The following is a 144179-nucleotide window of genomic DNA, read 5'->3' on the forward strand; positions in this document are numbered from 1 at the left end:
ACCCTTCTTCATATTTGTCTACTTTGAAAATACAAGACAGTCAATACAAATTATAGATTCCAGGTATGTCGCTGCACACACACAAAAACATATTAAAAACTGGTAACTAGTAGTTTTCTTATGCCTTAGTAACACACAATTAAAATTTTGGAAAAAATATACCATTCCCAATAGAAAAAAAGTAGTAAGGTACTCCAGCATAAACTAAAAATCAAAGAATAATTTTCAAAGATAGTAAAGAGTACCAATATATTTAACAATTTAAAAAATACCAAAAATAAAGGGTTATACAATGTTCATTCACTGGAAGACTATACAATGTTCATTCACTGGACTTTTTGATGCCAATCAAAATCCCAGAATAATAGCAAATAAATCTGCAAACAATACTAGGTAATATTAATAGAAAGGTAAGTATTTAGTTAAAATATAAGAACATGAAAAAATAAAAAAAAAAACACTGAATTCATATAATAGTCACGACTACGGTAGGAAAGAATAGGATCAGAGTGGGTACACAGGCTACTTTGTTTCCACAATATCTCTTCCCCTAAAAAAAGAAAATAAAGTACTTGAAAGCAAATATGACCATGTTAAGATTTGATATAGCTTGCTGGCAAGTTCAGGGATGACCTTTTCATCATGATCTAATCTGGCTGGCATGTTTGGAACGCTTCCCAATAAAAAAATTAGATAAAAAAGATCATGATCAGGGGTGTCTGGTGGATCAGTTCATTAAGGGTAGGTCTTTGGCTCAGGTCATAATCCCAGAGTCCTGGGATTAAGTCCCACATTGGGCTCCCTGCTTGGTGGGGAGTCTGCTTCTCCCTTCTGCCATTGCCAGCTCCACGTCCGCACCACCTCCTCCTCCTGCCCATGCTTGTGCTCTCTGGTTCTCTTTTCCCTGGCAAACAAACAAAATTAAAAAAAAAAAAAATCATATAATTCTAAGACTTTACAGGCTTTATTTTGAAAGAAGCTATGTTTCTATGAATCTGAGAATAGCTTTAGGCTATTTTATTTTAGGGTCTGGCAATTAATACAGAAAAAGATGGTTAGTAGTCTACTTATTCTTGGTGTAGCTTAAATTTTAAAGAGTTTTGGAGTGCTTACTATACTCAAGATAGTTTGCAGGATACGAAGGAAAGATATAAAATTACCAGTAGCGGGGCGCCTGGGTGGCTCAGTGGGTTAAGCCTCTGCCTTTGGCTCAGGTCATGATCCCAGGGTCCTGGAATGGAGCCCTGTGTCGGGTTCTCTGCTCAGCAGGGAGCCTGCTTCCTCCTCTCTGCCTGTGTTCTCTGTCAAATAAATAAATAAAGTCTTTAAAAAAAATTTTTTTTTAGCATCAAGTAGCATCAAGTATAGAGGGAAAGTGTTCCTGACTCTAATTCTCACACAAAAGTTTCTTTTTGGTAGAGAAAATGAGAGTGCATTTCAGTGACATTCACTAAGTATTAGAACTAGTTAAAAATCAAACAAAATTCTACAATATTTTTAAATCTATGTGAAATAAACTATTAACCCAAGCTTTCAGTTTTAAGAATTCTATCCTCTTATATCCATTTGAACTTATAGCTTGATATGAATACATATTATGACTGTATCAGCTTTCACTTGTTTTTAGGCATTTAGATAAACTAGTTGTGTACTTTTTCTTTTCCCAAATTATAAATGCCAAAAACCAGTTACAAAATCAGACTGCAATGAAGTTATACAAAGACAATGATGACTAGCTTTAAAATTTTATTGAAATTCAAGTTAGAATTTACAATTTAATATAGCATTACATTGAATATCTTCTAACCAGTATTCCCACCTGCTTTACATGATTTCTGGGCACAAATCTAAAGAACTGATACTTTCTGCCTAACTTTCCATGATATGCCAATTACACATTTATTAAAATCTCAGATACTTCCCTAAAATTGTCCTCATTTCAATGTCAGAATTTAAAAAAATAAGCTCAAATATTCAAGATTTAAGACATTAATATCATAGCCACTATAATATAGAAAAGAAAAAAACCTTACACAATCTGAACTTTTTAAAATTGTTAACATTTATTGTAGTAATACAATATGAATTTTTAACATAACCATATGAATTTTTAATTAAAATGTTCAACCATTTCCTACTGAAGCATGTCCAAAGTTATAAAAATTTTCTCTTTTAAAGTAACCTATAGTGAATTAATCCGAAGTAATTGTGGCACTTTGTTTAAGACATTTACTCCACTGCATATTTCAAGCAGCTACTTAAAATCAGGGATAGCCTGATCAATAGCAGGTTACTGGAAAGAATAAAAAAAGCACGGCTTTCTTTAAGGAGTGAGTCGTTTGGGATCACGGGGGAACATTGAAGTCTGACGAACATTGTGCAGTCCCAAAAAAAGCATCGTCACTCGTTCCAACCCTGGGGGAAACAAAATAATCATTAATTCCTTTTCTGAAAACCTTTCAGGGTCTTACTTATTGAAATTACCAACAAAGTATCACTGATCAATAAAATACTTTCATTATTTTGAGTTTATTTAAGACGAACTGTTTTGGAACACCTCAGTGGCTTAGTTGGTTGAGCATCAGATTCTTGATTTCTGCTCAGGTCATGATCTCAGGGTTGTAGGATCCAACTCTGCATCGGGCTCTGGGCTATGCATGGAGCCTGCTTAGGATTTTTCTCCCTCTCCTTTTGCTCCCCCATCCCACCCTTGTACACCTATGTAGACTCCTCCTATAAGATAAGACAACATAAATAAAATAAAATAAAATAGACTGTTTTGGATCTGATTCAGAAACAAAAATAGAAATGATGCTGTATGTGGAAAGGACTAAGTGAGGTATCCTTAGGTTGTCTGGATTCTCTGAACTACAAAAATCTTGTAAATGTCCCAAACTTATGATTTAAACAAACACAAAAAAACCATTTTATAAGTCTATATGTGGGATGGGGCGCTTGGGTGGCTCAGTGGGTTAAAACCTCTGTCTTTGGCTCAGGTCATGATCCCAGAGTCCTGGGATCAAGCCCTGCATCAGGCTCTCTGCTCAGCAGGGAGTCTGCCTCCCTCTCTCTCTCTGCCTGCCTCTGCCCACTTATGATCTCTGTCAAATAAATAAATAAGACCTTAAAAAAAATTCATAAGCTACATGTGGGGTATCTGGGTGGCTCAGTAGGTTAAGTGTCCAACTTTTGATGTCGGCTCGGATTGTGATCTCAGCGTTGTGCAATCAAGCCTCACATCTGGCTTAGGTGCTGGGCATGGAGCCTGCTTAAGATTCTCTCTCTTCCTCTCTCCCTCCCCTCAAGCTCTCTCTCAAGGCGGCGGGGGGGGGGGGATTAATAAATAAATAAATACATATACCTATATGTCTTTGAATAGGGCCAGAATCTTAATTATGTAGTCTAGGCCATTAATATGAGAACCATAAACCTGTTCAAGGTAGTTTACTAATAGAAATAACAGAAATTTACTATAATTCAATAGATATGTAACATGGTGGTTCCTAGTATAAAAGACTCTAGGACACATTATTGTAAATGTTCTAAGTGGAAAAGAGACTGATTTTGACATGTGACTTAAATATTGTATTACTGGTAAGAATTAAGACCAAGTGTCACCTAAGAAACAGAGCAGAACTAGCAAATGAAACTTTGTGTGTTCAATTTATCTCTTTTACCCAAGTTGTATAAGACATGTGTTACAGAAAAAAGGTCAAAGAATATTTTTATATAGCAATGACTGAATTTTAAAGGAATGTATTTAACTTCTAAAACAAAAATATAAATAAGAGGATTAACATTTTATTGCTATTCCTTACCAAAAAACATGCACATATTTGAACCTTGTATTACAGTAATCTAATACTAATCTTAAAATAAAAAGACCATATCCCATCTTCTCTTCAATCATTAATTACCAAAACACGAGTGGTATTTGATAACTATTCAAATGTATTTGAACCTTGTATTACAGTAATCTAATACTAATCTTAAAATAAAAAGACCATATCCCATCTTCTCTTCAATCATTAATTACCAAAACACGAGTGGTATTTGATAACTATTCAAATGTCTTCACAAAAATTTACAAAATATATAAAATGTACATTACGAATACTTTAAGAGAAAAATACTTTAAGAAAAATACTTTAATGAGACTCTCCCATTAAAAATTATAAACTATATATCCAAAGTAGCACTGTTTATAATAACAAAACAATCCACATGTCCATCAGTAAGCTGGTTAACAAGATTATGGTACACCAGTTCAATGGATGGATTCTATATAGTGTTAAAAAAACCAAACAAACTGAAAGTCTTTAATAATTGATAAGGAACAAGATAAAAAATATAGTAAGTGACAAATGCAAGGTGCTGAATGATTTATATAGTAGAGTATGCTATAATTTGTGTAAAAATATATTTTAAAAGTGTGTATTTTTGCATATGCAAAGATTATTTTTGCAAAGGTTAAAAAAAATCTAGAAACAATAGTTTCCTAAAGAGAGGTAAATACATATTCTTCCATACTTTTAATTTGATAAATTTTAAAGTTTATTAACTATTCACCAACTTCCCCCTCAAACAACAGACAAATATTTTAAAACTATAAATGCAGAATTTTTTATTTTATTTTATTTTTTAAAAAAAATATTTTACTTGACAGAGGTTACAAGTAGGCAGAGTGGCAGGCAGAGAAGAGAGGGGGAAGCAGGCTCCCTGCTGAGCAGAAAGCACGATGCGGGGCTCGATCCCAGGACCCTGAGATCATGAACTGAACCAAAGGCAGAGGCTTAACCCAATGAGCCACCCAGGCGCCTCCAGAATTCTTTTAAGAGACTCTGATAGAAACTGAACTAAACATTTACCCTTTTATTTATTTATTTTTTTTTAAGATTTATTTTTTAAAGTAATCTCTATACCTATTATGGGACTTGAACTCAACCTGAGGTCAAGAGCTGCATGCTGCACTGACTGAGCCAGCAAGGCACTCTTTACCCTTTTTCAATCACAGGGTGGTATCTTATATATATATTCTAGAAGTAGTCCTAAAAGTCAATAAAATGTTACATTGCAACAAAAAATTTAGCAGCAATCTGAGCTAACCGGAGGGAGAACTTTAATTTGGGCTAATCAGAATGAACTCATGGATGCAGAGAGAAAACAGGATAGTTAATTTGTAAGATATTTTGCTTCTAAACTCTTTAGGGGAAAAAATGGCTAGAAATGTATTACAATGTTTTAGAACACACAAATCAGCTCTTCGTTTTGGTCCTTTGAAATCAAATTTTCATTTAGCTACAACTCACTAAAAATTTGTTATAATTCAAATTTGTACTATACTTAGCATGGACTTATTTCTAAGCAGTAACAATATACAAAACTTAGTTTTTGGAATCTAATGAAGAAATTTAGTTAGAACTGAATGAACACTTTGCCAAATGAAATCTGGGTTGGAAATATATTGTCATAATATTAAAATAATATTACCAATGCCTCCGCCAGCATGGGGAGGGGCTCCAAAGCGGAAGGAATCAATGTATGCCTTAATTTTCTCCAAATCTAGAAAAAACAAAAACAAACTCAAAAACCAAATACAATGTATCATTTTACTCAGTAATTTATAAAGATTAAAACAAATGATGTTTCTGAGAAGTCTTTAAAAGGTTTAAAATTGCTTTCACAATACATATTACTTTCCCAAATGTTTTTATTTGTTTTCACAACATACATTACTCTCCCAAAAGTGTTTTTATTTACCAATTCCATGATGTAAGGCTCGTTCTGTTAGCAGCTGAGGATCATGTATTCTTTGAGCTCCTGATAGTATTTCTTCTCCTCTCATGAACATATCGTAAGAATTGGACTGTTTCTTCAAGAAAAACCAAACACACAAGAAAAGGCCACTCTTGAAGTGACTGTCATTCTATTTCCATTACTCATATGAGAAAAAAAAAAACAAACTCTTCTGCACAAAGAACAAGTCCATTTTTTCCTTCAATTAATGATGCAATCTGCTCCAATGAACACAACTGTTTCTCTAAAACAAGCTTAAACTAATGAGAGCTCAATAATAACTTCTTCCCTCTATCATATTTTATGCTCTCCTTCTCCTATATCTTCTGATAACAAATCAGAATACCGTATCTAAACTTGCAAGAAGTAGTGCTGATTCTCATTTCACTTTATCATCTGAAATGTTTTTAGGTGTGATATGATTTTGGGTCATTTTTGGAACCTCAAATTATCAACAGGTGTTAGGTCTTTTTAATTAAAAAATTTTTCTTAAACAAAAGTAAATAGAACATAAATTTACCATAGCTTAACCTACTCTCATATAAGATTTTAAGTTATTTTCCCTGTCTTCGGATAAACCAATGGTTCTCGAAGTATGACTCCTGGATCAGTAGCCTCAGTGTTACTCAGAACTTATTAGAAATATAAATTATCAAGCTCCCCCAAGACCAGCTAATCAGAATGTCTGGTAATGGGGCCCGGTCATCTGTGTGTTTTTTTTTTTAAAGATTTTATTTATTTATTTGACAGGGAGAGATCACAAGTAGGCATAAAGGCAGGCAGAGAGAGAGAGAGAAGGAAGCAGGTTCCCTGCTGAGCAGAGAGCCTGACTTGGGACTTGATCCCAGGACCCTGAGATCATGACCCGAGCCAAAGGCAGCGGCTCAACCCACTGAGCCACCCAGGTGCCCTTTTTTCTTTTTCATCTGTGTTTTAAAAAGCCTCCCAAGTGATTCTGATGCACACTGAAGTTTGGGAACCACTGTAATGGAAAAACAGTAAAAGGCCACAAAACACAAATCAGATGAACTCCCAGGACATAATGTTGTTTCTTAGTTCAAAGTCAATAATATGATGTGTTAAAGTCTGTATTTATTACTTATATGGCATTTCTTCTTCATAAATCTTCAAAAAATGACCCTTGAAAATGATTTTTAATGTAGGTTTTGACACTAGTTTTTTTTAGAACACTCACATTTCACAGTATCATTTTTATCTGAATTGACAGAAACTAGTAGTAATACGTACAATGATGTCCCATTAAAATCACAAGTTACTGATGAAAACCATTCCCATGGTACAATCTAACATAGTCACAATAAAGTTTTCCTTCTTCCCCAAAACAAAATATTTAAAATAAATTTACTTACAGGATTTCTTGGGTCAGGCATGGTATAGAAAGGTCTTACAGCCAATGGATATTTATCAAGAATATAGAAGTCTGTATCATACTATAAAAAAAGATTAAATTTTTAAAAATTTTTACAGAAGTTAAAAGAAAGCTAACATTTTGACAATTAACTGTTTTTTCAAAAATAAGTTTTGTTCTTCAAAATTACTATAATTACATGGTATATACAATAAGTACTCTGCTTCTTTCAAGTAACATCTGTATCCTATAGTATTTTGCCATCACGTTATAAATTTCTCTAATACTTAAACTGTGGGAGCTACTGACAATTCAATCATACTTCAAATATTTGTTTTCTTCTTTTTATTCTGGACACGTAATCTCTTTCCAATTTCTTCCCAACTGACAACTATGCTGCAATAAACTTTGAATTTTGTTTTTATTCTTTGCTAATCTAATTCATTTACTCTTTCAGATGCAATTTGTTAACTTTCTGTTAAATTATCCTAAATCTCCTTGGGTTTCACAAAAACCACATTAGATCTATAAATTATTTTAGGAAAAACTGACACCTTTTCCAATATTCATCTTTCCCAAAACCTTGATTATTTTCCCAGTAACTTAAATTTTCATGCAGGCACCTAAAAGAAATTTGGTAGTTTTCTTCATATGAGAACTGTACCTGAGATAAATAACATTTACATGAAATTATGACATTTTTTTTTTACAAAGAATAGTTACTATATGATGCTGATTTAATTACAAAGAAACCAATCAAATTTCAACTGTTTTGATGTTAAACATTTTTGCTAAAACTCAAGCATAGAAGGAATGTCAACAGAGATGACAAACTGGACTCTGCTCTGCTGAAACAGCATTTTAAAGGTATAAACTCCACACTGCAGTTTCAGAAATACATTAGCTCCCCAGTCAATTTTAAGTGCAGCCAGCAGGAGGAGCTCAAGGACTGTTTTCATTTACACATCTCTTTAATTTCCTGGAAGACCACATTAAATTCAACTTTTATATTCTTTGGAGTTTTAGAAAATGAGACAGGAAAACAGCTTTCAAAAAAGAGGGCAAAAAGAAACCCATTCACTTTCAAGTCCCATGAGTTATCAGGGGGTACCCAGGGAAGGCCATTTCTAAATAATTTCAAATCATCTTGAGATTGTTTCTGACTAATCTGACAGTCTGATACAGATACCACTTTCATTTTTTATTTACTTATGTTTTTAAAAGATTTTATTTATTTTTGATAGAGAGGCAGCGAAAGAGGGAACACAAGCAAGTGGAGTGGGAGAGCAGGGAGCCCGATGTCGGGCTGGATCCCAGGACCCTGGGAAGATGACCAGAGCCAAAGGCAGACACCTAAGGACTGAGCCACCCAGGCGCCGCCAGGTATCACTTCTAGAGGGACTTCAGTACAACTCAGTGCAAAAAAAAGATACTGAGCTAATCAAACTGACGGAGCAAAACTGGTCTGAATATTTTTTATTTTTCCAAAAATTAAAAAAAAAGTCTTCCCTGCGTTTTTTTATTCAGTAAGACTGTTCCTACTGTAACTGTTTAGTATCAGAATATGTTTCAGATTTAGAAAAAGAAATCCAGCATGCACAAGAGTCCTACCTTTTCCTTTACCAAACGACCCAACAGTTTTTCATTTGGTGTACTGAAAAATAAAAATAAAAACCCTCATGAAATTCGGTGTTTGAAGATCAAATAGCAACTTAAGAAGTTTTAAGTGAATAAGGCCCCTCTCATTTGAGGTTCTCAAAGGATAAAAATTTGGCCAATACATTGTTGTCTATCCTCCTTTTATAAAAGGCAAGTACAGTGACATTTAGTAGGTGCTGCTCAAAAACACTTAAATAAAATAATAAACAGATGTAGCAATTAATAGATTCAGAAATAACACAGATGATATAATTTCCTACAATTATATATAAAGTTCACTATAGCAAATAGGCTATTTTTGCCATTAAGCAGCTCTACTTCAAGATGGTCTCTCCTTTTGTTACTACTTATCAAAGGTTTATAAAATAAAAATCAGTATTTCCAAGTCTTTAAAATGTAATAGTGTTTTTAGAGCTGAGATGCTGTTACTTTAGCTTTTATCTTAGGTAAGAACAACTGCCAAAATGCTTAAGAAAATACTGCTCAGCTTAAAATAATTATAGAATGTATAGTTTGCCTTAAAAATGTAATCTAACAATGAAGGAGATGCTTAAAACCATAAATGTATGTTTCTGTTAAACAAAAATAAGGGTTTTGAACAAAATATGCTTAAAAAGAGCCTTAAGAAAGACAATAACCACTCCTTTCAATCCTATTTCCATATAAATTATTGCAAGTACTTAAATATTTTAAAATGTTAAATATTTTAAGAACCTTGGAGAAAAATATAAGTACCGTAGATAGTAGTTTATTAAACCACATAGTTTATTCAAAATTATAAGTTATTTTTATGATCTGAATTTAGATAACATAATACTATATAACAAATAAAGAACAGATATTTTTATAACTTTGGAGACATCAATTTTATGCCCCAATCCTGTGTGGGAATGGATTAAAACTGCTTTCCACCCTCTCAAACACCACTGATTTAGAAAGAGAGGTAACATATTAGATGATAAAAATCACAGGCCAAAGTCCCTATATATTCTTTAGAGTGTTACAAATATGGGGGTGTGATAGGGTAAAAAATGGTGTTTATAGACAAAATTATCAAAGCTCAGGCAAACCACATTGAACATAGTATTTTATTTCAGACCACACATTAAACAAAACAGCATCATACACCAAAGTTAATGAAACTGAAGCTTATCATCTGGGTGGAAAAAAATCATCATTCATTATATACTCATTCATTCATACCTTAAACCCAATTACTAAAGTTTAAAAAATCACAAAGTCAAACCTCAGATCTTCTTCATCTCCCATTTCGATTCCAGCTTCCCTAAGCATAGCCAATGCTTCACAGTACTCGAGTCTTAAAGTTGGTTCCAAAAATTTGAATGGTTCACATGGGAATTGTTTATTCACTGTCTGAATTTCAGTTTGAAACCTATTTGTACAATGATAGAGTTAAAAAAAAAAAAAGTGTCGTGTTTTCCCCACAAGAGGTCACTGTGGCAATACATAAACAATTTTTAAGAAAAATTTTACTAATACAAGTGAAGTAATGAGCAGATAGCTTTATTCTTCTACAAGTTGATATCCTTTTTTTTTCAAACAAAGAAATAACAATTTTAACATTTCATAGGAATCACTATATTCCTGTGCAGTGATGAGGAAAGGGCAATCTGAGTAGCTTCAGGAGTGGCAGCAGCTCCATGATCAACCAAGTGCCTTTTTCAGCTGAGCCCCACAGACCCTCCTAGGTGTCTGGGGAACCCATTCTCTAAGAGTGGAGTCTACATTCTATTAGTTCTATGTGTTCTCCTGATAACAATTTTGAAATTCAGAAGTAACTCAAAAGGAAATGCTTTTATTTTATTTAATATTTATTTAAGTTTTTAGAAGGAGGAGGAGCAGAGGGAAAGAGAGAAGGAGGATCTCAAGCAAGCTCGTGCTCACTGCCGAGCCTGATGCAGGGCTCAACCTCACAACCCTGAGATCATGACCAGACCCAAAATCAAAAGCTGGATGCTTAACCAACTGAGCAACCCAGGTGCCCTTTAGGAAATGCTTTTAGAGAGAGTTGTTTTGTGTAAAATCAGCCTCAATTCAAAAATCCCCTTAGAGACTTTCAGGCTCTTCCGTAGTAGTAGAAACAGCTAAGAAAAAATATCTGGTAGTTATTGAGTACCTATCCATGTCACATAAAATCATTCTTTGAATCAGTGTATGCACTAAGAAAAAGTGTTATCAAGAAATTATTTACATTAGAAATGAAATTTAAATGCTCAAAGTATTTAACACATTTCTTAGTCTCCTCTTGTTTTGTCACCACAGTGTCATTAAAGTATTAAAAACTTTGTAACTCCTATCAGCTAACACTGTTAGTAATATAAAATACCCATTTGAAGAAGTATTAAAAAGAACTTTTTAGTCCTTTAACACTTGTTATCCTCAATGTAGACCAAATTAATGAATATGTTTTCTTTTCCCCCATTCCCATTATATTCTTTTTTAAAATTTTTAATTTTTATTTATTTATTTGACAGAGAGAGAGATCACAAGTGGACAGAGAGGCAGGCAGAGAGAAGGGAGAAGCAGGCCCCCTGCCGAGCAGAGAGCCTGATGTGGGGCTCGATCCCAGGACCCTGAGATCATGACCTGAGCTGAAGGCAGAGGCTTAACCCACTGAGCCATCCAGGCGCCTCTCCCATTATATTCTAAGTCTGTGAGTGCCAATCTCCCATTTTAATAACCACTATAGTACAGTGTCTAGCCTTCAAACAGCAGGCACATGACACATGTTTACTGTATTGAATTGTGGAAGATTATTTTTTTAGTAATATTTAAAAATAATTATTTTTGCCATTTATGGATGAAATGATAGCTGGGATCTGCTTCAAAATAACAGGGGGTGGCAGAAATGGGTAAACAAAATTGGCCATGAGTTAACAATGGTTCAAAGTGGGTGAGGAGTACCTGGGGTTCATTAGGCTAGTCTCTTTTTTTAAGTGTCTTGAAATTTTACTTAATAGAATTGAAAAGGTATGTTTATATTCCATGAAAACAGTAGAAATTAAAACATTATCATTTCCTGATTAGTCTTAAGCACCTTCATGGGAGCAATAAAGCTTAGCCATTGGTTTATTCAAATCTTGATGTAAGAAGCATTAAGAAGATCCCAATAACTGATTTCTAAATTGCCTTTCTTTGCTTTGGATATTAATCTAATCATGTCTGTCAATATTTTAAAATACACTTGTCTATTACTCTTCTATGAGGGATAAGTACTAAGGATAAACTTCAGAGGTATCATGACACACGCCAGATGAACCCAGCTGACAACTGAGAGAAACTTAAAATTCCTAAATGACTTACAGAATATAAAAAGAAGGTTTTTGAGGCACCTGGGTGGCACAGTAGGTTAAGCCTCTGCCTTCAGCTCAGGTCATGATCTCAGGGTCCTGGGATCCAGCCCCACATCAGGCTCTCTGCTTGGCAAGGAGTCTGCTTCCCACCCCCCATCCTGCCTCTCTGCGTACTTGTGATCTCTTTGTCAAATAAATAAAATCTTAAAAAAAAAAAAAAGAAGGCTTTTATTTCTAGGTTGCCACCTTAAATCTACTTGAAAAAGTCCAGTGATGATGGTGTTTGAATCTCTAATTTGTAAACAAAGATTTGATTAATCCCAAGGGTCCAATTAATGCTTGATCTGTTATTACAAAAACCGAATTAGAAATTTCATATCCCAATATTATAGAGAGAAGATATCAACACGCAAAATAAATGGGCTTCAGAAACTTTTCTGAATTATAAATATGAAAAGAAAATGAGAAAAGCTCTGCTCCTTCACTGTAGTTTCAAAAGGTATTTGATTTTATAAGGAAACATTAGTTGTTCTATAGACTATCTGAATGAAAATTGCTTAAAATAAATGGTACTGAAATGTTTCAGAGAACAAAAGTTTTAAAAAAAAAAGGCTGTCTACAATTAGCTAGTCATCAATGTACCAATGCAATGCAGAGAATGCTTGGAAAATATCAGTCCTTATGCTATAAGATCTTTGTAAGATGAAAGATTAATTTCTGTGTCCTTGAAATTACTCATTAGACTTGCAATGCAGTAAATAAGATTCACAGTATTTCTGAACTCTTTTTAAGTATCAATGAAGCATATCCAAATACATCAACAATTTAAGAGTTAAATCAGTGGTCTTTAAATAAAAATTTCAAATATAGCCCTCTGTCAGTTATCAAAGTGCTAGATAAATCTACTACAGCTTATTTAATATTTAAGTACTGTCTCAAGTAAGGAGAAAGGAAAAAAAGACTCTCTTGATCCTACTTAACTTATCTTCCATTTTCTTTTCCTATTTTCTCTGTGTTAAGCATCATCACAAGTAAACAACTTTCAATGACCTTTAAGGGAGAAACTATTTGCCAGTTTAGAGGTTGTACCTAACGTGAACATTTTACATAATTCAATTTTCTGAACATCCTGAACATGTCTAATAATTTTCTGAAAAATTTTTATCACCACATTATTACCATTACCAGTTTAATAATAAACTGCTATAAAAGTAACATAGGCTCTATTTCTTTCAGACATTCAGGATATAACATAAAGGAAAAAAATATAGTTAGGTTGGTTCACAATCTGGTAAACCTCCCCACCAAAATAAGGTTAACTAGCTGAAGTCCCAACTGATTTGGATCCAGAAGTACTATTTTTGGTGTTCATTTTTTCACTAATTAACTATTGATCATCTAAGTGGAAAGTCCTCTATCCCATACATATATGTATGTTCAATAGAAACTTAGTTTTACATGTTTCAATTCAAGAATTATTTTGAAGAACCCAAACTGATTAGACATTAAGTCCATCTAGGGATATAGATTATTTGTTTTTACCTTTTTTGGAGTCCTTTGAATATTTGTACTAAGGTGTCAGCAATTTCTTCCACAACTTCATGGTAATGGTAATTAAAAGCCATTTCAATGTCCAAACCAACAAATTCAGTTAGATGTCTGTGGGTATTTGAGTCTTCAGCTCTGAATACTGTAACATTATTAAAAGAAATAAATATTAAATGGTGTTTTAAAGTTTTGGAAAAATTGGGACTTAAGCACAAAATTTTATTTACTAGTACTCAAATGGTATTATTTTCTTTATTATAGGGTTCTTGAAAGAGTTGATAAGCCATATATTTCAGCATTTTCTTGGACAGCAAGCTCGTTGCCAACTCCTACAGTCACGCAGTTAAAGCTGTAACAAATGTGTATTAATAAGTAAGGCTTTGAAGAATCCCACGGGAATGCAAGATCCTGAAGTGTCTTCTCAGTAATTAAAAATAGGTTCAATATAGTGAGTTCTTCTCAATTTTATTAAAACTTAAGCTAAATGAAATCTGTACCAGTGAAGTAACATTATATATATTCCAGCCATTACCTCTGTCCAGCTCTTACTGTGCTTACTGCACTTTCTACTTTTTCCAGTCTTCCTGACTCTAGCTCTGCTCCATCTTTCACATCACTTTAAGATCAAGATTCCTACAACACATCCTTGCTCAGTAATTAACTAATTAACTACTGATCATCAGTGGTTCCCAAATGGCACTGCAACAGAATATAAAATGACAAAAAATCTAAAGCCTTTATGCTTTCATATTTAATCTTACCCTTTATTTTCCATTTCTTCTTAACACTATGTAGTCTCACTTTTATTTTCTCACATGATCTTCACTTATTCTGCTTCTGCGGACTAGAGTGCCATTTTTTTTGTAGTCTGTATCTCCTACTCTGTTCTTAAACCCACTTCAGTTTGCGTTTATGGTAACTCTAGCAAATTCCATCTTCTCCCTCTTTTTACACTATCTATACTACATAATTAACACCAATCTGCTGATTGAATAACACAATCTGATTATTTGCTGTGACAATTGGTTGATTATTTCTTGTAACTGCTATATATATGCATGTCTTATTCTGTCTTGGGAGAAGGGACAATGTTTATTACCTTGTCACTCAAAACATGGTCTACAAATTGGCAGCATCAGCAGTACCTGGGAGCTTGTGAGAAATGCAGAATCTCAAGCCTCCCTTCAGACCTACTGATCAGAATCTGCATTTCAACAAGATCCTCAAGTGACTCATGCACACATTAACATTTGAGAAGTGCTGGCTGATTTTTCTTTTATGTACATGTTATCTAGCACAGGCTATGTATGCAGTAGGCATTCAACAAATTAGTTAATAAATTCAGAGAATTAACACAATTAATGCTCTCGCCAGTTTCTCTAACAGCAGGCATTTAATTCTTTTTCAGCTACAAAAAGCTTACATATATAAAATAACTTGGTAAGTTTTACAGAATGAAGCAAAGCTAGTTTTTGCCTATATTCAGCTTCATTAAAGAATTTACCACATGATTATGTGTCCATGCTTAACTTTTAATTTCTAATGGACTTTCGCATATTCTCAATACTAAGAACAGTACAAACAGTAATAGTAAAACAAAGCAGCTTCAAAATAAAATTAGAAGCAAAGTACACAGAGGTACATTTGTAAACTTATAAGAGTAGTAAGGGACTATCAAGGACAACAAAATACATCATTTGTAAGATTGCAACTACTTGTTCTTTCCTGTTCATGGAGAGTTAAAAAGGCAAGTCCAAGAAGCTAAGTCTGTTCTTTTTTTAAAAAAGATTTTATTATTTGACAGACAGATCACAAGTAGGCAGAAAGTTGGGTGGTGGTGGGGGCGGGGCGGATGCAGGTTCCCCGCTGAGCAGAGAGCCCTATGCACGGCTGGATCCCAGAACCCTGAGCTGAAGGCAGAGGCTTTAACCCACTGAGCCACCCAGGTGCCCCAGCTAATTCTGTTCTAATTATACTGAAATAATAATAAATAATATACTCAGATATATTTCAGAGGGTATACATATTCTCAAAGCATGCATTTTTAAAAAATGAGTTATTCCCAAGGTAAACATTTTCTTCAGCAATCTTCTGTAGGAATATAAAATGTTTATGAATCTATCCACATAAATGATATTCAACTACTTCTTAACTACTGAGCATACATTTTTAAAATTTTTATTTTAGAAAATGTCTACCCAACCACATTTGTCATTTTTACCTAAAAGTGTTTATTTAGCCACCATATGAAAGGATTTAAGCTTCCAGAATGTGTGAATGTAAAATGTGTTCTTAAAACCATAACTATGGGGACGCCTGGGTGGCTCAGTTGGTTAAGCAGCTGCCTTCGGCTCAGGTCATGGTCCCAGCGTCCTGGGATCGAGTCCCACATCGGGCTCTTTGCTCGGCAGGGAGCCTGCTTCTCTCTCTGCCTCTGCCTGCCATTCTGTCTGCCTGTGCTCGCTCTCTCTTCCACTCTCTCTCTGACAAATAAATAAAATCTTTAAAACAAAAACAAAAACAAAAACCAAACCATAACTATGGTACAATCAATAAAATTTCGAGAAAATCATAACCACCAAAACCTTACCTGGTCCAATACAGAAAACCTTCTCAAAATCAGCACAAATACACATTTGCTTGTATAGCTGTGGGGACTGGGCCAGATATGCATTGTTTTTAAAATATGACACAGTAAATACATTGGCTCCTCCTTCACTGGCAGCTGAAATGTAAACATTTATGCTATTATAACCAACTGCAAGATTATCAATGCAAATTTCTAATAAAAACAGTTCATACTTTTAAGTATTTCATGTAAAAAATTTTTTTTTCAGAGAAACGACACTGATTTTAAACTGTTTATATTTAGGACAGATTTACTTCTTTGGCTGTACCTTCACTTTACATCATCAGATATATACACACCTCTTCTGCATCAATTTCGAATCTATTAAAGCTACTTTGGAGTTGTAAACATTTTTTTCAAAAAGGAAATGATATTATTGATCTTTCTAAGTATCAAGAATGCAATGTTCAATTCTTGATTTATAATTAAATGCCATTTGTAACACATTTTTTAAGTGTTATTTAAGCAACTCCAAAAAGGATAAAATGATTAAAATAAGGTTCTCATATAAGAATGAGAATTAATGAGATTTTCCCACTTGTAGTAGTTAGTAATATTACAATGCAGTATATACAAAACAAAATTGCAATACTAATTTAGAAAGAAACCTATATAATGAAAGTAGTTTCTGGTGCAACTTACATAATAATAATCTTGCTTCATGTGTTACTGCCTTATTTTATAATCACTAGCACATAATGACTTCTGAAACAAGGAGATGCTGTATTATTGATGTCAGTGATATGTGCTGCACAGTCTTCAAAATAAAAAGTCTCATGGATTAACCTTAAGGGACAGTTGGGATTCTCAAATTAAAAAAAAAATTAATGAGGAAATTGAGAGGCAGTGCAGGGGGCTGTTGGGGGTAGGGAAAGAAAAAATGAAACAAGATGGGAACGGGAGGGAGACAAACCATAAGAGACTCTTAATCTCACAAAACAGAGGGTTGCTGGGGGGTTGGGGGTAAGATAGGGTGGCTGGGATAAACCAGGGGACTGGGGAGGGTATGTGCTATGGTGAGTGCTGTGAAATGTGTAAGCCTAAAGATTCACAGACCTGTACCCCTGGGGCAAATAATACATTATATGTTAATTAAAAAATATTAAACAATTTGGGAGAAAGCGAATTTATTTTTAAAAATTAAGAGAAATGTCTTAAAGCATACCTGAGATAATTTTAGGAGTTTGGATTTCCACAAAACCCTTGTTAATTAAAGTTTCACGGAAAAGATGGCAGATGCCAGACTGGAGACGGAAGACTGCCTGACTTGTTGATGTCTAAAAGACAATAATAAAATCTAATGAAATCAATTTGACACATTAACTGAGATGGAGTATTTTCTAATCAGGCCACCTGCCTGGAAGGTTCACAAAGAAAACAGTTCATTATATGAGAGAAAAGTTAGGTTATATGACAATTAGTATAAGGATATATCTTAGAATTTTTCCCATTATAGGAGAATGGCAATTTTACTCTTTAAAATCTCTGACATCTCCAACTTGACTCTGCTGAGCCTATAAAAGATTAGAGAGTAGTTTAGATATAAACTAAGATGCTTAAAAGATTTTAAGAACACAATAGTTTCCAAAATGTACAAAGCAGGGGTTAAAAATGTGAATGCTTAGAGGTACCTGAGGGGCTCAGCCTATTAAGTGTCAGACTATTGATTTCCACTGGTCATGATCTCAGCATCATGAGATCAAGGCTTGCTTCATGCTCCCAGCTCAGTGCTTGGCAGGGAGTCTGCTTGACATTCTCTACCTCTCCTTTTGTCACCCCCTCCTCCAGCTTGTGTGTATGTGTGTGCATGTGAGCTCTCTCCCTCTCTCTCAATAAATAAATATAAAAAAAAAATGTGAATGCTTACAAGGACCAGACAAATAACATAAATGGAATGATACTTGCTGAATGGTGCAGGGAGGGCATAGCAGAGGACATAATGGTCCATCTAGAGTGCTAGCTAATGTTGCCATGCCAGAGTATTGCCAATTCACCTCCAACTTTTTAAGAAAAGCCATCTAGATTCAATGGATAAATCCCCACTTTTCAGCAGTGGCAATGAATTTAAATTAAAAAAAAAAAAAAAAAAAAAGAGATGCCAAAGAAAAATACATCGGTACCAAACTGTACAGGCACAACCAATAACTTGTGTGAATAAACAGCACAGGCAAACAGAGTATGGTGTCTATCTACTGTGGCCCAAATTATGAAAACTCTGAGGTTTCTAGGCAGTATCAAGAGGACTTTTGATTATTGTTATAGCTCTTCCTATAGACTATAGATTAAAACAGAAAAGGAAAAGGGACAAAAATGCAAAAAATCAGGGGTGACATATGAGTGTATAAAAAAGGTAGACCCATACTATTGCAGAAAAGTTGAAAAGAACTTCTAAGGTGACAAAGGATTTAAGCTTTAGGTAGAGTATTTAAGGAGGAAGATGTGGTCAAACATTAAGAAAGAAAGATGACATTGGTTTTACTACAATGATGAAACCACTGAACTCTTTCACTTGCAACCAAATCAGAAAGGGAAATAGAAGACCTATGAGATTACTAAATAAATCACCAGGGCCAACTACCTCTTTATTATTAATTTTGTGCTCAGATCAAATTCAAAGGATTAAGGCATTAATTACTAATATCCACCTAGTCTGCATTCTAAAATGTGCATATAGCATCTTTCATAATTTTATAGTGATATTAATGGTTGTGTTTTTAATTACTAATTTGTCTAAAATAGGTATCACCTGGCAGTAAGCCCACTTATTAGCTTCATGTTCCTTTGTTTTAAAATAAAGCAGGTCAATATCCTGTAAATTATTACTTGACTATCCTTATTGTCTGCAATTATATTTAGGGGAAAGGTCAGTCAGAAAGGTAAATTGTTTCTTGTATTGTCATATGTACAGGCAAATGTCAATTAGTTCTCTAAGTCTGAGAGAGGTGTGGTATTACTCCTACCCCCCTTGATTTCGCCAAAGTCATGTCATTTAATAAATAAATGAGGCATACCCTAAGATCAATGACTCTGTTGTCTAATCTTGTATCCTGATTAACAGTAGCTCTTCCTTCCTAAAAAGAGAGGAAAAAACAGATTTTACTAATTTTAAGAACACACAGTTTTAAGAAGCCATGTTTACTTTTAAGTGAGAAGAGGTGTGCTTATGTGGTTAATATTATACCCCCAAATTAGGAATCCAAGAAATAAGTAGTAGGGCTACAGAGAAACTATTGTTAAAAGAGAGATAGAAAAAAGAGAAATGCAAATAAACAGAAGTTAATGCTTTGTTTCCCTCTCCCACCCCACCAAAGCTTTGCCTCATTACTGGAACATCAGAAGAATTTAACCACTTGTACCTTCATTGATTCCTCGATTTTACCTGCTAGTTAGACTGAAGGAACAGATAAAAGTTGACAGAGCAGTGATTCTCAAAGTATGTTCTGGGCACCACTGAAGGTCCCAAAGACACTTTCAGGGAGTCCATGAAATAACAGTCCAAACCTATTTTTCACAATGACAGATTTCATTCGGTACTGAGTATTTCCAAGGCTTCGTGATGTGTGCTATCACAACAGAATAAATGCAGAGGCAGATGCAAGGCCTAATTGTTGTCTACTAAGGCAGACATTACAAAGATCTGTAGATATGTAAGACAATATCACTCTTGACACTAAACTATTTTTTGTTTTGAAAATATTTTTCATAAAAAATATTTTCAAAAATTTGATTTTTATCATTCATATATGATTAATATATTAAAACACATATATATTACTGTTACTGTATTAATATATACTAAAATTTTCCTATTTTAATTTCTAATATTATAAATATTGATAAAGATATATAAAAACATAAGTTTATGGGGAAGTTATTTTTAAGAGTGTAAAGGCATCCTAAGAACAAGAAATTTGAAAATTGTTGATAGAAGAGTAAATTTAGATAAAAAATGAAGCTCAAATCTCTTCACAGGTATGCTTCATACAAAAGTAAGACATCAAGTTTTCAATGATCTATAAATTAAACATACAGAGGAAGCAAAATATTTCAAAAATGTAATTTTAACCTCTTCTCCTTCCACCTCAGGCCGAACAGCATCATCCAGCTGCAGGGGCAGGCGGGGTTCAGCCAAACTGATCACATAAATCTGAAAGTGAGAGATTACCAAAAATATCATGAAGCACACAAAACCTGTTATCTTTTACTTAAAAAAAATCTAAAGCTGACATAAATATGAAGCTATGTTTGCATTTATCTTAACTGAAACTACCTACTAAAATCAAACAAAGATGGGGCGCCTGGGTGGCTCAGTGGGTTAAGCCGCTGCCTTCGGCTCAGGTCATGATCTCAGGGTCCTGGGATCGAGTCCCGCATCGGGCTCCCTGCTCGGTGGGGAGCCTGCTTCCTCCTTCTCTCTGCCTGCCTCTCTGCCTACTTGTAATCTCTCTCTGTCAAATAAATAAATAAATCTTTAAGAAAAAAAAAAAAAAAAAAAAAATCAAACAAAGATGTACACGTTTTTTCACTTATAAAATGGGAATCATAGTATTTTTTGCCAACCTTCCTAGGTTGTTGGAAGTCAAATGAGAGAACATATATACAAATACTTTGTAAACTCTAATGTGCATACCAGTGTGACAAATAAGTACTAACTGGGGCCAAGAGGTCTGAGCTTAAAGCCTTGCTTTGTTATGTAAAAGCTGTTGTTAGGCGAATCACTTAACCTCAGCGTTTCACTATTCTGTTCTGTAAAAGAAGGTCTGAGGTAAGAATCTAATGGAGGAAAGAATATGAAAACACTGCTCTTTTGAAGGGGCCACTAAACAAATGTGTTATTATCACTGTTCACAGCACTTGGCCATTTCTACTGCTAGGACCGAAGTCAGCCCAACTCTGCTGTCTGTCAACTTCTTTTCCTCATTCTTTTTCCAAATATCCTGTCCTTTCCACCTTTCATCAAACATGTTATATCTCATTTCCTGCTGCTCTCCTGATTTGGAGCTACCATAGATTGTATTCCTCTATGCTGTTAAAATACCTTTATATTTGTTAAATTCACTCATATTAATTGCACATTTTAGAGCTAAAACACAGGTCATAAAAAATGAGCTAGGGTTTTTGGCTACTCTTAAAAACAGGTTACCTAATTAGTTACTCCCAACTATGCCTGGAAAACCTGTTAAAGCATGAAAGGGAAACAGACCCAATTTAGTTAATTCAGGAAAGGAAATGATATTCTTCCAGTTGGTAGACCACATTTAGCATTCAGCTCAGACTCTTTAAGAAAGTGTCAGAAGGATACTCCCATCCTCCTTATAATAAAATAGTTTGTCACCATTTTCTATTCTTAAGTATAGTGTTTCCTTTTGATGAGTTAACAGAAACTTGATTTCCAATGCAAAATTGTAGACTGGAACAGCTATCTCTGCTATTTTTATAACTAGCAGACATTTACTTCATTAGGTTGTAAGCACCCTAACTTCATGCAGTGCTGGCTCAAAGTATGTACTCAGTAACTGCTGGCTGAATAAACAAGTAACTGATAAGTGCCAGTGCTTACTGTAAGACTCTTTTTAAGATATACTACTTCATACTTTGTGAGATACTTTATAGTTATTTCCATTAAGGCAAAATTTATAAGTTCTTTAGGCTTTATATTTATCATCTGCATTTATTAAGTTTGTATTAAATGCTAGATAATTAGAATATTTCAGAAGTATGCTTACTTGCTCTACTCACTAAAATTTTATTTATTTAAGTATTGAAAAAGATGTTACTTGGTAGATAAGGGGTTATTTTACTTGGTCAGCATACCCTTATGTTGGTTTGCCTTTACTAGGTTACACACTTCTTGATGTTGGTTTGAAATGAAGCTTACACAAATAAAAAAAAGTAACTTGGCAAGTCAGGTCAGTAAAACACACAAGATTTTCTAAGTCTTGAAGAGTTCCCATGACAATTCCAGTTAAATACAACCTTACTCTCAGATGACTGTGTATGAGACTAACTTTCTGCATCTGTTAATCTGCTTGACTGCTCTATCTTATATATGCTCACACACAAGCAAATATACATACAGGGATGAGGGCAGGAAGTGAGTACTCCTTAAAAGAAATTTTATGATGCATCTGTAGACACAAACTAGGCCGGATCTGAGAACTGCAGGCTCAAAACTGCAGGGTTATTTCAAAAGTACTAAATATGTGTAAGTTCACTTACAGTGTTTTAGAAGTCAATGTTAAGGAGCACTTAAAGTTTTTATGCCTGAGAAGAAAATAGATGTGGGATAAATCTTATATGAAAGGAAGTTATTGGGGCGCCTGGGTGGCTCAGTGGGTTAAGCCGCTGCCTTCGGCTCAGGTCATGATTTCAGGGTCCTGGGATCGAGTCCCGCGTCGGGCTCTCTGCTCAGCAGGGAGCCTGCTTCCCTATCTCTCTCTCTCTCTGCCTGCCTCTCCATCTACTTGTAATTTCTCTCTGTCAAATTAATAAATAAAATCTTTAAAAAAAAAAAAAAAAGAAAAGAAAGGAAGTTATTGCTGGAATGTAAGACCCAACTGAGTTTTGTCTCTTGATTTCTCTATAAAGTATCAGAAATATAAGGAAATATAATTTCCTTATAATCCCAAGGAAATATAATCATTAAGAATTAGTATAATTAATCAGTCTTTAGAGATATATTGTCAGAGAAAGTTCATAGCAAAATATATTCATAACAGTGAATAGAGCTTTTTAGATGTGTTTTATATTTTTCCCTATGTGAATATGGTAGATTGCTGGCAAAAAATGGCGCTAATAATTCCTCATTCTCCTGTATACATGTTTTTTTTCCAATGATCTTGCTTCTCTTTGCATCAAGAGGTGGAATCTTTTTCTCCATCCCTTAAATCTAAGTTATTTCATGTGACTTGCTTTGACAAATGACATATTTAGCAATCATGACTCAAAGAGAAGCTTGAAAGGTGCTCGCCCGCTAGGGCTTCCCTCTCTTGCTGCTGGGAACCCTTCTGGTACAGTCAACAAGCCTGGGCTAGCCCACTGGATGAACAGAGGCCACAGGGAGAAATGTCCCAGAACCAGCAGGTCCAGTTGATGTCATGCAGAGTAGATGAGCCATCCCAGACAACCTGCCTCTAACTGCCCCATGCACAGAATCATGAGCAAATAAATGTTTTAAGTATTAGGGTAGTTTGTTATAGAACAAAAGCTAATTGATTCAGTAATCAATTTCTAAATCTCAATATTTTACATCAATTCTAAGAACACATAGGTTTGATATGAATGGTTATAAGAACCATTCAAATCTATTTCTGTACCCAATTTTATATTTTGAAAAAAGTTACCTTTTGAACATGTAACTCCACATCTTGCTGTGTACAGCTTCCAATTTTCTGATTCACTTTTCTCACTACACCTTCTACATCTACGATGCTCTCTTTGTTAATGCTGTCAAAAGAAAAAATTCCCAATTTTAATCATCTCATCAGAGGTGTCAGAATTCATTTGGTGTTTCAACAGTAAAGCCGAAATATTAAACTCTTTTTTAATACAGTAAGCCACTTGAGATAAAGCCAGTCTATTTAACCTATTTACAATAAGCTACTATGCAGTACACCTTGTGAGATTTTTTGAAGAGATGATTTTCTAGATGCCATAATTTAGTTACCATTCATAAAATACTCTGAGCCTAAATGGCAAGGACCAGCACTGAACTGTGAAAAGTAGAAAATTCTTTCAATTATTTATTAAAGAACATTTTCCTTCCTATAGTTGAAACTTACAAAGATCAGCATTTCCTGTAAGGAGAAGCATGGGCTTTAATAAATGCAATTACTGGTATGTAATGGAATTGAATAATAGAAGAAGGTCAACTGAAAAGATTTCAAGGTAATAAAAGGGCATTAGCTTGCTGTAATTAAGCCCTCCATGCCTGTAGTTTCTGAGTATACATTGTCATTGGATTTATGGCAAACAGCCTATAGGATTGTGCGACTCCATTTAAGAATGTCTACATGAAGCTCAATATACATTAAATCGGTCACCTGGGCAGTTGAATTCTATAACAAACTTGAATTTTGAACATAGGATATTCAAATTCTGAAATATAAAATTATGAAGCTTATTAAGCTCACCAATTGATTATTTTTTGATCTCTCGTACATAGCCAAGGGATAAAGGGTATAATCCAAAATGGTGGTTCTCATACAAAATGTACCAGTTTTACTTTTGTATTATTGTACAGCCAGAATGTATCGTAATGTATTTGTGGAAAAGCTTAAGATTAAACTTTCAGTTCTTGGGCAGTGATGTCAGCATCACAGCAGCTCAACTGGCCCAAACTATCAATGTAAAACTACCAATTAAAAATCTCAGGTGGTAACTGGAGCTGCAGAAGTGAGGTGTGGTGAAAAGAGAAGAAGGAACTAAAATGCAAAAGTGGTAACTGGGAGAGTGGAGTTCCTGACACAGCTGGCACAACAGAAAGGGCAAACATGCATCAAGAAAATCTGTTCTGGGGGAGCCTGGGTAGCTCAGTGGGTTAAAGCCTCTGCCTTTGGCTCAGGTCATGATCTCAGGGTCCTGGGATGGAGCCCCACATCAGGCTCTCTGCGCAGCATGGAACCTGCTTCTCTTCCTCTCTCTGCCTGCCTCTCTGCCTACTTGTGATCTGTCAAATAAATAAATAAAATTTTAAAAAAGAAAAAAAAAAGAAAATCTGTTCTGGACTCCCTGTTTATCTGCTATGTCATATGTCACTTAACTTTTATATTAGCCTTTCATAGCTTAAGTGCCAACCCAGAATCCTGCAAAATGAATGACAAGAATCTAAACAAAATGAAACAAAAGCAAAAAAGCAAAGCAAAACAAAACAAAACAAAAAGGAAAGAAAAAGAAAATTTAATTTTCATAGGAAAAGTTCTATTTATTCTGATAAGGAATTGGGTCTTTAGTAGTTGCAGTGCCACTTGACGAGATTTCAGAAATCCAACAATGCTTATTTTACCCAAGAGAATACCACTGTCCATTTCCTTTCTTTCTTTCTTTCTTTTTTTTAAAAAGATTTTATTTATTTATTTATTTATTTGACAGAGAGAGATCACAAGCAGGAAGAGAGGCAGGTGAGAGAGAGAGGGGGGGGGGGAGCAGGCTTCCTGCTGAGCCGAGAGCCCCATGGGGGGCTCGATCCCAAGACCCTGAGATCATGATCTGAGGCAAAGGCAGAGGCTTAACCCACTGAGCCACGCAGGTGCCCCCACAGTCCATTTCAATTAACATTTGCTCAGGTTTGGAAAAGGATCAAAATGAGGTTAAGAGGGTAAAAAGTGGTGAAGAAAGGAAGAAAAAATTTCATTTCACTTTACTACACTGTCTAGAACTCTGTATGGCTGATACTAACTTAAAAAAAAACCCAACATTGTACATATTTCTTACAAGTTTTATGAGTCTCCTGTGCACTGAAGAATCTCAGAATTTATTGTGGCATATATATATATATATATATATATATATATATATTAAAGATTTTATTTATTTATTTGACAGAGAGAGATCACAAGTAGGCAGAGAGGCAGGCAGAGAGAGAGGAAGAAGCAGGCTCCCTGCTGAGCAGAAAGCCTGATGCGGGACTCGATCCCAGGACCCTGAGATCATGACCTGAGCCGAAGGCAGCGGCTTAACCCACTGAGCAACCCAGGCGCCCTATTGTGGTATATTTTTAAATGGCTTTCTAACACTGGCTATCTAGTGTTAGAATGCAGTCATTGAATCTCTCTTCAGTATGATTTCCATTTACCAGTTGCTTCTTTTGATTGAATGAGAACACTTGATACCTGAGTATATGATTTAGGCTACGTGAGGATACTGTTGCTTAGTTTACACATTTCTCTTAGGAAGGCCTTCTCTTCCTTACTGATCAGTGTGCGTCATCGATAACCTTGCTTCATCGATAACCTGTTCTGACCCAACCAGACCTCCACTCTGCTACATTCCTGCTATGACCCTGGCCTTCAAGGGTCATCCCCTTAGTAAGAGGCCTTCCATTATCAGAAAGTCTTCTTCAAGCCAACTCAAGTTATCTGCTCTCAAAGACTGAGCATTAAGCTGATATCCTTCTAGAAAAATTTGGGATGTGATCTGACACTCTGTCCTAAAGGGCCAATTAAAGAAAATAATAGTTTCATTTTTCCTCAAAAGTACCAGATCACTTCTTTTATCTAGGACCTGAAACTTGTAACTAGGTCTATGTTTAGTACTTTTATTTAATTAGGTAATATTATGGAATAAAATACTTGAGCAGCTAAACAAAAATAACCACTATTTTAAACATTGTTTCTAGCACCAAACAAGTCATAAAAGGAAGTTCCGAAAACCCAACCTGTTTTTTAAACTGGGCCACAGATAGACTTCTATCACAGATTAGTCTACTGAATCAATTAGAAAGAAGGTAAAATTAACCAGATACAGAGCATGCTTAAAATTAATTTTTTTGCCCTTCCAATCTCAGTATTATCTCCTCACTATACCTAGAAGCTATATGCTGTTAACAGAATAGTCTCTTCAGATATAAGTAACCCCATTCCATGATTTTTTTAAACTCTGAATAATTTAGCTCTAATATCTCTATAACTCCATCCACATCTATATCTAGTTATTATTATTTATCTGTAGACTTGAATGAATTCAGTAGAAATAGTATTATAATCAAAGAGATCTGTAAAAAAGGGTCACACTAGAACTTACTAGTTAGCTTTAGTAAAGCATTAATGAGGGTTTTATCTATGTGTGTATATAATTAGAGTCAATGCAAGAGAGGGATAGGAATACTTGAATAAGCTACTGCTAGTAGAAGGATGAAATTCTACTTTTTAGAAAAAGCCTAATTAATATGATTTTAACTGATATTGCATGTTAAGATGGCTTAAAACTTTGAAGCATGTATACGATAGTTTGCTGTCATAAAGAGATTCTGTTAAAGTTTCAGGTTTATATTTTGAAACTAATACGGCTCTATACCCCTATTTTCAAGGAGGGTTATGTTCAAACAGACAACTAAAAAGCCTTGGGTTTTTCGAGGATACCGCAGGAAAAAAATCCACAGCAGAAAGCAGAGAACTTCTGGGAACTATCTGACTGTAAAAGAAATGGGTGAAGTAAATTAGACACATCCTTCCGACAGCTAAGTCGGCTTTCTTTATTATTACCACCACCTCCCAAAACACACTACTACTTCATTGTTTCACGCCTCTTCCACTTTCCAACCACCCTTCTCACCTGCAGAAAACTAATCACTCTACAAATAAATTAGTTATAGCCTTGATTTAAAAAAATACCTTAATAGGCTATCCTATTCATGTCATCCACTAGGAACTGTCAACAATCAGTCTAATAGTTTACTTCCAACTTATGCTGTCCCTAGAAAATAAAATTGCTGGGCGCCTGTGTGGCTCAGTCAGTTATGGCATCCAACTCTTGATTTCAGCTCAGGTCATGATCTCAGGGTTGGAAGATCTGGCCCCACAGTGGGCTCTGCACTCAGTCTGCTTGAGAGTCTTTTTCTCCGTCTCCCTTTGCCCCTCCCCTCATTCATGCTTGCTCTCTTGCTCTCTAAAATAAATAAATAAAATATTAAAAAAGATAAAATGGTAAAAACCATCCTTTTTTAAAGTATTTTATAAAAATATTTTGAGTTCGCTATCAAGTTTTTTTTTTTTTTTTTTTTTTAAAGAAATGCTATAGGGGCGCCTGGGTGGCTCAGTGGATTAAGCCGCTGCCTTCGGCTCAGGTCATGATCTCAGGGTCCTGGGATCGAGTCCCGCATCGGGCTCTCTGCTCAGCAGGGAGCCTGCTTCCCTCTCTCTCTCTCTGCCTGCTTCTCTGTCTACTGTGATCTCTCTCTGTCAAATAAATAAATAAAATCTTTTAAAAAAAAAAGAAATGCTATAATATATGAATAATTCAATTATAAAACATGCAACTTGGGAGAAAAACAAACAGTACTCCATTATCTGAAGGAATAAAATCCCATCCTTCCAACCTGAATGCCATATAGTTCACTACTCAGGGCCTCACCAATTACCTCAGGGACACTTTCAACATCTGTAGTTTTATCTATCTTGATTATAAATTTTCGTACCTACATACATAACCTAAGAAGCAACAAATTAAAAAAGAAGTCTAACAGAACTATTAGAAGTAGGCACAAGTATTGTATATAGCTGACTGCTGAAGAATATATATTAAAAAATAAACAGGAAAGTAACAAAGAACCACTTCGCATAGTCATAGATGGTCATTATAATGGTCCTCTGTCGTTAAAAAAAAAAAAAACTTTTAAAAAAGGAGGAACGTACAAAATAGACTTCAAACCATTCTGTTAAAATCGTCAGAATAGTTTCAGTACTTAAAGGAGGTAACGTTCATAGCATCAAATTATGTACTAATGAATAATGCCTTATTCTTCAATGTTGCCAAAAATTAAAAAAATTCTTAGTTTATCTCTGTGGTGTCCTGAATTCTTGCTCTCAAGTCTTTGCTCCCCTATGCTAGTAGTATTCATCCACACCTTTGCTATAGATTCCAGGTGGACAGAAGGTAATTTTTTGCCTCTTGGTTTTGGGTTTGGCCATATGACTTGCTTTATCAATGACATATCAGTGGATATGATGCCAACAAAGGCTTGAAATGTGCTTGTGCAGTGGAACTTGCCTTTCAGCATTCCTGCTTTTCTACATAAGATGATATCTCAAGTAGCTGTTGGTCCAAGGAAGCTCAGAAGCAGAAGGGGCAGACCAGGACACAAACCATAGCTCCAAAATGAGCCTAGATGAGCTGAAATCTTGCGCACCCACAGATGTGTGAGCAAGAGTTCAAGGTTTATTATTATACGCTGCTGAATTTTTACTATTGGTCAAATATACAATACATACAACTTCACCATTTTGACCACTGTTAGGTGTATAATTCAGTGGCATTCACAACGTTGTGCAGCTACCACCACTACCCTTTTCTGGAACTTTTTCATTATCCCAGAAACAATGTACTAATTAAACAATTAACTCTCCACTAATTCCAACTACCACCCACGCCAACCTCACCTCCTCGTAACTTCTATTCTACTGTCTCTATGAACTTAGTTACTCTAGGTACCTCAGGTATGTGAAACAATAATATTTGTCCTTTTGTGTCTGACTTACTTCACATGACATAAAGTTTTCAAGGTTCGTTTGTATTATTGCTTGTATCAGAACTTCATTCCTTTTTAAGTCTGAATAATATTTTGCTATATGTACATAATATATTTTGTTTATCCATTCATCTGTTGCTGGACATTTGGGCTGTTTTCTATTTAGGTTATTGTGGATCATGCTGCTATGAACAACAGCATAAAAGTATCTTTTTTTTAAAAAAAGATTTTATTTATTTGACAGAGAGAGACACAGAGAGGGAACACAAGCAGGGGAAGTAGGAGAGGGAGAAGCAGGATTCCCAAGCAGAGAGCCTGATGCAGGGCTTGATTCCAGGACCCTGGGATCATGACCCGAGCTGAAGGCAGATGCTCGATGACTGAGCCACTTGCATGTCCCAGCATATAAGTATCTGTTTGAGTCCCCACTTTCAATTTTTTTGGGTATCTATCTAGAAGTGGAATTGCTGGATCATATGATAATTTTATGTTTAACTTTCTGAGGAGCAGGTATATTGTCTTCCACAGCAACAGTACCATCTTACATTCCCATCAGCAATGCACAAGGGTTCCAATTTCTCTACATTACTAACACTCATTATTTTTCCTTTTGTGGGGGGTAGGGTAACAGTTGTCCTAATGGATATGAAGTGATATCTCATTGTAGTTTTGGTTTGCATTTCCCAGATGACTAGTGATGTTGAGTATCTTTTCATGTGCTTATTGGCTATCTGTGTATCTTCTTTGGATAAAGTCTTTTGTTTAAGTCTTTTGCCCCATTCTGGAATTGGGTTGTTGTTCTTATAAGTTTTCAGAGTTTTTATATATTCTGGATATTAATCCTTTATCAGGTATTTGACTTGCAAATATTTTCTCCCATTCTGTGGGCTGTGTTTTCACTCTCTTGATAGTGCCCTTTGATGCATAAAATGTTGTAGTTTCAATGAAGTCAAATTAATCTCGATTTGTTATGTTACTTCTACTTTTGGTGTTACACCTAAGAAATCACTGCTAAATCCAATGTCATAAAGTTTCTGGCCTATGTTTTCTTCTTAGAGTTTTATAGTTTCAGCTCTTATATTTAGGTATATTTAGGTAATTAATCTTTTTTTTTTTTTTAAAGATTTTATTTATTTATTTGACAGAGAAATCACAAGTAGATGGAGAGGCAGGCAGAGAGAGAGGGAAGCAGGCTTCCCGCTGAGCAGAGAGCCCGATGTGGGACTCGATCCCAGGACCCTGAGATCATGACCTGAGCCGAAGGCAGCGGCTTAACCCACTGAGCCACCCAGGCGCCCCTCTTTTTTTTTTTTTTTTAAAGATTTTATTTATTTTTTTGAGCGAGAGAGAAAGAATGAAAAAGAAAGGGAGAGCATGAGAAGGGGGAGGGTCAGAGGGAGAAGCAGACTCCCTGTAGAGCAGGGATACCGATGCTGAGCTCGATCCCAGGACTTCAGGATCATGACCTGGGCTGAAGGCAGTCGCTTAACCAACTAAGCTACCCTGACGCCCCTTGATCCTTTTTTTTTTTTTCCTCCCCCTTGATCCTTTTTTAAAAAAAAGATTTTATTTATTTATTTGCCAGAGAAAGAGAGCACAAGCAGGGGGAGGGAGAGGCAGGCTCCCTGCTGAGCAAAGAGCCTGATGCAGGACTCAATCCCAGGACCTGAGCTGAAAGCAGATGCTTAACCAACTGAGCCACCCAGGTGTCCTGGTAATTGATCCATTTTCAGTTAATTTTTATATATGGAGTATGGTAAGGTCTTTGGTATATGGATACCTAGTTTTCCTAGCACCATTTGTTGAAAAGACCATCCTTTCCCTATTAAAAGGTCTTGGTACCCTTGTCAAAATCCCGTTGGCCATTTAAGCCAGGGTTTGTTTATGGGCTCTTTCTTCTATTCCATTGGTTTATATGTCTATCCTTATGTTAGTACCACACACTTCTGATTACTGTAGTTTTGTAGAAGTTCTGAAATCAGGGAGTGCAAATCCTCCAAATTTGTTCTTTTTTTTTTTTTCAAAACTGTTTTGGCTGTTCTGGGCCCCTTGAGAGTACACATGAATTTTAACATGGTTTTTTCCTATTTCTGCAAAAAATGCCACAGGGATTTTTGAAAGGGATTGCACTGAATCTGAGATCATGACCTGAGCGAATGGAAGCTGCTTAACTGAGCCACCCAGGTACCCCTATTTTATTTATTTTGAAATTATATATATGTAATCCTAAACATAAGTATTATCCTTAGATAAACATAAACTCAGGGTAAGGTTTATAATTAGCAACAGTGAATGCAGATTCATACTTTACAGTTTTCCTGGTAATTCCTTATTTGGGAACAATTCATCTTGTCCAATCTCATTAGATTCTCCTCTCCCCCACTCTTTCTCTCTCTCTCTCTCTCTTTCTCTCTCACACACACACACACACACACACACACAGCAGTGCAGAATGTGGTTGAAACAAAGATCTATAAGAGTAGAAGTGTCAGCATTAACATTTTCTCATATGTGCTTATATTTTAAATTTTATCTTCCATCTGTGATCTCTTGGTAGAAAGTTAAAAAGCCACTAGTCCCTTTTCAGTTTATTATTTTAATATGTATAAATAAATATAATCTCCCAAAAGCAAAGTGAAGCAAAATAAACTGCAATTAGTTACAATATGCCAAAGGGAATTGGTTAGGGTACAAGTATTAACTCCTTTTTATTACTGGAATCTTGCAGTCTTGCTTAGAGACCTTGCACACTATACGTGACATGTGGCCTTCTGAGATACAATCCAAGTAACAGTCCCAGTGTTCATCTATAAATGAACTAGTAAAAAACTCAAATTTTTTCCTACTTTTTATTTTTTAATTATTTTTTTTTCTTTCCTACTTTTTAAGTAACAGAACGAAGTAAGGAAGGGAAATAAATAGCAGATTAATTATCTTCTTTCCCTTAATGGTCAATCTTGAGCAAAATGCACTGTGAAGATGACTGGGATAGAGAACAAGAATCATAAGCACCGAGAAAAGGTTGTTGGAATAGGTGATTTATAGGGCACCAGTTTCATTTCTATATAGCACAGAAGTGAAAAAATATTTAACAGCATATAACCCTAGTCAAAGAGATCACCATCCTGCATATAAATGGTAGAGAAATGGATCTGGGAAAGAAGTACTTCATCCACCTCTTGTTGCTGGGTCCCAGTGTGAGGTGCTGACTCTGGCAAGTTCTCCTGGAGAACAAGGAAGAATTACCTCCAATTTATACTCATGAACTTCCCCTCATTGGTGAGGGATGGGAAATGGCAGGGTTTGTGTCTATATTTCAAAGATTTTATTTATTTGTCAGAGAGAGAGAAAGAGTTAAAAAAAAAAGAGAGCGTGAGCGAGCGAGCGAGCGAGCACATGCACGAGAGTGGCAGGCAGCCAGAGAAGCAGGGAGCCTGAAGCAGGCCTTGATCCTAGGACCCCGGGATCATGACCTGAGCTGGAGGCAGATGCTTAACTGACTGAGCCACCCAGGTGTCCCTGCTCTTATGTTTTAAAGTTATTTTTGAAAAACTGTTTTTTATATATTGTCTCAAGAACTTATTATTATAAAAGAATAAACTTATTTATTATTATAAATTCTAATGTTAAATAATCATTTAAATTTAAAAGTTTAATTCTCCCATCATATACCCAATCTCATCTTCCTTTAATCATGGTTTACTATTTGGTCTATACTCCTCCAAATTTTTTCTCCTTTGCAAAAAATATGGAATGCTTCATAAATTTTGTGTTGTTCTTCTACAGTAGTTTTGCTCATTCTCCTATTTTTTTTAATGTTAAAGAAGTAGGAGTTTTATTTTTTACAGAACAAAACTGATCTTTATATATATATGTATATATATATATATAAATGCCTAAAATATAAATATATATAAACATATATAAATGCCTTTAGATATATAAATGCTATAAATTTATATATTATATATATATATATATATATATATATATATATATATAATATGCCTGTATTTATTCTTGTATCGCTTACCAATTTTCTTTTATGTTCCAGTTCCTGTGTAAGGTGCTTTACACATACACTACTTCACTTAAGCTTCTCAAAGGCCTATGAGATAAATATGACCACCATTTTATAGCTGAGAAAACTGAGACTCTACAAGAGGTCAAGTAAGTAGGCTAAGATCATACAGTAGTAAGATCATGTACTGGCTGCTACACTAGATGGTTCTGTTCTGTTACAGACTCAAGATATAGCACTGCATTTTAAATACTCCAGAATGCATCATGAGCTCACTTTGAAATAATACATTCTCATTCTTAGGTGCTCACAACCTGCCACATTCCTTTATAATTTATGAGAAAGCAATTGGAAGTAACAAGCCCTTCACAAATGGTTTTCAAAATGCTCAAGAATCATACTATCTTAACACTGATGCATCTTGATGTCCTCTTATTGCCAGCTTCTACAGAAGTTCATTAAATCTTTGTATAAAGCAATATGATGTTATTAACGTTATATAACTTAGCAGTTAATCCCAGGGTGCCTGGGTAGCTCAGCTGGTTAAGCATCTGATTCTTGATTTCAGCTCAGGTCATGATCTCAGGGTCATGAGATCAAACCCGGCATTGGCCTCTGTGCTCAGTGGGGAGTCTGCTTGAGACTGTCCCTTTCCCTCCCCCCATCCCACATACTCTTCTCCCTCTCTCTCTAATAATAAAAAAGTAAATCTTAAAAGAAAAAAAAAAAAAAGAAATCCCATAAATTGAGAATTTCTGACAGCAGATTTTAGATCTACCTTTGAAAGCACATCTTTATCAAAGTTTTCAATACAAATATTGAACTCGACAGGACCAAATATAAAAGTTCAATCAGTAAGTATCTCACTCCAACAAAGAGGTATATACCATCTATGTACAGTTTTTCAAAGAGCTACAATCCACAGCAGTATAATGACCTAGCCTATATTCACCAATTTATTATCCACATGATGCTCAAGGAATACCCACATGCCCATTCCCTCTGGGCCTCGAGTGTATATGATATACACATACACTTCCACCACAGCCCCTGTAGCTTGTCTTTGCATGTGGCTGTTAATCTATTTTGCCTTCTTCTCAAATTAAGTTCCTTATGTCATACATGTGTCATGGTATTCCCAAGCCCAGCAGAGTGCCTGGACCAGAGGAGGTGCTAAACAAGTTTTCTAAATCTGTGAGATTTCTTCAGAGCATTATTTTGATATTCTACAATTCTAAAAGTTAATGCAGCAAACTGAAATTTCAACGTTCCAACTAAGTAAAATACCTATTTTTAGATGAAAGATCTAGAAAGGAAAGAAAACGTACAAACCTGTATGCAGCTAGGTGACTCACAGAATGAAAAATACACTTGTGACTCACCAGCTACCAATAAATCACTTAACCACAATGACTAATATGAAGAAAAAGAAAACAAAACACGTGTGTACACAACTAACAGTCCAAAAAAGCCTCCCCCCCCACCGCCCCCCAAATCCAAACATTTCTATGCTGGGTGGGAAGAAGGGTGCTACAAAAGTACAAACAGCAAAAATATAATTTTTAACTTTAACAAGTGGTATTCAAATTAACTGTACCCCTTTATAGTAGTCACAACAACTTTGGCTTGAAACGTTTTTCTCCCCCAAATTTTTAAATTAGAAAAAATGGAACTAAGACCATTGAAGGAAATATTACAGATCACTTAGCCAGTTGGACCTTAAACTTGCTGTTCCTTTTTTTTCTTTTAGCTAGAAACTTTAAGCACTGTATTTACATTCACTGTGTTGCTTAATAGCAGTCAATACAAAAAGGCTTGTAGAGTTGCCTCTAAAAAAAAATTTTATCTTTACAAAACTCAACCATAACTAACATAACACTACTGTCTTCATTACAGTAAAATGTCCCTAAATAAAAAATAATTTTAAAAAGAAATAAAGAATGACTTCTCATCTCAACTCAAACACAAGCTATTAACTATTGGAAAATTAATGTCAACATAAGATGGAGATCCAGAAACACAGGCCTGGATAGGTATCCTATCTTCCTGCTTCCAGACAAATTTCATTTAAGGACCACAAAGCATTTTGGATACACAATCAAGAACCTCTTCTTAAAGATCTCTAGGGAATGAGATGTGCCAACCTTCCTATGTAACTCATTTAGTTGTTTCATTTTTATATGCATTCAACCATGAGAAAATTGATCTTTCCAACAAATTGATTAAAATAATGTGCTGAAGAGTGCTCTGGCACTTAAAGCCAATTAGTGAGTCAACTTTTCAGATTAGTATATTGATGAATTGGATATTCCTAGGAAAGATAAGCGGGGAAAACAACTGACCCCATATTAAGTGCTAATGTTGCTCTTAAGGAATACATTCAAAAGCTAGAAACTGCTAGTGGTACAATCTAGTTAGTAAGGCAAAGATAAGCACCTCAGATTTAATATCTAAAGTAAATGCTAAGATAGTCCTCCACTTAAGATATTAAAAGTGACCTCATATTTTGCCTTCTAAATGATTGGGAAACCCCAGCTGGAACTATCTGATTTGATATTTTTAATAGTGGAGTCTTTGCTTTTTTCCACCTGGTATATGACCAGAGGGAATAGAGTTAAATGTTGGGCCTAATGGAATTAACATATAAATACCATTATTTCTGTTGTGTAGGAGTTCACATGTTTTAAATGTCCAGTCTCTTAGGGTAGCCCTATTCAAAATGGAAACACCTTGAGAATAAACAAACAGTCCTTAGCACTCCTCTGAAGACAATCGCAAGCATTTCACAGATAAGAACCAAGACAAAATGAGTATTAACTGAATATTAGAAATGGCCTTTTTCTCATGGACATATTTTTAAGCACGCTATTTTCCAAATTGAAGACTCTAGCAGAAAGGGTGGTTAGCAGATTCACTAACTAAGCTGCTATGTTTCCAATGTGAATGTATTAGTAAATATTCATTTGAATTACCTCATGCTTTGTTGGTCCTCAAATTTCTAAAGCTAAAAACATCTAAAAGTAAGGAGTTTTGCTTCATTTAAATAAGTAACAGAATCCACCAGAATTTTTATGTTGTTGTTCATGTGCTGTTTTTAATCATAATACAAGGCTGATGATATATTAAGCAACAGAAGTCATAGCGTTTTCCAAACTTTTCTTTTCTAATTATAATTTTAGTTAGAAACCAAGGGATCAAGAGGAATGAGATACTGAGAGTTCAGTGAAACAATAAAAACAGGGGCAGCCTATAAACCTCTATTTTCATTATAAAGGAGGACACATTCCACTAGGCCTGGCTTAGGAATAAAAATCAACTGTTGTGTCACAAATACACAATATACTCCTTAATGTCGATGTTATATTATGGGATCAGGAGTCCATGGGGCTGGGTAGTTTGTAGAGCATTCATAGGGTGAAAGAAAGGTAGGCAGGTAAGGATGCAGTGGGTGTAGTTCTGGGAATGGGACTGGGTTGCACGAGGTCAGAAGAGGGTAGAAATAGTAGGACAAAAGGAGGAGACTGGTAAAAAGACCAGAAGTCTTGATGAGGTCCAAAAGAAGATTAGTAGGCATGGGATAGGTACAAAATTGGAAATTATGGTTAGAGAGAATTGCCATTGAGTTTAAAATTAAGTTCTAAGGAACAAAATCCAAGTGGTGGCCACAGGAGTGAGTTATTAAAATGAATAGTGAAGGGGTGCCTGGGTGACTCAGTCGTTAAGTGTCTGCCTTCAGCTCAGGTCATGACCTCCAGGATCCCAGAGCCTTGCATTGGACTCCCTGCTCGGTGGGGAGCCTGCTTCTCCCGCTCCCATTCTCTCTGCTTGTATTCCCTTTCTCGCAGTGTCTCTATCAAATAAATAAATAAAATCTTTTTTAAGAACTAAAATGAATAGTGAAGCTAGTGGAGAAGTAAGGAATTTTAAGTCCACACTATTTATTCCAAATGAATACCTAAAGACATTTACAATGAGATGACTTGAAATGAGAGGAATATACTACTACCAGCCAGGAATATAAAATGGCTTTGAGTAAAATATCCTATTTCATTCAGTCTTTGGAACTCCATGAACTCAAAAGGCTAGAACTTCTCTCCAGTTTACTCAGCATAGATAAACTTAGGTAATACTGCTAGCTGTCTATTCAAACCCACTCCCCTTGTCTTCACGGCTAACAGAGTCCCATTCCCATTCAGTATCCACTTCTATTGGTAAAGCATTCTAAGAGAAGGGGAACCCATCACAGGTCCAGGGTAGGTTGTGTTTAGCCCCAGTCCATCCGGGGAATTTAGTCCAGACTGAGGGTGACATTTTCCATTTTCCACACAGTATTTCACACTGGAAACTCTGAAGTAATTTTCCATTTCTTTCTTTTCCTCACCCCCACACATCAGCAGTCAGTAAACAGATAAGACTCATGTTTTTACCCACTCACTGGGCAAACAAGGTTCTCTCTTTTAAGAGTACTATCAGTTTTGCTATTAATACTTGTTTTGAAAATGTTAAATCCAACACAATCGATATAATCGGTATTAGTTTGAGCATAAGTTTGAGCCTTCCTTTGCCAGATTTCATCAGTGAGAAACACAGTAGAGACAACTGTACTCAGGTGAACTTAAAACACACACCTCAAACATCTACGTTACATGCCACACCTGTCCACATCTGGCAGTACAATTTGCTTTCAGGTTTCAAACAGCCTTCCTTCTACCACTTCACAACAGTTTACAAGCCGCAACTCTCTGCCACCCATTTACACAAGGATACAGCATTTTTTCTTAAAGCCTTTTATTTATTTGAGAGAGACAGAGTGAGAGCATGAGCGGGGGGCGGGGGACGGGCAGAATTGGTGGACTTATTTTTCACATCGGTTGCAAACACTATATGGTTGCTTTGTTGACTGACTCTTACTTCTCACAAGAGTGCTAATGTGTAAGATGCACTGTGTGGCAGTGCTGATGATAAGAAAAAAAGACAAAAGGTGAAGCAAAAGTAGATGCATCTACTGAATCTGCCTAGTGAATTTTAGGTTTCATGTTTATAATTACAGCTATCAGATATTTTTCATATTGAAATTATTTAAGAAAAATAACTATCTTTGCAAACAAACTCTTTAGTTTCTAACCCCCCAACCCTTCCCCACCCCAAACTGTCTCTGTTTTAACAGCATGCTTTTTAAAAATGGGATGACTTCTCAGGAAGGCAGCTACTGCTTCATGGTAGAGACAAGTACACTAGTATTAATGATGGCTAGTAAAAAAAATTAATTTCTCCTTTGGAACTGTTTTTAGCATTAACTTATGACTCAACATAAAATATTTTTTATTACTTTATAATCAGTTATACTTTTAAAACAAAAATTATTATAGTATTATTTTTCACAAGTTTTGGTTCTCAACTCAGGCAGTACCTAAAAGTCATTATCACCATGAGAAATCAAAATAGGTATCTACTAAAAAAAAAAAAAAAAAAAAAAAAAAGGTACCTACTTATCTATCTATCTATCTATCTATCTATCATCAATCAACTATATATCAGAAAAAACTAGACACTGTATAAAAAGATACTGTTGAGGTAAAAACCATTACTTTGAGACCTAAAGCATTTCCCAGGCATTAATATATTTCAATGACAGTAAGGTTGTATTCTAAGTAAGCTATATTAAGGAGGGCTCTGAACCACTATTATTAGACTATCTCAGAGAAGCAGGATGACCTAGGAGGAATGTGAGCCCTAGAATCAGAGACCTTACACTTAGCATTTAAATTTCAATTTCTTCAGCTATAAAAAGACATTTAAAAAAGTGTCTATACCTCATAGTGCTGCTGTGAGGATCAAGGGCAAAGTGCAAGTATGGCATTTTGCAGCTTCATACTTAGTATATAGGAATATTTAATTATTACTGCTGCTATTGTTATAAGCAATAATATTAATAATATTGTTGTAATTTGCCTGTACATCAGACTCTGATGCACTGGATCCCAGTATGTATAAAATTCATGTTAGGCACTGGAAAGGCTTGGCAAGATAAAGGAAGGGCAGTCACTATAATGAATTTTAATTATAGATTATTTCTTAAACATTTTTTCTTAAAAATTAAAAATGATATTTCATGGGGAGGAGCCAAGATGGCAGAGGAGTAGGAGACTTCAATTTCATCTGGTCCCAGGAATTCAGCTAGATAGTTATCAAACCATTCTGAACACCTACAAACTCAACTGGAGAATGAAAAAAAAATAGCAGCAACTTAATGAACAGAAAAGCAACCACGTTCTAGAAGGCAGGAGGTGTGGAGAAGTGAATCTGAGGCAACATATGGGAACGACAGACTGGGAGGAGGGGAAGGGGCCTCTCTGTCAGCCAGCTCCCAGCAAGTGAGAGAGCAGAGGAGCACAAAATCAACTTTCAGAAGTCTGCTCCACAGAGGGACATCGCTTCAGTGGCTAAGATGGGAATGGAACCCTTGCTGGGATGGTGTGGTCTCAGGATCGTTGGGATCACAGGAAGACTGGGGGTGCCTGAGTGTGACAGAGCACCCAGGTATCACAAGGAAGCCAGCTGTCAACAGTGTGTCCAGGAGTGGGATCTCAGCTCAGGGTTGCCATAAACCATGATCTGCAGCACAGTTGGTCTGCTGCTCTTTAAGCCAGGGCCCAACAAGCAGCAGAACCGAGGAGATTCCCCTTCCTTCCTTGGGAAGAGCAGCACGGGAGTGCACCCCAGGAATCTGCTGGGCTTGGAGATTCTGAACAGGACCATGTGCCAGAGACAGAAATGGATGGTCATAGGCTGGATGGGCACAGAGTACGGACACAGACCAGGGAGACAGGAGTGATGGACTGGTTTTCTCTGAGAGTGCAATGAGAAGTGGGGCCCTGAGCTCTTGGCTCCTCTGGGGCCAGAGACTGGGAGGCCACCATTTTCATTCATATCCTCTAAAGCTGTGCTAAAACCTTCAAGGAACAAAAGCTACAGAGAGAAAACTGGAGCAGATAACTTAGCCTTGCCCCTAGCAAGGGTGGTGCAACTCTGCCCAGGGCAAAGACATTTGAGAATCACTGCAACAGGCTCCTCCCACAGAAGATCAGCAAGAACATTCAGCCAAGACCAAGTTTAACAATAAATGAGAACTGCATAATTCCAGAGCTAGGGGAATACAGCTCATAAAATTCATGGCTTTATTCTCATGATTCTTTAGTCTCTCAAATTTAATTTAAAAAATTTTCTTCCTTTTCTCTTTCTCTTTTTTTTTGAATTATTCTTCTTTCCTTTCCAACCAACTTCTTATCAATTCCTTTTTAAAAATCTTTTTAAATTTTCACAGTTATGGTCATAGTCTATCCGTTCATTATATTTAACCTTATTTTTGCATATATATACATATTCTTCTTTCCTTAAAATTTTGGGATACAGTTTCTTTGAACAGACCAAAATACACCCAAAATCCAGTGTATTGCTCTGTTCTATTCACCAGCCTGATCATATATATATATTTTTTCTTTTTTCTTTCTTTTCCTCTCAGTTTTAGGTCCGGTTTGTTTAGTGTACACTTCTCTGGGGTTGTTATTACACTTCAGCATTTTCTTCTCTCTCTCTCTCTTTTTTTTTAAGATTATTTATTTATTTATTTGACAGACAGAGATCACAAGTAGGCAGAGAGGCAGCCAGAGAGAGAAAGGAGGAAGCAGGCTCCCTGCTGAGCAGAGAGCCCAATGTGGAGCTTGATTCCAGGACCCTGAGATCATGATCTGAGCCGAAGGCAGAGGCTTTAACCCACTGAGCCACCCAGGCGCCCCCAGCATTTTCTTCTCTTGTTCATCTATTCTCTCAACAAAAGGACAAAACAGAAAAACCCACCTCAAAAAAGAGAATGAGAGGCAGTACTGACTGCCAGAGACCTAATCAATGTGGACATTAGTAAGACATGGTGGGGGGGTGCTGGGTGGCTCAGTGGGTTAAAGCCTCTGCCTTCAGCCCAGGTCATGATCCCAGGGTCCTGGGACTGAGCCCTGCATTAGGCTCTCTGCTTGGCAGGGAGCCTGCTTCCTCTTCTCTCACTCTGCCTGCTTCTCTGCCTACTTGTGATCTCTGTCAAATTAAAAAAAAAAAAGAAACTTATGGGGTGCCTGGGTGGCTCAGTGGGTTAAAGGCTCTGCCTTCGGCTCAGGTTATGATCCCAGAGTCCTGGGATCGAGCCCCTTGTTGGGCTCTCTGCTCAGCAGGGAGCCTGCTTCTTCCTCTCTCTCTGCTTGCTTCTGTGCCTATTAGTGATCTCTGTCAAATAAATAAATAAAATCTTTAAAAAATATAAGACATCAGAACAAGAGTTCAGAATAACAATTATAAAGATACTAGCTGGGTTTGAAAAAAGCAAAGAAGACACTAAAGAATCCCTTTCTGGAGAAACAAAATCTAACCAAGTCAAAATCAAAAAGGCAATTAATGGGGCGCCTGGGTGGCTCAGTGGGTTAAGCCGCTGCCTTCGGCTCAGGTCATGATCTCAGGGTCCTGGGATCGAGTCCCACATCGGGCTCTCTGCTCAGCAGGGAGCCTGCTTCCCTTCCTCTCTCTCTGCCTGCCTCTCTGCCTACTTGTGATCTCTCTCTCTGTCAAATAAATAAATAAATCTTAAAAAAAAAAAAGGCAATTAATGAGGTACAATAAAAAAATTTTAAAAAGCAAATAAATGAGGTACAATAAAAAATGGAGGCTCTAGCTGCTAGGATAACTGAGGCAGAAGAGAGAATTAGTAATAGAGAAGACCAAATGATGGGAGAATTAAGAAGCTGAGAAAAAGAGAGATAAACAACTACTGGATCTTGATGGGAGAATTTGAGAGGTAAGTGATACCCTAAAGTGAAACAATATTAGAATAATTCGGATCCCAGAAGAAGAAAGAGAGAGAGGGGCAGAAGGTATATTAGAAGAAATTATAGCAGAGAACTTCCCTAATTTGGGGAAGAAAGAGGCATCAAAATCCAGGAGGCACAGAAAACCCCCCTCAAAATCAATAAAAGTAGGTCAACACTTGGATATCTAATAGAAAAACTTACAAATCTCAGAGACAGAGAAAATCCTGGCAGCAGCTTGGAACAATAGGTCTGTAACCTACAACAGTAGAAACATTAGATAGGCAGCAGACCTATCCACAGAGACCTGGTATGATATATTCAGGGTACTAAATGAGAATATGCAGCCAATAATACTTTATCCAGCTAGACTGTCATTGAAAATAGAAGGAGAGATAAAAAACCTCTAGGACATACAAAACTAAAAGAAACTGCAATCACCAAACTAGACGTATAAAAAAATATTGAAAGGGGTCCTGTCCTCTAAGCAAAGAGTCCAAAGTAACATAGACCAGAAAGGAGCAGAGACTATATACACAGTAACAGTCACCTTACAGATAATACAATGGCACAAAATTCATATCTTTCAATAATTAGCGTGAATGTAAATGGGCTAAGTACCCCAATCAAAAGACACAAGTGTCAGGTTGGATAAAAAAGCAAGACCCATCAATACGCTGTCTGCAAGAGACTCATTTTTAACCCAAAGACACCTCCAGATTTAAAGTGAGCAGATGGAAAATGATTTATTATGCTAATGGACATCAAAAGAAAGCCAGGTGGCAATCCTTTGATCATACAAATTTGATTTTAAACCAAAGACTATAATAAGAGATGAGGAAGAATACTACATCATACTTAGAGTCTATCTAACAACAAATCTAACAGTTGTAAAGATTTATGCCCCTAACATGGGAGCAGCCAATTATATAAGCCAATTAATCACAAAATCAAAGAAACACATCAATAATAATAAAATAACAGTCAGGGACTTTAAATGGATAGATTTAGCAAAAGATCTACAAGGAAATATGGGCTATAAATGACATACTGGACCAGGTGGACTTCACATATCTCCTCAGAACTTTCCATCCCAAAGAAACAGAATAAACATTCTTCTCTATTGCTATGGAACATTCTCCAGAATAGATCACATCCTGGGTCACAAATCAGGTCTCAACCAGCACCAAAAGACTGGATCATTCCCTGCATATTTTCAGACCATGATGCTTTGAAACTTGAACTCAATCACAAGAGGGAAGTTGGAAAGATCTCAAATACATGAAGGCTAAAGAGCATCCTACTAAAAAATGAATGGGCCAATGAGGAAATTAAAGAAGAATTTTAAAAAAATTCATGGAAACAAATGAAAATTAAAACACAACTGTTCAAAATCCTCGGGGTACAGCAAAGGTGGTCCTAAGAGGGAGGTATATAGCAAGACAAGCCTTTCTCAAGAAACAAGGAAGGTCTCAAGTATACAACCTAACTTTATACCTTACAGAGCTGGAAAAAGAACAGCAAATAAAGCCTAAACCCAGCAAGAGAAGAGAAATAATAAAGATCAGAGTAGAAATCAATGAAATAGAAACCAGAAGAACAGAGGAACAGATCAACGAAACTAAGAGCTGGTTCTTTGAAAGAATTAGTAAGACTAATAACCCTCTGGCCAGATTTATTTCAAAAAGAAAAGAGAAAGGACCCAAATAAATAAAATCATGAATGAAAGAGGCGACATCAAACCAACAGCAAAGAAATACAAATAATTGTAAGAACATATTATGAGTAACTATATGCCAACAAATTAGACAATCTGAAAGAAATGGATGCATTCCTAGAGATGTATAAACTATCACAACTGAACCAGGAAGAAATAGGAAAGTTAAACAGACCTATAATGAACAAAGAAATTAAAGCAGTAATCAAAAATCGCCCAACAAACAAGTGCCCAGGGCCAGATGGCTTCCCAGGGTAATTCTACTAAACATTTAAGAAGAATTAATACCTATTCTTCTGAAACTGTTCTAAAAAATAGAAATGGAAGGAAAACTTCCAAACTCATTTGATGAGGCCAGCATTACCTTGATCCCCAAACCAGAGAAAGACCCCCTCAAAAAGGAGGATTATAGACCAATATCCCTGATGAACATGGATGCAAAAATTCTTACCAAAATACTAGTCAATAGGATCCAACAGTACATTACAAGGATTATTAACCATGACCAAGTGGGATTTGCTCCTGGGTTGTAAGGTTGGTTCAACATCTGCAAATCAATCAATGTGATAGCTACATCAATAAAAGAAAAGGACAAGAACCATATGATACTCTTAACAGAAGCAGAAAAAGTATGTGACAAAGTACAGAATCCTTTCTTGATTAAAACTCTTCACAGTGTAGGGATGGAGGGTACATACCTCAATATCATTAAAGCCATCTATGAAAAACCCACAGTGAATATCATTCCCAATGGGGAAAAACTGACAGCTCTTCCCCTAAGGTTAGGAACATGGCAGGGATGTCCGCTATCACCACTGCTGTTCAACACAGTACTAGAAGTCCTAGCGTTAGCAATCCAGACAACAAAAAGAAATAAAAGGCATCTGAATCGGCAAAGTCGTCAAACTATCACTCTTTGCAGATGATATAATACTTTATGTAGAAAACCCGAAAGACTCTACCCCGAACTGCTAGAACTCATAGAGGAATTCAGTAAAGTAGAAGGATATAAAATCAATGCACAGAAATCAGTAGCATTTCTATGCACCAACAATGAGACAGAAGAAAAAGAAATTAAGGAGTCTATTCCATTTACAATTGTTAAAAAAAAAACAAAAAACTATAAGATACCTAGGAATAAATCTAACCAAAGAAAAAAAGAATCTGTACTCTGAAAACTATAGAATACTCATGAAAGAAATTGAGAAAGACACAAAGAAATGGAAAAAATGTTCCATGCTCATGGACTAGAAGAACAAATACTAGTCAGTAAAGATAATTTTTAGGAAAAGGGATTTTGAAAGATGAAGAAAAAAGCAAACACAATTTCCCCCCTAAAACAGTTCTGAAAGTTCTTTAAAATTCATATTATAACCTCACTTGATTTATTATTATTATTCATGAAAAGAACAGGTAATTTTTAAAGTAAAATTTTTCTATTCTTGATTTTCTTCTTTAAAAATTGGCACTCTGAACATAAGATCATTCTACATGTTGTCAGAAACAACATGTGCCGCAGACTTCTGTTACCAAGAAAGATCAGGATTTCAGTACTACTTGAGAAGTACAGTCTAAAGTCACGTAAAAAAGACAAGCTGACCTATCAGGGGCATGAAATCATGTTTCTAAGAAAATTATCAAATAACTACAAAAATTAAAAACTCATCATTTTTACATGGATGGACCTAGAGGGGTATTATGCTAAGTGAAATAAGTCCGACAAAGACAAACACCATGTGATTTCACTTACATGTGGAATCTAAAAAACGAAACAAATAACAAAGAAAGAAATGAAGCAGAAATAGAACCATAAATATAAAGAACAAACTGGTAGTTGTGGGAGGAGGGGGCAGGGAATGTGAGGATGAGCAAAAAAAAGGTGAAGGGGAGTAAGGGCTTCCAGTGATGGAACAAGGAAGTCACAGAGTCAATGGTATTGTAATAACATAAGGTGACATTGTATGGTGACAGATGGTAGCTACACTTGGTGGTTAGCATAGTATAATACACAGAGTTCCTGAATCACCACACTGTATACCTTAACTAATGTTAGTGTGCCAGACATATTTCAACTTAAAAAATATATGTATTTTTTGCCACAGTCTTAGTCATGAGAATTTTCCTCTTTCACTAGGTAGCAAAGTTATTAACACACTTATTCTTAATTACTCAGGCTAGATACTTTAACATATGAGTAGTGCCAAAAGTTAAATAATTAATGTAAGTACCACATGTTAAGTCTATTCTATAAAACTGGCTTCATTCATTTGTATATAACCAAAGGCTTTAAAATTTGCAACAGCTCTATTATGAAAACATCTTTTCCCACACATTACTAGTTATATAAAGTCCATTTTGGGGGTGGGGGGGACAGAGACTAAAATAGATACATGTTCTTTGCTTAAAAAAAAAAAAAATCTGGGTCACAATTTAATTGTTAAGTTGAATTACATCTAGATCTTGAGTTTTACTTCAGGATTATGAAAGCCAGGCTAACTTATCTAAATTCTTGCCTTGCCTAAGAGAAAGTTCACACTTACACTTTATCATTTATACGAAAACCCTTCTTTAATTTATGTATTATGAGGACAGTAGTGAACTAAGTTCTATTTGGGAGAACATTTGCAAGTAGCTTTGCCAGCTAGAAAGTGTTGGCTGATCTCTGATAATGGCCAATTGCTGTTGGTCAAGTTGCAGGAGTTTGAGAAGATCCAAAATAATAAGAAATAACTATTTGTGGACTACTTTACTTCTAAAGATATCATGTGAATTCACTGTCCTTTTGTCAGTAGGATATCTCTTATTAAAAATTAAGGGTAAGTGGAAATTTCAAAAGATTTTTAGACTAGAATATTTTCTTTAGGAATGTAACACTTTAAGGTTATAATGCAATTTAATGGAAACACACGCTCTATTTAAAACTGTCAGCTTTATCTATTGGTTTTCAGAGCCAATTTAACACATAAAAGACAAAAGCCGTAATGATTATTGTTGATTTGAAATTGGCTTTTTCCCAGTATTTTTCAGTATTTTAAATATAATTTAGCATATATGTCTATGGTTACCAGAGGCTCTATTTATAGAAGGCTCTGTGTGGAAAGTTTATTTCTAGGGACCACGCTTATTTATGTCCCACTTCACAGGACTGACCTTAGAAGGCTAGCTGACAACGTACCCCATAAGCACACACCCTTATAGACCATGAGATGAAAGCAGTAAACCTACTCACCAAAAGATACCGACAAAGAGATAGAAGTCTCTGGGTAGCAGGACTGGGAGACAGAGTGAGATGGGACTACTGTATCAGTAATACAAATACTACTGAGTTCTTCAGTGAACTGATGTCATTAGTGGCACTGGAGTTTTTAAACCAGAGTACAGATACTGCTGTGATACAATAAAACTAAATCTGATACCCATACCAGTTACATCCACTACATGTAGAACACTAAGGGAGTCGGGGAGGGCCCAAATGTAAGTTAGGATGTTAAATTAGATCATTTTTTAGTTCCTTTCTAGTTGTAAAATTGATGATTCTATGTATATAGATATACATATTCATCTTTGAAAGCATACAACAAAAGAACAGAGATAAAAATCAATAGTAAAATTTAACAATTATACCAGATTTAATTTCTTTGGAAAAAATTTATGCCTATGAAGTATGCTATTATTTAAAATATAGAGATCAGCCATTTTCCCAAATCTTCTTTGATCATTATCATGGAAATAAAATTCTGAGTAAACTGAGAAAAACACAAACAAAACTATCAACATTACCAATAATTACTACCTTAGAACTACAGCATAACAAGCACTACACTACATCCTGCCTCTTGCAAACGTAACAAAACAATCATTTCTACAGGAACTCTGAGCCAGACAGCAAAACTTGTGGGGAGGGGGGGGCGACGAGTGGGTTGATTTTACTTTTCTTTAACCCTTTTGATGTCAAAGTTAAAAGCTGTAAAATGTTATGACATTTGTTTTACTTCCTTTAGGAGGGAATCATTTGCAAAACTACACTCTTATTTTATATGCTTTTAGTTTTCAGTTAGAAAACTTGTTGCTTAATATGCAAATCTCAAACTGGGGGAGGGAGGTAGGAACTGAAGCTCAACAAACACAACAAAAAAAAGTTGCTTCGCTATGTTGAGGCTGCCAGGCTTTTTGTTACTCTACTTGAAAGTAAATGTGACTTGTCTGTACAGAGTGCTGCTTCAGCAGTTCCAAATGAATTTCAAGCCTGTGCTCCATATTTTCTCTTTTGTAAGTTTAATGTATTCAGCAATACTGAACTGACAATTTAAATAACTACATTTTTAAACAAACGAAGCATTGATGTTAATGTATGAAAATGGTCCAAACCCCTGGGAGTCTTGGTTCCCACCATTGTTTATTCTGACAACAGGATATAATTGCTTACTTACTTGGCAGCAAATTTAACCATCTGCTTGCTTGCATGGTCTCCCACAGCCACAAGCGCCTGGACATTAAACTGCTGCTGACGTAGGACCAAGAAACACTGCTTTCCTGAATAAGACAGAAAGAACACAAGTGTATTAAGGACATGCTACTTCAAGTTTTTACAAAGAAGAAAAATGTTTCTCTACTTTAAAACTGAGCCACAATTTACTATACTCATCAGGCCCGTACATATGTGTATCCAGCTTCCATATACTCATACTGTTAGAAACCCAAGTTCCCTCTATGGTAATGAAATTGCCATAATTCCTTCTATGGTAATGAAAATGTTTTTAACATGTTATGAGAACACAGGCAAATCACCAATTTCAAAAAAATATTATAAATCAGAAAATTATTTGGTCATTGCATTGATTAAACAATTTCAAGTAACTTCAGATCACTTTAAACATTCATTCAATATCAAGTGTACACAGGCAAAGGCACTGTGCTAACCACTATGGGATCTTCAATGATGAAGCCACAGAAGTGCTAATAAAGTGCTTAGTACTGAGAACACAAGCATTCTGTGCAGGTGGTCCATTTTACTTCTCACCAAAGTATATTTTAAAGAGCACCTAGAAAGGTTAATTTCATCCATGTTCTATTTTCCTCTGTTTTCCCTTATCATCTTCCTTGTCCTTTTTCTAAGAGTTCCACATTTTCCTCTTTAAATTTTTTTTTTTTTTAGGATTTTATTTGAGTGAGAGAGAGCGAGAGCACAAGAGAGCACAGGCTGGGAAAGCTGCAGAGGGAGAGGGAGAAGCAGGCTCCACGCTGAGCAGGGAGCCCAACACAGGGCTCAAAGCAAGGCTCTAACTTAGTAGCCTAGGATCATGGCCTGAGCCAAAGGCAGATGTTTAACCAACTGAGCCACCCAGATCCTTCTCCAAATAACTTACTTTGCATATAAAAGATCATTCCACTTATCCTCTACAATCAGTTTTATTTTTACATATTGTGGGTCTCCCCTCTTTTCATAAGGAACTGCCATTCCCTATTCTTAATAGGGAACTACTAAAAATATCAAAAAATATTGTTCATAATATTCAGTGACGATTTATCCTTGTGACATCCTTTTTCTCTAAAGCAGACTCTTCTTAAGTCTCTCATCAAGTTTTGGGAAATTACTTCCTCATAAAATGAGTTAAATTTTTACAAGACCACTTCTCTTATCAGACTGTTTTATAGAACATCAAAAGAAGATTTCAGTTTTTAAAATCCTTGCAACCCCCCCACAAAATGCAAGCAGATTTATAATCATTACTTTCAACATACAGTATTTTGAAACACAAATCAGACCACAATCATGAGTCTAAAAAAAAAAAAAAGAAAAAAGGTTGTAAACAAAGTGCCAACAGAAACACAATCTATGGATTTCAGAGTAATATATGACTGACATATTTTTAAGCACCAAATATACACTTATTTTCCCTTTCCTTTGAAGTATGATTCAGTCATAAAGTAAAATCTTAAAAAAGAAAGTTACACTTTCTAAACACATTCAAGGGGATTTAAAGATACTGAATGGATAAAGATTGTTACCGTGGAGAAATCTGCAGGTGGATCAAAATGACATTATCCTCGGAACTACTAAAACCAGAGAATGTTTGATAAACTTTTAACAGAATGTTTTTGTGAAATGGAAGAGAATGTGATTTAGTAAGTATATTAGCTGTTCTACTAGTGCAGATAGGCAGCAATGACCTAGCCGCACTACAAGGCCATGCTGTGATGAACTCCAATGCTATAGGAAAGACCTTAAGAGAATGGAGCTCTACAGGACTTAACACAAACAGCACATGAAAATGTCTCTTGGTCAGCACTAGGGGGTAATACTTTGTGTAAGGGTTGGTAAAGAGTAAAAGCTTTGAAATCAAAAGACCTAGGATCCTATCCTGTCACTTCCTAGGAAGAGGCCTGAGAGAAAATTACTGAACTACTTTATGCCTTAGTTCTTCGTCTGCAAAATGGAGAAAGTAATAGTACGCTTTTACGTTTTATTTTCCCCTATAATCTTGAGGATTATACAGGTAATATATTTAGAGTTGTGACACACCCAATTAATATCATTAATTAATGTTAATTATTATTAATAGCACCACTGGCTCTTTATTTGATTACCACTCCCAATTTCACATTTGGATTACAGTGTGCAACAATCATGCCAGGTGCTGGGAACACAAAGTAAATATTTGATAGATAATCATGATAGACTATTTTGTAAAGAAAGTGATAAAGCCATATAAAGCATAATCCCAATTTTGTCTAAGTATATTAAAATTGACTGTGTAGAGAAAAACAAAAACCAAAAGGTGAATTTGATTGGCTAGGTAAAAACCACCACAATGTGGCCACTAACAGATGTGAAATTATAGGAAATCATGCTGTTCTTTGTATTTTTGGGTTTTTTCCCCTGAACTTTCTACAATAAGCATGTACTATTTTTCTAATCAGAAAAAATACTTTTTTAAGAGAATAATATAATTGGGGAGGTAGATATAGAAGAAATGTAAGGGCTGAAAGGAAATCTTGGCCATCTTCAAGATTTAACACAAATAGTATGTAGAACCTGAGGGTGTTGTAGGAGGCTAAATACAGAAGAAAATATGCTCTCAAAGATTCGACCTCACTGCTAGGGAAAACAAATCAAGAAATCATTGGTAATGGGTGGAGTAAAGATTGTTCACTGTTCTCTTTCAATGTTTAATGTGCTTATTGTATATAATTCTAAATTTTAGACCTCTTTTTTTTTGAAAAAGGAAACAGATGGAAGGGAGGGGATTAAGTAGTAAAACCAGCACCATGAGGTATTATATAAACCTACAAGAAAGAATGTATCAGCACAAAAACACCCAAATCAGTGGAACAGAAAAATAAACTCAAAATAGACCTTATAAGAGAAAAGAAATTCTAATTCTAGATAGAATTCAGGAAATTAAAAAAAACCCAACAAGTAAAAAAACTGAATGATAAATGAAATTGAATATTAAACTGTACAAAAGAGAAGGGGAGACCTTTCTAAGTATAAAAGTTACAGAATATCTATACACAAAAAACTGAAAGTTTCCATAGTGTAGTGGTTATCACATTTGCCTCACACAAAACTGAAACACTGGGAAAAACCATTTGCTAAATGACTTACAACATATATGAGTTAACATCTTTAACATATAGAGATCATAAAGATTTATTAGTAAAGGACATTGAGATTCCAACAGGTAAATAGGCAATAAACGATAACAAACCATTTGAAAGATAAAGAGAAAGCCTGAGTAGGTAAATATAAGGGAAAAAATGAAGGTAATGCAAGTTGAAGCAAACAATGATGACACATACTTTACCTCTCAAATTAGCAGAGATTTAAAAAATATATAATGTTATTTAATGCTTGGGAGAATTAAGTGAAAACTGTTCCTCCATAAGTTGCTGATGGCAAGGTAAACTTGCATTTTCTTTCGGAGAATCACTTGGCAATAAGCATTAAAAGCTTAAAATCGTTCTCTGTTTCAAGAAGTGTATTTCTTAGAAAGTATGTTAGGGGGCACCTGGGTGGCTCAGCTGGTTAAGCGATTGCCTTCAGCTCAGGTCATGATCCTGGGGGTCTGGCTTGCGGCTCAGCGGGGAGTCTGCTTCTCCTGCTCCTTCTGCCCCTCCCACTCCCCCATTCATGCGGTCTTAAATAAAATCTTTAAAAAAAAATATGTTAAGGAAATGGAGTATGGAAAGAGTCACAGTGACAAAGATGTTCACAGCTATATTATTCATATAAAAGCACTCAAGCTCTATTATTATTTATTTAAGCAGTCTTTATTAGTGCAATGATCTACATGTGACTTCAATGTTATGGTTCCCAGGTTTCTGGTGTTCAAAGCACTTCAAATACTAGAGCTTTGACGGTCCACTCAAAAAGATTTTTAAAAGACTTAAAAATCCCACAAAAATCCAGTACTGGTTTCCTGGTAAGTAGACCTGTCCACTCTGACTTTTATCAAGTTCTTTTGATACCAAGTTCTTGGCTGTTAGCAAACCAAGTTGTTCCTTCCTTGGTTCTGTTTGGTGATACACAGCACTGCATGACCTGCTTTGTTCCACTTTTTGCAGGCACTATCTCATAGACACTGGTGAGTGATAACAGAAAGCAGCATGCAAACTGCCATCGCTTTTATGTAAATTTAAAAAACAAAGAATATACGCATGCTTGTAAATCCATTTTTTCTCCCTGGAAGGATACACAAGAAACAACAGTGATTATTTTTTGGGGGGGGGAAGAGAGTGAGATGAGATGGAGAAGCTAGAATTGTGAGACTTCCGGTTTTTCCTTTTGTATTTTTTTTTTTTTTTTAAGATTTTAAAGTTTACCTATGTGAGAGAAAGAGAAAGAGTGAGAAAGCAAGTATGAGCAGGGGGAGCGGCAGAGGGAGAAGCAAACTCTAGGCTGAGCAGGGAGCCCGATGTGGGACTCAATCCCAGGACCCTGGAACCACCACCTGAGCAGAAGGCAAACGCTTAATTGACTGAGCCACCCAGGTGCCCTTTCCTTTTGTATCTTTTTTGAACCTTTAGAATTTTAATTTTTACTATATCCACACATTACCTTTTATTCTAATAAGTAAATATGTAATTTCTGACTTTAGCAAAAAAGTCCTTTTTGTGTAAGTTAGTACTGGAATTTTAAAAGACAGACTAATCAACTGCTAAATATTATTCATCTTTCTTCTTGGAACCTGCCAACCAGGAGACAGTTTATAGAATGGAAGATAAAGTCAATGTTCAAAATAGCTGAATGAATTTGCTATTTTTAGGTATTTTAAATTTGGCTCCTTAACAATTAAGAATTTGTCTTGCATTTTGATTCTCAAGTTTTTAGAAGAGGTAGTTTATTTTTTTAAGTTTACACAAGAGTTCTGTTTCAGAAAACCGTAAAGTTTGATAACTTTTATAGCACCTGGTGCATTCTTTATTTCTAAGCTGAAGAACATGATCACAGTCAGGACAAAAAAGCTTACCCCCATCTCCATTATGGTGATAGCTCAGTAATAAAGCAGACTTTTGTGGGAGAACTACATTATCCAAGATGTGAGGCAATCTTATGTTTTCATCTCTTCCTACTGTCTTTTAGCTTGCCAAGTTCCTGAATTCATTATTTAGATAATGTATCTTAACTTCCTAATACCCAACATTAACATTTTTCCTCATCATTTATGTTAATTTATTACTGAACAGAACGGCAAAGACTTAAATGTTTTAAAGTTACTTTCCGTTTGTTATTTCCCCTGAAATATTCTTGTATGTACATAAATTTAGGTTCTAAACTATCTGATAACCAAAATAAACTAGCTATTTTGGAAGAACAAGTAAGATTTCAGAAAGGATGGTATTGAAGGAGAAGTATTTTGTGTCAATGACTTCAATGTAGTATACATAAAATTTGAAAGGGGCCACAGATATTTCAATTATTCTTTCAATATGCATGGTTAAGCTCATAAGCTTTCACAGTCTAAATAAATGAATTTTCAGTGTATCACCAAGAGTTATAAATTTCTCCACCTGTTTTGAGGGACAGGATCCATAAACCTAGTAAGAAATCTGATTTAATGTTTAAAAATGTATGAAATACTACCATTAAGAATATGTTCTTTAGATCATCTATTTTTTTTTTAAAGATTTTATTTATTTGAGAGAAAGACAGAGAAAGCAAGCAAGTGGGCAGAAGCAGGGGGAGTGGCAGACAGAGCGAGAAGCAGGCTTCCTGCAAAGCAGAGAGCCTGATTTGGAACTCGACACCAGGACCCCGGGATCATGACCTGAGCCCAAGGCAGCCACACAGGCGCCCCTAGATAATCTACTCTGGCAGAAATAAGAAATGTTGATGATCGTTATTGGTAACAACAAAGGGAAAGTGGTACTGTCACATACTTTTGGGAGTATTAGCTGAGCAGTTTTTTTGGAGGATAATCTGGTATAAGAAATTTTAAATATGCATACATATGCCCTTCAACCCAACAGTTTTACTTCTAGTGATCTACCTTGGAGCAATACTGCCTTATGTAGACCTGTAACTAGAATTATGGAAAGATCTCCAAAAAACAGCGTTAACTGAAAATTTAGAAAGTTGCAAAATAACAAATAAAATAGATCAATTACACAAAATAAGACAAGTTAAAAGTCACATGAACAGAGCAAAAACCTTTTTATATATGAATATGTGCAGATGAGCATTAAAAAGAAAGATTTTTAGAGACATTGAGCAAATTATTAAGAATTAACAGAAAGGCTGAGGCAGAGGATAGGGTGTAGAGAAGAAAAAAAGGAGTATCACTTCTGTATTTTCCAAAAAATTTATGTGAAGATATTAATGTATGACTTGGGTAACTTACAGCTTAAACACAGATACACACATATATATATATACACACACTTAAAAATAAAATAGTAAGATTTTTCCAATAAAAAATGACGAAAAGCAGATTAATGTAAAACTCCAAGGGAAAAAACACTGAAAACCAACCTCGTACTATACTAAAAGAATACTACCCACACCTTTGCCAAATTGTTTATTCCAAGAATCCAAAAATGGCTCAATATTAAGAAATCCAACTACTATAAATCATTACAATTACAAAGAGTTGATTTGTTATTTGTGATGGTTACGTTCTATAAAGTCAGCAGGAACAATTTGCAAACATCAAGCCATTGCTCCTAAGGGAAATATAAGGTTAGGTTCCTGTGAGCCTTTGGTCACAATATTTTCACCAGTCCATCAATACATAACCTTGTTTTGTGGATATTTCTGTTTGAAGTCACACTGTTTAATATATATTATTGATTCATTAACATTGAACTCAACGGCCAACAGTACTGTAACTCATGCTTGAATGAAGCTTATCTAATACATGTACTTTCTCTGCAAGGCATACGCCTTCCTGCTGCACTTAGGAACACTGGGAAGTACAGTGTTGGAAGTACAGTTACATTGGTGCCTAATGTAAACAGCCATATCACCAACAAAAAGTATAAAACTATGAAGAATCTGGCATTAAATAGATTGTAAAAGAACATTTGTTCATGAGAGCTGATACAAGAAGGTAGAGCGTCACTGTTTGACCTCAGTTGGGAACATATGCATTGGGCAAACTCAAGTTTTTGGTCTCTCTGCACATGTCCATGTCTGGCATTTCTGTGAATGACAGTGAAAAGTGCTACAGGTATTGATTTTGGTGTTACAACTACATTTTAGTAAGCAAGACTATTTGCAAATACACAATACATGAATAGAGAGGATCAACTACATTTTAATTTTTTATTATATGGAAAATTTCAAAAAAAACAAAAGCAGAGAGAATAGTATATGAAGCTCTATATAAATACACTCAACACAATTAAATTTCAAGGGAAAAAAACTGATGAATAAAGTCTAGTAAAATTTAACATCTATTTCTGATTAACAGAAAATTTGGACTAGAAGAAAACTTCTTTTAATCTAGTCTTTAAACTCTGGCATTGTTTTCTAATGACATTTTATGCAGAACATCCAAAGTCATGAAATAACTCATCAGGAGTTTAAATCTCTGCTGTTTGAAAAATTCTTCATTGAGGGAATCCCCGTAGTACTGGAGAATCTACTAATCATTGCAAAGAGAAACAAAAAATAAGATAAACATTTGAAAGAAAAGGACAAAAAGATCATTATTTGTAAATGATAACAATATCTACCTATAATCCCCATGTACTTCAATAATTATCAACTCATGGCTACTCTAGTTTCAGCTTTATCCCAATCCTCATATCCCTCGATTCCTGTATTACTGTGAAGCAAATTTTAACCACATTATTTCATCGATACATAATTTGTATGGATACCTAAGAGATAAGATCTTTTTAAAAATAACATTACCACAGTACTATGATCTCAATTTCAAAAGATAAATTTTTTAACATCAAACATCCAGCCAATGTTCAAATTTCTGAGAGTCTCAAGTATCTTTCCTTCCTTCATTTAACTATATATTTAACTTCTGATTCAAACAAGTGACCATTGAGAGATAAAGTTCTTAAGTCCATCCCTTCCTTTTCAATTTATTTGTCTAAGAGATGAGGTCATTTTTGCCTAGTAGTTTCCTATAGTCTAGATTTTGCTGATTGCATCCTCACTGCTACTTAACATATTCCTTTGTCCTGTGTTTTTCCTTTAAGTTGGTTGTTAGATCTAAATGCTGCATGAGATTCAGGTACAATTTTTTGGGCAAGACTAGTGCATTGGTGCTGAGTTCTTTCATGAATAGATATAAAATATTTCCGGTTGTCCAATGTGTTATTAGCAGTCACTGGTGATGAATGCCTGGGTAATTTACTAGGGGCAAAATGATGAAGTTCTAACATGTTTTTTTCCCATTTTATTAGCTGGAATACTACTCCAGCAACTTCCTCCTAACTACCATTTGGTTAGCCAGTGATATACAATTCATACAGAAATTGTATGAATTTCTTTTTATTTACCAGTTTTCAAAATAATAAGCTTGTTTCACTGGTGACCAACCAGGTTTTCTGCCTGTCTTAGCATCATTATAAAATTTATGGATTTAAAAATAGCTGATGAGGTTCAATTCACTGCAGTTATCCTTATTGATTCTCAAATTGGTCCATCTAGGGGATGCAAGCAAACAGAAATATTCTTGGTTCAGGTGTAAATGTAGCATGCATGGTATCTTTTCATTTGCTAAATCACTATATTTAAGAAACATACAAAGGCTTCCAGTCTAATGGGAAAAAGAAAACAAAATGAAGGCTTAAAATACAATATGATTATCTTTTGGTAGAATAAATGGCCTAAACTTTCAGAAACATAAATCAACATTTTTGAAAAAAAAAACAAAAAAATCAAAAAAACCACCAGTTTTCTCAAAGTCCAACAGTACTCAGCTATTTGGGGGGAGTACATTGGAAGAGCAGACAAACTTTTAGTTGTAGTAATCCTGAAAGTAAGATATATGCATATGTACATGAGATACATGTATAAAATAATGGATATTAATTCTATAATAAACATTTCAAAACAAGAAATGTAACATAGAATGAATTAGATAGCATAGAAGTAATAAGCTCTGCTTGGGAGACTAAGTCTCTTAGAAAACTACCACATTCTGTTCATATTCTACCAACTACTATGAGTTCTTGGGTGAGTAGCTTTATTATTTGACACATCAGTATATTCATTTACAAAGTGGAATAACAAAGCCTGTTCTACCTACTTCACAAATTTGTAGGAATGATCAAATGTGAAAAAGTGTGTGAAAAAGCATAAACATTATAAACTAATGTTAAGTGTCAATATTTTTAGACAATTTTGAACACTAGGCTAGGGCAATTTTATGTAAGGAACAGGCCTATCTAAACAACCCTAATCTTTCTTCTTTGTTGTTAAGGCTAAATTCTTAGTAGTGACAGAACTTTCTAGTGACAAAAATATTTTGTATTTGTGCTGTATTTGGGAGCCATTAGCCATTGTGGCTATTAAGATTCAAATTACAGCTAGTGACTTGAACTTAAATTTAAATTTAAATAGTTATATGTAGCCAGTGGTCACTGTATTGGACAGCCTAAACTTAGCCTTATTTCTTTGTTGCCTATCTTGCTATCTAAATATTACAAACATAAGAATGTTAACATATGAAAAGCTTCTCAAACATATTCTTCACTTAAAAAATTTTAAACTTTTGGGGTACTTAGGTGGTTCGGTTGGTTAAGTGTCCTATATTTTATTTCAGCTTTAGTCTTCATCTCTGGGTTGAGAGAAAAGCCTGTGTTGGGCTCCGCACTCAGTGCGGAGCCTGCTCGGGATTCTCTCTCTCTCCCCCTCTCACCCAACTCCCACCCAAAAAACCACAAAAAACAAAACTTTAAACTTTTGAGTGATGCTAGAAAAGTACCTTCAAGTCTTAGATTTAATCTGAGTCTTTAAGGTCAACTTATTTTTAAGGATGTCATTTATTAATCTTTTTTTTTAAAGTAGGGTCTACGCCCACAGGTGAGCCCAACACGGGGCTTGAACTCACAATCTGGAGATCAAGACTAAGGCTGAGATTAAGAGTCAGTGTTTAACCAACTGAGGCATCAAGACATCCCAAGGATGTCTTGTAAGAACCTACACATGGATTAATGCTTCGCAGTGATTTAAAAAAAGAAAACAGATGTTTATGTTTTATTTTTAAAGATTTCTTTTGGTCTATGAGGAATTTGCAAAACAAAAAATTCAGAGTCCTTACCAAAAGGACTTGAAATCAATCTTACCTTTAGCTCTACTTGTATGAACCCTTGCACGCACCCAAACAACTTCATCAGCTTTGTGTACTGTCAAGTCACTAACCCGAACCAAAACTCGATCTGCAGCAAATAAATAAAACAATTTTGCATTCAGAATTTACAAAGTTGTAACTATTTTGGTTTAGCAGCTAGCATAAGTACTTGGTATTATCTTTTTTTTTTTTCTTAAGATTTTATTTATTTATTTGAGAGAGAGAGACCACAAGCAGGCAGAGAGGCAGACAGAGATAGAGGAGGAAGCAGGCTCCCTGCTGAGCAGAGAGCCCAACGTGGGCCTCGATCCCAGGACTCTGAGATCATGACCTGACCTGAGCCGAAGGCAGCGGCCCAACCCACTGAGCCACCCAGGCGCCCAGTACTTGGTATTATCTTAAGTAATTTTCAATCTCCGACAACACCTTCACTTTCTTTTCTTTTCTTTTCTTTTTTTATATTTTATTTATTTATTTGACAGAGATCACAAGTAGGCAGAGAAGCAGGCAGAGAGAGAGGACGAAGCAGGCTCCCTGCGGGGCAGAGAGCCCGATGTGGGCTTGATCCCAGGACCCTGAGATCATGACCTGAGCTGAAGGCAGAGGCTTAACCCACTGAGCCATCCAGGTGCCCAACACCTTTTCTATCATTCTCCATATGTAATTTGCTTCAAGCTTTATGAATTGTACTATGTATGTCTCTAAAATCTATCCAATTATTTCATCTTCATTGCTACCATCTCAAACCAAAGTACCGTTTGGTTTACCTAAAACACAGTAACAACCTTATAATTGGCATTCCCTGACCCCCTAACTCAGGCTACACTGGAGTCAAAGAGATAGTTTCAAAATACAATCTCTTGAATACTTCAATGACTTATAGGGCCAAATACAGACTGTCTTCACCTGCCTTTGCCTAAATGGACATGTTATTTTCCCTTGTCTGCCATAGTATGTAAGTCAATCATACACGGGAGGATTTTCTGCCAGGCCTGGATAGTCATGGTACCAGGACATAGAGAATGATCCAGGGAAGGCACGTTTCTCAAAATGAACTAATCAAAGTCCTTCTGTGGGACTTAGTATAGAGACATGGGAATGAAGCTCTCTTCCCTGGGGTTTCTGAGCTGAGCTGGTATAGGCCTGGGCTGCAGCCACTATCTTTCCCAGTACCAGAGATGGCAGGACAAGAGAATAAGCCAACAACCTCAAGGAGACAGAGCCAAAAAGTGAAGAGGAAGTGTAGATGCTGCTTGAGCCTCTAGATTCAATTATGCTGCATGCTATCTCTTACTTTGTTTCCTATAATTATGTGAGCCAATAAATTCTCTTTTTTGCTGTGAGCCCCCAATGCTAATAACAAAATACTGTATTTATCCAGAAATCCCAGGAACAGGAAAACTGACAAAATTTACAGAAACTGAAAAACTGTGACAAAATAACTACTATGTCCAGATAGTGATATAAGGCAATTGTGATCCAGAAATCATTTAATTTTAAATAGGCAATAATGAATATCAAATAAATATTTAAGTATTAATTAAAAACAGTAACAGACATGACATCAAAACATCAAGAGTAATAAAAGATACCTATTCTCAAGAGTTACATTGCCTAATTATAACCAAATTTGTCAATATATCATGCAGCAAAACCTAATTACTATATTACGAAAAATACCTTTGGGAAGACATTATAATGAAATCAAATTATAAATCTAGTTTATGCACTTTGCTAAATGTATTTATAGCTTCTCTCTAGAAGCAAAGATGCAGCTTAGAGAGTATTTGATTTATAGAACACCATGGTTCTCATTGCCAGAAACAAAGAGAAAGAACGAGGAATTTCTAAGCCATGAGGTATCATGGGAAAATTTCTGCAGAACACTGCCAATAGACTTTATAAATTAAGCCAACTTCCAAATCTATTGTGTAAACTCAGTCAAAAGAAAGTGTGAAAGAGAAAAGACAGACAAAGCAGCATAAAATTTTAAAACACAAATCTGAAGATGTCAAGACTGAAAAAAACAAATGACTTACTAATCAGTCAAAACTCAAAAACCAAAAGAAACAAGAGTAACATAAATCTAAAAAAATGAGTTTATAAATAAGTGGCATAATTAGAGTAATTTTTAAAGTACTTTTTAAAAAAAGATTTTATTTATTTATTTGAGAGAGAATGAGAGAGATCACAGAGGGAGAGGAAGAAGGAGAAGCAGACTCCCCACTGAGCAGAGAGCCTGATGAGGTATGGGGTATGGGGCTCGGGGCTCCCTCAGATCCCTCCGGATCTCAGGACCCGGAGATCACGACTTGAGCCCAGGACAGATGCTTAAATGACTGAGCCACCCAGATGCCCCTTAATACTACTTTTGAAAACGAAGAGTACCATTCCTTCTTTTCTGTAGCATTCCAACTAATTAGCACAGCGGTTCTCAACATTCAGCATATCCACAAATACTTAAGATACATGTTACACTCTCACCAGTATGACTGGCTGAGACAATGATCAGAGGCAACAGGATTTCAGTTTGAAAATCTGCCGCCTCTTCCACACTTTTAAGTTACTAGCGTTAGAACAAAGGGATTTGGAGAAATGGAAGCACATGCAAAGGAAACTGCATGTTGACCAAGTATTAGGATTTTAGCAGAGATAAACCAAAGGCAGAATTTTCCTGTTATAGTACTGTAACCAGGAGACACACACAGTTTATTACCACCCCTCCCCTGCTCTGGCCCACCCCATGAGAAGAAATTTTAAGTGGAAGACAGTAGTGTGGCTTTGCCAGCCAAATGGGAGTTGTACCACAATAGGTGATTGGGGTTCATGTAAAAGACTGAAGCTCCAGTGAGCTTCTTGGTTATAGTCCAAGGAAGTCCAATTCGGGAAGATGTTGACGCTGAAAAAAGTCTCTAATCACCCCTCCTGCTTGTCCTGGCAGGGGAATGTCATCTTCTATACTGTTTGTATTCCACTTTATACTAAATTATTTTACTCCACCATCTTTGCTTTTGGAAACTGTTTATTCTTAGCAAACCATGTCTTATATTGTACATTTTCCCAAGAAAGTTGAGAAGTAAAAGTTATTTTCTGGCAGTGGAATAAATCGAATCCCAAATTACAATTGAACTGACCTGGAGGCTTACTTCCGAAATATAAAATTCATAAGCAGGCTTCTAAATCAGAAGTACATAAAGAGAGAAAGAGAGAAAGAGAGAGAGAGAGAGAGAGAGAAGAGAAAAGGAGAAAGAAGTACTTAGTACTTCCAATGGGCCAGAACTTAAAGGTTTGCAGTTGTACCAAAGTTTGAATGATTTGGGGTGTCTACCAAAAGAAAAGTGATTGTTAAATAGTTGAGGGTAAGATAAGTCTGCTGAAATTCCACACAAAATATATAAAAATACAAACAAAAGGAGGAACTAAATAGAAACAGAAAACCTACAGGTCTGAGAGAAACAGCATGTGACAAGTCAATTTCAAGGAAATATAATAAAGTGAAGGGGAAAAAGGAAAGGAGGTCGCTCTGTAAAATATGCAAAAAGGCTGCATATAATGAAAGAGTTAATATTAACCATTCTTCTTTATCTCCTAGGCTAGAGCTAAATTTTAGTTAAATTTTGTACCTTACCCTTTTAATACAATCTACCACTTAAAGTAAACTTTTACTGTATTTTTCTTCCCTTTCTAGAGTAGTAACCCTAGACTGAAAATGATTATGCAGGTTATCATTTAACCTTTTCAGAGTTATGCCAAACTTACTTAACTTCATGAAGAGCTTTCCTGGAATTAGGAGCGGGGGCGGGGAAAGAGGCTTAATTATCAAATAGCTACTGACCTGGTTTTTCTTGTGATTGTATCATTGAAGATATTCCATATCTTTCTTTAGCATAATCCTACAAAAAATGGTTTTGGATTATGACTTTTTATTTAGACACGAATAGCACAGTATACACATACATACAAATAACAGAATATAAATATGAATTCATTTTAACCTTCAGGACTGTTTTATTAATTTAGGGAATTAGTAGTTTTAAAGTGTGGAAATCTGCCGTATCATTTACCCATATGCAGAAAAAGTTTCTTTTAATTTGTTTTGAAGATCACGAGTCCTGGATGGATATATCATACACAACAGCACTCAAAGATAAAATTTTCACACATAAACAATACATCTTAACTACCTTCTTCAAAAAGAACATTAAATGACTTCAAAGAAGGGATATAAATTTCCTCTGTGAAGGGAGTAGGATGAAGTAACAGTTTTATTAACTTCCTACAGGAAGAGATGTTCAAAGAGAACCAACATTTTTGGGTAAGCTTTCTGAGCACCAGATGTCCTCAGTTTTTTGAAATTGAGATGTTGAATATAAACCACTACAACTTTGTAAAATGGCAAAAATATTCACCAGCTTCCTGTTTCTAAAACTACCTTCAGCATACAGGGTTGCAAGGGGTTAAAAATGGACACTATCTAATTTCTTATTACATTTTAAAGAGCAGGAACAGGGTATCTATGGTACAGACTATAAAGTATAGTTTATATACTTTACAAACTATAAAGTATATAGTTTATAGACTATACTATACTTACAGAAGAGATAAGTGGCCTTTTATTTTAATCTCACTACACTTTTAAAATGTTATCTTAAGATCCTTCTAGCAAGAAAATGACATAATTCCACCACGATCTCTACCTTATTATCTAGACCTATGCTATCTGCAAGGGAGCATAGTTTATATAATTAGATCAAGAATAAGCAAAAATAATTTCCTTAGCTTTTATAAGGTATTTTAAGACATACAGGAAGCAATTAGTTTCTGTCACTCTATAGCTATCTGCTGGATTATTCTCCTTTAGATCTGGCAGACACTGGAGTTTGTGTTTATATCAAAACAAACCAAACATGTTAAGGTGAGTACTGAACAATTTTTTTTTCAAATTAAAAAAAAAATACACTAAAGACAAAAATAACCCAGCCCTAATAGACAGTCACAGCATAAGTAGATGTTACAGAGTGTGAATACAGAGATCACTTATCAGTACTGTTCATATTTCAGCTTTTGTTCCATCTGATATTATTCAGATGACCCATTCCTTATGTAGCTTATCACAAATTCACAGCTCCTCAACAGAAAAATTAGGAGCTGGGCAGGGATTAGGACCTGGTTATCCTACAGCACACTCAGCTGTAGGACGACTTTTAAACTTTCATTTCTGAAAAGCACTGTAGGACCACTGGGTATTGTGAATTACCCACATGATCTTGAATCACTTTATCTCAAATACTTGTTTTGCAAACTTCCCTGCCTACCTCACCGGGTCCCTAGAAGGGACAAAGTAAATAAAAATGGCAAGCGCTCTAGAAAGCTGCCACATAGCAAATGGTCGTTAAACATACTGGCAGATCGTTTTACTGGCATTACTTGCAAAAAACATTAGGAACACGAGAGCTGAGGAAAAAATCGATTATTAGTGGACACTAAAATTTTACGGGGCGAGGAGTAGGGGCGGATTACGTGAAGGACGTGCCTAACCCACTGTGATCCGGACGCTCCTACTTCCGGGACAGTGGGAGCTCCAAGTCCACCCCACCCCGGACACGCTTCTGTTCCGCTAGGCCTCCCAAGCGCCCCTGTGAGAAATCAGATCCGGTGTGGGTCTGGCCACGCTGCTTGCGCAAAGGCCCAGTGAGGGCTCCGGGCATCCCCGGCCCTAGGCCTGGGGCCTGCCAGCCAAGTGCCAATAGGGAGTCGGAGGCAGGGCCCTGCTCACCCTACCCCCTCCCTCAGACGACGCGGCCCTGGGGGTCTGTTCTCCTAGGCCCGGGAAAGGAGGACACCCACTTCCGCCGCGTCCATGATCTCCCGCGGCTTCTCCTGACTCTTGCGGCTTGCGCTGGCGCTGGGCATCGGGACAATGGGACGGGGCAGCGGTCACCACCCTTCCTCGCAGGCTTCCGTAGGGCAGGCAAAGGGGCTTCTCTGTGCCACACAGTCTCCGCCTTCCCGGCCCTTCAGCCAGCACGCGTTCTCGGACTCCCGGTGGAAGGTCGGCTCCGGAAAGATCGCGAGAACTGAGATTCCTGAGCGCCGTAAGGCGAGCTGCCGGGCGCCGCCGTCCCTTCTGGCCCCGCCCCTACCAGAGTTGAGTGTTTCAGGGAATCCCTGGGAATTCGTTGGAGTGGCGCAGCACTGGTTCTGAGGAGTTGGGTACCTGAATTCCATTAAGCGTGACCCGGACCTCTGGCGTTTTTCACTCTTATTCTCGTTGCGACTTTTGCTCGGTTCTCTTCAGACTTATATACCCCTACTGGCTTTAAGTGCAGACTGTTCACTAAAACTTTCACTCAAGCCAAGGCTTCGACTTTCCTCCCTCAGACTTTCCCTGCCTTCACACGCCCCAGCGGCATTGCAGCTGCCTGCGGGTGCAGGAGACCTCTTCCTCAAACCGCTCCCTGTGTATTGAGGTCACAGGAGTGCTGGGTCAAAAGCAGTTGGCTTGCTAAGGTAGGATTGGGTACCACTACCCAAGGGATAGGTGAGCTGTAAACACAATGGTGGAAACCCCTCACAATTACGCTGATTACCTGGACCCGTTGCATCGTTTCAGGATGTGCGTAGTGTTGATTGTTCAAGGGACACATCTCCTTGTTAGGCTTTAAAAAACATTGTGATCCATGAGCCTTTTATCGCAATTGAAAGTAATTTGGTGACTAGATTACTCTCTCCTGCTAGACTAATTGTACTCTGTCAAGTTCTAACTATCTTAGTCATGTCTTAGCCTGGCACGAAGTGGCACAGTTGATACTCGTTAAAGAGTGCAGAGAGACCCCAGTGCAAATAAAAGGGCTCTGGAGGCTTCCTCATAGAGGTCCTGGGATACAGTCGCGAGAAGACGGACATCCCTGCCCTTCTGTAGCTTGCCGTCTTTCTGATTGTAGCTGAGAAGAAGAGAGATGCTATGAAAGTTTCTTTGAGGGCATTCACCTCAGGGTTTCCTGAAGAAGTGATTCTATAGCTAAAATCTAAAGTAGGTGTAGGGGCAATCAGGTGAAAAGGGACCGAAAAAATAGAATATTCAAGATGAGAGGGTACAGCGAGAAAGATCATGGTCAGGTTGAGGTAGTACGCATAAGATGTTTTTGAGACATCCCAAGGGAGATGTCCAGGTAATCACTGGCCTTGTAAGGTCTGGAGCATAGAATAAAGGTCTGGACTATGGATAAAGATGGGTAAGACAGGATAGCTATGTGGTTATTGAAGTCCTGGACCAAAAAGAGAATATTAACATTGATCGTCAGCTGCTGTATAGACCTCAAGTAAGATGATGACTGAAAAATATTTGTTAGATTTAGCAACATAGAGGCTATTGGTATTCTTAATAAACACTGTTTATGGTAAAGTGATGGGGTAAGAATTGGCTGAGAAGTGAGTGACAGTGAAGAAATCAAAGTACTGTGAAAATGATTCTAAAAATCTTTATATGGTGCCTACTATGTGCCAAGCATTGTCAGTATTTTAGGTATACTAACTCACTTAATTCTTAAATTTTTAAAAATTCAAAATACAGATGAAACAATATTAAGTGTACGATATAGTGATTCAACTTTTATTTATGTTATGAAATGCTTACCACATTAAGTGCAGTTACCATCTGTATTCCCTATGCTGTACTTAATATCCCCATGATTATTTTAAATTTTTTAAAAGATTTTATTTATTTGAGAGAGAGCAAGGGTGAAAGAGATCAGAGAAAGGGGGAGAAGCAGACCCCCCACTGAGCAGATAGCCCAACTAGGGGCTAGATCCCATGATCCTGGTATCATGACCTGAGCTGAAGGTAGACACTTAACCCACTAAGCCACCCAGGTGCACCCCCCCACCCCATGCCACTTATTTTATAAGTGGAAATTTGTACCTCTTAATCCCCTTTACCTGTTTTGCCCATCCTTTACCCTCTCTCCTCTGGCAAGCACCACTTTGTTCTGTGTATTTATGACTCTATATTTTGTTCTTTTTTAGATTCTATATATATAAGTAAAATCATGTAACATTTGTCTTCCTCTGTCTGACTTATTTCACTCAGCATAATGCCCTTTAGGTCTACCCATGTTGCCCTAGTTGGCAAAATTTCATTCTTTTTATGGCTGAGAAATATTCCATTGTTTATATACCACACTGTCTTTATCCACTTATCTATCAGTGGACACTTAGGTTGCTTCCATGTCTTGGCTATTGTAAATAATGCTACAGTGAATACAAATGTGCATGTATCTTTTTAAATTAGGGTTTTCAGGGGCGCCTGTGTGGCTCAGTGGTTAAAGCCTCTGCCTTCAGCTCAGGTCGTGATCTCAGGGTCCTGGTATTGAGCCCTGCATCGGGCTCTCTGCTCAGTGGGGGGCCTGCTTCCCCTTCTCTCTGCCTGCTTCTCTGCCCACTTGTGATCTCTGCCTGCCAAATAAGTAAGCAAATAAATCTTAAAAAAAAAAATTAGGGTTTTCATTTTCTTTGGGTCAATACCCAGAGGTGGAATTACTGAATCATATGGTAGTTCTATTTTTTTATTTTTTGAGGAATCTCTGTACTGTTTTCCATAAGTTGCACCCATTTACATTACCATCCACAATGCCCAAGGGCTCCTTTTTTCCCACATCCTTGCTAACACTTGTTATTTCTTGTCTTTTTGATACTAGCCATTCTGACAGGTATGAGATGATATCTTACTATGGTTTTGATTTGCATTTTCCTGATGATTAGTGATATTGAGCATCTTTTCATGTATCTGTTGGCCATTTGTATGTCTTTGGAAAAATATCTGTTCAGGTCTTCTGCCCCTTTTAATTAGATTTTTAGGGGATGTTGGGTTGTATAAATTCTTTATATATTTTGAATTGTAGCCTCTTATCAGATACATCATTTGCAGATATCTTCTTCTATTCAGTAGGCTGCATTTTTGTTTTGTTGATGGTTTCCTTTGCTGTGTATGGTCCACATACACAGGGGAGAAGGGTATAGTCCTGGAAGTTTATTTTAACTTTGGTTTCCCTTGTCTGAGGAAAATTCTCTGGAAAAATGTTGGTAAGGCTGATGTTAAAGAGATGACTGCCTATGTTTTCTTCTAGGATTTTTATAGTTTCAGGTCCCACGTTTAGGTCTTTAATTTATTTTGAGTTTATTTTTGCCTGTGGTGGAAAAAAGCTGTCCATTTTAATTCTTTTTCAAGTAGCTGTCCTGTTTGCCTAGCACCATTTATTGAAGAGGCTGTCTTTTTCCTATTGCGTATTATTGTCTCCTTTGTTGTAGGTTATTTGGCCATATAAGCTTGAGTTTATTCCTGGGATCTCTTTTCTGTTCCATTGATATAGGTGTCTGTTTTTGTGCCAGTGCCATACTCTTTGATTGCTATAGTTTTGTACTGTAGTTTGAAATCTAGGAATGTGATACTTCCAGCTTTGTTTTTCTCAAGATTGCTTTGGCTATTTGGCATATTTTTTGGTACTATACAAATTTTAGGATTATTCATTCATTCTATGAAAAGTGTTGCTGGTATATTGATAGGGTTTGCACTGAATCTGTAGATTGTTTTGGGTAGTATAGATATTTTAGCAGTCTCAATTCTTCTAATCTGTGAGCATCTTTCCATTTATTTATGTTATCATCCATTTCTTTTATCAATGTCCTATAGTTTTCAGAGTACAGTTCTTTCACCTCCTTGGTTAAATTTATTCCTAGGTATTTTGTTCTTTTTGCTGTAATTATAGTGGGATTGTTTTCTTTATTTCTTTTTCTGCTAGTTTGTTATTTGTGTCTATAAGTGCAACATACTTCTGTATATTAATTTTGTATCTTGCAACTTTACTGATTCCCTTTATCAGTTTTGATAGTATCATGTCATCTGCAAATAGTGAAAATTTTACTTTCTTCTTACCAGTTTGGATGGCTTTCCTTTCTTTTTGTTGTGTGGTTGCTGTGGGTAAGACTTCCAGTTGAATAAAAGTGGTGGCAGTGGACATCCTTGTCTTGTTTCCGATCTTAGAGGAAAAGTGTTTAGCTTTGCACCATTGAGTATGATGTTACTTGTGGGTTCATCATAAATACCTTTATTAGGTTGAGGTATAGTCCCTCTATACCCACTTTGCTGAAAGGTTTTTTTTTTTTTTTTTTTATCATGAATGGATGCTGAATTTTGTCAAATGCATTTTTCTGTATCTATTGAGATGATCATATTATTTTTTTTAAAAAATCTTTTTTTAAAGAATTTATTTATTTGTCAGAGAGAGGGCACAAGCAGGCAGTGTGGCAGGCAGAGGCAGAGAGAGAAGCAGGCTCCCCACTGAGCAAGGAGCCCCAAGTGGGACTTGATCCCAGGATCTTAGGATCATGACCTGAGCTGAAGGCAGCGGCTTAACTGACTGAGCCACCCAGGCGTCCTGAGATGATCATATGATTTTTATCCTTCGTTTTGTCAATGTGGTATATCACATGGATTGATTCATGAATGTTGAACTATCCCTTGCATCTCTAGAATAAATCCCACTTGATCATTGTATATTGTATCCTTTTAATGTATTGTTGAATTAGATTTGCTAATAATTGTTGAGGATTTTTGCATTTATGTTCATCAGGGATATTGGCCTATAATTTTCTTTCTTTTTTTTTGGTGTCTTTGTTTGATTTTAGTATGAGGTAATGTTGGCCTTATAGAATGAATTTGGAAGTATTCTTTCCTCTTCTATATTTTGGAATAGTTTGAGAGGATAGGTATTAACTTTTAAAATATTTTTTTTTCTTTTTTTCTTTTAAAATATTTGATGGAATTCACTTGTTAAGCCATCTGGTCCTGTACTTCTCTTTGTTGGGAGTTTTTGTATTGATTCAATTTCATTACTAGTAATCAGCCTGTTCAGATTTTTTATTTCTTCATAATCCAGTCTTGGTAGATTATGTGTTTCTAGGAATTTATCTATTTCTTTTTTGTTGTCTATTTTGTTGGCATAATTTTCTAGTGGTCTCTATAATTGTATTTCTGTGGTGTCAGTTGTAAGTTGTCTTTCATTTGATTTCTTTTATTTATTTGAGTTTTTCCTTTTATTTCTTGAGAGTATGGCTAAAATTTTATCAATTTTGTTTATCTTTTCAAAGAACAGCTCTTAATTTTTTTCATCTTTTATATTATTTGTTTGTTTTGTTTATTTTCACTCTCATCTTTATTATTTAATTTCTTTTACTAACTTTGGGCTTTGGTTATTCGCACTCTTTCTAGTTCCTTTAGTTATAAGGTTAGATTGTTTATTTGAGACTTTTCTTGAGGTGGGCCTTTCTTTTTAGAATCGCTTGCTGTATCTCAAAGATTTTGGACCATTTTGTTTCCATTTTCGTTTGTCTCAAAGTATTTTTTAAATTTCTCTTCAATTTCTTTGCCACCCATGATTGTTTAGTAGTTTGTTGTTTATTTTCCATGTTTGTGGGTTTTATTCTAACTTTTTTCTTTTTTTTTAAGATTTTATTTATTTATTTGACAGAGAGAGATCACAAGTAGGCAGAGAGACAGGCAGGGAGAAAGGGAGAAGCAGGCCTCCTGCTGAGAAGAGAGCCTGATGGGGGGCTTGATTCCAGGACCCCGAGATCATGACCAGAGGCGAAGGTAGAGGCCTTAACCCACTGAGCCAGGCGCCCTAGCTTTTTTCTTATAACTGATTTCTAGTGTTGTACCATTGTGGTTGGAAAGGATTTTTTTTTTTTTTTAAAGATTTTATTACTTATTTGTCAGAGAGAGCACAGGCCAGCAGAGTGGCACGCAGAGGCAGAGTGAGAAGCAGGCTTCCTGCTGAGCAAGGAGCTTGATGAGGGACATGATCCCAGGACCCTGAGATCATGACCTGAGCCAAAGGCAGCCGCTTAACCCACTGAGCCACCCAGGCATCCTGGAAAGGATGTTTGATATGACTGTAGACTTCTTAAATTGACTGAGACTTGTTTTGTGGCGTAACGTGATCTGTCCTGGAGAATGTTCCATGTGCATTTGAAAAGAACGTGTCTTTTCCTGTTTTTGGATGAAGTGTTCTCTATATATCTGTTAAGGGCATCTGGTCAAATGTGTCATTTAAAGCCACTGTTTCCAGGGCAACTGGGTGGCTCAGTGGGTTAAAGCCTCTGCCTTCGGCTCAGGTCATGATCCCAGGGTCTGGGATGGAGTCCCGCATCGGGCTCTCTGCTCAGCAGGGAGCCTGCTTCCCTTCCCCTCTCTCTGCCTGCCTCTCTGCCTACTTGTTATCTCTGTCTGTCAAATAAATAGATAAAATCTTAAAAAAAAAAATAAAGCCACTGTTTCCTTGTTGATTTTCTGTTTGAATGGCTATTCATTGGTGTAAGTGGGGTGTTAAAGTCTCTTACTATTATTGTACTGCTTCTCAATTTCTCCCTTTAAAGTCTTTCAACATTTGCTTTACATATTTAGGTGCTCCTTTTTGGGTTCATAAATATTCACAAATTTTATATCCTCTTGTTGGATTGATCCCTTTATTATATGATACCCTTCTTTGTGTCTTTTTATAGTCTTTGTTTTAAAGTCTATTTTGGGGGCGCCTGGGTGTCTCAGTGGGTTAAAGCCTTTGCCTTCGGCTCAGGTCATGATCCCAGGATCCTGGGATCGAGCCCCGCATCAGGGCTATCTGCTCAGCGGGGAGTCTGCTTCCCTTCCTCTCTCTCTGCCTGCCTCTCTGCCTACTTGTGATCTCTGTCTGTCAAATAAATAAATAAAATCTCTAAAAAAAAATAAAGTCTATTTTGTCTGGGGTGTCTGGGTGTCTCAGTTGGTTAAGCATCTGCCTTTGGCTCAGGTTAGTATTTCATGTGCTCTCCTTACCTGAGAATCAAAGAACCTTAGACTTGGAAGTACTCATGTGCATTTAGTTGACTGTTACTCTTACCCATCACAAGAGTTCCTCACAGAAACACACTGCAAGGTACATTCTATAGCTGCCCAGCCTATACTGCTTCCTTTTTTTGAGAAAACAACCTTTCCACATATTTCATCCATCAGTACTAGTTCTTTCTTACAAAGCATAACAAACAAATCTGTTCGTTTTTTAGAAGATAGGTAAAACCATCTGGACCTTCAAAGTCAGGATTTCTCTTTAAGCAAGGCAGGGTTTCTTTGACAGACGGAGATCACAATTAGGCAGAGTCGCAGGCAGAGAGAGAGAGGAAGGGAAGCAGGCACCCCGCTGAGCAGAGAGCCCGATGCGGGGCTTGATTCCAGAACCCTGAGACCATGACCTGAGCAGAAGGCAGAGGCTTTAACCCACTGAGCCACTCAGGTGCCCCTAAATACATTCTTAAAATATTGCACCCAAACAATAGTTCAAATACAATCACCAGTGCAGAAAATGAGCAAAATACCTGTTGCCTTCAGCATGCAGACACAAGTGTTCTGATACAGCCCAGGCCTGTATGCCAGATAGCTGCCATATTTACATATTCTGGTTTATGTAAAGCTGAGGTCATATTGCGAATCCTCGCCTCTAAGTTAATTCTCATCTAACTGCTACCAAATGAGATCTTTCCAGAATTAAATGAGACTTTACATACCTTCATAAAATTTTACCTATTTAGTTTTGGTTAAATAAAGTATTTTCCAGCTTAGAGAGATTATTTTGAATCTTGATCCTGTTATCAGTGGTCAAAATGATAATGAGAATTACTGAAGTCGTCAGTGCTAGCAAAAAACCCCATACTTTAGACCTAATTAAATGTATTATTTAGCCTGTTGGTGGGTTTAGTTTAAATTTATCTCTAACTAAAAGGTTCTTCATTAGAAGATTGCTTTAGCAAATACTAGGCTGGGAAAGCTGCCCAACTTATGAATCCTGATGTCCAGATTGGGGGTGAGGAGGGGGAGGTAGAGGGACAGAGGCTACAGGAAGGGGGAGTTTTAAAGAGTTTTAATTTAAGTGTTTAATTTAAGAGTTCACATCTGGGAAACCATTTACAAAACTCAACCTAATTAATGAATATAGGTTATTAATATGAACATTTGGAACTAAGGAGGAGTAGCTTTGGTTCAAGGACATTTCAAGCAAAAAAAAGGGACTTTTCTCAATGATCTTCCCTTATGAGATAATGAGGGCAGTTTACAGAGCTAAAACAATGATCAAAATATCCCATGAACTCAACTATACAAAAGAGAAGGGTCTGCTTGGAAGTGAATGTTCGGATTTGACAACCAGTCAGAAATGGGATAGAAAGAGTTTCATGATAACTGACAAGAAAGGGACATAAATCATGCTTAAATTGGAGGGTAAGAGGTAGTATGAGAAAAGACTGTGGACCCTGAGAAACATACTGAGGGTTTTGGAGGGAAGGGAGTAGGGGGATGGGTGAGCCTGGTAGTGGCTATTAAGGAGGGCACGTATTGCATGGAGCACTGGGTGTGATGCATAAACAATGAATTTTGGAACACTGAAAAAATAAAATTAATTAAAAGAAAGAAAAAAGAAAGAAAAAGATGTCAGATTATTCAGGCAAAGTAATTAGTAATTGTGGTATCCTGGGAGCATATAAGAAATACAAGGTTTCTAATTCAATCAGGTTATAGAGGTGAAGAAATTGACAATTATTTTGCCAAGACAAGACAATTATTTTGCCAATGCCAGAAACCTGCTGTCTAGAGAAACAAAGTAGGAGTGCTGGCAACACAGTTTTAATCCTTGATATGGTTTAGGAATATTTTCTCTAGTGATAAGGTTGAATCAGAAAACAAGCTGGATAGAGGAAGGAAAGTAGGAAGGTGAGGGGAGGAAAAAAATGAGTGAAGCAAAAAAAAAAAAAAAAAAGAGGATGAGTATCAGGAAGTTCAACAAGATAGGAACTAATGGAATTTGTTTTTCAGTGTCTCCAACTCCAACTTGCACACCAAGTGAGAAAAGATACACATACATATGCACTCGTATCTATAACTTCTGGCAGGCACTGGCCAGCACAAGTATCTGCTGCAGGTCTCGAGGGCCCTACAAATTTCATTTCAATATATTCGATCATTTCTTTGTCTCTACAGAAAGTGCATACATCTCCAATTTACGTGCACTTCAATCCAGAGTTACTGTTTTCCTAGTACAAAGATGATGGGGAAAGGAAACGAAGGAGTTGGAAATTAAAAATGTACAATCAGCTATTCCCACACAGAGCAGTGTGTAAAAGTTTTCTGAGTAATTGGTAGTTTGTGATGATCTTTCACTATTTAAACAAATGATTCTGAATAGCCATTTTCAGATAGGGCACCAGTGCCTGTAGATAGTCTTTGTGGCTGGAGAAAATACTGAGCACCAAGAAGTCAGAAAATAGTTTCTGGAGACAGGAAGGCTCTGTTCCTCTACATAATACAAGGCTCACTTGTTCACAAAGAAAAAATTCATTTTAAGTGATTTTTATTTTTTAGGAAGAGATTTATTTTTATTATTATTTTAAAGATTTTATTTATTTATTTCACAGAGAGACAGCTAGAGAGGGAACACAAGAAGGGGGAGTGGGAGAGGCAGAAGCAGGCTCCTCCCCACTGAGCAGGGAGCCTAACGTGGGGCTCCATCCCAGGACCTTGGGATCATGACCTGAATGGAAGGCAGAAGCTTAATGACTAGCCCACCCAGGCACCCCTTATTTTTTTAATATTCATATTTATATATTTTTTGTTTATTTAGCATAATCTAGATTTTAATGATTATTTTCAGATCAGGAACTCCCTGGGAAATCTGATGCAAGTGTTGGACTTACATATCCATACATACATGTACATATACCCACAAATTCTGTATGCAATTTAGAGGATTTTACCAACCCACTATAATGAGTGTACCCTGACAATGAGTGTGCCCAAGGAGCTCTCCTATACTGATGCATAATAATGACATCACTTTATAGTTTCATATACTTCTGAAATTTCTAAAGTAAATGATTTAATCGCTATGTCTGGACTTTAAAGACATCAAACAATCTGATTTCTACAAGGCATTTTCTAAAAAATCTTTAAGATAAAAGACATAAAACCCAGCAGAAGACATAAAATTTAGTAGGCATTAAGTGCCAAAGGTAGATCATGGAAAGATCAGCCCTTAAACCTTGGTAGTGATCATTACTGATGTGAGCTGACTCAGTGTGTAACTATGAGAGATCAAATGATTCATACATATAATATTCAATTTTGAATTAGACAATTCTGTTGACAGCAGCATCTGCTGAGGTTAGGGACGGTACTGGGGAAGGGGTGATTATTAACTGGGGGGAAATGCTTGTCGTGAAGGTATAGTTCTGTAATTAACTGAAACAGTGGTTACAGGATCCACAAATGTCATAAAGTGGCAAAGAACTACACATATGGATTGTTACCAATGCCATTTTCCTGGCTTTCATCTTGTGTGATAGTTATGTCAGATGTAACCACTGGGATAACTGGGTGACAGGTACAAGGCACCCCTCTGAAATATTTTGCAACTCTTTATGCATCTGTAATTACTTCAGAATAAAAAGTTTTAAAGAAAATAAAGGCCAAAAAATATGTTATTAATCAAGGGCTGCAGCTGTTTCTTGGATATAAACTGTATTCAGATTCTTCAAATCATATGAGACCAGAAAATGCACACGTAACACACCATCTATGCTTCAGAAACTCAAGATAAGTCTTCCTTAATTCAGTTCCAACAGCAAAACAAAATTAATCCCAAAGCTGGCCCAGGCATTTGTAATATGCTTCCTGAAACCATCAGAATTCAGTTCTGCCTGAAGGCAAGGTAGTGATATTTTGAAAGTTTAACCACTATTTTCAGCAAAATGAGAATATAAAAGTCAACCAGTTTCCCACAAAGTGATGATAAAATATTAACTACTTATGCCTTTGACAAAATCTCAAAGAAAACTTATAAGGCATAACTAAAATCTAAATGTAGATTTAGATTTTTAGATGTACTAAAATTTAAATGCAGATATCTATCTATCATCTATCATCTATCTATCTATCTATCTATCTATTTGCAAACAAGTTGACATTGTGGTACAAGGGGAAAGGACAATGACTCTGGAGTCAGAGTGACCTGGATTTAAATCCCATTTGTGCTGCCTTGGATCTTCGTAACAAATCCTTCTGAGTGTTAGTTCCCTCACTGCTAAAAAGGTGACGATAACACCTCCTTCACAGAACTGTTTTGGGGACAAATGAAATACTATCTGAGGTGGCCAGCACTGTGTCTGGCACACAGATGCTTCATAAGGTTGTAATTTCTTTCCTATTACTACAACAGTCAGGGGGTTGTAGAAATTAGTAAGTTTGGCTTTAACTCAAGAGGTAGGATATCGTCCAAGCTAGATGAGCTAGATGTGGTCAATGCCCAAGGTTCTTTAAATCTCGATGCAAAGACAAGTTCAACATCAGGAACTTATCCAGAGCACCCACAGAGGATTACTACATTAACATTCAATACTGCCATAATGTCTAAGATTCTTCAGGTATTTGACCTCCAGCAGCCCCTTTACCTTGGCAATGCCAAATATAAATTCAGGCAAGTGTTGCTATGGTCAAGGGAATAAAAACAAACTGATATTCCTTCCAAATGCAAACAGGAGCCAAAAGAGGTTATATATATTTAAAAAAATTTTTTAATCTTTTTATAAACATATAATGTATTATTAGCCCCAGGGCTACAGGTCTGTGAATCGTCAGGCTTACACAATTCACAGCATTCACCATAGCACGTACCCTCCCCAATGTCCATAACCCCACCACCCTCTCCCTAACCCACTCCTCCCAGCAACCCTCAGTTTGTTTTGTGAGATAGTCTCTCGTGGTTTGTCTCCCCGCCGATCCCATCTTGTTTCATTTATTCTTTTCCTACCCCCCAAACCCCCCACGTTGCATCTCCACTTCCTCATATCAGGGAAATCATATGATAGTTGTCTTTTTCCGACTGACTGATTTTGCTCAGCATAATACCCTCTAGTTCTGTCCACGTCATCGCAAATGGCAAGATTTCATTTCTTTTGATGGCTTTATAGTATTCACACACACACACACACACACACACGTACACCACATCTTCTTTATCCATTCATCTTTTGATGGACATCTAGGTTCTTTCCATAGTTTGGCTATTGTGGACATTGCCTCTATAAACATTCGGGTGCACGTGCCCCTTTGGATCACTACATTTGTATCTTTAGGGTAAATACCCAGTAGTGCAATTGCTGGGTCGTAGGGTAGCCTCTATTTTCAACTTTTTGAGGGACTTCCATGCTGTTTTCCAGAGTGATTGCCCAGCTTGCATTCCCATCAACAGTGTAGGAGGGTTCCCCTTTCTCCGCATCCTCTCCAGCATCTGTCATTTCCTGATTTGTTAATTTTAGCCATTCTAACTGGTGTGAAGTGGTGTCTCACTGTGGTTTTAATTTGTATTTCCCTGATGCCACGTGATGTGGAGCACTTTTTCATGTGTCTGTTGGCCATCTGGATGGCTTCTTTGCAGAAATATCTGTTCATGTCCTATGCCCATTTCTTGATTGGATTATTTGTTCTTTGGCTGTTGACTTTGGTAAGCTCTTTTATAGATTTTGGATACTAGCCCTTTATCTGATATGTCGGTTGCAAGTATCTTCTCCCATTCTGTGAGTTGTCTTTTGGTTTTGTTGACTGTTTCCTCTGCTGTGCAAAAGCTTTTGCTCTTGAAGTCCCAATGGTTCATTTTTGTCCTTGCTTCCCTTGCCGTGGCTGAGGTTGAAGAGGTCGCTGCCTGTGTTCTCCTCAAGGATTTTGATAGATTCCTTTTTCACATTGAGGTCCTTCATCCATTTTGAGCCTATTTTTGTGCATGGTGTAAGGAAATGGTCCAGTTTCATTTTTCTGCATGTGGCTGTCCAATTTTCCCAACACCATTTGTTGAAGAGACTGTTTTTTTTTCTATTGGACATTCTTCCCTGCTTTGTGGAAGATTAGTTGACCATAGAGTTGAGGGTCTATTTCTGGGCTCTCTATTCTGTTCCATTGATCTATGTGTCTGTTTTTGTACCAATTTGTACCAAATTGTCTTGACGATGACAGCTTTGTAATAGAGCTTGAAGTCTGGAATTGTGATGCCACCAACTTTGGCTTTCTTTTTCAATATTCCTTTGGCTATTTGAGGTCTTTTCTGGTTCCATATAAATTTAGGATTATTTGTTCCATTTCTTTGAAAAAAATGGATGGGATCTTGATAGGAATTGCATCAAGATTCACTAGATTGCACTAGATTGCTTTAGGTAGCATAGACATTTTCACAATATTTGTTCTTCCAATCCATGAGTATGGAACATTTTTCCATTTCTTTGTGTCTTCCTCAATTTCTTTCATAAGTACTTTATAGTTTTCTGAGTATAGATTCTTGGCCTCTTTGGTTAAGTTTATTCCTAGGTATCTTGTGGTTTGGGGTGCAATTGTAAATGGGATTGACTCCTTAATTTCTCTTTCTTTTGTCTTGTTGTTGGTGTAAAGATATGCAACCGATTTCTGTGCATTGATTTTATATCCTGTAACTTTACTGAATTCCTTTACAAGTTCTAGCAGATTTGGAGTGGAGTCTTTTGGGTTTTCCACATATAGTATCATATCATCTGCAAAGAGTGATAGTTTGACTTCTTCTTTGCCAATTCGGATGCCTTTAATTTCTTTTTGTTGTCTGATTGCTGAGGTTAGAACTTCTAGTACTATGTTGAATAGCAGTGGTGGTAATGGGCATCCTTGTCGTGTTCCTGACCTTACTGGAAAAGCTCTCTGTTTTTCTCCATTGAGAATGATATTTGCGGTGGGTTTTTCATAGATGGCTTTTATGATATTGAGGTATGTACCCTCTATCCCTACACTTTGAAGAGTTCTGATCAGGAAGGGATGCTGTACTTTGTCAAATGCTTTTTCAGCATCTATTGAGAGTATCACATGGTTCTTGTTCTTTCTTTTATTAATGTATTGTATCACATTGACTGATTTGTGGATGTTGAACCAACCTTGCAGCCCTGGAATAAATCCCACTTGGTCGTGGTGAATAATCCATTTAATGTACTGTTGGATCCTATTGACTAGTATTTTGGTGAGAATTTTCACATCTGTGTTCATCAAGAATATTGGTCTATAATTCTCTTTTTTGATGGGATCCTTGTCTGGTTTTGGGATCAAAGTGATGCTGGCCTCATAAAATGAGTTTGGAAGTTTTCCTTCCATTTCTATTTTTTGAAACAGTTTCAGGAGAATAGGTATTAATTCTTCTTTAAAATGTTTGGTAGAATTCCCCTGGGAAGCTGTCTGGCCCTGGGCTCTTGTTTTCTGGGAGATTTTTGATGACTGTTTCAATCTCCTTAGTCGTTATGGGTCTGTTCAGGTTTTCTATTTCTTGCTGGTTCAGCTGTGGTCGTTTATATGTCTCTAAGAATGCATCTGTTTCTTCCAGATTGTCAAATTTGCTGACATAGAGTTGCTCATAATATGTTCTTATGATTGTTTGTATTTCTTTGGTGTTGGTTATGATCTCTCCTCTTTCATTCAATATTTTATTTATTTGGGTCTTTTCTTTCTTTCTTTCTTTTTCTTTCTTTCTTTCTTTCTTTTTTTTTTTTTTTTTTTTTTTTTTTTGGTAAGTCTGGCCAGGGGTTTATCAATCTTATTAATTCTTTCAAAGAACCAGCTCCTAGTTTCATTGGTTTGTTCTACTGTTTTTTTGTTTCTATTTCATTGATTTCTGCTCTAATCTTTATTATTTCTCTTCTTCTGATGGGTTTAGGCTTTCTTTGCTCTTCTTTATTCAGCTCCTTTAGGTGTAGGGTTAGGTTGTGTATTTGGGACCTCTCTTGTTTCTTGAGAAAGGCTTGTACTGCTTGCTATATATTTTCCTCTCAGGACGGCCTTTGCCGTGTCCCAGAGATTTTGAACAGTTGTGTTTTTGTTATCATTGGTTTCCATGATTTTTTTCAATTCTTCTTTATTTCCTGGTTGACCCATACATTCTTTAGTAGGAGGCTCTTTAGCCCATGTTTCTGGGTTCTTTCCAAATTTCCTCTTGTGATTGAGTTCTAGCTTCAGAGCATTGCGGTCTGAAAATATGCAGGGAAAGATCCCAATCTTTGGTACTGGTTGAATCCTGATTTGTGACCCAGGATGTGATCTATTCTAGAGAATGTTCCATATGCACTAGAGAAGTATGTGTATTCTGTTGCTTTGGGATGGAATGTTCTGAATATATCTGTGATGTCCATCTGTTCCAGTGTGTCATTTAAGGCCTTTATTTCTTTGTTGATCTTTTGCTTGGATGATCTGTCCATTTCAGAGAGAGGGGTGTTAAAGTCCCATTCTATTATTGTATTATTGTCAATGTGTTTCTTTGAATTTGTTATTGATTGGTTTATATAGTTGGCTGCTCTCATGTTAGGGGCATAGATATTTAAAACTGTTAGATCTTCTTGTTGGACAGACCCTTTGAGAATGATATGGTGTCCTTCCTCATCTCTTATTACATTCTTTTGCTTAAAATCTAATTGATCTGATATAAGGATTGCCACCCCAACTTTCGTTTGCTGTCCATTAGCGTGGTATATTGTTTTCCATCCCCTCGCTTTAAATCTGGAGGTGTCTTTGGGTCTAAAATGAGTTTCTTGTAGACAACATATTGATGGGTTTTGTTTTTTAAACCACTGAGCCACTCAGGTGCCCCCAGCTTTTGTTTTTTTTATCCATTCTGATACCTTGTGTCTTTTGATTGGGGCATTTAGCTCATTTACATTCCAGGTAACTATTGAGAGATATGAATTTAGTGCCATTGTATTGCCTGTAAGGTGACTATTACTGTATACTGTTCTCTGTTCCTTTCTAATCTACTACTTTTAGGCTTTCTCTTTGCTTAGAGGACCCCTTTCAATATTTCCTGTGGGGCTGGTTTGGTATTTACAAATTTTTTTAGTTTTTGTTTTGCCTGGAAGGTTTTTATCTCTCCTTACTCTTTTTTTTTTTTTTTAAAGATTTTATTTATTTATTTGACAGACAGAGATCACAAGTAGGCAGAGAGGTAGGCGGGGTGGGGGAGGGGAGCAGGCTCCCCACTGAGCAGAGAGCCCAATGCGGGGCTTGATCCCAGGACCCTGGTATCATGGCCTGAGCCAAAGGCAGAGGCTTTAACCCACTGAGCCACCCAGGTGCCCCTCTCCTTACTCTTTTCAATGATAGCCTAGCTGGGTCTGTGCACAAGTTTGCTGCCAATCTAACTTTTTACCATTGTACGTTACAGACTTTTTGGCCCGTGCTGCTTTCACTATTTTCTCTTTGTCACTAGAACTTGTAAGTTTTACTCTTAGATGATGGAGTGTGGACATATTTTTATTGATTTTGAGGGGGGTTCTCTGTGCCTCCTGGATTTTGATGTTTGTTTCCTTTACCATAATAGGGAAATTCTCTACAATAGTTTGATCCAATATACCTTCTGCCCTTCTCTCTCTTTCTTCTTCTCCTGGAATCCCGATTATTCTAATATTGTTTCATCTTATGGTATTACTTATCTCTCCAATTCTCTCCTCATGGTCCAATAGTTGTTTGTCTCTCTTTTGCTCAGCTTCTTTATTCTGTGTTACTTGGTCTTCTATATCACTAATCTCTCTTCTGCCTCATTTATCCTAGAAGTAAGAGTCTCCATTTTTTATTGCACCTCATTAATAGCTTTTTAAAATTTCAACTTGGTTAGATTTTAGTTCTTTAATTTCTCCAGAAAGGGCTTTTATTTCTCCAGACAGAGATTCTCTAATATCTTCCATGCCTTTTTGAGCCCAGGTAGCACCTTAAGAATCATCATTCTGAACTCTAGATCTGACATATTATCAATGTCAGTATTGATTATGTCCCTAGGCTTCTGTACCTCCTTTGGTTCTTTTTCTTTTTTGTGATGAGTTTTTCCGCCTTGTCATTTTATCCAGATAAGAATATATGAATGAGAGAATAAAATACTAAAAGGCTGACAAAGACCCCAGAAGAATGTTCACTAACAAAATCAAAAGAGACCCCAAATTTGGGGGAGAAGAAAGGGTGTAAAAAGAAGCTTAAAAATTTTTTTTTAAATTAAAAAAAAATATATATATATTAGAATATATATATTAGACTGATGAATAGAACAGAGCCACCCACTTCATTTTGGGTGTATTTTTGGTCTCTTAGAAGAAACTACCTCCCAAAATTTTAATGAAAGAAAAACATATATATGCAAAAATAAGGATAAACACGATGAAGATACAGAATATGACTAAAGTTGAAAATTTAAAAAAATTCCAGGAAAGGAATTGATAAGATAAGTTGGTTAGAAAAAGAAAGAAAAATAAAGTGGAGAGTATTATCTCAGGCTGGAGACTAGAACAAAGTCGTGTGCTAGATTTAGGGTATAATTTGATCTATTAGAAGAAATTGTATCCCAAAATTTTTTAGAAGAAAAACCCTATATGTATTATAATGAAGGTTTAAAAAGATTTTTTAAAAAAAGGTATTGTTAAGATAAATTAGTCAAAAAACGTTAAGAGAGGAAAGAGGAAAAGTTAAAAAAATTAGAATTAAATTGAATTAGAAAAAAATAAAATTAAGAAAAATTTAATAAAGAATTATGGGGAGAAAGCCATCAATTCCATGCCTTGCTTTCCCCTCCTCTGGAATTCATTCCACTGTTCTACTTGATCAGTGAGCTTGGTCTTGGCTGGATGTTCTTGCTTAACTTCTGGGGAAGGGGCCTGTTGTAGTGATTCTCAAATGTCTTTGGCTGAGGCAGAATTGTGTGGCCTTTGCCAGGGGCCAGGCTAAGTAATCTGCTCAGGTTTGCTCTTGGGAGCTTTTGTTCCCTGAATGCTTTCCATAGAGCTCTGCAGGATGGGAATGAAAATGGCAGCCTCCCAATCCCTTCCCTGGAGAACTCAGGGTCCCACACCTCAGTGTACCCTCAGAGACAAGTGCTCAATCACTCCCATCTCCCTGGTCTCTGGTCATGCTCTGAGCTCATCTGGCCTGTGACCAAGCATTTCTGTCTCCTGCACGTAGCCCCATTTATAGTCTCTAAACCCAGCAGATTCCTGCCACTCTGCTCTTCCAGTGGATAAAGGTGGGTCTTCCTGGATCTGCCACTTGTAGGTTTCCTGCTCAAAGAGCAGTGGTATGACTGTGCCATGGGTCACAGTTTAAGGTAACCCCAAGCTGAAAGCTCACTCCTTGGCTCTGTCTCTGTAGCCAGCTTCCCTGCTATGATACCTGCGAGCTCTGCTACACTCAGTCACCCTTGATCCTTCTGTAGCCCCGGAACCTTAGACCACACTGTCCCCGCGATGGCTCCACCCACCCCCCTTAGCCTCTGGAGTGATGTCCCTTAGTGGACAGACTTTTAAAATTTCAAATTTTATGCTCCATTGCTCCACCACTTACTGGGAGCTGGCCCATCCCCCTGCAGCTTATTTTCCCATTGCTTCAGATTCACTTCTCTGCACATCCAACCTTTGAGAAAGTGGTCAATTTTCTGTTTCTAGAATTGCTACTCTTCTTCTCTTTGATCTCCTGTTGGGTTTTTAGGTGTTTGGAATGGTTTGATAACTATCTAGCTGAACTCCTGCGACCTGATGTCATCTCAGTCTGCTACTCCTCTGCCATCTTACTCCTCAAGGGAAAATGATTTTTTACTTCTGTGGTCTTCTTCCCAAAAGCCCTAACTCCAGTTTAATTATTAAAAAAAAAATCAAACATATTACAATAGAAGAGTATCCCACAAAATACATAATAATTATTTTTCAGTACTATCAAGGTCATCAGAAACCAAGGAAGTCTAAGAAACTGTCACAAGCAAGAAGAGCCTAAGGAGACAGGACAGTTAAGCATAAAGTGGTGATGTAAAATGGTGTATTGTATGCAATTCTGGAACAGAAAATGGACATTACATTAAAACTAAGGAAATCTAAGAATAATCTTAATAAATATTATCACTGGTGAATGTATATACAAATTTGTTTTTAGTTTTCTTTTTTTAACACTTTGATTTATATTCCAGTTTGTTAACATACTGTGTACTATTAGTTTCAGGTAGATGATATAATGATTTAACTCTTCCATACAACATCTGGAACTCATTACAGCCAAGTGTGTCCCTTAGTTCCCATCACCTCTTTTACCCATTCTCCTACCCACCTCCCTCTAGTAACTAACCATCAGTTTGTTCTCTATAGTTAAGAGTGTTTCTTAGTTTGCCTTTTTTCCCCCTTTGCTCATTTGTTTTGTTTCTTAAATTCCATATGTGAGTGAAATCACATGGTAATGTGTATTCTGCAGTTTTAGGATGGAATGTTCTGAATATTATCTGTTAAGGCCATCTGGTTCCAGTGTGTCATTCACAACTATTGTTTCCTTGTTGATTTTTGTTTAGATGATCTGTTCATTGATGTAAGGGGACTGTTAAATTTCCCTAGTATTATTGTATCATTATAATGGGTTCCTTTACATTTGTTATTGTTTTATATGTCTGGGTACTCCCATACTGGGGGCATAAGTATTTACAATTATTGTATCTTTTTGTTGGATTATCCTCTTTACTATTATATAGTGTCCTTTGTCTCTTATTACAGTCTTTGTTTTAAAGTCTACTTTGTCTTATATAAATATTGCTACTCTGGTTTCTTTTGACATCATTTGCATGATAAATGTTTCTTCATCCTTTCATTTTCAATCTGCAGTTTTCTTTATGGATAAAGTGAAATTTTTGTAGGGGACATATAGATGGATCTTTTTTAAAATCCATTCTGTCACCCTATTCCTCTTGATTGGAGTGTTTACTCTACTCACATTCACAGAAGTTATTGATATATATGTACTCATTACCATTTCAATACTGGATTTCTGGATATTTTCATTGACCTTTTCTTGTCTTTCTCTCTTTTATGTTTTGCTGATTATCTTTAGTGATATATTTGGATTTCTTTCTCTTTATTCCTTGTATGTTTATTAGTGGTTTTTCATATTCAGCTACCTTTAGGTTTGTATATAACATCTTCTGCAAATAGCAGTTTATATTAGTTGATGAGCATTAGGCTTGAACACATTCTTTTCTCTTCTTCTCCCCACATTTTATGCATATGCTATTATATTTTATAACCTGTTTTGTGAGTTCCTTGACTTATTTTTCTACAGAAATATTCATTTTTTACTGCTTTTGTGATTCCTGCTTTATACTGCCACTTTGGATCTCTCGTTTCCCCTCAGAGAGTCACATTTAAGATTTCTTACAGGGCTGGGTTAGTGGTCATGAACTCCTCAGGTTTTGTTTGTCTGGGAAACTCTTTACGTCTTCTTCTATTCTGAGTGATAGCCTTGCTGGATAGAGTATACTTGGCTGAAAATTTTTCCCATTCAGCACATTGAACATATCATGTCTCTACTTTCTGGCTTGCCAAATTTCATTTGAAAATCTCTTGCTAGCCTCATGGGTTTTCCACTGTAAGTTAAGGATATCTTTTGTCTTGCTGCTTTTAGGATTTTTTTCTTTATCACTATATTTTGCAAATTTAATTATCATTTTCTTGGTGTAGGCTGCTTTTGTTGATTTTGATTGGAGTTCTTTGTGTCTCCTGGATCTGGACATCTATTTCCTTCACCAGATTAGGAAAGTTTTCAGCTATTATTTCTTCAAACATACTTTCTGCACTCTTTTTTTTCTCTCTTTGTCTTCTGGGACTCCTATAATATAAGAGTTATTATGTTTTATGGAGTCACTGAGTTCCCTAGATCTGTTCTCATTTTGCATAATTCTTTCTCTCTTTTGTTCAGCTTTATTACTTTCCATTACCTTGTCTTCTAGGACATTAAATCATCCTTCTGCTTCTTTCAGCCTCCCATTCATTACATCAAGAGTTTTTCTAATCTCATTTATTGCATTCTTAATCTCTGATTGATTCTTTTAAATTCTTTTATCTCTGTGGTAAGGACCTCACTAATGTCTTCTATTCTTTTCTCAAGCCCAGTGAGTATCCTTATCATTGCTGCTTTAAATTCTCCATCAGGCCTGTTACTTACATCTGTTTACTTGGTTAGATATCTGGCCATGGCCTTATCTTGTTCTTTCATTTGGGATAAATTCCTTCTTCTTAGCATTTTGTCTAAGTCTCTGCCTTCTTCTCTGTGTTAGAAAAGCCAGATATCTGCCCTCCTCAAAGTAATGGCCTTATGAAGAAGATGCCATTTATTGCCCAGGGCCTGGTGCTGCAGGGAGGGCCTCCAATGTGTGCTGCCTGCTCTCTGCTCTTGTATTTTGACTACTGTGTCCTTCAGATCAGTCATCTGCAGAGGCTTTTCTTGTATATTGTAGGTAATGTTTCACTCTCAGCCTGAATGAGACAACTTTTACCTAGCACTTTGCTCTGCTTATGAAATGAGACCTGTCACCCTGCGAGGCTAGAACCCACACCCTGCAAAACCAGTTGGGAGAAATGGTATGGGCAGGGGTCCGAGCTGATTTTCTAGTGGAGGGGTCTGCCACACTGGGACTGAGGCAAGCAAGACTGAGACAGGCAGTTCCAGCAGAGTTTAGGCATGCAGGACTTAGTGCAAGCAAATTATGCAGCCAGTGTCCACACTGTGCTGCTTCCTACAGGTGGTGCTGTGTTTATGCTGAGAGGTGGGGAAAGGAAATGGAGCATCTTTGTTCCTAGAAAGGTGTCTCCATGAATGCTGTGTCTTAGGGACATGCTCCAAGAAGAGCAAATAATCTCCCCACCGTGTGCTTTAGGTGCTCTTTGGATCATTGTTTCCATGCTGCACTCCCTGTGTTGTTTGTTTTCTTCCTTTCCAAGAGCAACACTGTGCCCTCCTAAGTCTACCCCAGCTAAGCCCATTGACCTTTAAAACTCCAGGCTTTTAAGTGTTTTTAAGTGTTAAGAGGAATTTTTAAGTGTCTTTAAGAATTAAGGAAATTCAGCCCCTCCCATTCTCCAAGCCAATGGTTAAGGGCATCTCCTGTTCCCCAAGTTCCTCTCCCCAAGTTCTCTCTTGCTTTCCCTTTTCCACCACCATGGCTCCTTCCCCTCTGCAGCAGGCAGGATCTGCTTCTCCTCTACACCATGTGTCCACCCTTCCCACATTCTTTAGTGTGGCCCATTCTCTTCCATTAGTTTTGGATATTGTTCTCTCAGTCTTCAGGTCAATTTCTGGGGTATTTAGGCTGACTCGATAGTTATTTAGTTGTATTCATGGGATGAGGTAAGCCTAGGGTTCTCCTACTCTACTGCCATCTTCTTATCTCTCCAAATCTCTTTTTCGTTTTCTGATAGAGCAGGATGACCAATAACAAAAGTTCCATTTAAGTTATGATTTCTGAGGCATTTTAAGAAAGGCTATTCCCCCATGATCAAGTAAAGTGATTCATATTAACAGGGGGATGCTAAAACCGAAAAAAGAACAAATTATTGTTACTTTGAAGGATTAAATTATATCTTCAAATACACAAAATAGTTGGCTAAGATGCAAATTCATTCAGATCTACACAGAATATAGTTAACTTTGAATATGTTTCTACAACTTTAATGCTATCTGTAAAATTTTACTTTATCCTAATGTTAAGAACTATATAGGAAACTGACTAGTTTGCTTAGGTTTATTACATTGTATTCCTTTTTTTTTTTTTTTTTAAAGATTTATCTATTTATCTGAAAGAGAGGTAGGGGGAAGGGCAAAAGGAGAGGGAGAGAGTAAATCTTCAAGCAGACTCTCCCACTGAGTACAGAGTTGAATGCAGGGCTCACTGTCACAACCCTGAGATCATGACCTGAGCAGAAATCAAGAGTTGGATGGTTAACCTAGTTAACCTAGTTGGATGAACAACCTAGGATTCCCACATTGTACTTCATGGTAAAGAGTTAGTACATTATTTTCACTTCACCACATTTTCATAGTATCACTTGCAAAAGTATTCTCTTAGTGTTTTTTACTAAATGTCATTTGCCAAATAAAAATTTAACACCTAGCTATTCTATCCAACCTATATAGATAAATCCATCCCTCATGATTCAGTCTACTAGCCAACAAATGTATGCATCATTATGGTTAAGGATTTCAGAAGAGACTATGACTGAAGATTATTCCCTTATGTAGGAATTTGTTCTGTGTGAAATGGAAAATAATATTGGCCAAATAGTTGATGAAATTATGTAGATTCAGTTTTAGACAACCAGTCTTAGCACTTGAACTAAGGCTGTAAAATATCCTCTTATCTCCTCCATGTACAAGGGTTGATTAAGAGAAACTGTTGTCCTCAAAGCAATCAGAGTGAGTAGGAAACCTAAACACAACTCAGGTATACTGGATTAATTTAATGTTCCATATATGTTTGCTACATAGGTTTTCTACAATGAAAGGTTTTCAGTGAAAAAGGACACAATGCCAAGAGAAGGAGAATAAAACAAAGAAGCAAGCAAACAAACAAACAACAACAACAACAACAACAACAGTTTTTCAAGAGACAAGGCAGTCAACACAACAAGAAGCTAGGGGGGCACCTGGGTGGCTCAGTGGGTTAAAGCCTCTGCTTTCGGCTCGGGTCATGATCCCAGGGTCCTGGGTTTGAGCCCCGGATCAGGCTTTCTGCTCAGCAGGAAGCCTGCTTCTCCCTCTCTCTGCCTGCCTCTCTGCCTACTTGTGATGTCTGTCAAGTAAATAAATAAAATCTTAAAAAAAAATAGCCCACAAAACAAACAAACAAACAAGAAACCCAAGAAGCTAAGGAAAACATAATGTTTAAAATCTAATTGGAATCCCAGGAAGAAAGGAAAAGAGTAAATTTTTCAAGAAAATTTCAAAAAGAAAATTAAAGATATTAAACAATATATCCTAGAAACATAGTGAATCCAACATAAACACACATACGCAAACTCACAAAGTCAAATGATACCTCCAGACACAGCAAAGACAAGCTTTTGAAAGCAAACAAAGAAATTTTAAAAGCAATCATTGAAAAAAAAACACGTTATGTACGTTGGCATAAAATTATAAAATACGTTAAGAGTCACCAGTAGAGACAGTGTAAGCTAGAGGACGTTAGAGAGTCATCCTTTACGTAATGAAATAAAAAGTAAAATTCAACTTAGAATATTATACCCAGAGAGAATATCTTTCAGAACTGAAGGTGAAATTCAGAATTAGTTAAACAAATGAAAGCTGAGGGACTATATTACCTGCACACTTTAACTAAAGTAAATGTTAAAGAAGTTTTATGGAAAAAAGGAGTATGATACCAGACAAAATTTGGATTTAGACAAAGATATGTGGAGCTCTGATAATGCTAAAAATAAAGTTAAAGTTAAAATATATATTTTTTACTTATATTAATAACTAAAATATAATTAACTTCCTAAGATAAAATGCAGCATATTATATGCAAAATACATCAGAATATATTACTTTGCATTTTTTAGTTTAAGTTTTATATAAATAAAATTAAGTATATACTATTTTTTAGAAATCTTATTTATTTATTTAAGAGAGAGAGAGAGAACATGAGTGGAGTAGGGAGGAGCAGAGGGAGAGGGAGAAGCAGACTCCCAGTTGAGCAGGGAGGCCAACTTTGCCCATCTCAGTCCCATGACCCCCAGATTATGAGCCAAGTGGAGCATCTGGGTGGCTCAGTGGGTTAAATAAGCCTCAGCCTTTGGCTCAGCTCGTGATCCCAGGGTCCTGGGATCGAGGCCCACATTGGGCTCTTTGCTCAGCGGGGAGCCTGCTTCCCTCCTCTCTCTGCCTACTTGTGATTTCTCTCTCTGTCAAGTAAATAAATAAAAGCTTAAAAATAATTATGACCCAAGTGGAAGGCAGACACTTAACCCCTGAGCTACCCTGGTGCCCCAAGTATACCCTCTTCTATGGTGGTTTCTTTCATTCAACATAATAAAGAAGGGATTATGTTACATATGTATCTTATTTATGTTTTTATTGCTGGGTAACATTCAGTTGAATGACTGCACTATAATTTTTTTATCTACTTATCTATTATTAGAGCATTCCTTATTTATGACTATTACAAATAAAGTTGCTAAGAAAATTTCTGTCTTGTCTTTATATACACAGATAAGCTTTTATTTCTCCTGGAAAAATACCTAGTAATGGAATGCCTGTATTAAATGGTAAACACAAAAACAACCAGTTTTCCGAAGTGGATGTGCCATTTACATTTTCTTTCTTTTTGGGGGGAGTGGGTGCTATTCATTCTTGACAAATATCCCACATCCATGATCCTTTCCAGTCAGAAGTTCTTTGAAATGCTGCCCATGACCTTTGCTAGTCAGAGGATGGAGTCATTTGACTCCCCCATCCAGCAAATGGCCCCAAAGATAGCATTGGTTTTAACCTGGTTATGAAACTGCCTGTCACCTTGTCAACCTCAGCCACATTCATCTGGATGGACCTGTGGTCCTTGGTGACCATGATGAGGTTGTTGGCAGTACATTTCCAGGCAGGTCCTGGTCCACGAACTCACAGGCAATGTTCTGCATGTAAAGGGTACATCTGCTGCCACTACCACCACTGGAAGCACAAAAAAGCCATTTTACATTTTCTCCAACAATGTATAAGTCTTTCAGTCCCTCCATATCCTTGCCAACACTTGATATAATCAGTTCTTTTTCTTCTTTCTTCTTCTTCTTCTTTTTTTTTTTTTTTTCCAAATTAAGCCATTACAATAGGGACCCAGTGACGACATGGTTTTGTTTTATGTTTCCTTACTGAACAATGATTTTGAACATCTTTTCATATATTTATTGGATATCTATACCTTCTTTGAAGAAGCTATTTAAGTGTTTTTAGTTTTTTTTTCTTATTATTGACTTTTGAGACCTCTCTGTGGGTTCTATCTACAAGTCTTTCATCAGATACAGGATTTGCAAAAATATTATCCGAGTCTGTAGTATGTGTTTCTACTCTCCTAACAGTGACTTTTGAGAAGCAGCAGCTTTTACTTTTCACAAAGTCCAATTTATCAAATTCTCTTCTACGGAATATGCTTTTGTCGCTATATCTAAGAAATATTTGTCTAACCCAGTGTCGTGAAGATTTTCTCTTAAGATTTCTTTAGGAAATTTCATAGTTTTAGGATTTCAATTTTTATGTATGATCCAATTTGAATTAATTTTTGCATGTGGCAGAAAACATTTATCAAAGTTTTTTTAAACATAAGGATATCATAATCTCAGTAACATCTGTCAAAAAGACTATTCATTCTCTCCTGAGTATACTTTGCATATTTGTAAGATCAGTTGTCAGTGTACGTGGAAGTCTAATCCTGCACTTTCTATTTTATTGTATAAATTTTTTCATTCACCTTGACTCCAATTCCATACTTTATTGATAATTCTAGCTTTATAATGAGTCTTTAGAGGAAGTTGTGTTTATTCTTGTTGTTTGGACCTTCGGTTAATCCAGTTCTTTGCATTTCTATTTGACTTTTATAACCACCTTGTTAATTCTAGGGGGAGAAATCCTGTTTGATCTTTGTTTGGGAATGCATTATGTCTACAGTTTGAGAAATTTTCATCTTAAATATATTGATAGTCAATACAGAAAATTACACTGTACCTTCTTCAATGTTAAACCAACATGCCTTTGAATAATTTGTTCTTAATAGAAATAACAAAAGTAATGTAGCTTCCTTGCTGATAAACATTGGGAGTTAAGGTTTTAGTGTTAGAAGATTAATAGGACCCAAAATGTCAATGCTCACTAATCTATGGTTTATTTTAGGAAAAAAATACAAGACAGAGATAGCATAAAGAATATACATCTTGACCAATGAGATAGCATGTATATTCTGTCATGTATTCTTTAGAATGTATCTTGACCAATGACTATATCACATATGCAAGTTTTCATTTTTCTTGCTTTCTAAGAACCATAATTGTCATGCTTTCTCTCTCTGGTCTGATCAGAAAACACAAGATAGTTTTGTTTTGTTTTGTTTTTTTAAATGTTATGTTAGTTGCCATACAGTACATCATTAGTTTTTGAGGTAGTGTTTGTGTATGGTTCATTGTTTGTGTATAACACAATGCTCCATGCACTATGTGCCCTCCTTAATACTCATCACTGGGCTTATTTATCCTTCCACCCCTCTCACCTCTAAAAGCCTCAGTTTGATTCCTGGAGTTCATAATCTCTCATGGTTCAACCCAGCTCTGATTTCTCCCTGCCTTTCATTTTTCCCTTCCTTCTCCTAATGTCCTCCATGCTATTCCTTATGTTTCACAATAAGTGAAACCGCATGATAATTATATTTCTTCATTTGACTTATTTCACTTAGCATAATCTCCTCCAGCTCCATCTATGTTGATGTAAATATTGGGTATTCATCCTTTCTGATGGCTGAATAATATTCCATTGTATATATGGACTACATATTTTTTTTTTTTATCCATTCATCTGCTACAAGGTAGTCTTAAAACAACAGTAGAGCCAGGAAGCTCAAAATAGAATCTTAGCTGGAGTTTCATATTCCTTTCTAGCAACGTAGGCATATTTCTTGCTATGTAAAAAGTGCCATAGCAGAACCTTCCAGGATTTTCAGAAAGTATAAAATTATCAGTCTAACTGCTATTAATAATCATTACTGCCAAGCTTAAACAAACCATCCCAAAACTCAATATAGGGCCATTGTAATAATCAGTGCATTTCATAATTTAAGCAGGTGCCAGTGCCCTTTACATACTTTAGAAAAGCTGCTCAGGTCAATTTTCAGGAGAATTAACTTGTCATGAGCCTCCCAACTCCCAGAAAAATCCACAAACATTTCTCTGTTGTACAACCTTTTTCTTTGTTAATCATCAAAAACTATTGTAATTTATAATTATATATTTAATGAATTTGAAGGTTTTTCTTTTAAAAATTTGAATCCCTAAAAGCAGAACTTGAGACAAGGACTTGAGTGCAGATTTTTTGGGGGAGAGAAGGGAGTGCAGAATGGAGATATGATAGGTAAAGTGAGCAATTCGTAGGATAAAGAAAATTGTGTATCAAGATACATTATGTATTTCACATTAATAAACTATAGATACTCAATTCTACTAGCAGCCCTTGGTAATTATTCAAAATGCATGCTAGAATTGACTTCCTAATAGAGAGAAAGGCTAGAGCATTTATCTATCAGCTGCTTTCTTCCACCCATAGGGGATTGCCTCCAGGGGCTTCAACCTCCTACCCCAACCTTTTTAACAGCATGTGCTCAGAGGCTAGTATAATTATAGTGGTATTGGAGAAGACACTGAGGAAGAAATGTGGCAAGATGCTAAGTGTAGAAATTGGGAGTATTGGCACCAGGTAAGTCGGGTCTCACCAGGACTGTCTACCACAACCTACAGTAACTGACGCTACTATCAGGCAAGCTAAGGAGATGCATCATAGACTACAAGAGATGTGTGTATACTTGTTTATTTGTTTAATGTCTTTTTATCTGCTAGACAGTAAGCCACACAGTTTGTGTGTGATTAGGAGCTGTGACTGTTTTCTATACAATGTTCTCTTAGCCTAGAGCCTAGTGTGTAATCAACACTTCATAGATATTTTTCAGAAGGAAGGAGGAGAGGAAGAAAAGGAAAGAAGGAATGGTGATACAAGTCCAGTTTCCACACAAATGTATACATGAGTATTGGAGGGTGCTGGGGTTGCACTAGTAGGTACAAAGATTGCAGAGTTAGAAGTCAAAGTAGAGTGAAAAAACAGTGTACAATCATCTCCATTAAGATTCCCAAGTTTAGGGGTCCCTGGGTGGCTCAATCAGTTAAGCCTCTGCTTTTTGCTCAGGTCATGATCCCAGAGTCCTGGGATCCAGTCCAGCATTCAGCTCCCTGTTTAACGAGGAGTATGCTTCTTTTTCTCCCTCTCCTTCTGTGTGTGTTCACTCTCTCTCTCTCTCTCTCTCTCTCATTCTCATTCTCTCTCAAATAAATAAATAAAATCTTAAAAAAAAAACAATTCCCAAGTTTAAGTCATTAACTTTACAGTTTTGGTTCAAGTTTACTCCAAAGACTTAATTATTATAATTTTAATATCAATTAGCAGTGTATTTCAAAATGAAACTGTCACTTCTATTCATTCTCCTGGCACTTTCTAGAGCTGAGATCACTTGAATGAAGATCAAGAGTCCACTCTTTCCTTTTATTTTTAAGACACTCACTGAAATCTTTTCTGGCAACTGTCAGATTTCCTACTGCTTTGTCAAGGAGAGTGATAGGTAGGCTTACAACCCTTGGGAATGTATACATTAAGTCAGAAGTCAATCCGTGTATTGACTCAAAGTACACAATATAAATAGTTGGTTCTGTGTTTCTATTTCATATATTCATTTATTTTGGTGTTTAAACACACTTTATGTCTGATAGACTAGTGACTGAAAGCTTTTCCAATATTGGAATCATTCACAATGATTTGAATGAAAAGATGATGCTATGTTTGCATTACATCTGTTTTTGTTTGCTTAGAGGATAAATAAGAGTAGCTTTTTTTTTCTTTTAATAGTCTCATTGTAGATTTTGAGCTTGCATTTAGAACCTTTTGGAAATAGTTGAAACTAAACAAACAAAAGAGCAAAGAAAACACTATCTTTAGATTGATCTATTGTTCCTCAGTTCTCATTTCTATTTGCTGAGCATTTTATGAAAAATAAGAAGTGTAAATGATGACAGTTTAATAATAGCTGGTAAAGGTTCTCTATCTTTTTGACATTGTACTTTCCTTATTTTTTTTAAAGCACTTTGTTACTTTCTGACAGGATAAGATGCTCTGATTTCTTCCTATATTTTCCTAATCTCAGCTATAGAAACAATCACTTCTCAATGGGCTTGACACACTTGAATTGTCTTTGTTTTATTATGGTAAGACATATAAAAACTAAGACCCAGCATTTTAATCCCTTTCAGCATACATTTCAGTGGCAAGTACATTGTACTGTTGAGCAACCATCACCACCATCCATTTCCAGAATTTTTCATCTTAAACTGAAACTCTGTACCCATTACATAATAGCTCTACCCTGGCAATCCTCTTTCCATTTGTTGTCTCTATGAATTTGACCCTCTAGGCACCTCTTTAAATGGAATTACACTATGTTTTTTCTTTTGTGTCTGGCTTATTTCACTTAGCACACTGTCTTCAAGTTTTAACCATGTTGTATTATGTGTCAGAATCTTGCTCAGGAGTCATTTTTCATGTTTTAAGTGATTAATATTTTTATAAAATTTTGTTTTCTTATGATATTGGAATATCACTTATTTTCTTACTTGTGAGATCATCTTATCTTTAATATTAAAACATATTCTCTTAAGCATTTTAGTATAAGAAATATTCTGATATTAATGTTTATAAATATTGAAATTTATAATTTGAAAACTGGCATAACTGTTTAAGAAAGCATAGCTGGAAACTTCTGCTTCTGTTAGAATACAGAAATATGCAGGGCAATGTCACTCTAACACTAAAAATGAGAACAATAAAGGTAACCTACAAACCAAAAAATTTAAAGTCCAACTGAGATCTCTGGATGACCTAATTACCTGAAATCTGAAATATGATAAATTCTTTCTGGAAAAGACGTAACACATCACTGTTTCAACTTTGTCAGTACAGTGGATGGGGAGGGAAGTCCTCATACACAGGACAGAAGAAGCAAATCAACATTTAACACTTTTTTTCAATTTTGAAGTATAGGGTTGAATTGCAGTTTAGATTCTGTAGGAGTCCCAGAAATATAGTGAATCTGCATCCAATTACTCTATTCCCAAGGTCATTTTAAATGGTCATAAAGGAGATTAGAAATTGGGTATAAAACCCCACAAACAGAAAGTACTCTTTTGAAACACAAGCACTCCTTCTATCATCTTACCCTGCAGCTCAGCACTGACTCCAGTGGAGACAAGCTGCACAGCCAGAGACCATCCATGGCCTCCCACTTCTTCTAGTGGTGGTAAGCAGCACTGCAAAGCCTTCAGGCATCCCTTGCACTGCAGCTGACCACCCCCTCCACTGGCGGGACTGTCATGGCATATCTTCCACGGTCTAGAACTGCAGCTCCACACTGCCTCCGCCAGCCACACTCTGCACAGGCATGCCATTAATTGTCTCGCATTGCAGATCATGGCCATCTCTAGTGGCCTTAACGAACACTGCAAATTGACCTTCTGGAATCCCTCCCACTGCAGCTGACGACTGCCTCCAGTGGTGGGCACTGACATTTCCATTTCTTCCAGGGTCTTGCAATACAGATCACCACTGCCTCCAGTGGCTGCAAGCTGCACTGGCACGTCTCCCAGAAGCTCTCACAATGCTCATCACTTCCTCCAGTGACAGAATTCTGCACTGCCATGCCATCAAGCAGCTCTCATATTTCAGCTTTCCACCACTGGAGGCAGTGCTGAGGACCAGTGCTACAGATGCTGAAAGATGGGGCAGTTCAGCTTCCGACCAAGGGAGGCAGTGCTGAGCTTCAGTGGGCGAGACTCTGGAAGATGTGCCGCTGGAGCTTCCCGACAATGCATGCAGTGAACAGATACAGTCCAAGGTGTGGGAAAGAGAGACAGTGCAGATTTCTGCCACTGGAGGCAGTGCTGAGTTGCAGTCTGAGTGATAGTGGAAGATGTGCCAGTGCAGCTTGAGACCAGTGGTTGTGAGCTGTATTGCAAGACACTGGAAGGCCCGGCAGTGTAGGTTCATGCCACTGGAGGGAGAGGTGATCTGCAGTGTGAGAGTCACTGGAAGGCATGGCAATGCTGCTTGCCACCACTGGAGGCAGTGGCAAACTGCAGTGCAAAAGATGGAAGATAAGTACTTGCATCTTGTTGGCATTGAAGGCAGTGGTGAGGCACTAGGTGAGAGACCCTGAGAGGCAATGCGCTACAGCTTGTTTCTATAGGAGGCAGAGGTGAGCTGTATACCTTCTGTTTCCCCAGGCTCAAGAGTGGTGGTAACAACACCTAGAGCCATTCACCAACTCATCATTGTGCCCTGTGTCCCTGGCTAGGGTTGTAATGAGCTGTCAGGATGGGGCAGGAGGGGCCTCCCTTGGGGGTCTGGAGCCTAGAGGAAACCATACCTGACTCATGTTGCATTTGGAACCGATGAGTTGAGCGTATTTTGGGGAGAGTAACTTCGCTTCACCAAAAAGTACAATGACATTGGTCAACTTAGAATGAAGCTAATCACTACTTAAGAAACAAGCATGTGTCACCTCTTCTCCCAGGAACTGGAGCAGATGTGCAGGCCTTAGATCGGAAGTGCCTTCTTATCCCCACCTGACAACACTTCTCCACTCTGCCTCCATGAGACCCGAAGTTTTGAACATCAGCATCTGAGTCAGTCATGCCACTTGTCACAGGACGTCAGCGTTCAGAGAAAGCAGCAGGTACATTAGGCATAATGTCACATCCATGTCAGGATGGGAGGTAAAACTTCTCTTTAACCCCAAACCTCCTGGTATCTCTAGTGGAGCCACAAAGTCAAACTGAAGCAGCAGTCAGCAATCTAGGGTGGGTGCAAGAGTTCTTTAGTTTCCCTGCAGGTAGAACATGGCAGGGGATCCCATTTTCTCCATTCATTTCTGGCTTAGAAAGGTGTTTGGAACATCTCTTTCCCAGGTAATCACTTTGATAAGAAAGGGAAGATGAGAGGTACTCTGTGTTTTTAACATATAATGTGTTCCTTCATCTAACAGTGCTTATTCCATTGGGCCTAGGTTGTGGTGGAGTGGCTAGCACCTAGAGTTAGGTGGCTTTTTGTGGTCAAATAGAGACTTGGATGATGTCTTCTCATTTGTCAAAGGTGATGTTTCCTAATAGGTTAGTCTTTTCATCCAAAGAGTTACAATGAGGGCAGAGGGAAATTCAAAATGATTCCAAGGAGCCTTTTATTATTTAAAAGTTAATCTTGACTTTCTAGTTTCATTAAATGGTGAAAGACATTGGTGGTGAAGTCAGAAGGAGAGTCTTTGGGAATTCTCTGGGATAGAGGCATGCTAGTGGCTTCAAGGGAGTTGGTGTCAGGAGCCCTGGGGTGAATTTCTAGAACTTCTTGGTTGACACTGGGTGAGTCAGGTTATCCCACAGGTTTTCCATTCGTCCTTAGGAAATTGCTGGCAGGTCATCTTGTGCTTAAAATGGAATCCTCCCTCACTGTTGGTGCACATGGGGGCTGCTGCAGCCACTCTGCAACAGAGTATGGTGGTTCCTCCAAAAGCTAAGAATTGAACAACACTTGGATCCAGCAATTGCACTTCTAGGTATTTACCCAAAGGACACAAAAGTGCACATTCAATGGGGTACAAACACCGTGATGTTTATAGCAGCATTATCGACAATAGCAAAATTATGGAGGGAGTCCCCATGTCCATTCACTGACGAATGGAGAAAGAAGATGTGGGAGATCGATACACAATGGAATAGGACCCAGCTTCAAAAAGAATGAAATCTCACCATCTGCAAGAATTAGGATGGATCTAAGTATGATCTGTAAGGAAAGAGAAATGCCCACTGACTTCACTCCTGTGGAATTTCAGAATGAACACGGATGAACATAGTGCGGGGGGAGGAAGACAGGCAAATGAGGAAACAGACTCAATCTTGGAGCACAAACTGAGGGTTGCTGTTGGGCAGGTGGAAGGGGTAAATGGGTGATGGCTATTAGGGAGGGCACTTGTGATGAGCACCGGCTGTTCTATGCAGGTGAGGATTCACTAAATCCTACCCCTGAAGCAAAGGAATTAACACTGCATTGAAACTAACTGGAATTTAGTTAGAAAAGAAAAAGGCCATGTTCTGCTTCATGAAGAGTGAGGTGAAATTGGAGTGATTTTCGCTCTCCTGTTCTGTAGATGATAGTTTTCAAACACACTGTGGTAGGATACACTAGTGTCTTATTGCATAAGGAGTCCTTGGAAAGCCACAATGAAAGATTCAGATCTCAGAGCATGTTCACATTCCATTGATATGCTACTTAGCCCAGGTAGAAAGGTAAGTGCAGAGAAATAGGACAGAAGAGGAAAGTAGGTGTTAACCATTCAGGAGGTAGCCTTCTGCCTTTCTTATGAGAGCCTTGGACCAGTGTATTTTTGAGAGGGCAGGGGGTCCTGGAGCTTTGCAGCAGACGGGGGAGTTCCAGGTCTGGGTAGAGCTGACAGGGGTCCCAGAGGAGAGCAGAGTGCATTCTGCAGGAGGGTGTGGGCAGGGCTGGCTCCAGGGGTGGCTGTATGTCTCCCTTGTGACAGTTGTGACAGGTCAGGGCTGTGAGCATGTTGCTGGCTGAGGATAGAGGAGACCCAGGTGGAGAGCTGGCAGAGCCCCTTCTTCTGTGCCACCAGCCTCAGCCAACACACATGAGCTCTTCGTCTGTCCCTGTCCCTCCAATTCAGACTTCTCTGCGTTGCCAGGCCGAGACATTGCTTTGGGCTTCATTCTTTGCATGTGGGTGAAGTTTCAAAAGTTCGATGGTGGAAATGACGGGTCATCAGAACATCTGTTACTCTTTTATTTCCTGCTCTTCTTTCAATCACTGAAGTGAATCAGACCTGCTACTGGAAAGGGACAATCTGTGTGTGTGTGTGTGTTTCCGGTTTGAATTAAGCAATGGGAAAACAGGCTTCTGAAATATTCAAGGAATCCTTTGTGGGGGCTTATGTTTTTCTCTTCGGTGAACCACTTTCTGATTTTCGAAATTGTTTTTTGAAGGGCGCTTGGGTGGCTCAGTCATTCAGCATCTGCCTTCGGCTCAGGTCATGATTGCAGGTTCCTGGGATGGAGCCACGCATTGGGCTCCCTGCTTGGCGGGAAGCAGGCTCTCCCTTTCTCACTCCGCCTGCTTGTGTTTCCTCTCTTGCTGTGTCTCTCTGAGTCCAACAAATAAATAAAATCTTTTAAAAAAAAAGAAATTATTTTTTAAAGTAAAGCACAGCCTCAGAGGTGTAAACTGGGTGCAATGCCCTTTGTGAGGGGAGAAATAGAGGAGGAGTATAGGTTGTTTAGGAGCCCAGGGAGTGGCTCATTGTGTTCCCAGTGGAACACAAGCCCCTGTTAGCCTTCCTTGGCAGTGGCGTGGGTGTGCTGCTCACCTGGTGGCCCATCCTGGGCTCTGAAACTGACCCAGTGAGTCCCTTGCGACTTGAACTGGGTAATTTATGAAGAAAACAGAATGAACCCTGGAGGGTGCCTGCATCCTTTGTACTCCAACAACTCCATGGAGCAAAGGAGCTCCTCACCCATGAGGCGTGTCAGGATCCCTGAGGGTGTGGGCTTTGCTTCATGGGAAGAGTTTCTGTCTTCATCTTTAGCTGAACCAGAACCATGTTGTCTGATTTTGAAGACCCAGACCTTTACATGACCATGCCGTTATTATACTTGTTATTTTAAGAAAGCCATCTAGACATTGACTTCGAGATGGAAATATCAAAAGGAAAACCATAAGGACAAATATGTATAGGATGACTGCACTCGTGGTGCTTCTCATTAATATGGGTGATGTTGGGCTGCCCGTATGAGAAGGAACATGGAATTCTATTTGGATAGAAGTGTGCTGTGCCCACATAGAGTTTTATTCTATCCTTTTCCTTACTTCTCTGAAGGGAAAATGGAGTGGTGACTGGAGCTTGGTTTCTGAGTTGAAGGAATAGGAAACAAGAGATTTGAAAGAGCAGTGTTCATGCTGATGTGGTGCTCTGTGCCCAGTGATGAGGGTTCACAGCTTGGACTTGGAAGCACTGGTGTTTAGGGAGGATGTGGTCCAAGTTTCCCACACACAGAGTCGCTCGGCTGGTCTGCCTAAATGGACCTGTTCTGCATTTTGAAGGGCAGCTTGAAGGTGGCTTGAAAACCTAGGGCACTGGAGGAATGATCTGGAAGGGACACCTGGGTGGGCCAGTGTAGACACATCCAGGGAATTCCAGAGCTAACGTTGAACATGTTTCTGAGCCTGGAGTTTGCTTCTCTGTGAGCTGGGGTGGAAAGCAGTCTCTGGGTCTTAGGAGTCACCGTGTCAGCAGATGTGAGCCTGGATGGGCAGTCGGATCAGAGAGCTGGGAGACTGTGAGGCCGTGGTGGTGGGCCTTCACTCTTGATGCACAGGCCTGCTTGTTGCAGGGACAGGGCTCTGCTCCCTGGCCAGTTCTCCTGCTGCAGACGTGATAGGAAACTTGCTTCCTGTTTGGTTCCCCAGCCCTTGCCACATCAGTGGCCTTGGTGGGAAGCAGCCCACAGGCAGCATTATGGATTCTTGCCCAGTGTGTCCCTTGCTTCCTTGGACGAGGCACTGCAGGGTTCCTCTGCCTGGGTGTTTGTGAATTCAGCCAGCAGAAGCACTTCTTCCACAGCCACACCCCTGAGAATCCTCTTTCCTGTGCTGTGTGGAAGAGGCCAGTTTTAATTCGGAACTGAAATCTCGGCTCCTGCCATTAGGTTTCAAGGCCACACAGTACACCAGTCTCCTTGAAGCTCTAGTTCCACATGGGGCCCGATGTGCGAGACTCAGGCTGAACCTAGGTGGCCTCCTGTTCTGCTGCTGCTGCTGCAGGTTCCTTCCTGAAAGGTGTGCACCAAAGCCTGGTTTGTGATTACATCCCAGGAAAAAGGGATGGGTGCACTATTCTGCTCGAGCACAGGAGGATGCAGGACATTAGTCACAGGTTGCTGGTGCAGGGAGCTGTGTTATTTGTTTCCCAGGACCTTGGCCAGAGGGAGATTTGGATTCTTCTCTGCTCAGCTTTCTTATATGAGCACATTAAGCAAGGGGAGGAAGTGTGTGTGCTCACCTGTAATCAAGGAAGGTTCTGGTTTCAGATTTCATGTGCAAGTAGATTCCTCCTATGCCTCATTTTCCTGATGGTCTTCAGGGTGCTTAGGTGGACCCCTTGTTCCTGGCATCCTGGCTGTGCAAGAGCTCTGGTCACCTTTTCCCCAGGGCTCTGGACTAGGAAATCAGAGAGAGTCAATGATATAACTATCTGTGTAGGCCTCTGTTTCTCTCTTGCTGAGATGGACTGGTGACTGTGATAACTGCTCTTGGAATACAAATCAGGAGACAGGGCTGGGTCCTGAAGCGGAGGTGGCAGTGGTGCTTGCTGTTCACGTAGGGGCCAGGTGGGACTTCACTAAGAAGGTGATGCTTGTGTCAATTTCTAAAGAAGGTGAGTGATATCACATCAAGAGCCTTCTAAATGGAAGGGAAAGCATATGCAAAGGCCCTTGGGCAGGAGCACACCAGTTATGTCCAGGAGCGGCAAGAAGGCTCTGTAGTCACAGGAGACAGCTTAGGACATGACCTTAGGGAGGTGACAGTAGGGTGACAGAAAGCCATTGCAGGGCCATGTGGGCCCTGTGGGACTCTGTTTCACTGGGTCTACCTGGCTACATTGTTGAAAACAGATGACACAGGTTTGAGATGGGCAATGGAGGTCAATAATGAGGCTTTCCAGCAACTTGGGCAAGAGATGGGCTCCAGTTTGGACTAGACAGGTGGCCTTGGATGGAAGGATTACTCCTCTCCTGGGTACCTACTGAAGATGGAGCTCACAGGATTTGCCAGTGGGTTTGATATTGGGAATGCATGATCCCAGGGCCCTGGGATTGAGCCCCATGTCAGGCTCTCTGCTTGGCAGGGAGCCTCCTTCTTCCTCTCCTTCTGCCTGCTGCTCCCCCTGCTTGTGCTCTCTCTCTGTCAAATAAATAAATAAAATCTTTAAGAAATAATAAAGTATATTTTGTCTGATAAAAGTATTACTACCCCAGTTTTTTCTTCACTTCCATTTTCATTGAGTATCTTTTTCCATCCCTTTGCTTTAGTCTGTATGTGACTTGAGATATGAAATGAGTCTCTTCTAGGCAGCCTATAGATGGGTCTTGTTCTTTACCCATTTAGCTATGCTTTGTGTTTCGATTGGAGTATGTAGTCCACTTACCTTTAAAGTTATTATAGCTGGGAGTGTACTTATTGTCATTTTGTTAAGTGTCTGGTTGTTTTTGTTTTTGTTTCTGTTTCTTTCTTCTTATCTTGCTCTCTTCCCCGGTGAATTAATGATTTTTTTGTGTGTGTGTGTTATGCTTGGATTACTTTATATTTATTTTTTGTGTACCTATTACAGAATTTTGGTTTGTGGTTACCACGTGGTTCATGTACATAGAAGTCTATTTTAAGTTGATGGTCACATAAGTTCAAACACATTCTAAAGGCACTAAATTTTTACACCCCCTTCCACACTTTTTGTTTTTGATGTTATAATTTATATCTTTTCATTTTGTGTATCCCTTAACTAATTACTATAGATGTAGTTGATTTTTACTGCTTTTGTCTTTTTAACCTTCATATTAGTTGTATAAATGACTGATCTATTACCCCTACTATATGTTTGTTTTTATCATGAAATTTTTCTTTCATAATTTTTAAAAAGATTTAATTTATTTGAGAGAGAGAGAGAGATCACAAGTAGTCAGAGAGGCAGGCAGAGAGTGAGGGGGAAGCAGGCTCCCAGCTGAGCAGAGAGCCTGATGTGAAGGCTTGATCCCAGAACCCTCAGATCATGACTTGAACTGAAGGCAGAGGTTTAACCCTCTGAGCCACCCAGGTGCCCCTTTTCATAATTTTTTAAAATTTCCAGTTCTGATTTTTTCTTTTCCCATAAATAAGTCCCTTTAACATTTCTTCTAAGTGTGGTTTAGTAGTGATGAGTTTCTTTGGAAATTTTTGTCTCTCCTTAAATTCTGAATGATAATTTTGCAGGTAGAGTATGCTTGACTGTTTCAGTACTTAAAACATATCATGCCCCTCTCTTCTGGCCTAGAAAAAGCAGGTGATAGCTGTATGGGGTTTCTCTTATAGGTAACTAGTTGCTTCTCTCTTGCTGTTTTTAAGGTTCTTTCTTTATCTTTAATTTGTAACATTTTAGTTTTTATGTGTCCTGATATGGTCTCTTTGGGTTCATCTTGTCTGGGACTTTCTGTGCTTTCTGGATTTAGGTGTCTGTTTTCTTCCATAGGCTAGGGAAGTTTTCAGCTATTATTTCTTCAAATAACTTTTCTGTCTCTTTCTGTTCTTTTTATGGGGGTTCTATAACATGAATGTTATTATGCTTGATGTCTTTCCAGAGGTCCCTGGAAAGAATTTCTTCATTTTTAAAAATTCTTTTTGCTGTGCAGCTTGGGTAATTTTCATTACCCCATCTTCCAGATTTCCAATCTGTTCTTCTGCATCTTCTAATCTGCTGTTGATTCCCTCTAGTGCATTTTTCATCTCAGTTATTTTATTTTTTAAAGATCTGATTGGTACTTTTTTATATCTTTGTTGAAGTTTTCACTGAAGTCATCCACTGTTCTCCCAACTTTGTTGAGCATCCTTATGATCATTACTGTTACTTCTTCTTCAGGTAGATTGCTTATCTCTGTTTCATTTAATTCTTCTTCTTCTTCTTCCTCTTCTTTTTTTTTTTTTTTTTTTAGGTTTACTTTAAGTAATTTCTATACTCTACATGGGGCTCAAACTCATAACCCTGATGAGATCAAGACCTCAGAGATCATATGCTCTTCTGACTGAGCCAGCAAGGCACTCCTCATTTAGTTCTCTTTCTGAGGTTCTTTTCTTTCTTTCTTTCTTTCTTTCTTTCTTTCTTTCTTTTTGTTCATTTGGCATGTTTTTTTGTGTGTGTTAGGACAGTCAGCTATGTCTCTGTGTCTTGAAAGCAGTGGCCATATAAAGAAGGTGTCTTAGGGGGCCCAGAAGCATAATCCACCCTCGTTACCAGAACCAGGCATGCCAAGGATATTCCCTGTGTGGGCTGTGTGCACCTACTGTGACTGGGCTATAACTATTGCAGATGTGCTGGTGGATGGGGCTGGCCTTCCTCCTTTTCCCTAAGTAGAAATCATTGTGGAGCACTGGCGCTGGTGAAGACTGTCTGTTGGGTATGGCAGGGTGGCAGCCACTTTGCGGAAGTGGTGCCTGCTGGAACACATGGATTGGGTAGGGTAGGTCTGCAGAGGAACATCAGGGTAGGTTGAGTGGTCCTGGCAGGGTGGATGGAGAGTGTTAGAACTGGCACCCGCCACTGTTAGGCCAGCTAAGGTAAAGGAGGGGAAGAGAAATTGTGCATACCAGCACTTCTGTTCCTGTGTAAAGTTCTTACAGATCCCTGCTTCTCTACACATGCCCTAAAATTATTTTGGGGTTTGGTTCCTGACTAGACAGCATCTCTCTCCCTCCTACCCTCTGGGTGTGGCTTTTCCTTTGTATGTTCAGCTGTGGAAAACCTGTTATGTTAGTCTTCAGGTCATTTTCAGAAAGTTGCTCTTTATTTAGTTGTATCCTTTGGGTGTTCATGGGAGGAGGTGAACTCAATGCTTCCTACTTAGCCATTTCCCCTTGCCTCTGAAACTCACTTAATTGTTATACCAGTATTATCAGAGAGTTAATGTTACAATCTTTTTACATATGGGGAAATTGAGGCAAAAAGATATGAAGTTACTTGCCTGTGGTTTCAGAGCCATTAAATAATGTATTTCAACTGAGGGAGTGTGGTGCCAGAATCCATATTTTTAACCAATGTATCTCACTACCTTTCTTGTCTTTGGGAGACAATGAGAAGATTGGATGTGAAAGGAAGGAAAAATATAGGTGATAACTAATGGGGAATAAGGTAGGTGAAACTTTTTTTTTCTTTTTTAAGATTTATTTGTTTTAGAAAGAAAGAATGAGCAGGAGGGGGCAGAATGAGAGGGAGAGAGAATCTCAAGCAGACACTGAGCTGAATGTGAAGCCCAATGTCCAGTTCGATCTCATGACCTGGAGATCATAACCTGAGCTGAAACCAAGAGTCAGATGCTCAACTGACTGCATCACCCAGGTGCCCTGAAACTTTTTTTTTTTTTTTTTAAGAAAGAGAGACATGAGTACATTGTAAAAATTAATGGGAAGGATTCATGAAAAAGATGAATATGCAAGACAAAGAAGGATTAAGAGACATTAAGATTAATGTGGTCAGAAATCTGAATACACATTATTGTCCCTTTGCTAAAGTACAGATCTTATTTTTTAATCTTTCTGTTGCTTGTGAGGCCTCTATATGTACTTTTTCCTTGCTTTGATTCCCTTGTCTCAAAATATTAATCTTGTTTAGAACAGAGTCCTGGGGGAAGATTGTAAATATAAATTCTTGCTTCTGGCTTCTTTAATAGTGACGGAAAATAAGAATTTGCCAGATCAGTGACCATATATACAATATGCCTGCGGTCTTGTGAATGTACTCTAGTAAAAATACCATAGCTGCAACTACTTTCTCGAATTTGCAGTAGTCTACCATCAACTTCCTGGATATGTCTGCTTTTTGCAGGAGCCAGATTAGTGAAAATAGAAATATGATAGGGATGGTCAACTATGAGGTCTCTAAGGGTTACACTAATCTCTGCCATTTCCCCTGGAGATATGATATTGTTTATGATTTACTCTCATAGTTGAGGACAGGGGAAGCAAATTTAGAGGCTTCTTGTTAGTTTTCTGCAATATGATAGCCCTATTCCACAGGCTAAGGGACTATAGGGGAGCAAGTCCAGCATGTAACATTGCAGGTATCCAAATAAACCATATAAGCAAGGGCTGGCTGGAACTGCAGCTAATCTGAGTCTTGGAAAAATGCCATGTGATCATCCTAAAACAGAAGGGGCTCTGAGACCATCTCCTACTTGCTTCCCTATCTCCCCTAGAATGCTGTTTAATGAGGTATGGGACTCTGCCATGCACTTCCCACCAGTGGAACCACACCATGTGAACTGCATTAATGGAATCCACAACAACAGGATGTCTGTAACTCATAGTGCAGTCATCTGGTCCCTTTTGTTTCAGTGTCATCTTTTTTGGTGTGTAGGACAAGGATCACTGGGAGCTGGCATCTTTGGCTTATTCTTCTTTACACTATTTAACTAACAAACTGTCTAAATCTAAAAGTGGTTTGTTATATCTTTACCGATATCTTGACCTTGGCTTTGCCTGTCTTGTATGTTCCTGTCTTGACAGGAGCCAATAATGGGTTCTACCAATACCAAATGTATCCATTCCAAACTATACATTTAGGAATCAGGAAAATGACCTTGGGTCGGCGCCCATAGACCCATTCTAGGTATTGCTGTTAAGAGGTTTGAAGCACCATTAGGATTCCCAATCCTTTGTATGTGAGTCTTTTTCCACCGAGAAAAAGAAGTTTGCAAGTAGAAGTTTACTGGTAGGTTCCCACTCATCCTTCTCTTTGTTCCTAATGCTCTGGAATTTCACAATGTATGTCTCCTCCGGGTCTAAATTTATGCTTGTGCTGGACCCTCAGTAGGCCTCTCAATGTGGAAACTCATGTAACTTAGTGCATGGGACATTTTCTTGAAAACTTTCTCTGATGATTCTCTTCTTTTCATTTTCTTTCTGATCTCTTTCTTGAATTCTTATTATTCAAATATTAGCCTTTCTGAGTTGGTTTTCTAATTTTTTAATCATTTTTTCCATGTTGCATCTCCTTGCCTTTTTGAACTGTTTTTGGGAGATTTCTTCTACTTTATCTTCTAATCTTTCAATTGAAATTCGCATTTCTGCCATCCTGTTTATTATTTTCCAAAGCACTTTTTTGTTCTCTGAATAATCTTTTAAAAGAATAGCATCCTGATTTGTTTACATGAAGGCATCTTATCTTTCTGAGCATAGTAATAAGGTGGTTTTTGGAGGGTAATTTTTATAGCCTCTATTCTCCATGTTAGAGACCTACCCCAGCTGTCTGGTGAATATTTATTTAATTTTCTGTATATTGTGATATTTGAGAATCTTTTTTTTTTTGTGAATACTTGATTGTCTGCTTATTTTAAAAATGGGGACTAAAAATGTAATTAGAAGCTCTGAGCACTTGGATGGGGTTGTCTGTTTTAAATTTTACTGTACAGTGATCTCATTGGGCCATCAGATAGGCAACCCCAGATGTTAGGGTCTTTAGATATTTCCATGTTGGCTGGTCAGATTTTTCAAGAAAAAACTCTTCTAGTCTCCTGCCTAAAGAGTAAAAGTCTGCCAGTGTTCTGGGAATATTCAGCATTCAGCATGTCTTTAGTCATTGAATCCCTGTATTTTTGGCACAGTACCCATTTCCCAAAGTCCAAGAATTCACTCTTTTACCTTCTCCAGAGACTATGCCATGACAAGGTTGGAGAGGACTCTTGCCAAGACAGTGGAGTCAGGAGGGATGCAGGGATCGGACTTCTCAGGTAGTTTTCTCCGAATATTTCTTTTTATAACAACTCCCGGTCTCTACTTCCATTTTCAGAGGTATTTGGTGCTGCTTGTTTTGAGTCTTTTGAGGTTTCTATGACATAAATTAGGTTGATTCTCAGTGGTACCTTAGGATTCAACTTTTCACATCTGTAAAGTTGGTTACCATTGGTCTGTCTGCTCTCTAGTTTCCCACATTTGGGGACTATTGTCTCCTATTGTATTTTCACACCCTCTTGGTTGTAGTCTTTGTAGGACTAGGGCAGAAGCAAAACTGGATCTGCCATCTTAGCACAGAAGTCACTTTTCATGTTTTATTTTATAATGTCACTGTATACAAAATTTTTAGCAGATAACTTGTAATTACTGTGCTAAAAACCAATGCTCATTTATTTGTTCAACAAATATTTATCGAGTGCCAACAATGTGCTAGGCATTAGTCTAGGTATTTGGGACACATTAAGGATCAAAGAAGATAAAGATCCTAGCTTTTTGTTTTGTTTTGTTTAAAGATTTTATTTATTTAATTGACAGAGAGAGAGCACAGGCAGGGGGAGTGGCAGGCAGAGGGAGAAGGAGAAGCCAACTTACTGCTTAGCAGAGATCCCAAAGCAAGGCTCCATCCCAGGATCCTGGGATCATGACCTGATGCTTTACCAACTGAGCCACCCAGGTGCCCCAAAGATCCTAGCTCTTGTGGATCTTATCTTTTTTAGGGAGGAAGCAGATAATAAATAATAAACAAAGTAAATAAATTGTATAACATGTTAGAAAGTGATAATAAGAAAGAAAAAATAGAGCAAGGTAAAGGGAATGAGGAGTGCTGAGTGATAGGAGGGCAGGGAGGTTACTATATTCAATATGGTGTTCAGAGTAGGTTTTGTTGAGAAAGTGACATTTGAAGATTTGAAAGCAGTGAGAGATGTGGCAATATACAGATGTGGGGGAAGAGCATTCCAGGCAGGGGAGCAGTCAGTGCAAAGGCTTTAAGATGGGAGGAATAAGGGCAGTGTTCTATATAACAATGTCTTTAGGGCCTCTGAAGTGTGAGCATAAATGACTCCAGTTTGTCAAGCTATTTTTTTAATTGCATAAAAAATCCATATAATAAGGGTGCCTGGGTGGCTCAGTGGGTTAAAGCCTCTGCCTTCCACTCAGGTCATGATCCCAGGGTCCTGGGATTGAGCCCTGCATCGGGCTCTCTGCTGAGCAGGGAACCTGCTTCCCTTCCCCTCTCTCTGCCTGCCTCTCTGCCTAATTGTGACCTCTGTCTGTCAAATAAATAAATAAAATCTTTTAAAAAATCCATATAATATAAAATTTACTCTCCTAACCTTTTTAAAGTATATTGTTTCGTGATGTTTATTCACATTGTTGCACAACAGATAAGTAGAATTTTTCATCTTGCAAAACTGAAACTCTCTGCTCATCAAACAACTCCCCATGTCCCCTTCACCCAGCCCTTGGCAAATATCATTCTTGCTTTCATTTTGACTACTCTAGATATCTCATATAAGTGGAATCATACAGCATCTGTCCTTTTGTGAAAGCATCTCCCAAGCTTTTTGAGTTCCTGTATTGCAAATTTATGCTGGTTCCAGCCTTGCTCTTCTTCTTTCAACTGTTCTCTCCCACATGCATGTAAGTCAAATCTTAACGCCCCTGTTTACCAGCTGAATCAGATAGGATGTCTTTGGCTGCAAGGAAGAGAAACCCTGACTCAGACTATTTCAAACAGTAAAGGAAGGAATCGTGCACGTAGTATAGTGTAGAAAAAGGGAGTTGAAATTTGTTCTATACAGCCCTTTAGCAACGTCATCAAGGAGTGAGGAGTTCTTTTTGTTTCCCCCCTCACTTCTATAGGTTTCAGCTAGCAAGAGGATTGCAGCTAATTCAGACATCTTATCCAGTCTTGACAACATCAGAGAAGGAAAGAGACATTCTTCTTTCTTGTTCCTATCTCTTAGACCTAGAAACCTTTCCTCGAAGTCTTTTCACAAGGCTTTCCTTCACATCTCTTTGGCCGGAATTCTATCACATGCCTGTGTCTGAACAAGTTGCTGGGATGGGCTGGGTCTGTTGCCCCCATAGAAGCACATGAATGCATGGGAGAGAGGTGGATACCCATATAAAATCAGATTCTCTTAGAAAAATGGAAGGGGAGAAGGATGCTGAGGACACAGCTGAGGTTTGTGATATAATAAGAAATATATATTTGGTAATTGTCTCTGGTTCCTGGAACAGGACTTCTAAACCCTTGGAATTTTCTGAGTGATAGAGGTGATAAGAATGCTTTTTGTTATTCTTTTAACCACACTTGAATTTATGTTAATGAAATAATTGGTGGCTGAAAGCCCCTAGATAGCTCTAGGATGAGGGTTGTTTACCAGAAGAAGCAACTATGTGATTAGAGGGTTGAAATTTTCAGCCCAACTCCCAGCCCAACCTCTGGCGGGGGCAAGGACAGGGGGAGACTAGGCATTGAGTTAATCACCAATGGTCAATGATTTAGTCAATCATACCTACTTAATGGAACCTCCATAAAATACCTAAATGAAAAGGTCAGCTTCTGGGTTGGTGAACACATCCATGTGCCAGGAGGATAGCGCATTGCAGATTCCTTAGGAACAGAAACTCTTGTGCTTAGGATCCTTGTGGAAACTTGCCCTATGTACCTCTTCCTCTAGATACTCAATTGTATCCTTTATAATATCCTTTATAATAAAATGGTAATAGTAAGTAAAATGCTTTCCAGAGTTCTGTGATCTATTCTAGCAAATTATCAAAACTGAGGAAGGGGTCATGGGAACTTCTGACTCGTAGCCTAGTCAGACAGAAGTGTTGGTAACCAAAGCACCCACTACTTTTAAAGTGGGGCAGTCTTGTGGGATTGAGCTCTTAACTTTTGGGGTCTTTGCCAGCTCCAGAATTGAATTAGATTGCAGGACACCCAGTTGGTTCTGAAGGGAATTAGAGGATTGCTTGGTGTGGAAAATCCATACATTAATGGTCAGAAGTGTTGGGAGTAGAAACTTTTGTGATACGTAGTAATAGTACACCAACAGTGTCTGGAACACCAACTGTGTATGATTTGAGGAAAGCGATTTAACATCTCAATTTTCTTGAGACAATAAGAATAATGCTATTTTTCTCATGTGAGGATTAAATTATATAATAATTGAAGTGAGAAAACATATGTAAAACCATGCAGGACAGGCCATGGCATGTAGTATTGCCTGGTTCAGTAGTTCTGCAACTATGGTCCCTGGATCAACGGCATTAACAGCAAATCACCTGGTGTTACAGGTTGAATCATGTTCCCTGCTTCTCCTCATTCATAGGTTGAAGTCCTAACTTCAGGTACCTCAGAATGTGATTGCATTTGGAGATAGGGTTTATAAGACATGATTAAATTAAAATGAGGTCGATAGCATGAGCCCTACTCCGTTATGACTGGTGTACTTGGAATAAGAATTAGGACGCACACACACACAAACGGATGGCCATGTGCAGACACAGGGAGAAGACAGCCATCTATAAACCAAGGAGAGATACCTCGAAATAAACCAACACCTCCTACATCATGATTTCAGACTTTAAGGTTCCAGAACCATGAGAAAATAAATTTCTGTTATTTAAGCCACCCAGTCAGTGGTACTTTGTTATGGCAGCTCTAGCAAACTAACATTATCAGGGAACATGTAAGAAATACAAAGTCTCTGGCCCCACCCCAGACATACTGAATCAGAAACTGTGAGGGTAGAACTCAGCATCCTGTGTTTTAAAAGTCCTTTAGAGGCACCTGGCTGGCTCAGATGGTGGAGCATGGGACTCTTGATCTCAGGGTTGTGAATTCAAGCCCTGCACTGGGTATGGAGCCTACTTTAAAAAAAAAAAAAAAAAAAAAAAAGTAAAGAAAAATCCTTTAGATTACTTTAATGCACACTGAAGTTTGAGAAAGGCTGGCCTAGTTGTTAAAGGATGGAGGAATTTGATGAGCTTGGGTTTATATCTCAACTCTACCACTTAGCAGCTGTGTGATTTTGGGTACTTTCATGAACCTCTCTGTGTTCCAATCTCCTCATCTGTAAAATGAGGCTAATCCTAGTCCTTATCCGTTAGGTTGCTCTGGTGATAAATGAGTTGATCCATATAGAATTCAGAACAGTGCTTGGTGCGTAGTTAATGCTCAACAAGTGTGAACTATGATTATAGTAGACAACATGTAGATGTTGAATCTGGATCTCATTTTAAATGGGCGGGCTTGGAAAAAGAGATAGTAGCCGAACTTATTGGAATTACTTGTAGAATGAGGTCATGGGGACTCTCTTAAATAAAGTTGAATACTCTAGCCCCTACTTTGGCTGCTTAAAACCCTTTTTTTTTTCTTACTTCCTGGTTTATGATTGTGATGTGGAAAATGCAGACGGTGCCAAGTTCTTCGGAGTTTATGCAAATAATACATTGAACACATTGTTATGTTGCTCTTCATTTTCTACGAGGGCCCCATTGTCATCAATTTTATATCCTGTTCCCATGGGAACTTTACCTTTTGCTTCTCTACATTCCATTCTTGATGGATTGTCTAGTTTCTCATCTAGACAACTTACCGTCTTTTCCCGATGGCCCATTTAAAAGCACCTCCTATTAAAAAACAAGTTTTCCATCGAGGCATCTGTATACTCATTTCCTTTGTTTTTCATTTGCTTTCTATCCAAGGTGATTCCAATTGTTTTACAGTGTGCAGCTGCTACTAGATACTATTGCCATTTTCACTGGGGGAGTTGCATTTCCCAGCCTTGTTTCGTATATTTGATTGTCTTCAGTATTTTATGTGAGTTGTAAACACACTGGGTAGAAACAACTCAATAAATGACAAACAGTAAAATGAATAATAAAAAGTTATAGTCTCATAAAAGGAGAGTGAGTGGGGCCCCTCTCCCAAATAAAAGGAAGCCAGGGATATCAGTATGTTCAGGAAACTACCAGCTAGCTACTACTTTGCTTTAAAATATTCTTTTAGTCACAAACTTCTTTTCCCTTGCAATACACAATTCACTTTTCCCTCTACTAAGCTTCTTAATCACTCCAGGAAACATAACCATTCATTTATCACCCAGGCTCCAAACCTTGGTGTCATTTCTTATTGCTTTCTTTTCTCCCCAACATTGAGAAATCTACCAAAATCTTTCTGCTATTGCATTTCTAACATTATCCATCTCTAGCTTATCTTAAAGACCAGGCTTTCTACAATCCTGGGATATTGGAGAGTCAGGGTAAATAATAACTCATTTGGCTGGATTATCTCCAATCTTATTTTGTAATTCCATGCGTTACTACAGCCATATCCAGAAGTTCAATAAAGACTTTCGGCCCCTTCCCCCCAATAAATTGAAATGTAAAATACAAAGTAAGCGTAAAATATACCACACTTTCAAAAGAATTTTATATGAAACAGGAGGTGGGGAAAAATTAAAATGGCAATAATGGCAATTACATGACTCTTTTGGACCTCTTTTCTGACTTTTCCTATTTATTATTCAGCTGCTCTTTCTTGTCTTCTACTTTGTTCACTTCAACATAATACCTTTCAGTTTTTCACAGAAGTTCACCTATGTCTCCATTCAGGGAGAATGTGGTTTTACCATCTACCATTTCTTTAAAAAAATGCTTTTACCTTAAAAATGCTCTTTATGGGGCACCTGGGTGGCTCAGTGGGTTGAAGCCTCTGCCTCCGGCTCAGGTCATGGTCCCAGGGTCCTGGGATAGAGCCTCGAGATGGCCTCTCTGCTCAGCAAGGAGTCTGCTTCCTCCTCTCTCTCTGCCTGCCTCTCTGCCTGCTTGTGATCTCTGTCTGACAAATAAATAAATAAAATCTTTTTTAAAAAAATGCTCTTTACTGGGCTCCCGGGTGGCTCAGTTGGTTAAGCAAGTGCCTTCAGCTCAGGTCATGATCCTGAAGTCCTGGGATGGAGTCCTGCATTCGACTGCCTGCTCAGAAGGAAGTCTGCTTCTCCATCTGATGCTCTTCCCGTTCATGCTCTCTCTCGCACGCTCATTCTCTCTCAAATAAATAAATAAATAAATAAAATCTTAAAAAAATGCTCTTTATTGAAAATTATTTTCTCCAACCTAATGTCCTTTATATATCCTCATTTATGCTTCCGGATATGACTTTAAGCCAAAGGAACTGTTTTCTGTATTCTGAAGGATAACACTATGTGAGTCATATATAAACTAGTTAAGTTAAAACATTTAAATTTTTAAATGTTTGATCCGGGCTCAGATCAGTTTTCCTCATTGAGTCACTCAATCCAAACTCTGTTAAGAAAATCTAGCTTCTTACTATTCCCCATGTTGTGGTGGATCACGTTTCTAAAGATGGCTGCAATAATATCTCTCATCCCACATGTTCTTTGCAAAGTGCTGGCTAATCCCTGACCAAGAAGTAGAGTTTTTTTGTCACTTCCTTTGTTTTGTTTTGTTTGTTTGCTTTTGTTTTTTGTTTGTTTGTTTGTTTCAAAATAGACTCTATGCCCAGTGTAGAGCCCAGCGTAGGGCTTGAACTCATGACTCTGAGATAAAGACCTGAACTGAGATTGAGAGTCATATGCAACCAACTGAGCCAACCAGGTCCCTACTATCTCTCCCTTTGAATCTAGACTGGTCGGTAATCTATTTTGACCAATAGGATGCAGCAAAAATCGTATCTTCTGCCTTCATGTCTTGGAATGTTCTTTTTTGGAACCAACTGCCATACTGGGAGGGAGCCTTAGAAACCACGTGAACAGATCTCATCAAGGAAAACCAAAGACTTTGGCCAATAATCCCAGCTGAGTTTCCAGCTGGGATGTGAATCAGGCCTTTTTGGTTGTTTCAGATAACTCAGAACCCTAGCCAATACTCTATAAACTAGAGCAACCTATAGAAACATAGGAAATAAGAAATTGCTTCTGTTTCAAGCCACTATATTTGGAAATAGTTTATAATGTAGCAGTGCCTACCTGGACAAACTGGGACTCCACTAATCTTTTTTTTTTTTTTTTTTTTTTAAGATTTATTCTTTCATGTATTTAAGAGAGAGAGAGAGAATGCAGTAGTGGGAGAGGCAGAAGGAGAGGGAGAGAGAGTCTTCAGGAGATTGTGCGGAGCACAGAGCCTGACATGGGGCTTAACCTGATGACCTGAGATCACAACCTGAGCCAAAACCAAGAGTCAGACACTTAACTGACTGTGCCACCCAGGTGCCCCTCCACTAGTCTTGTTTTTGAGGCCTTGTGCCAAGTTTACCGGCTTATCTCAACACCCTGAGAGCTCTGCAAGGAAATAGATACAACTTAATTTGTGGGTCTTCACAATCTCCTTTTAACTCTATGCTTCAGTGAAAATGGACAAATGATAGCCATAGTATTAATGAACACTTTTGAATGCTTATGATGTGTCAGGCACTGTTTTAACTATATTTACTAATATATCTAATCTTTAGAACAATTTTTGAGCTAGGTACTATTATCTCCATTTTACAGGTAAGAAAAATAGGAACAGAGAGATGAAGCCACTGGTACAAAGTCCAACAGCAAGTGGAAGACTCCCCATCAGAACCCAAGCCTTAGGTTCCAGAGCCACACACCTAGCCGCTATGATGAGACGATGATAACCTCAAGTTCCTCAGGTTAATCCTCAAATGACTGAGGAAAGTGAAGTTTCTTTGGCTTATGTTACTTGATCCTCCTACTTTGGTTAAGAAAGTCCTTTAAGGGCTTTGATTGCTTCATTCATGTGTACTAGATTCTGGACTGTGGCCCATGCTCCCACTTATATTTAGAAAAGCCTAGCGTTAGAAAAGTCTGAATGCTTGACTGTTTTTACATTCACAGCTGAGGGTAGGATAGAACCCAGGTTCCTCTTCCCCACTCAGCCTCCTCCGCAGAGGGCAGCAGAGTGACAGGCAGGCAGCACCTAGAGGAGGAAGCCCAGGAGCAGTGTGGTCCGGGCAGAACTCTTTACTCATCCTCCAGACCGCAAGCGACAGGCGGGAGCCCTGCACAAATCCTCTCGGCACCTGTCAGACGAAAGGAAGGCATGACTGCTGACTGCTGCTTCTAATGACAGGGGCAGGGGTGGGGTGGGGGGCGTGCAGCCAAAGCTGCGCCAGTCAGATCTGGAGTGGAGGGAAGCCTCCACAGTCGCCACCTAAGACGGGCTCCTAGTGCCCCTGTCCAGCTGGCTTGCTGCCTTCCAGTCTCTTCTTGGCAGCCTTTCTAGAGCCCTCACTGCAAGGGCGTGGGGTTCTGCCTCCCTTAGTCTTAAAGTCCTTCTGGCTTCCTATCCTCCCTGATAACCGCCTCAAATACTCTAAGGGAAGTAAAAAAGCTAACTACAAAATTCAGTAGATCTGCATTCTCATGCTGTATTCAGAACAGGGCCTCTGGAGACAGACAGTTTTGGGATCAGAGCCCCATTTTTGCTGCTTAATCGCTGTGTGATTTTGGGAAAGTTGCTTTCTTCTTTCTGCCTCAATGTCCCTTAGCTGTAGAACAGGTTAGTGATATTTACTTCGTGTGGCTGTTGGGAGGAATAAATAAGTATTATGGGCAGAGTTCTTGGTCTCATATATACCCAGCAACCATCCGGGTACCTATTCTTACCTAGACAGTGTGTACTGGGCATCTCCATAACCACTAGCTGCCATTTGGTCTTAGAGTGTAAACTGGTGTTTTGGGCTCTACTCTGTATTGGCTGCTCAGGAAGAAGGGAGCTGCCATGGTCTGTTTTAGAAAAGAACTATCTTTTAGTCCTTTCCCTTTTACTTCCATCCCCTAAATGCTCTGGAGGTGTGTGGTATGAAACTGACTTCTCTAGTTTTAAAAGTTACCTAAGTCTTGATCGCATGTTCTAATCTGAAGTTTACTGGTCTCCAGGAGTCCATGATCCCTTGAAACGGTATGCAACATTTTGTGCGTCTACATGTACGTACGTTTGGAGGAAAGAGATGATTCATAATTACCAACAGACTCTCAAAGGGGTCCTTGTTTGGACAAAAGACTAAAAACCACTAATACAGAAACAGTCTTTTAAATCTTCTTCTACTGAAAGTAACTTGGGGGCCTTCCCTGACTTAAGACAAAGCAGGCACAATTTTGGAAAACACTGGAAATGGATCCTGTCTTTCAGCCAAGACCCAGTCTCTTTTCCCCAGTTGTCTCTAACAGAGTGGGAGGCTGGCTATTTCCATTGGCACAGGTAGATGCCAGAAAGACAGAACTCTGTGGATGAAGAGGTGTTGCCTTTTCTAACTACAGCTCACAAAGACCAGAGCCTAACCTCAGCTGTACCTTCTATCTCTGGGAAGTCACTTATGGAGGAGACCTATTATTAGGATTTGCTACCTGAAATATAATTCTCAGAATGATGAATATCTAAATTATGTCTCCAGACACAAGCCTTAGGCAAAGCCCTAAGGGCTGATGGCCATGGGAGTGAGGGTGGGATGGTGTGTGGTATTCTTCATTCAACGGGGATTAATAAATGAAAATGATTATCACTCTGAATCTCTGAAGGGGCAGGTGTCCAGGAGGACCTTTTGGCTTCTGCAATGGGGCCTAACAGCTCGTGCACTGGGCTCCATAATTTACGCCTCCAGCACAGAATTTGCACAAAGCAGGGGTGGCCACATCAGCATTTTGGGATTTAAGGCCAGCGTCTCTTTTCCACAGATCCTTTCCCCCAAATTGTAAGGGCCAGTTAATTGTATTGGCTAGTTAATTCTGCTTTATTTTTAAAGAAAATGATTGTTGGTTTATCAAGCAAATGAAAATCTAGTTCTTGGTGAGGGAATTTAAAGTAATTTAAAAGTTCAATGGGTGATGACTAATTTTGCAATTGTTATCCTTACATCTCTTTAATGGACAGATAATTTGTGAATTATGGCATATACGATGTAAGATGTATGGACTATAATTGGGAAACATTTTTGATCGATGTAAACAAACTGAGATAAACGGTGGGTGCACCTGTTCTTAGCCGGTCCCAGGAATATACGAAACTCTGGCACAGGATTAACGTCTGTTGGTGTCAGTGTGACAATAACAAAACAAAGCTGGCACTGGGGTCAGGAAGTCTTTTGTGGGCGGGGAGCCACCGTCTGCAGCCAGAGCCCGGCACGCTGTGTGTTCTGATGTCCATCAACCAGGAAAGGGAATCTAAGGTTTTCAAACGATTTTCCCCCTTCACAAAGCTGCTGTGTAAAATAAAATACAAATCCTTCCTGATTGTTCGTAGCTTTCCTTCCTTTAGGAAGTTTTCAGTCAATGGGAAACAAAGTCTTATTCAAAGGATTAAAGCTATAGTCATTCTATTGTTTACAGTTTCAATAATGTGGCTTTCCTTCCACAGACAAAATTTCCAATTCACAAATCATCTAAAAAACAGGAAATTTGGGGGAAACACGTGCTAATGATAACAAACAGGGGATCTAGTGTGTGGTATAAAAGTTTATGCAAGGAGGCATCCGATTGTAAGGGTTTTTTTGGCCTGCTGTACTTCTGGATGCATTCTAGGAAGATTATTCCTTAAAAGAAAAAGCCATATGGCCTATAACATAAAACTACTCAGTTCCCACCTCTCGCCTCCAGAGAGGAGAGGGACAGGAAGAGGGGAGGCAGATTTGAGCTCTATTTTGAAGGCTGTGCTTTTCCCTGCCCTTGTTAGTCCTCTGTTTCTCCTCTCTCTCCAACCAAGGCCAGGGACCTTACCAGGGGGATGGAGGGAGAAGGGCCAGCCGCATTGGTTAGCAGGGCTGGAGAGAATGCGTGAGAGAGGGAGAGCCAGGCAGCTTTGAGCTGTGGCTTGTGGGCAGTAGCCACAGGGAGCCATAGCAGGTTAAAGAGGTTGTGGAAGCAGTTGTTACTTTTGCAAGCAGGGAGAAAGCAGGGCTGGTGGGGCTGAGGAGGAGGCAGCAGTACTAAACTACGAACAAACTCATGCTGGAAATCTATTCCTGCTGCTTTAAAATAAACTATCAAGAGAATTTTTTTTTATTCAGAATCTTCGTTTTGGTGACAATGTTTTAGGCTTTTTTATCTGTATCCTAGAAGGAACAACCATAGTTCGTCCTGAATAATAATTTTAGTGTCTGAAATTTCCCAACATCATGATTTTTCCCCAGTCCCCATTTTAACCATTCCCTTTAACCTTTATCCTCACCTTTTTCCTCACCATGGAAAATAGCACTTTTCCATGACTGGGGGATGACAGAACTTATTTACTTCCTAACATTTTCTTCTGTGCTCTTGCTACTCAAGGTGTGGTCTGGTTTCCAGCAGCAGCAGAAGCATTTAGCTTGGTAGAAATTCAGACTGTCAATCCGTGCCCTATACTTACTGGGAACTGCCTTGAAGGGAATCTTCGGTGGTTTGTATGCGCATTAAATTTTGGTCTATTCCCTACTACAGAGATCATAATCTACACAACCAAGGCTTGCAGGATCCTACATTCTCTGGCCCTGCCCACTTCGGCCTTATCCTGTAACACTACTGCTCATTCACTAATTCCAGCATCTGAGCTTTTGCATTCCCCCATTCGTTCCTTCTGCGTGGGGTGTTCTTGTCCCCTCTTAGTAGGGCAAACCCCTCTATATCATTAAGGTGTCAACTTATTTTCTCTTAAAGATTTTATTTTATTTATTTGACACAGAGAAAATGTGAGAGAGGGAACACAAGCAGGAGAGTGGGAGAGGGAGCTCAGTGCTCTCACTGAGCAAGGAGCCTGATTTGGGGCTCAATCCCAGGAACCTGGGATCATAACCTGAGCGAAGGCAGATGCTTAATGACTGAGCCAACCACGTGCCCTAGTGCATCAGTTTAGATGTTACTTCCTTGGAGTAGACTTCCCTGACCACGCTATACGAAGACCCACTCTCCCAGCCCAGCCATCATCTATCCCATTACTCTGTTCCATATTTTTTTATGGCACTTCTTATCTTGCATCATTTTATTAATTCAGTTTTGGGTCTGTTTTATGGAGGGTTGTATTTGCAGTGCCAAAAGCAATGCCTGGTATATTGAAGGTGCTCAGAAAATATTTATTGGATCAATGAATAAAGGTTTGGGGATCACAAACAGTGAAAACCTATGCCCAGAGAATTACATGGTAAGATCAGGAACCCTCAGAACCAACTCAACAGCTTTCAGTGAATTGGCCTGGGACTAATGCTTTTGAGTCCCACGTAAGTGGTTCGTAAAGCCTAGTCTCTGGATCAGCAGGATTAGCCTCCACTGGGAGCTTGGTAGAAAGGCAAATTCTTGAGCATCACCCTAGACACCTAGACACACTGACTCACAAACTCTGATTCAGAAATTTAATAATTACCTTACATTTAAAAAATATATGTTATTTATTTAACCTTACATTAAAAAAAAGATTTTATTTGTTTATTTGATAGAGATCACAAGTAGGCAGAGAGGCAGGCAGAGAGAGAGGAAGGGAAGCAGGCTCCCTGCTGAGCAGAGAGCCTGATGCCGGACTCGATCCCAGGACCCTGGGATCATGACCTGAGCTGAAGGCAAAGGCTTTAACCCACTGAGCCACCCAGGCTCCCCTTATGTTACATTTTTAAATCCAACAACATGTGTATTAACAAAGCTTTTAGGTGATTGATACCTTGCCCCAGACAATATTGACATCTTACCACTGTTGAGAACCCATAGTGTTCAAAGTCCTTTCCCATATATCACTGTAGTTCTGGACCTCAAAAAATCCCTGAAAGGTATGCAAGGCAGGTATCATTCTCATTTTACAGATGAAGAAACTGAGCCCTAAGAAATGATTCAGTTTGCTTATGGGCATATAGTTTTATCAGAATCACCTGGGATACCTGGGCAGGAGACCTACTGAATGAGAATGAATGAGGATGGGTCTTCAAAATCTGGATTAAAAAAAAAAAAAAAAAGTGGGCACCTGGGTAGCTCAGTAGGTTAAGTCGCTGCCTTCGGCTCAGGTCATGATCTCAGGGTCCTGGGATTGAGTCCTGCATCGGGCTCTCTGCTCAGCAGGGAGCCTGCTTCCTCCTCTCTCTCTACCTGCCTGCCTCTCTGCCTGCTTGTGATCTCTCTCTGTCAAATAAATAAATAAAATCTTAAAAAAAAAAGTAAGTTTTCTAGGAGATTCAGAAGCTCCCAAAAGTTTGAGAATAGAGAGAATGCTAGAGAATAGAGGAATGAGAATTAGAACTCATAGCCCCTTGTGGCTAATGGGGTCTTACAGGGTCTTGAGAAGACGAAGCACAAATGATACTGACCTTCAGTGAAAATAGTTAAAGCAAAGTCTCAGTAATTCCATCACATGTATGAGACCCTGACTCTATTTGATACTCTTAAAAGTGAGGCAGAAACAAACTCCCTGACAAAGGACTGTGTTGGTAATACAAGTTTGTTGTGATTATTATGGAATTAACTAAATGGACCGTCACCTAAGGTTTAGAAGGTATTGCTAGTTAATGATGAATGAGTTCAAAAAACGTTTTCCTATGTGAGACTTGTTGTAAGGTACTTCCCTGGTTTGGTACACTCCCAAAGTCCTTTACCCACTGCTGGATTTATTTTCCTTTGCTACGTCTTCTAATTAAGATGAAAATTTTAGGAAAAAAAAAAAAGTGAAGCTAAAAGCTACAGCTGTTGAAGCAATCATTACAGCCTCAGACATCATTTATTTACCTGGCTAGCCTAGAAAAGATTAACTTTTATAAGGACTTCTCCAAATTGTCGGGTAACTCCCAGTCTCTCTCTCCTGCCCAAGCAAACTCCCACAAACTCCAGACTCATAAATTGAGTGTACGTGGAACAGCTCTTTTCTGAAAGTCCTGCAGGTATCTTAAGTGTACTACCCCACGCATTCTTCCTCCTGGAGACACTCTATAAGCTGATAACTATACCATCCCCTGCATCATCCTGGCCAGAAATCTAGGCATGGTCTCTGGATTCCTTCCTTCCTCCCTCTGGATGGCCAGCCACTCCTTTCATTTTACCCTTAGGTCTTTCTCTAATCCCTCTCTTCCTCTTTGTCTCCACTACAGGGCTACCTCAGGCCTTCCTCATCACTTGCTTCGGCCCCGTTGGTTATACTTTCTATCTGACCTCATGCGCCACTATTCCTTTCTTCAGCGCCGCTGAGCTGAGTTCACTACTTAATGGGGTTTTGTGCTTCTGTGCCTTTGCTCATGCTCCTGCAGCTTCACCGAGTTCTTTCCCCACCTCCTGGGTGTGGCAAACTCCTACCTGTTTTTCATGGTACTGCTCAGTACTCTCTTCTCTGTTAAGCCTTCCCTGATGACTTCTCTGTAGTGTGGACCATTCCCTCCTTCATGCTGCCAAGCTAACATTTAATCTGCCTTGATTAGAGTACCTAGTTCACAAGGTTGCATGTATGTTTATGCTTTTCTTCTCCCTCAACAGAGCATGAGCTCCTTAAAGGAAAGGAATGTGTCTTACTCATGTTTGAATTCCCACTTCCTAACGTAGAACCGGGTCCATCAGACACACTTGAACATGCATTAAGTGAATAACTGACTAGATTTCTGGATTCCAGAGGTGGTTGGGGGTAAGAGGAACTGAGATGTATTGAGCATGTATTAGGTGTAAAGAGCATTGTCTATCTATCCCATTACCTATCTGACTTTTACCTATAATACCTTGAAGTAAATATTATTCTAATTATATGCATGTTGAAACTTAGACTCGAAGTGATTAAATTGCTCATTTGAGGTCTCACAGTTCATAAGCGATGGTGCTTGGAATTTAATTCAGGCTTTTCTAACTTAAAATTCCATGTCCCTCCATCCATCCTTCATGGCCCTAGTGTTACCCTAGCATAAGCCATAGGTTTTTAAGATGCTTTGTACTCTGTTTGCAAAATATTGAAACATATTATCTTTAAAGAGTAGTGGTGATATCATGTGTAGTAGGTAGTCTCCAAAGATGGTCCCTAATGAGCCCTGTCCCCTGGTATTCATGCCATGTGTCTAGGCCTATTCTGTATAGGCCACAGCGGGTAGCAGGGGTTGGGTCATAAGAAGCCTCACGATGTCCACTGAAATGCTTGTTCTGGGGAGAGCCAGCTGCCATATAAGAGATCTGACTCCCTGGGACCAGCATGTCGTAAGGAGTCCACCTTGTCCACGAGGAGAGAAAGGGACCTTTGGCCCACCCCCGGCTTTGCCAGCCATCCCAGCTCAGGTACCAAACAGGTGACTAGAAAATCCTTCTCAGATGTGCAGCCCCAGCCACCGTCTGACTGCACCTGCATGAAATATCCTGGGTGAGAACTGCCTGGAGAAGCCAGATATTATTCTCTCTCACAGAACTGTGATAGATAATAATAACTTGTTCTCTGAAACCACTCTGTTTTATGGTGGTTTGGTAGGCATCAAAAGGAAACAAAAAGATCATGACTTTTTTTTTTTTTTTAGAAAATTAATGTAAGATTTATAAACACAGCTTCTTCAGCTTCTTTTTGTTGTTTTCTCTTTATACAGGCACATTATATGATATAAATGGGTTTCTTGCTCAGTCCTTAACAAAGTTTATGACCTTGAGCGAGTCTAGATAATGTCACTGAGCTTCCCTTGCCTCAGTTCTGAAATGAAGGGCTGTGAATCACTAAAGTCCATTCTAGTACCCAAATTGTATCATTCCCTTCAGACTCTCAGAGAAAAACTGAATCTCTGTCCAACAAGTTTTAACTTGCAATAAAATTTTACAGGCGCAAGAATTTTCAGCGAAACAACCAATGCCTGGGAAGTGCTGACTCAGCACAATGCCGTCTGTTAGCAGAAGGAAAACTGACCCAAGAGCAACTATAAATCTGATCCTTTTGCTCCTTCTCCCTGAAGCAAAATTCAAAGAGATGATTATCTGTAACCAAACACTTGAAAGAGGATTCTTACTGCTCCCTCTTAAAAAAATCTGTTACTGAAGTCTGTGGGTGACTTCAGATCTTTTTGGCTGACTATTCAGGGCTGCATGGTTGAATCAGTCTCCGGAAGATCCCTACACACGAATGCTAAGTTTAGGGTAAGTGGACTGGATGATTCCTAGAGGAAATAAACTCTCGCCTGAGAACAACAGCTGAAGTCAAATCCCATAAGCCAGGAAAACAGCCACACAATCACAGTAACAGGTGGTCGGTTTCAAAACAAATTTCAAGGTCTGACTTGCGTGGCACCTGCTCTAGAACCACAGACGGCAGTGTAACTCTGTCCGGGTCCGAGTTAGGTCACCCCTGCCACGCTATGAGGAAGATTAACTACCTTTATTAGCTGAGCTAAGTCATGGTAGGTTAGTTGACTGCCTCTATTTGGTAGTAACCCTTGGGTTCCTTGTCAGAAAGGAAGAGGGAATGAGAGAATTTGGGAACCAGAAGGAAACTTGGAGACTGACTAGTTCAATGACCTTGGTAGCTGAGCACAGCGAAGCCAAGACAAGTCCAGCAAAAATTGGCTCAAGGTCACATGACCTATGGAAGCAGGCCCCACCCCTCTAATTTTGTAGGAATAATTTCAAATACACAGCAAAGTTGAAAGAATTTTTGCAGGGAACACCATTACCTAGATTCTGCTGTTACCATTTCACTGAGCTTATTTATCACATATCTATCCTCCTCGCCATCCCTTAGTCCTTCTACCTTAGTTTTTGGACTGCAGTTCAAAGTGAACTGCAGACATCTATACTTTTTCCTTTAAAGCAACACTATATTTTATCATTATTTGTCTAATTACTTGATACTTCAATTTTTTAAAATTTATTTTTTTAATAAACATATAATGTATTTTTATCCCCAGGGGTACAGGTCTGTGAATCACCAGGTTTACACACTTCACAGCACTCACCATAGCACATACCCTCCCCAATGTCCATAACCCCCTCCCCCCAGCAACCCTCAGTTTGTTTTGTGAGATTAAGAGTCACTTATGGTTTGTCTCCCTCCCAATCCCATCTTGTTTCATTGATTCTTCTCCCACCCCCTTAACCCCCCCATGTTGCATCTCCACTTCCTCATATCAGGGAGATCATATGATAGTTGTCTTTCTCCAATTGACTTATTTCACTAAGCATACCCTCTAGTTCCATCCACATCATCGCAAATGGCAAGATTTCATTTCTTTTGATGGCTGCATAGTATTCCATTGTGTATATATACCACATCTTCTTTATCCATTCATCTGTTGATGGACATCTAGGTTCTTTCCATAGTTTGGCTATTGTAGACATTGCTGCTATAAACATTCGGGTGCACGTGCCCCTTCGGATCACTACGTTTGTGATACTTCAATTTTATATAAGTTATGGAACCTGACAAAATTACAAAAAAAAAAAAAAATCACTGGATACAACAAATGTAATTTAGCATCTGCTAGCCTGAAAGGCAACCCAGCTTGCTAACTCCAGGGCCCTTGAGGATTCTTACTAAGAGCAAACTCCAGGGGAGGCAGAGATACTGGTCAGTACACAGCCCTGCCTGTGCTGCTCTCCTTACCCGGAATCCTGCTCTTGCCCATTCCTGCAAGAATGGTCTCAGATGTCTACAAGTAACAGAGACCACTGTTATATATGTATTCCTGCTTTAGGAAGGAAAAACTATTTAAAATAACCTCTGAAATGCCACCTCCATCCTGATGCCTTTCCTGAACCCTGAGTTTTAATCTTTCTCATTTGAATGCTCACAAACCCCAAGTTTGCTTTCATTCTACCTTGTTACAATTTAATATGTATTTGTTTATCTATCTCTGCTGCTACTACTACTATTACTACTATTGTTGTGGGTTAATTCCTCTTTGTGAGGGACCATATCTTACGACTTATTTCTGTATCTCCTGTTGTTACTGACATAGGGTCAATGTTGAACATTAAATAACTTTAGACTTCAAATAAGGGTTGGGGCAGTTTTGTGAAAGTCAGATCTTAAGAACCTGAGGAATTTATTTAATATGCAGATTTCTGGATCTCCTGCTCTCAGAAATGCTGACTCAGCGGGCTTAGGGAAGGGTCCAGCAAGCTGCAGCTTTAGCAAGTGCCCTGGTCATTTCAGTGCAAGCAGCACAGAGATGGCACTTGGACAAATCTGCTTACAGGTCCGCATTACCAGCCTGGCTTTAATCACTTTTAAACGAGCAGCCCCAATCTGCCTGCTCCTTTGATGGATCCCGGATAAAGGTGTGGCAGACAAGGCGCCTGTTTGGTGGGGTGTGACAGTCACGGCATCATCCCTCACCACATCATGTGCTGTCAGTCACCACTTCTGCTCTTGCCACCAAACCCCAAGTTTCCCTTTGTCACTTCCCCCTTGCCACCACCAACTGCCACTACCTCTCTTGCCCCTCACCCTCCAAGTCTGAGTCAGATCCACTGCGGAGCTTGAGGAAGCACATTTTGGAAGACAGGATGATGGTGTTCTCATTCTACCTTCACATGTTCTCCCGCCCCCAACCCACCATGTTGGGGACCAAAGGGAGACTTGCTTCTGGCCCCGGTTTCTTAAGAAGTTCTGCAAACCTGGTTAGATAGCTGGGCTCATGGTTTGGAGTTCCTGCCGCCTTTGATTTTACAACAAGTGGGAAACAATGTTGAGTAACAGACCTCTTGCCCAAGCAGTAAGCATAAGGGCAATGTCATAGAGCAGTGGGACAGGAGCTCATAAGATGTATTTGCTCCCTCCTCCAGGCCCCGTATTTCTGTGTGGGGAATCTTGACTCTACTCTCCAGTGTCTGATCTTAACAGTATTTCTTATATATGCTGAAATTTACTTTCTTTTTGGTGCCCAAAAGATAAGCCTAAGAAAAACCATGGACCAAAGAGTTGTTTCATGAAGTATAACCTGAAATATGTTTTGAGTTGAACATACTTGAAATAATTTTCTCTAAAACGTTCACAGCATTGTCATTTTTAGTTCAACGTATTTCTTTACTGTGGTGGTTCCCAAACTTCAACAGGCATCAGATTCATCTGAAGGGCTGGGTCTCACAGAGTTTCTGATTGCCTAGGTTTGGGGAGGGGCTGAGAATTTGCATTTCTGACAACTTGCTAGATGCTGCTGGGGATGCTGATCTGAAGGTCATGCTTTGAGAACCACTGCTCTAAGGGAAGGCAAAATGGTATACTTAGGCCATTTGTTGATCTGCCTGCCTGTCTTCTTATATCATAATGGCTCGTAGCTGTGACTCTGAGCCCTCACTGTCCATTAGAATTATCTGTGAAGCCTTTTAAACACAGGGTCTGGGTTGGAAGTTCAGACCCTACCTTAGAGCCAATTAAGTGCAGCTCTGGGATGGGGCCTGGGTATTTTTGAGAAAAGATCCCCAGGTTATTCTAAGGGGCATCCAGGATTGAGAACCACAGGCATATAGCAGATTCTGGTCCTGTTCTGTGTTCACATATGATTCTCACTTGACAAATATTTATTGACCACTCAATATATGCGATAGAAAATGACAAAGTGTCTAAGAAATGGTCCCTGACCTCAAGCAGAAATAGATCATATACCCAAACATTTAAACAAAAAGCTGGTGTGTGGCGAGTGCCAATTAGAGGAATAAACCATTACTGAAAACAGAAGGCTGGATGATCCAAGGTAAATCATTGCTGTACTAGAGCCTGACATTGTTTGTGATAAGTTATGTATGCCTTTGCCACACAGGAAACATATCCCTTTGGTGGGGGAAATTGCTCATTTATTGGTTCATTGAGATTGCTCCAACTGATTCACCATGGTAGGCGTGATTGAACCATGGAAATGATAGAACATTAAATCAATAGCTAGTCAGCTGGTAACTATTCCTTTGCTAAGTATGCTATTAAGGTTCCATTTCACAAACCCTGTGCTCAACAGAGGTGAAGCTTTTCAGTGGAGAAATAAAACACAAATTATGTTTAGAAACCACTTCATTCTGGACTTTTAAATAAACAGTCCATTAATATATAAAAAATTGAATTTATTTGGGAATCAAGAGATAAGGATCTTTAAAAACGTGTGCCTATTTACATCCACAGGAATACAAAATAATTTAGTGATTTAATGCCAACTGGCTCATGAAGGGGAGAGTTTCTAGAAATGAAAAATGTATCCTCTTTAGATATTACTTGTGTATTAATGACATTATTTATTTCATTGCATTATTTAATTTGGTTACTTCTTTTGAGATTTTCTTTTCATGTGAGGGATTTTTGCCAAGAATAAAAGATCCCAAAGACAACAAAAAGATAATTGTTTTCAAGAAAAGGAAATAAATACTTTTTTAAACCATTACATTTATTTCCATTCAAAAACACTGCAGGCAGAATTTTAGGCATCATGGGAGAGAACATGAATATGACAAAATTACTGGCTCCCAAGGAAACTTATAACCTAGTAGAAAGGGAAGATAAGTACCTATTTGAAGCAAAATAAGATACATGCCTTCAGAGAAGAATAAATTTTAATGAGGCTTCAAAGAGCTGGAAGAAAAAGAGGTCAAGGTTCAAAGAGCCTAAGATGAGGCATAGAACTGGGCTTCTTGTGCAATGCATTACTGCATGGCCAATTTTCAAAGGCCAGCTGTTCCCAGTCAAACGAAGACAGAAGATGAGGGTGGATGCAATCAATGGGAAAATCAGGACACTCTCCCTTATTTTCCTGGCAACATAGTTTCAAGATCAATAGTTTTACAATCTCATTTCAGGAAGCAAAATGAAAATGAATCTGATGCATTGTTTTTAGTTCACTTTTCACTAACAATGTCTAATTTACTATTTTGCTATATGGCCACTAATACTTAATAAAAATATTTAACCTCATTAGTAATCAAAGAAATGAAAATCAGAATAGCAATAAAATAAATGTTTTGGGCCTATTAAATTGATAAAGATTGCAGATAAGTACCAAAAGTTGGGACCTCCTCCTCTTGCTTGTAGGGTACACTTGGTTCTGCCTTGGTTCGCCATAGCTGGAGGACAATTCATCTTCTATAGCCTGTCAATTCTTCTAAGGAATATAGTCTAAGGAAATAGTATGGGTTTGTACAAATACTCACGTATAAAAATATTCCTCAGTGACTTGTTGTTATTGAGAAGAACCAGTAAAGAAATAAATGCCCAACAATAGGTTAATAAATATAAAAGGTATTAGGCTAGGAAAGGAACAGTAGAGGTCCACTCACCTGGAAACCTGGAAATTGTGGTCTGTAACAAATCTTCCTGAGAGTTTTAGGTAAGTCAGTCCCTTCTACTACCCAAGGTCGATTCCCTTTCCCTTCATCACTCCTTCTACAGATATTCTGTAATCCTCCAAAGAGGCTTGTTCTTTGTTCCCTGAACCGATTCTCTACATTTTCCCTGACTCCTTACCTTTGCTCATGGCTTTTCCAGTGTCTGAAGGCCTTTCCTTAATCTCTGAGATCTCACCTCTTCAAGACCCGGTTTTGTAAGCCACCCAACATAATGTGATAATGATGTTCTCCTACAGCACCCAGACAGAAGGGTTTATGCTCTTCTTGAACCCTCATAGCAATTTGGTTATCTTCTATGGTCCTTTTCACCCTCTGTACTGTATTTGAATGATCTGAATACATCCATTTTACTTTATTAGATTTTGACTCAATTGAAGACAGGTGCCAATCTTGTTCAGATTTATAACTCCTCATAGTTATAAAGCATGTTGGGTTTGGTTGTTGAATGAGTGAATGAGTAGGTGAATAATACAGAAGTGCACTTGAAGCCAAATTCTCAAGTTCTCCACCCACATGGGATGAACTTGACAAGTACCAGAGATGCTCTTTGGTGCTTCCCTTTTACATGATGTGGGGGCTGAAATCTTCCATCTGAGGCATGAGGATGAGAATAGTGAAGACTGGGACCGAAAAGGAGTGGTCTGAGCAGGGAGACCAGGATGGTAAACCAAAACTGCAATCATCCCCCACACTCATTTCCCCCACAATTGTTAGAAGAACAGTAGATAAGAATTTTAACCAAGAGGGAAAACTGATGAAGACCTTTGCAAAGGAAAGTAAGCACTTCTGATTTGTTATCAGTTCTCTGACCATCCCAATGACATCTGCTTTAATCAGTAGGTCTTAAAAATAGCACATTTGTCAACAAAATGAAGAGATGAGATTACCGGATAATTGAGAGGCAAAATAAAAATGAAATGTTTTCAGTGGGAAGAAAAGATTTTGAAAGAGTTTTAATGATGCCCATTGATTTATACATTCCCAGATTCAATAGGCAGCATAAATGCCATTCATGTTAATGGTGAAAATGCCTTGATGCTATCAGAGAGGAAGTTAATAAGCTGAGCAGCTGAACTACTATTCAAAATAGTCAAGCTTAAGTCTTGCTAAGGCATTTTCTGTCCCCACCTGGTATAACCTACATGTCCTATTATACTGAGCAATACACCTGCTGGATTTTGTGGGCTTTCAGGAAATGCCTTTACTTCCTGAAGAATGCAACAAACTACAACACAAAACACCGTGGCCAGCTGACACTAGGCAGTAAACGGTAGTGACCTCTCTGACAGGGTTAGGTACTTGGGTGATTAGTATTTGCAGGTTGTGCTGTGGCGAAGTTCACAAAACAAGTTCTTACATTAAAAAAAAAAAAGAAATACATACATATGCATATGTATGTATATATACATATATATAAACACACATATGCTAAGATATACATGCAAGTCCAAATAGTATGGATTCTATATATGTATGTATAAATACATGTACGTGCATATGTTTGCATTTATACTTTTTTTAGGGGGGATCATTACTTTTTTCCTTATGAAGCTCCCTAGTGTGACAAAAGTAAGCCTCACTGAATAGATTATTTTTATCAGTAAACAACAACAAAAACTGCTTTTCACCAGACGAAAGTCTGCTCCCTCTGCCAAGTAGCAGTGATTTACAGACCTAACATGTGAGCAAATGGGAAATACTGTATTTCCAGACTTGGGTAATGAATAACCTCTGAGGGCTTGAACTTTTCTCCGTTCCCACAGACTACATCCACAGAGCGGTGCTCTTGCCCTGAAAGGAAGGATTTACTCCGGTTTGGAAGGAAGTGGAATAAATAGAACTGGAAGTGGCAAGGTCACCTTTAATAGCGTATGAACTGCCTCTTAACAAGCTTCACAATTGCTTTGTTTCTTCCTCCCTCAGTTCTATAAACAGGCAGAGTCAAAGCAACACTTAGAGCACACACAGTGGGTGAAGGAAGCTCCCAGAGCTGTGAGGAAGGGGAGGCTGCAGGCTCCGTGGGGCCCATCCCGCACGCCAGGGTTACAATTGTATTATGGTGTGGTGGCCAGAAGGGAAAACTGCTTGTTTTTAAAGGAAGGAGTTATATTGTCCTAAATTCCTGTGTATAAAATATAGGACAAACAAGTTACAGTGGGAATCTTTAATTTGAGTATGTGGAATATATGGCACATTTGCCTTTCACTTGTCTTTTCCCTACTAACTTTAAGTATTACATGGTGATTGCATAAATACAAAAAGGTAATTTTAAAAACGCCTTTCCCCAGAACCCTGTTCAGTTGGTATTCCTAACACAGTGCAAGCTCTTTACTGGTATTCCGCTTCACAGAAAGAATGTTCTTCTTTTCCAAGGTCCTTTAGGCACGTTTCTACCTCTGTTGTTTCTCAGCCTGTCTTTTTGAATGTCTCTTTACATTCAAGGAGACGAAAGAGTATCTAGGAAGTATAGAAAAGGCACTAACAATTTTGGGTTGCCAGAGTGTTGGGCAACAGACAGGACTGGGATTTTAGTGTCCTGGCTTTCAGTAATTCTTTGGTAGTCCAATGTATAACTCATCTTGGAAGACCATGTGGGTGGGTAGTACTGTCATCATCAAAGCAAAACAACAATTTGCATTAGGCTTGAGTCTAAGGTAACCTCACATGGCTTAAATACAGATCATCAGAGAGAGCATGAGCCAAACAAAACTGAACTGTTACTTTGTAAATTGTTATCCCCTGTATAGATTCTCCACATTTGGCAAAGGCAACTAGGAAAACCTTCCTTATATTTCTGACAGTGCAATAGAACTATGGAGTATTGTAATTATAAAAAAGTATGATTAAGAGGATATAAAAAAGATACAATAGAAGTGTCTAAGGGGTAGAAAGAGAAACTTAGAGGGCTGTTTCTGTCTAATCTGTATTTTGGCCATTTCTTTACAAATTCAAGATGAGATGAATTCTTGGCATTGCAGATAATGGGTCAGAGCTAAACTATCGTGGAAACTGCTAGATGGAGCTAGAGTTATGATGTGGCCAAATATTTTGATGTGTGGATAACATGTAATATCAAGAGATTTTGATCTCTGGTAGGTGTGTTAAATTGTCTGGGGAGCAGACATTGAGGCATCAGTCTAGAAATTCTAACGGATGTACTCTACTAAAATGCTATGCTAGAATGGACCTGACCAGGCTAATCAACTTCTAAAGTGCTTCCTGTGCTATAATAGCCAGAAGACATTTTCTCCCCAACCCGTGTAAAGGGTGGGGTAGGGAAAGGGTGAGCTCTTCCCTTTGTCCTCCGGCCACCTAGAACAGCATGGCTAATTTGCAAGAATCTCCAATATATATTTTAGCTATCAGGTAGGATATGTGCACTTGGACACACCCCTGCCTCTGCTCACTTCATATCTTCACGTTTTCAAATTTTCTTAAAATATGAAAGCAGTGAATCCAGACTAAACTTGCCACACTTTACAAGCAGACGACCCTTTTCTCCGAGGACAGCAGGACATCCTCCAAATGTGTCAGCTGGGCAGTTGTGCTGTTATTTCTTTCCCAATGACAAAAGAGCAACAAGCTTTGTGATGATGAAACCCAGTTTTATTTTTTCTTTTCCCCTGTAGTTGTGTTTGTAGCAGGAATCTGACACTGTTTACTCTTTGGGCAGAAAGTCCCCCAAGTCTGAACTACGCTATTGCTTGAGCGCTGCACCCTGTTCATTAAGCCGGCCCCCTTTGAAACGGAATTGATGAGTCTTCAGCAGCCATTCATAGCGTTTGAGACCCATGGGCTTCAAAGCTTGATGCATGGCCCTCATCTCTGTGAGCTCCTGTGCAATGATTCTCATCTGTCTTGGTTAGAAAGTGAATTAATCTTGACCTTGGCCTCTGGGGTGTGGTTCTCTGTCCTCTCACACATCTTCAACTCACTTCTTTATCAGAAGCACTTCTTGTTTCAGGTCCAGGCTCCCCCAATTTCAGTTTTAGCTGTTGGTCTTTAAATTACATGGCTTTGATTTAACCCAAAATCTGTATTTCAGGTATTGTAGATTATATTTCTAGTAAGTTCTCATTTTGAGTTATAACTTAATTATAAGGATCATTAAAGCTTTGAAGGATGCTAAAGGGCAGAAAGGGATTGACAAAATGAAAGTTATTATTAGGAATTACAAATCACTTAGCATTTCAACATCACTCATCGGATGTGGGCATTTTGTTGAAACAAACTGTTTTGAACAGTGACAGTGCAGAAGATCTTTGGAAGAAACAAATGTCCAGCTTGATTTCTCTTTGTTACAGCATGCATAGGAAATTGTGAATTATATTTTATATCATTAAGGTAATAGATCTAGAAAAACTACTAGCAGAAAACTTGATGTATTAGTGCTACGATACCTCAGTCTAATCACTCAGTTGTACTTATTTCATCCATACTTTCTTTGGATGTAAATGATGTCAATATTTCACAGTGAAAGTAACATTGCCAGATACTCTTGTTTATGCCTTCAGTGGAATGAAGAGTTGAACAATGGTGACACCACTGTTGGTTAGGAAGATAATGAAAACTTAAGATAGTTTTTCAAATTTTTTTTTCTTAAGTAGATTTAATTATTTATTTTTAGTCTTTTAAAATTTTGATTGAAGTATAGTGGTCACGGGGTTATTCTTATTAGCAAGCATCAGTTAAAAGTTAAATTTAGGAAGACATCACTCGAGTATTTAAAGTCCTTGGGCCAAACCATGTGCACAAGTTTAATAATGAAACTTTGTATGGCTACATTTCTACCAAATTTCATTGAGTTTTCATATTCAATTTTTGTGCCGTAGGCAGTGACACATTGCAAGTAATTCTTGTATGAAATGAGGAGCAGAACGATAATATTTCAGGTACACAGACACTAGATATGGTTGGAAAATCACAAATAAGTTGTTAGTTATTCATGTTGAGTTTAAAGCTCTCAGGTTCTGCTGATAAGCCATGCAGTGCAGATGAGAGAAACAGAATGTTTTCTAATAAGAACATTTACTATCATTGTGTCCCCTGCCCATTCCCACTCAGGGTGCCCTAACTTAATTGGCTCCCTTCATTCCGTGCAGGGAAGGATGCTGAACTCACAGCTATCTGACCTTCACTCTGGTTGTCGATTCCATTTGATACAGCTACAATTTGATATGCTCTGTTTTGAAAATAATGAGGATCATGGAGATTGTTCATACTGAGCTGTAAGCCAATAGTTGTGTTTTCTAAGGAATGACCAAATTCCCTGACAACATCTCCACAGAGCAGAATGAATAGAGATAGATGTAATGGCACATAGAAAAATACTCTTACCTTGTACTATTGTTTTTTTTTTTACCATCCAGGTACACAGGAGGGGGAGAAACAAGACAAACTGTGGTGGTAGGAAAAGAATGCAAATGAAGGAAATAGAGAGAGGAAAGAATTTGGGAGGGCCTGGTATAAAGAAAGGGAAGAGAGAATGCTATCAAATCCCATGGGGTAAGTGGAGTCGCTATTAGAGGAGATTTTCTTTTGAATAAAAACTCAGGTACTTTCTAAGCATGAGAGGAATAAGAAAAGAGAAACCAAAGAAGATGTGGAAAAGTAGTTATTCAGAAGGGGAGGCAGAAAGTAGGAAGAGGTAAAGTGTACCAAGATTATACCAGGTAACGTTTAATGTAGTAGAGGGATTCTTTTATTTATTATGACTTATCCCTTAGAAAAAGGTCCCTGTTTTATTGAGTCAGTGACCAAGGAACTAATTATAGATAGCTGCCTCACAGAAGACTTGGCTTGAATGGTATTTTCCCTTTTAGAACTTGACTGGTCTAATCAAGTTATTTAAAAATTGCGCCAAAGTGCATTATTTCCCCTAAATCCCAATTTCTGTTGAACTACTTCGAGGAACTGAGAGTTATATTTTTATGTAATCCATACAACAGAGTAATTTGTGAAGCCCTGGAAGGGAAATGTGAGTTGTGATGGTATCTCAGCTTGAAACACATGAAGCGGAACCTGAGGTCACACTCACAACCTATCAGGAATTAAAGGAAGTGATTCCACTTGAAAGACCCTAATTGTGTGTCAAGCCTGGAGAAGATAGGTCCCTCCCCAGCGTGGAGCGAAAGGGAGAATGAAGGTGGAGAGGTGGTCAGGAGGGAAAACAGTTGCAGATTTTATTGTCCCTGGGTGAGTGTCTGTCCTGCTATGTTCTGAATCTCGATGTCATTGATCTCTCATTCCCACTTCCTCTGAATTCATTAAACCACTGAAGCCACCACTAGATACCTTCACCAAGTTCACAGTCTAGGTTAATGGGTGTTTTTATTGGACTAAAATCTCTGTTGCTACCGAGGCTAAAAAGAGCAAGCTGAGGGATGATGAGCCTGACTCCAGGCTGCTTCCACCCCCTGGCTGTACTGTGTACCCACCACACAGACCTTCCTAGGGAATCCTTCACCAGGCACTGAATGCTTGCTCTCATAACCAGAAAAGCATGAAAGAGCTTGTCTGAAGAGCATAGGTTGGGTTTGGAACCAGTTGGCCCTCCTCTGCTTCCATAGATTCTGTACATACCTCTCTGATCACTTATCATGGTTAGTAAAAGGCAGGTTTCCAAACGGCTTATTAAGAATGTGGCTAAGAGCTAGACTGCCTGTGTTCACTTAGAGGTGTACCTTGTACTGGATGTGTGACCTTGGGCAAGTTACTTAACGTCTCTAAGCCTCAGTTTCCACATCTGCAAAATGGAGATAATCATAGAGTTATCTTCTTAAAGTTGCTGGGGTCAGTGTGTTAATATGTGTGACATGCTTGGAAGACTGACTGAAATGTTAGCCATTCATGTTATTATAAATCTATCTTTTCCACTAGAATGTAAGGTTCTAACGGTGAGGGAAAATTTGTATATTCAATCCTTAGCATAATATTCAGCAATTATTGAATGTTATACGGTAGTTTAGGTAGGCTTGGTTTTAGAAGATGATTCACATTCAGTATTCATTTACTTAGTCACTCAACAAATGTTTCTTGAATCTTCCAGTAGGTGCCAGGGATCTTGCCAAATATTGGGTGAACCAAAGGAAGGAGGTTTCTACTCTTAGGGAATTTAGTGATAGAACTATTATAAAAGAATAAACAGAAAATAAATTTGTAATTATAATTTGTCTTAAGTGCTTTGAAGGGAAAGGCTAGAGAGCTACGAGAGAAAAAAACCTTTGCATATTTATATATTTGCCAAGATCAACTGAATTTCCTTTGTATATGTGCTTCTCATATTACGTTAAAAATCTGGGTGATCATGGTAGCAACATCTCAATAACTGATCTTTTCCTGGTTTTTCTTATACTTTGGCTTAATCAACATATAATGCTCTCTGATGTCAATGGCTGGTTGGCTCATTTGGTTAGCTAATGAGGTCAAGGTCAGAGGCCAGCATGGGTCAGCGAGCTTTTCTCCTTTCTGTGGCCAGATTGCACTCTTAACCTCAGTCATCTTTCAGAAGTGCATGTTTGGTCACAGGAAGGCTATGTCAAGAGAATGTGGATAGAGGAGCCCCAAAATTACCCTCACTGATAGTTGGTCTCTGCTGACATTTTCATATATTAATAAGGGTGTGCTATAATTTGTTATTCTGTGTCACTCAATAGGGTCCAGTCCCATTTTTGACAGAGTTTTTTTTCCCAGAAAGGAAAACTACCATTCAAAATATTCAAGCCACTTTTAAACATTATGTCTACTGGATGGAAGCACTTCTCCAGCCCAGCGCTTCTCCATTGGAAATGTGTGTAAAAGTCACCTGGGGTATTGTTAAAATGCAGAGTCAGGCATAGTAGGTCTGGGTGGGATTTCTGCTCTTCTACTCCCAGGTGACACTGTTGCAGCTGATCCATGGAATATACTCTGAAGAGCATGGAATTAAGCGGACAGAATGAATCAAAGCTAAGTCTAGATTTTAGAAATACAGCAAATACTAAGCCCAAGTATGATGAGTTTGACCCATGGTACAACTTGCTGGAACTGTTCACTGTTTAAGGCACTTCATTGTTTATAGACAAGCTCTCTCCAAGTGTTTCCTTTCAGCTTTTTTTCAATGGTGTTCTATTTTCTGAGGAGGGTGAATATGAGAAAGAATTCAATAAACTTTCATTTTAGACAATATATTTATTATATACAGTGTACGCGAACCTCAAAGGGCTGGAGCTAGAGCTAATTCCATGTTATGCAACATCAAGTGCCTTTGAAACACACACAAAGCCTTTTGTTTTATGGAGGAGATTTTAGTTTCATCTTCGACTTACTTCACCATATGTGACAAGTATAGTAAAAATCTTTTGTGTCTTCTGTATTTATTTTTGGTAATAAAAGGAGACAGCTCCTTTTTCCCACTGCCCAGAAGAGGCCTATTCCCCTGCTGACATGTCTGCGGAACTCCTATTGATACTAAGATGATCGTGAGCATGAAGTTGCCAAAGAAACTGCTTCTCTGAGGAAATTTCCATGAGTGTGAAATCATGGAAATCAAAACTGATGGGAAAGCCCCTTTGAACTTGTAAAAATTGCCAGGACTCTTATAGGAAAAAAAGCCTAGAAATACCATGATGATCTTCTCTACTACTTAGTGAAATGACTTTCTCTTGGCTTTGGAGAAAATGGTCAAGCTCTGCTCAGTGCAAAATTCCTCATTAATTTTTCTTCCAGTGTTTTAAGTGGATATATATATTTGTGAAATTTGGATTTTCATCTTTAGATTATTTGGTCTGATCTCAGCATTTAACAGGCAAGGACACCCAAGTGCAGGGGATCTAAATGACCTTTTAAGGTGTAATACCAAGCTAGAAGCAGAACCCAAGTTTCTGGTCTTTCTATTGCATCTCTGCGTTGGGTGCCTCCAGATAGTCAGAAAGGCAGAAACTTATAAACACATTGATTTAAAGAAAAGTTTAGGATTTATATACATTTTGGTTCTCAATTTATTTAAGCAGTCAATCAATAAATATTCAATTAGTTTCTGCTGTGTGCCTAGCACTGTTTTATATAATGTAAAGTAATTTCATATTTATTTATTGGTTCAGATTATCTGACAATAAACTACTTTGGAATGAGTTAGCCATTGGATTGCTGAGTTAATTCTTGGAGTCCACTTGGGAGCTGTTTATTATAACAAACTTCTGAAATTTGAAACCTCCATCACTTTTTACTCCTTTGTCTCATATCCCTCATATAAATCAGTGGCTAAGGTTCTTTCCCAAGTGCCTCTTACATCACTTCTTTTCTTTCTTCATCTGCTTGTCTTGAAGGCCCTGTTACACAATTGCCATCTCTGGTCTATGGTTGAGGCTTGGGGCCCTTTTTTCAAGAGATCCTCTGTCCCTCTGAATTGCCTATTCTCTTTTCCTTCAAAACATACTTATTCTTATTTTCTTCCCTGAATTTTCTAGTTAACTGAAGTTAGTTTACTACCATCACCCTAGCTTCTTTCCTGCAATCTTTGAAATAGACTCTTCCAAACTTCTAATCAGAGTCCTTGATTGCAGCTTTTTCTCCTCCTTATTTGTCTTCCACATATAGCTACTAAATCAAGGTTTCTAAAGTGTGGTCATTTGTATGCATGACCTAGCTTGCCTGGAACCATACCTGAAACACTCAGGCAATTAGTAAGTGTCACCCTTCTTCTTTTTCTGTCTATCTTACATATATAAAAGCTGGAGGAAGAAGTCCCCAATGATTCTTTGTTTCCACATATGTAAAGTGGGGATAATAATAGTACTAATTAATTTCATAGAGTAGTTGTGAAAGTTTAGTTATTACTATTGCTGAGGAAAATTCCAGGCTATGAATAGTTAATCTTACTGTCCTCTATCACTTGGTATCATTTCATGTATGCTAGTTTTTTTCTTTTAAAAAAAATCAAGTAAGGGGCGCCTGGGTGACTCAGTCAATTAAGCGTTGGGCTCAGGTCATGATCGCCGCATGGTCAGATTGAGCCCCAAATAGGGCTCTGTGCTCAGTGCAGAGTCTGCTTGAGACTCTCTCCCTCTCTCTCTCTCTGTACCTCCCCACTGCTCTCTCTATCTCTCTCTAAAATAAATAAAAATAACTCCATTAAAAAAACAACACCAGGGGCGCCTGGGTGGCTCAGTGGGTTGGGGCCTCTGCCTTCGGCTCAGGTCGTGATCTCAGGGTCCTGGGATCGGGCCCCGCATCGGGCTCTCTGCTCAGCGGGGAGCCTGCTTCCTCCTCTCTCTCTCTCTCTCTCTGCCTGCTTGTGATCTCTCTCTGTCAAATAAATAAATGGAATCTTAAAACAAACAAACAAACAAACAAACAAAAAAACAAACAACACCAAACCCAATTAACAAATACCTCAAGGAAAAGATAATGTTTTGCTTTTTAGAATTCTCTTTGTCCTCTACTTTGCTGCCTAGCACAGGGCTGTGATCCCAGGGGGTGTCAGCAGTAGTGTTCCACTGGCTTACACCCATACAGACTTCCCACGCAGAGTCTGTGCTCACTGCTAGGTGTCTGTTCTGATGGGTCAGTGCTTGTGCCACATCAGTTGACAAATATTTGCACATCACCCCCTGTTTGATTGATTTAAAGTAACTGCAGTTTGACATTGGTCAACTGAAAAAAACTGAAATAAATTCAAGGCATAGAGGCTTTTACTCTCCCTTCTACCCCCATAATATGAGTGCTATATTAAACATAAGTTATTACTGTATATTTGGATCCCTGTCATGGCCCACTGTGTTTCACTGTGCCTGGGCTTTAACAGAATATTATGGGGGAAGGGAACAGTTAGTAGTGAGAGAAACACAAAGAGTGGCAGGGGGCTGCATGTGCAAGGTCCACCTCCATTCCCAATGGGCAGTAGCCAGTGTGCTGAGATAGGGACTAGTGCCTGTGCCTCTAGCCCTGGCCTGTGGATGGTGCTGTGGGTGGAGCCCACACTTGGGAACCCTGCTGAACAACAGGCATTTCACACAGAGAACAATATTATCAACAACAACAACAACAGCAGCAGCCAAGGCCCGAGAGCAGAGCGTTGCCTTCACACACTTCTCCCTCATCAAGTAAGAACTGGTATCAAAGAACTGATGAAACGCTCTCTGCCTATGCTGCACTCTGGTAGAAGAATAGACTCATAACTTGGCATTGCTTTTCCTTGGGAGAGAGACCCCTTCCAGCTTTTGTATTCAGTTGCTCCTGAGGACATCACATTTCTCTTCCGAGGTCACTACCGAGTTTCCCCGAATCCAAGCGCAGTGCTGACCACTGGGTCGGGGTCCAGAGGGTGGTGAATTAAATGTAAGTCTCTTCAGACCGGAGGGAGGGGAGCGCTGGAAAATCCCAAGGACTCCGAGCTGACTTCAGTCTCTGAAGTTGAGGGAGTTTGGCAGACACCATAGAAAAGCTCCCTTCATCTCTTAAATGGTTTGAGTTCCATGGCAACAGCAGCCTTAGAAACTCGAGAGACGGGGATGGGGGAGCGGGGGACGATTGAGAAAGAGATAAGAAAAGATGACCGAATAGGCCTGGGATTTTATATGCGGCGCTTAGCTTGAGAGAGAAGGAAGCGAGTGGGGTTGGAATGCCCGAGGCCGCCGCCGGAGTGATCTCATACCAGCCAAAAGGCAAACGAGGGCCTGGCCGCCAGCTGAAAGGAACAAAGGCGGTAGGTGGGTGGATGCGGCCGAGGGAGGGAGGGGGACAACTCGCCCCGCTCGCGGAGCGCTTCAGCCAGCGTGTGACAGGCCCGGAGTCCTGGCACCGGGAGGGAGCGGCCCAGCCTACAAAGGCTCTGGCCCGAAGAATGGCCCGGCGCGTAATTCAATGCAGGCCCGTGACCACACTGGAGTCGTAGCCTTTGTGCGAGCTGCAACAATGGAGGGGAAGAAATCAGGCCACAGGCTCGCGGCGCAGACGGGCTGGTGCGGATGTGGCGCGGCCCTGGCGGCAACGTGCGCCGCCTTTCAGGCCGTTGCCCGGCAACCGGACGCCGCCCGCCTGGGCCTGCGGAGCCCGTTGAAAGGCGCGGCGGCCGGGTGAAAGCGGGAGCCGCGCGGTTCACAGGCCGGGCTGGGGGAAGAGGAAACAAAGGACTGGGAGCTGGGGCCGGGATTGCGTGGGACCCGGGGAAGGCCTCACTCCGTGCGAGGGGGAACCTTGGAAGCCCTTCCTCCTGGAGGGCTTGCGCTGACGCCCTGCCTCGGCCTAGCCTGCGGACTGTGAGCAAACCTAGCTCTTCCTCCATCTTCACGTTCGCGGCTTTCCTGCCCCAGATGTCTTAAATTGTTTGGCTATTGTGTAAAACATGTAAATAACAGAAACAAACCCTGTTCAAGTGGCCAGCAGAAATCCCATCTGTGAGGCAGGAATATTTTCAAAGGACGGCCGTGCACCTGGTGGGTGAATAGAAAGGCTCATGGCCTGAATGTTCCACTAACTGCACTGCGGGGCAAAGGGCACCGTGAGACATTAGAGGAAAAACTAGTAATATAAAGCCTATAGTTAATAGTAGTACAACAGTGTTAATTTCTTAGCTTAGACAAGTAGTCAGCAAACTTTTTCTGTCAATGACCAGAAAGTAAAGACTTAAGGATATGTGGCTTTATGGTCTCTGCTGCAGCTACAAAACCAGTGCTGTAATAGTGATCAAGCCCTGACAGACAGTAGGTAAAGGAATAGGCTGGCTGTGTTCCAATAAGATTTTATTTATGGACACTGAATTTTGAATTTCATATTCTTTTCACACATCATGAAATCTTTAGCTTTTCTTTCAACAATTTAAAAACATAAAAACTCTTCTTCGCTTGCAGGCTCTAGGAAAACAGGCAGTAGGCAGAATTTGGCCAGCAAACAGCTACCCTTTGTCATCCCCTGGTTTAGACAAATGGACCAAGGTTATGTAAGATGTTAACATTAGGAGAAATTGATAAAGAGTATATGAGAGCTCTCTGTGCTTCCTTTGCAACTTTTCTGTAAATCTAAGATTATTCCAAAATAAAATGTTTATTAAAAATACTGAAGTGGAAAGCTTTTTAGATAGAATGTTCGGATAGAGTGTAGTGTGTTTGTGTGTGTGTGTGTGTGTATGTGTGCGTGCGTGTGCTAGAGACATAAAGGAATGTTTTTCTAAGTATTTATTGACATATGGTACTAAGACCTCCCAAAATGAAACTCTTTGCTACATTGCTATATGGGTAATCAAGCCATTAACATCAAAGAGCCTGAAAACAAATTAACATTCCAATAATACAGAACTTTTTAACCCTGAGGGTTGGGTGAAGAACATTTTCAGTTCCCACTGAATCAGGATGAGGGACACCAGAACAAGGAATAAAACCCATTTTGCTTTAATGGGAAACTAGAAAATTCTCAGCAAGCTCATTTTTAACCATACACTCAACATATGTGCACACACACTCCTTTTTTCTTTCCCAATCTGGGTAACATCTATACCAAATAAAGAACATCCAAGACTTTTCCTTACAAACCAGAATCTGTATTCCTTCTTGATACTATTAGTTGTACAAATACAGACTCTTTTAGTTGTCTGAAAATGGTATGATATTATGAGACTGTCTTTGCCTCCTTTCAAATCGAGTTCTAAAACATTTTATCTCAGGTTGGGCACTAGCTATTAAGAACGGGTGATGAGAACGTACAGGAGGGCATTTAACAAAAAAACACTCCTTTCTGACTGCAATGCTAGAAGAGTGTGGGATGCAGTAAAAGATAATCTAAAAGTCCACAAATAATAGACTGGTGTCACACTAGGCATGTGGCAGAGGAGAAGCTCAATAATGAGAGCTGATGCTGAGAGTGAGGGAGAGACTTGCAATAGTGTTTCCTGGCAAAATGTGAAACAACTGGAAATTTGATGACAGGGATTTTCTACCCTTCTTTTCTTTTGGTTTCTTTTCCTGGCTTCACACTCTCAACTACTCTACATTAAGACTTGATTTGATGTCTGTTTTTTCAACCAGAGGTGTTTCAGGACTCCTTTATTCAATAACTTTTTTCAAGCCTGGACTTTCCCTGTGCCATGGATTGGTCCTGGATTGGGGGTGGATGGGGTATAAAGATGAATTAGAGATGGCTTCTAGCCTCCAGTGTCAAGAGGCTCAGGGTGCAGATAAGGCTGTGTTCTCCAGTGTTGTTGGTGAGCACCATCATCAGAATCGCTAGGGAGGGTTTTATTTACAAATGCCATATCCTGGGCCTGTTCCACATTCATTGACTTGAAATCTCCATACAAAGCAAAGGGAATCTGTATTTTTAGCAAATTCCTCAAGTGAATATTTTGTTCACTAAACATTTGAGATGTTTAGAGTTTAGAGATGAAAATGCGAATAGATATGAAAATGCCTTAAGTATGCTGCTGTTGCTATGAGCTGGCTATCATAGGAGCACAGAAAAGAGATTGAAGGGGAGGCACCTGGCTGGCTCTGTTGGTACAGCATGCAACTCTTGATCTCAGGGTCCTGAGTTCAAGCCCCACCTTAGGCATGGAGACAACTTAAATAAAAACATAAAACAAAAAAAAGGAAATGGGTGAGGGTGAAGTTGAAAGGGAAGTTCCCTAAAAATGACATCTAAGCAGAACCTTGAAGAAAGGGAAGAGAAGAGTGGGGATGAAGGTGATGGATATCATATTAAAGGGAATGAGAGCAGGAAATGAAATCCCAAAGTGGGAAAAACCACATCTCCTTGTGTATCGAGTGTAAGAAGCAAGGAGGAATGAATGTTTAATGGTGGGCTTTCAGGGATTTTGATAGT

At 38.3% G+C, this 144179-nt stretch overlaps 1 protein-coding gene and 1 pseudogene across 1 annotated transcript; both read right to left on the reverse strand.

The window, feature by feature from the left end:
- Positions 1-1733: 1733 nt before the first annotated feature.
- Positions 1734-64829, reverse strand: DARS1 (aspartyl-tRNA synthetase 1). The gene is made up of 16 exons (XM_004774251.3): positions 64692-64829; positions 62680-62737; positions 58840-58932; positions 48516-48618; positions 23659-23761; positions 20382-20462; positions 19327-19386; positions 17481-17592; positions 16277-16411; positions 13681-13828; positions 10071-10217; positions 8777-8819; positions 7167-7247; positions 5761-5872; positions 5491-5562; positions 1734-2415 (listed from the first exon to the last, which is right to left on the reverse strand). Exons 1-16 carry the CDS (start codon positions 64755-64757, stop codon positions 2324-2326), a joined length of 1506 nt encoding a protein of 501 aa, XP_004774308.1. The 5' UTR covers positions 64758-64829; the 3' UTR covers positions 1734-2323.
- Positions 64830-90136: 25307 nt separating this feature from the next.
- LOC123387904 lies at positions 90137-90386 on the reverse strand (annotated as a pseudogene).
- Positions 90387-144179: the final 53793 nt, after the last annotated feature.

This window comes from Mustela putorius, unplaced genomic scaffold, assembly GCF_011764305.1.
Source record: "Mustela putorius furo isolate JIRA1106 unplaced genomic scaffold, ASM1176430v1.1 tig00003867_pilon_pilon_pilon, whole genome shotgun sequence".
Taxonomy (NCBI): domain Eukaryota; kingdom Metazoa; phylum Chordata; class Mammalia; order Carnivora; family Mustelidae; genus Mustela; species Mustela putorius.

Coding starts and splice junctions, on each gene's coding strand:
- DARS1 (XM_004774251.3), bottom strand. CDS start 64,757: ATGCCCAGCGCCAGCGCAAGCCGCAAGAGTCAGGAGAAGCCGCGGGAG. Junction 16,412..17,480: donor AACTCCTAAAATTATCTCAG/GTATGCTTTAAG, acceptor TTTACATTTCAG/CTGCCAGTGAAGGAGGAGCC. Junction 13,829..16,276: donor GGTTTTCTGTATTGGACCAG/GTAAGGTTTTGG, acceptor ATAATGTTACAG/TATTCAGAGCTGAAGACTCA.